This window comes from Arvicanthis niloticus, chromosome 3, assembly GCF_011762505.2.
Source record: "Arvicanthis niloticus isolate mArvNil1 chromosome 3, mArvNil1.pat.X, whole genome shotgun sequence".
In the NCBI taxonomy this organism is placed as follows: domain Eukaryota; kingdom Metazoa; phylum Chordata; class Mammalia; order Rodentia; family Muridae; genus Arvicanthis; species Arvicanthis niloticus.
In genome coordinates, this window is record NC_047660.1 from 114037239 (window position 1) to 114181417 (window position 144179).

The 144179-nt window shown below is 38.5% G+C and overlaps 1 protein-coding gene and 2 long non-coding RNA genes across 3 annotated transcripts; 2 read left to right on the forward strand and 1 right to left on the reverse strand.

Moving 5' to 3' along the window:
- The first annotated feature begins 205 nt into the window (after positions 1-205).
- Positions 206-4236, forward strand: LOC143441621 (uncharacterized). Its single transcript, XR_013109188.1, has 3 exons — positions 206-459; positions 2370-2464; positions 4064-4236. It is a non-coding gene; the product is annotated as an uncharacterized LOC143441621 (long non-coding RNA).
- Positions 4237-14076: 9840 nt separating this feature from the next.
- On the forward strand, positions 14077-68672 carry LOC143441802 (uncharacterized). The gene is made up of 3 exons (XR_013109491.1): positions 14077-14189; positions 52869-52964; positions 63631-68672. It is a non-coding gene; the product is annotated as an uncharacterized LOC143441802 (long non-coding RNA).
- Positions 51161-52550, reverse strand: LOC117705698 (PC-esterase domain-containing protein 1B-like). Its single transcript, XM_034498370.2, has one exon. It carries the CDS (start codon positions 52373-52375, stop codon positions 51161-51163), a length of 1215 nt encoding a protein of 404 aa, XP_034354261.1. The 5' UTR covers positions 52376-52550.
- Positions 68673-144179: the final 75507 nt, after the last annotated feature.

Here is a 144179-nt window from a genome sequence, read left to right on the forward strand (position 1 = left end):
GTACATGTGTACTAGTATATGTTAACTGAGGTGGTAGAGATAATAGTTGAATCATAAGCTGCAGACTATATTGCTAAGTCCTTTGGTATTTAGTAAGTTGCTTTTCTACGAATTCTTCCTCTGACTTGAAATGAATCTTCATAGTTCATATGGAATTAAAATAACCTACATAGGCTTCAGGTGATATATTAACCACTTGGCTACTCAAGGATGTGGTGTCCCTGTCCTAAACAGAGTGACATATAGGCTACATGGATTTTTATGTCACTACTGTTGTTCACAGTACTTTTGGGTTCCCTATTTCACGGGGTGGGGGGCATATTTCCAGTACCGAGTTTCAGCAGTCATGTGCTTGGGTTAATCTGTAATTACAGCGCTGACAACCTGCAGCAAAAGTTAAAAAACTCCATTCTCCTGGCTCTGGGACAACCTTAGGATAAGGAAAGGAAGACAAGTAAGGTGAGCTCCCTGGGTAATATATTTCAGAGAAAAGACAGAGGTTTATCAGATAAACACAAATCATAGAAAGTTGAAGTTATTTTGAGAGAAATACATTTTGGGAAGTTTTTGTAAGAACAACACAGAGGTCTGTCATCAGCAAGGTGTAAGCCATTCATAATTACGATTTTCTGAGGGGTGACTCATGCCTCTTGGATAGATGAACACAAAGGCAATTAGTAGGGTGTGAATTATTTGGTTTCTAAGTGGCCTGACAGTTACGACAACTAAATTTAGATTTTTATCTACTCAGTGCTGATTCAATTAACATTTTTTCTTAGAATCAGTGAGAAACTTAAAAAAAAAAAAAAACAAAAAACAATCATTGAAAATACTTGTTATACATCCTATTCTCAGACACAGGAATGTAACAGAAAGATGTGTTTCCAGGGCAGAGAAAGGGCTCAGTCCGGTGCCCAGAACCAGTGGAAAAAGCTGGGTTTGGTAGTCTAGAGAGTGGGGACCAAATAAAAGGTCTTTGAAATAGACTGGCCAGCCACTCTAGCCAAACAGGTAAGCTCCAAGTTCAGTGAGAGAAAACCAAGGCAGATGGGAACGGAGGAAGATACCTGATGTTGACCTCTAGTCTCTACTTGTTTGTATATGCACAAAGGTCTTCACATCTGCACACACATGAATGCATACAATACATACATACATACATATATACATACACACATACTTATGCACTTGCACGCACACACATACACACACACACACACACACACACACACACACACACACACGCACAGATGTGGTTTCGATAAGAAGCCACCAGACAGGCTGTTTGATCTGGGTAAATCTAGTATAATGCTATACTTCCCATCTGATCATCTTCTGACAGAGTAGAGCACCTGCTTCGTTTGTACTGTGTCCGTGAGAAGCACAGTCCTGGTGAGTTAGTTGCTTTGAATTCTGCCACGATCATTCCACATATTCAAGGTTGTCTCATTTTCTCACTCAAGCAAAATTTATAACCTGAGTGTGCATACTGACCTGAGCAGAGACAACTGAGGACCATGAAGAGATTAAGAAATTAATCATATCCCTGTGGTTTGTTCCTGTGATTTATTTGAGAGTTTACCTATGACAGCACAGGTGACAGACAGAGGCTGCTTAAAAGCAATGTCTTGGGGATGAAAATGAGCAGGATCTCAATGCAAACCCCACATATTTGCATCTGGATGACCTTGTGCTATTTAGTTGTCCCTCCATGCCTCGCTTTCTTACTTCACAAGGCTTTTGTGTGGATTAATCAAACACACTGCTTAACAGATCTTAAACTTACTGCATTTCCCCCTGTCTTTCATTTTTTTTTTTTTTTTTGCTACTGAGTCACCTGTACCCAGCAAACTATGTGGCATATTATCAGTGCCTAATATATGTCTGTATTTGCCATATAGTAGGTGAATACTTACATATGATGTTTGTCACAGGTCCTTACTATATAGCAACTATGTCCCTGAGAAACGGCAGGGAGGAGAGTTGACTGGCTTGTTGGTCGATTAACAGAAGCCTAGGCCCAAAGATCATCCATACCAAATCAAGTCAAAATTCCAGACCTTTCTTTTTTAGTTTCAACAGGGCTTATTTTATTTATGTATGTGTTTATCTATAGAGGCCAGAATGGGGGCACCGGATCCCCTGCAGCTTGAGTTATAGACTTTGTGACCCACGTGATGTGGGTGCTGGAGAGCAAATTCTGGCCTTCTGCAAGAGCAGTGAGTGCTCTTAACAGCTGAGCTACCCCTCTAGGTCCTCCAGAATTTTCTTATTGTCCCATGGCTGAGCGTGTCTGAAAGGATAGGGATGTTAGAGTACTGGAGGGATTTGTTATGGAAGATCTTCTCATTCACCTCTTTATCTTGAAGAAGTCCAGAAGTGCAGGCTGCACTTTGCATTGAAGTTGTGCAAAAACTATGTTAATGGACCTTCTCAAGGAGACCTATGGAGGATCCTTTTATGGGTGAGTGCTGTAAGGAAGATGTGATTTGGAGGTGTTTCCAAAGGTTCATGTGTTGGACACATGGTTCACCACATGATGGTGATAACAGGAGTGGATGGGACATTTGAAAAGTTGAGATGTTAAGTAGGAACTCAGTGGGGATAGTGGGACCTGCATGACATTACCTGTTAAACATGGTTATTACATGGTTTGGATACAATGATCATAAGAAAATTTGACCCTGACATTGGGTAGATAATTATGACATCCTTAGGACTGCAGTCCATTGGCAGACTGCTCTAGTCTGATATAGATAAATAAATACATCCAGTATTTTATGAAAACCACCTTGAGTCAGTGCAGTAGAGCATTAAAAATAGATGCATCACCTATTGGTAGTGCAACTATCACTGTTGAGGAACAATAGATTTAGAGAACCTTGAGTCAAAGGGAATTCAGGTCACATTGGGAGAGGGTCCTGCTATGCAGTCATAATTTATAGAACAGCCCCTTGTCTTTAATCTGTCCAATGGGACCTGTAATCATGAGATGACAATTCATTAGGGAAGTATAAATAATTAGGTTTTAAGGGAGTATTAAGCAGTCTTAAAAATAATAGGAATTTCTGAAGATTGTCAGCAGCATGGTCCACATCCAGAATAGTGACTTACTTAGGTCAGGTGATAGAGGCACACTGGCCTTGAGTGTTTGCAAATCTTCCCTAGGAATTTTGAAAAATTATATGCTCAATATTATGTATATTGGCACAGATGCAAAGTGCCATACAATCAAGAAGCTGCTAGAACTGGCTGCAAATAAAAAAGTAGCAACGTAAAGATAATTCTGCATGTTTGGAAGAATTGCTGTGATAACTGACAATATCACATGTCTGTATGATACAGAAGCAACGATTCTCCAACTTCTTTGATTAACTTATTTTGTTCAACTTCCTGATTCTGTTTATGAAGAAAGACAGATGATTTTGGAAGAATGCCCACTTTACTTAACTTCAGTAGTAGCTACTGAACAAAAATGTGTTTTTTTATTGCTGGTGTGAATGAATGCACTCTCTGTCTCCTATATACTCATATATTGATGTGACAAATGCTTTATCTTCATTTCATATGCCATTCTGCTATCCTTAGAGCAATTTGCATTCCATGGGCAGGGCTACTATTACATCATCATTATCCTGTCCCAGGGCTATAGCAACTCTATAAGTCTTGTTTATAATTTTACTGTCAGGGACTTTGATCAGCCTTTTATTTTAGGTGGCATCATGTTATTAGTCCATTACGTTGATTATATCATCTTGCTTGAATTGGGAGAACATGAAATAGTAGCAATTTAAGACTCTTTCAATTACCAGTGACTATTTGGTGTGTACTCCAGAAGACAGAAAAAAAACCTTATAAAAATCTAGAGCTCTATTATGCTGGAGACATTTTCTAGGGATGTACAGAGAAATTCAGCAAGTGTTAGTCATTTGCTTTGTGCAAAGGGAAAATAGAATTTTTTTTCTTGTTATTGCTGCTGATTATACATTTGATTGCTGTAGTGGTTTGAATATGCTTGGTCCAGGGAGTGACACTATTTGGAAGTGTGGCCTTGTTGTCATAGGTGTGGCCTTGTTGGAAGAAGTGTGTCATTGTGGGCCAGGGCTTTAGGACCCTCATCCTAGCTGCCTGGAAGCCAGTGTTCTCCTGTCTGCATTTGGATGAAGATGTAGAACTCTCAGCTCCTCCAGCCCCACATCTGCCTGGATGCTGCCATGATAATGGATTGAACCTCTGAACCTGTAAGCCAGCCCCAATTAAATGTTGTCCTTTTAAGAGTTGCCTTGGTCATGGTGTCTCTTCATAGCAGTAAAATCCTAACTGAGACAGTTTCCTTTGGTCAGTCCATTTAAGCAACTCTCTAGAGACAGAAGTTAGGAAGGTACTTTGTGGAATTCTAATGTTGGTCCTGAGTTTTCATGTCCACAGGGGAACCAATAAATACTAATCAATATTATTCATTGCCAAACAAATGAATTTTGTTCAGTCGATAATCTAAATAATATGATGCAATATAAATACAAATGTTAATGTCAGTTCTAATCAGTTGGATAGAAGTTAGCTAACAATGAAGATACTATTTGGCTGGCAGGTTACAAACACTGAAAATGGTGGCAGTCACAAGCTTAGGCTCATCTCAGGGTCAGGAAATACAGAGTCTTAGAGGGAACTTTTAGAACAGAGATTTGTACAGATAGTGTGACATGCAGATTCTACTGGATAAATATTGTATAGTAGTGATGTTCATATGTGTGCACAAAAATGTGAACAAGTATATATGTCATGACACTTAGTGTTATGAAATGGTAGCCAGGTATGAGGGTAGATCCGTGTAAACCCACATACTAGGAGATAAGGCAGGATGATTCCAAGTTCAAGACTTATTTGGGTTACAGATTGGGGTCTTGGCCACCTTGGGCCATTTAGTGAAATCTTGTTTTTATAGTTTGAAAAAGTAAAAATAAGAAAAGTCTAGGTAACAGAACTTAAAGATTCAGTGATTGCCTGAAATATGTGAGGCCCTAGGTCCAATCTCTATTATTTCAAAATAATTTTAAATAAATAGTATATGAATAGACATAGTTAACTAATTTATGGACTATAAATACCATGAATGATTACATGGTATCAGATAGAATGTAGACAATGTTTATTTACCATATATATGTTTAAACACACTGATGTCTGAGACTAGAAATGTTACTAACATAACTACAGTTATCCATATTGTATGCAAAGTATAATGTGCAAAACAAATTTCTGAAGGAATTTGTATGGTATTTAACAGTATTAAGCATCTGCTTCTGGCAAAGTGTCCTGGGTAAATGTGACAGTAATGTTTCCATGTTTTTCCCCATTATTTGAAGCTGTTACCAAAAAAAAATCATGTATATATTTATTCATTTCATAAGGATTTACATCTAAGAAAAAAGAACTTCCAGTTGCATGCACATTTGAGATATTGAAAAATTCTTTCTCTTTCACCTCTCTATAGCCTCTCTCCTCTCTCATTCTCTCTCCCTCCCCTCATCTTATCCCTCCCTGTCTCCTCTTTCTCCCCCTCTCCTTTTTCTCCTTCTCCCTCCTATTTCTCTCCCCTTTCTTTTCCTTCTCCCTTCTTTCTTCTCTCCAGTTCTCACTCCCTCACTTTTACACCCCTCTCCTATCTCTCTCTCCAAGGTCTCACTCTGTAGCCCAGGCTGGTAAAGACTCTGAGGTTACTCTCCTGCTTCAGTCTACTTGAGTAGGATTGCAGACATACACCACCGTATTCCATGACCATTCTAGTTCACTATTGATACTTCATTGGTGTGATTATTTTAATTTCTTTCAATTGGGGGAAAGAAAACAGTAGAAAAGCCAAAGAGGAGCTCTTTCTTACTAAAGTGGTAGTTCATGAATTCTTTTATTGCTTTAGCTTTATGTTAAAAAGTGGCTAGATAACTCTGGTGTGATGGTTTGAATGATGAATGTTCCCAGTAGTTTTGGGCATTTTAATGCTTGATCTCCAGTTAATGGCACAGTTTGGGGAGCTTTAGGAGGTATGGCATCACTGGAAGAATTATGTCAGTGGGGGTGGAATTTGAGAACACAAGGCCTCACTCTATTCCCAGTTCCTTCTCTTTTGCTTCTTGCTCTGGTTCAAGATGCAATCTCTTAGTGTGCTGTTCCAGCTCCTGTGCCTGCTGTTCCAGGCCCCAGTGCCTGCTGCCCACTGACATGCTTTCCCTGATATCATAGATCTTTAACCCTTACAACAGTAATCCCAAATAAATCCTTTCTTTCCCAAGTTACTTGGTAATGGTGTTTATCATGGCAACTTAGAGAAGTACCTACTACACCTGAGAAAGTGACTTTAAGTACAGAGTCCTATGCTAATAGAGCACCACTTACTGGCTCTTGTTCAGGAGAACTAATAAAGCAGACAAGATAGACAATTTCCTCAATGCTGCAGTTTTAAAAAGAGAGCTACATTAAAATGACAGGCAAGACGGGTGAGAGAAAAGGAACATGGAAAGATAACCAGGAAGTTTATTCAGGATTCATGCTCTATTTTTACCAAACCCTGTAAGACACACTGAGTATCCTGGCCTCTGGTTCTTCACTTGAAAGTGATGCTAACACACACATACACACCACACACACACACACACACACACACACACACACACACATGCACACATGCACACACATGTACACATGAACACACACAGAAACACATACACACATATACACACATGCACACACAGAGAGACACAGAGACACACATACACGCATACATGCACATGCATGTACACATGAACATACAGAGACAGACACACACATATACACATACACAAAACACACACACACGCAGAGACACACATGCACACACATAGACACACACAGACACACAAATACACACATGCACACACAGAGAGACAGACACACACAGACACACAGATACACACACACACACACACACACACACACACACAGAGACATATAGATACCCTGCACTTCCTCGCAAGATTGTCTTTTCAGCTTTGTAAACTTCCACATGAGAAGGCACTTCATAAACTCTATCAAAAGAAAAGAAAACAAGGAAATAAAAGAAAAGTCCAGTTTTATATGTTTTTTTCTCACTCCATATTTTTCTTTTTAGGTCTTGAAGCCATGCAGAAATAATAATTAATTTTGAAAAATATTGGATTAATATTTCATGTTTTCCTTCATCACTTGATTATAGATTCCATGGAAGTAAAGACCATGTCTACCTTTTATTCTTATTACCCAGCACAGTAGGTATTAAGATGTGTTTAATAGGCTGAGTGTGGTGCTGTGAACCTTTAATCTCAGCAGATCTCTAGGAGTTCGAGGCCAGCTGAGGCTACACAATGAGACCCCATCTCAAAGAAACAAAACAAACAACAACCTATTCAGTAGACACCTGTGCGAGTGAGAAAGCATGATAATCAGTTGTTGTCCATTGCAGGTTCCCTGTGCTTTCAGGTCATGTGCATGTTATGTAAACAGATGCTCTGGTGCGAGTCACCAATGTCCCAGTTTTGGAGGCAGGTCATCCTTGGATAGTTGACAATCCTCCTCCTGCTCATGGCACTTCCTTCAGGTCAGAAATTCAGAAAGGTCAGAATCCAGTTGCCACACCTCTGCTGGCTAGTAAAACACTCCCAAGATTAGTAAGCAGGTCCCGGAGCCTGATGGCTGTCTGGAGTCAGAATCCTGTCTTCCTGAATTTATTTCGACTCACCCAGAGCATTTCAAAGGTTGTTGACTTTAAGTAACACACCAGGCAAAAGCCTCTTTTGAAGTCTGGACTTGTTTTGCTAAAACAACAAGCATTTAAATAGCAATAGGACAAAGGGATAGTTTGTATTAGCTGATCAAACCCAGGCATATCCAAAGGGCTTCTTCAGCTGTCTATTGATGGAAGGATTTGTGATCTACTCTCGAGACTGCATTTGGCATCTGTGATGTAGTTTGATCCTCAGTTAACTTGTAGGAAGTTTCTTTAGTGTAAGGGAATCTCTCCAATACACTGCCATTAGATTCCCTTAACTTCCTAAGCTACTTTCTCTGAACTTCCTGTTAAGGGTAAACAGGCAATTCTAAAATTAAATGATAAGAATCCTCTAAACCAGATTTCCAGCTCCAGGTGGTAAAAAAATCTCGAAAATATTGGCTTTTCTTCCTTTTCTTTTTAACAAAGGGGGAAGTAATGACTTTTTGAATCTTAAGAGGCAGTGAAAATACCTTGGAAAATGTCATAAGCTTCAAGAGTCACTTAAAATGCACCTAGGTCTTTCGAAAAAGATACGCAGATCTGAATTTTTTCAACGATATTCTAACAAATCTGTTGAAAGGAAAAAAAAACCATTTTGGAAAAGGGCAATCAGAATTAAGTGTGAATGGGAAGGAGGACTGAGATAGACATGATAGATAGGTGACAATAGGTTTGACAGACACATAGATACATTGATGGATGATAGATACATTGATAGATCCTAGATAAATTGATGATAGATAGATGGTAGATACCTTGATAAATAATAGATAGCAGATACACATTGATAAAAGATAGGTAGATATATGGTAGATACATTGATAGATGATACATAGATGATACATAGAGAGATGATAGATGATAGATACATTGATAGATGATAAATATCAGAGATTGCACACAATAGGTACATTGGTAGATGATAGATGGATGATAGATGATAAATCGATGCTATATGATAGAGATGATACATGATAACATCGATAGATGATAGATAGGTGACAGATAGATCATCTATAGATAGATGACAGATACGCAACCCCATTTCCCTCCTCCTCCTCCATCCTTACATGAAGTCCATGAAGATGGAATCAGGTCTGTTTGTGGTTTGTGTCCATCCTGTCACCAGATGGTGCTGCTCTGTACAATGGTGCTGTGCACAGCCCTCTTCTCCTGGCAACCAAAGACTTGTGGGCTCTTTAGAACTTGCAGTTAAGAGCCTGACAGCTACTAATAGAAGGTGGTTTTTTATTTCCCATCATCCTGTCTATATTTATACCCCTCTCTCTAGTGCACTGCACTGTTTTTTTCTTCAATCTTCTAACCTAGTTTCCTTTATTGTCTCCCAATGTATTATTTAACATTACTCCATGGTAACAACACACACACACACACACACACACACACACACACACACACACTGCTTAACTAGTTTGAAACTTATTTTATTTTCAAAAAGTAAAAGGTTTTAGATTTAGTAATCTGTTAATATATGGCTTATCGGGCCACACCAAACTGAAATATTTACTTTCTTGGATACATCATGACAATTGTGAGAGTTTTTGTAGTTATTAAGGCCAAATTTGCAAAATAAATATCTTACTGGAGTTTAAATGATCACCAAAGCTTGTTTTAAAAGAATTTGTTGTTTGGGTAAATTTTGCTGTCTTCATAAAATACAGTGTATACTTATGAGAATAAATGGATTATAAATGGACAGAAAGCCAAATTTCTTTTATTTATAATTTATGAATAAAGTTTTTATTTATGTGGGTATGCATTGTATCTGTGTACGTCTCTGTGTGGATGTGTATCTCTGTGTGTGTTTCTATGTGTCTCTCTTTGTGTGCATGTATCTGTATCTCTATATGTGTGTATCTGTATCTCTATGTGTGTCTTTATGTGTGTCTGTGTCTGCATGTCTTTCTGTGTATATGTATGTGTGTGTGTTTCTGTATGTGTCTATGTCTATGTGTCTTTCTATGTGTGAATGTATGTGTATCTGTGTGTTTGTGTGTGTGTATGTGTGTGTGTGTATGCATCTCAGTGTGTTTGTGTACACCTGTGTATGTCTGTGTAGGTGCTTACAGAAACCAGAAGGCATTGGATCCCCTAAAACTAGAGTTATAGATAGTTGTGAGTTGTCCAGTGTGGATGCTGGGAACAAAATGCTGGTCCTCTGAAAGAGCAGCAATGCCCTTAACTGCTGAGCCATTTCTCTAGCCCCTATGTAGTCCTTTCTTAAGGCATATTTAAAATATATTATACACAGTAAGTTTTACCTTTAAAATATTGTGAAAACTGATTTCCCTCTCTCCAAACTTACAAGCCATGTGTACAGCTCCTGGAAGTTTTAGTCAAGTATACTGATAACCATCAAGCCACGTTCTCCTGTATTGTTTTCCAGACAGCTCATGAGCAAGGAATAGTTCCTGTGACTATATTCACCATAGCTGATATTTGACTCTGTGTTTTTCGTTCTCCTTTGTTGTTCATGGTTATAAGTAGTTCTTTTTGTGCTGGTATACATGCACGTGTGAGGGGTCATATGTCGTAGACAATAGGCGACCTTAGGTGTTACTCTTTATGTGCCTTCCATCCACCTCTATTTCCTGAAACAGGATTGGCCACCAGCCTGGAACTTAACAATCAAGGTTGAGTGATTAGCAAGTCCAAGGGATCTACCTGTTTCCACTTCTGCAGTACCGGGAATGCATGTGTGTACCACACCACCCCTGATTGTTTTTGTGTATGGATCAAACTCAGGCCTCCTGTTTGCAAGTCAAGCACTTTGCCAATGGAGCCATTTTCTCTGCCCTGGTCAAAAAGAGTTTTAAAGATAGAGGGGAGCGAGGCTCATAAAAATACATGTGATGTTCTATTCTTGGTGTAAATGAATATCAGAAACATCGAGTACAGCAATCATCTGAACTTCAGTGTAGTCCATGACCGACAATCATTTCTTGTTACTCCTCAGTGTTTCATTGTCTGGATCCTCCTCAGTCTTCAGTCTAAGTCCCCACTGACACCCTGTTCGAGTGGTTGCACTTAGATGTGATTTTTTTGTTTGTAATAATCCAATTTCTAGTAAACCCTGAATTTTCAATAGAGAGAATCGGTTTAGCAATTTCTTTGTAAAAGTTAAACTGTGTGGATATTAGCATAGCAGTTGCACATAGAAAGAGGACCCCCTGGCACCACCATCCATCTATAGGAGATGCAGTGCTCTCATCCAACCATCGTTTGTCCACTTGTGATAGAAGCCCTTTTAACCCCTTCTAATTTCGTTTTCTCCTACTCTCACCCTCACTTATATCTAGTGACTGTCATTCCATTCCCTACTGCTGGGTTGGTGCATTGGTATCCGTAAATGAGTGAGAACATATGGTATTTGTCTTCTGTGTCTGGCTTGTTCCTCCCATCATAATAGTCCCCAACATTTTCTTTTATTAAAAACTTTTATTGCAATATGTTCAAATAAATATTGAAAATATTATAATGACACAAAGTCTAATTTTCCTATTTGGGAGAGAGGGTTATTTACTTTGAGTATTATTTTTGAAAATTACAACATTTTCTATGATGGTATGTATAGCAATGGCTTACATGGTATATAAAATTACCTCTTTTAGGGTAAACTTATTTTTTATCATTTTTAATAGAATATAGGGGTGATGGAAAGCTTCTTGATGTTGCCCATGGATCGACTGAATATAACAGTGAATATGTGTCTGTAATAAAATGTACATAATTCACTTATGAGAGACATAATTAAAACAAATAATTAGGCTTAAAGATAAGAGTTTTATAGGCACTAATGATATAGATAAGGTTATGTAGGTGAAGAAAAACATCTATAGCATGCTTAACTTTATTCTGAATTGTTATCAATCTGATACATTACTCCAAGGGTGGTGCTTTGGAAAGTGGGTGTGGCTTGTGGTATAGCCTTTCAGTAGGAAAAAAAAGACTCCAATGAAGACATTGTAAGATCCACAGTTCATGAGCAGGGGATCCTCTGACGTCATACTGTGGGGAGAAGTACAAGATTCACTAGATCTAAACAACCCACCGATCCCCACACCAACACCCTTAAATAAGCTGTAAATTTGGCCATGGTTCTATGATAAGCATAAATTACTCTAGAGGCTTGAACTTCATGTAGAGTTCATGACATTCTCCTAGTAGAGAAGTGGGAGGAAGGAGTCCTGGGGGCTACTGCCGGTTTAGTACAGCATCCAATTTTAAGGTTTCCTACCTGGTTTGGAGAGACAGCCTCAGCAGACAAAGGGATTCAGCTCTTTTACAGGACTGACTCCAGCTTCTAACACACAGGACAAGTGGCTTATTACTATTGTAACGTCAACTCCAGCAGAATCTGACATCCTATTCTCAACTCAGTAAGCATATGTGAGTATACACACACACACACACACACACACACACACACACACGAACACCTTCCTTGCAAACACTGAAACAAGACAAGACAAAAGTGTGTGAGGAAAACCTAGCAACACTTGTCGATCAAACCTTTACAAGATAGTTTATTTCCCAAAGCATTTTGGTTTTGGTCTGACTTGATACAGCACAAAAGCATTGTTTTGTGTTCATAAAGACAAGAATCAAGTTTTCCTGGTACAGCATAGACACCTTAATCATCTCAATCTATTTTAAATATCATACAATACTATGGGGAACAGAATAAGAATTACTTGAACCTTGCAGCATCTGCATGAATTTTAGCTCCATCTATTCGACTTTTAAATTCTAGGTTTTAAGGTAACACAGTGGCTATTTTTGTTAGTTGTCAACATTATCTGTGGACTTCTAGTTATTAAAGGAGATGGTTAGCTCTATACCCTTCCTCTGTTATCCTGTTATATCTTAGACACTTTCTCATTTTTCTTATTTCTTAAACATCCTAAGAGGTGCTTACCATGTGGATTAGATGAATCACATTTATATTATCATTATAATTTCTAAAGCATTGTTTAAATATCATCAGTAGAGTGATATCTGTATCTTGTTTGGTTTTGTGATTTTAGTTTTACCTGTACTTTACACTTCCTGCCATCTTAGTTTTCTTATAACAATTATTAACTTACCTCCTAACTCTAGGAAAGGCCAAATTCTCCCCCTAATGCAGTTGTAAAATAAATGCCCCAGTGTACTTTGAGAAATATCTCTTGGAGCCTTGCGTACTTCAGCTACAGAGAGACTTTTCGTTTCTAGGACTTCATTTCTCCTGTGTCCCCTCTGCTCCTTCTCAAGTTCATGGCCTTCTTTTCTTTAATAGTTATTATTACACACACACACACACACACACACACACACACACACACACACACACACGCGCGCGTGCGCGCGCGCGCATGCGCACGTGCATAAATATACAAATACAATCTATTGAGTCCATTTAGTGTTGCTTACGCACATAATTTCAGTACTAACCACTCATTATATAACCGATTGGGGGGGCCATCCCTGGGGAAGACTGATTAATTACCTCTCTCTCAGCACTCATTAGTTTCCTGTAGGTCTTTGTTTAGGAATGGAGCTATGTTCCTTCTACATTAGCACGTCATTTGTTGTTATCTTTTATATATTGTTTAGATGGCCATATTATTTAGGGATGAAGGGTGCAGCTTCCCTGTCATTTCCAGGAGACTTGAGCTCACAGCAGATTTCCTAGTCCTCTAGCTCTCATGATCTTTCTGTTCTAGCTCTGGCAATGTTACCTGTTCCCCAGGTACAGGAGCTGTGTTGTTGTCATGTTGTTGTATCTTTTGAGGCTGGGAACCCTATGATCGGTTGTTCTGTGCATTTTGACCACTCGTGGTTTTCTGTAAGGGTCTCTGCTGCAAGGAGAAGCGTGGTTGATGAAGGGTGAGAGAGTAATACTTATCTGTAGGTATAGGATACCTTTAGAACGCAGTTGGATACTAAGTTGATCTAGTTAAACGTTGGTAGTAGTTCCCTAAGATCCATGACCTCACTAGGTTTCTAGTAGGAGGCATGATTTTCCTCCTGTTGAACGGGCCTTAGGTGCAATTAGACAGCTGTTGGTTATGATCAATATATTGCAACTTTAGAGACCTTTAGCAAAGCTGCCTGTTGCTGTGACTCATGATGCATATGTGTCACACTGGGGAGGTCTATTGATTGCCTCCCTTCCTTGGCAGATTGCATAGAACCTTCTGGTACTATAAAAGGAGGAGGCTTTTGGGTCAGATCCAGCTTGAATCTGCTGAGTCCTATGTCCAAAGTACAGAGCGTGTTCAGCAACAGAGGCTTATCTTCATCCTCTGGAAAGAAACCAAGGGCAAAAGCCATGGCCTCTACCAGTTTGGGAGATTCTTGAACTACTCTGACGAACATCTGGGAAGGAGGTTTCTCATACCTGGTACTGGGGTTTTTGTTAGATGGTCTTCTTAATTAACACCTGCAGTTTCCTTCACCTTTCTTCTAAATTTCCATTCTTCAGTTTTGTTTTTTTTAAACAGGCCCTTGCTATAGAACGTTGGCTAAAATGGAATGTACTAGTACTATGTAGATATGATTTCTGTCTGTTTCTTAGCGTCTGCGATGATAGATATTTGCTACCCTAGCCAGCTTTTCCTCATTTTCATGGGAAATATGCAGTAAGTTCTGGAAGGAAAATAATAGGATTCCCAAGATAAATATATTAAGCCTAAGTCTAAAATATGTTTATACTTTCCTGTTTATTAATGAGATCCGTAACTCATATGCGGGCTGGGTACAGCCTTGCACATTGAGGTTATTTTTTCCTTACGGCCTGTAAGCCGCTGCATGACTGAATTTAGCTTTCAGTTGCAGTCAACGATCTTATGTGTTATATTTTCTAAATTTCCTTCCTCATTAAAAATTTTTAAAAATTATCTAAGTCTGTGTTGTTCAATTGTCTCACAGCAATGGCCTTAGTGTAGATTATTTAGAAAAATCAATATATGAACTCTTGGAAGTGCCCACAACTTAATATTTCAAAATTTTCACTTCTGGTAAATTTTTTTGGCCTGCAGTTTTAATTTGTTCTCTCTCTCTCTTCAAAATCTGTATTTAAAAAACCATATTTCTCATCTAATTTTATTGATCTCCTTTGTAGTCTGTCTTTTTTTATGCTATAATATTTGAAACTTCCACATATTGTCTCAAGGGAGAAAAATAAACATTTATTCACTGCTCCCAGATAGGCCACATGTGATAGATTAAGTAATTCCAGCCAATTCTAACCAGCTGAACCAATGAGTTTAACTAGCTTTACTCGCAGTGTTGGACAGTATTAACCATTAACTGCCTAGGTTTCCTTGGGAAGGGGTTCTTCCATGTCAGAATTTCCATGGGCCTAATCTTTTGCAGAGATCATGCAGGTAATACTGGCTGCTCAGAGTTCAAGAGGCTACTAAGGATTTCATGTTCAGGGCACACTGTTGTGTAATGCTATAACTTTATATTAATAAACTTTTAATTTATGCTATTATAATTCTCATTTTCAATGTTCATTACCATGATCTTGGGTTGTTTCTTTAGATATGTTGCGATTTTGCTCTCATTTGATGAGTGCAGTACATGGGGATTTCTTTGTCAACTTCCTTCTTCTATTTCATGTTTTCATCTATTTCACCCTTCTCCACTTCTTCCTCTCCATTAACACTCTGTATTTTATCTTTGAGGGCTTGTCCATTGTTTAATGATCTTTGCATGGTTGAGCTATGATGATTCATAGGAAATTGCTAGAATGGTTGAGTAATTGACACTGTATTTTTAAAATGTCCCCAAATGCCGAAACACTTGATATAGAAGATGGAAACTAAAAATTGAACCATTTACTACCTAGACTCCTAATTAATCACTTGGTACCAAATTTTGCTATCAGTTGTCCTCTTACTTAAGTTTTTAAAGATATATTTTATTTATTTTACTTGTGGGGTGTTTTGTCTACATCTGTGTCTGTGTATCACATTGGTGCCTTGTGCTCTTGGAACCTCTGGGACTGGAGTTACAGTTGTTAACTGACTTGTGGATGCTGGGAATCAAACTTAGGGCCTCTAAAAGAATAGCCAGTGTTCTTAATCGCTGAGAAATTTCTCCAGCTCCAAATCAATTGCTCCAGATTAGTTGATCACAGGCCTTTCCTATTTAACTTCTCCAGAAAGCAAAACTCCAGTCTTGTCCTGGAGTAAATAATGATTAAGGCCTAAGATGGATAAGGGGAGAGCATTGAGGGACATAGCTTATAATTCATAAGGAACTCCAATTTTCATCTCTCCCACAGATTAGAATGAGCAGGGCACACAGCTCCCAAGCTCTCGCCAATGTTCTGCAAATAGCATTAGCTGCTGCTTTTTCTTTTTGTCTGAACTCCCTTTATATTTGGTTAAATTATTCATTCTATTTCCCCAAATACTGACTTTTGCTATTTTCTGTTATTTATTGTACTCTCCTCTTGTAGCTTTATTCTCTTTTAACTTTTTATTTCTGAAATCATTTTTGGAGTATATGTGCGCGCGCACACGTGTGTGTGTGTGTGTGTGTGTGTGTGTGTGTGTGTTTGAATCACTGTACTGATGTGAACTGGTTAGTTTTGTTGGAACACAGAACCCCAGGAGAGTGGTTTAGCTGTGCTATCCAGAAAGTTACAGATTTAGAATTAGGCTCCATTTTTCTCCAGCCTCAGCATAATTTCTGCTGTAACTTTAGTTCCCAGATTAAGCCATTAACTCATAAATGACTATATTTTATTCAAATTTTACCTCTGTCTCCTTATCTAATTCAATATCCAAAAGACTACAGCAAGTTATTTCCATGTAAAATGTTTATGTAAAGTGTTTTCTCTATTACGTAGAGAATGGATTATTTTGCTACATCAGAGACAAGTGTTCTTCCCTTTAGAGACTGAGAACTCAAAGGATGAGCCTTGTCATTCGTATGATCTTTTTTCCATCTCTTCTTCATAATATTTCCTTTTATTATAATAATAATTTGAGACTGTTCACTATAATAAATTCTATAAATAAAATCAATAAATACAGAAAGTATTAAAAGAATGACTCTTGATACTGAAACACAGATGTGACTGTGTTTACCATAGTTTCATGTATGCATAATGCTTGTACAGAGAAAAATAGAAGGGGAGAAGGAATAAGAATTTGCCAGAATAATTTTATAACAACAGAATAGTTAAAGAAAATATGTTTTATGTAATTATGCTTGAAAGAAATATGATAGAAAATAGGAGAAGTCAAACTAGTTCTTGAACTTCAAACAAACCATGGCTTCACCCCACTACATAGAGGAAGCATTAAGGAAACTATTTATTATTATTATTATTATTATTATTATTATTATTATTATTATTGAAAGTATCTTTTATTTACCTGATGTAATTGTTGTCTCACAGGCTTACTGTCTTCATCTGCTAACCTAGGTCTAGTCCTGGAAGCTTCTAGCTTCTGTACAATTTTAGCTAGGCTTGAAATGTTTTCAGCCTCTGAGACTTACTGCTGAATAGGCTCACTCTTTCTAGCTCTTTCTAAACTCTGGCTGGCTGGTTCAACTCAGCTGTTCTGGCTCAAAAATTCCTCTCCATATCGACTGATTCACATTGGCTCCTTTCAGCTTCAGACTGAACTGCTCTGCTTGGCCTCATACTAACTTTGGCAATATGTTCTAATCTTCCGGCTCCTTCTCATTCCCTGCCTCATTCTGTCTTCACCTGTGTCTAGCTTGTTCTCTGTCTGCAATATGTCTATGTACAACTGTCCTGGTAAAACTGCCCCCTCTCGTTCTTCTCCTTTCTGTCTCTGTCTCTCTATTTGCTATTCTCTCTTAGGTATGCCCCCTTTTCTCTCTGTTCATGAGAGTTAGGCATATTCTATTCTGTCAAATCTTTCTCTGATTTGTCACTTTATCTACCTTTCAATTAGACATCAATTTGAACATGGGTGCTTCCTTCTACAAACTACCTTTACCTTCATTGTTTGAGATTAAGGGTGTGTGCTAAAATGTGTCTGTATTCCAGCCAAAGTAACCATGTTGCTAGATTAAAATCTCATTATTATTATTGTTATTATTAATTATTATTATTAACCTTGAGACAGGTTTTCTCTGTGTAGTTCTTGCTGTCCTGGAACTCACTCTGTAGACAAAGCTAGTGTCAAATTCAGAGATCTGACTGCCTCTGGATCTCAAGTGCCTGGACTAAAGGCATGTGCCATTACTGCCTGGCTGAAGGACAGTTTTAAATTCATGCTTCAATTTCATTCAGGAAAAACTAAACCATTTCTCACCCCATTTAAAAACCTACTTGAGAATAATGACCAAAAGTTGTGAATGCTAAGACCGAACTGCTATATTCAAGTCCAATCTCCACAACCCTTGTGAAATCTGGCACAAGGTCTAAATATACCATCTTCCAGTTTTGCCATCTGCATACGGGACTAAATGCTTAGTGATTCAAAAGTATGTTGTGGGAATCCAATGAGTTCTTAGAACTCTTAAGACAAGAATGCTTGCAAGTTTTCTCTTAGCGATACATGTTCTTATTCATTTTCCTTTAAGCTCATTGTATTTTATTCTTGTCAGCTGTATTATTTTTTGGTCTAGCATGCTGTATAATGTTCATAAACTCTTTTGAAACCTTCCCTTAATTTTTCAAGTTGTTTGGCTTTTAAGTCTATGTGTAAATTCAATATATATGGCCAATTCTTCAGTTACTGCCTTTTCATTTCTTAATTCTTTAATTTATTTTATAAAGGCCTGGATTAGTCAATCATTTCATGTCTCAGCATCTCTCTTCAACCTAAGTCATCAAGACAAATCTCGATAACCTAACTCCTGATAAGATCTCCTGCTCTGTCAATCAATCTGCCCTTACCCTTGCTTATTATCCTGTACATCCTCTGTTTCAAAGCTGTTCTTCTTCATGGTCATGCCAGGCTCTTTAAAATCTTCACATGTTGGCTTCTTATGTTGTTTCTGTTTGTAATAACATTTTCTCTAACCAACTTGGCAAAAGTCTACTTGACTTGCATCATAAGCTTTCTCATTTAAATATATGTTAGCCTAGTCCATAAAAGAACTTAGCCCAAGAGAACATTTCTGCTTCTTTTCCTACAATATAGTCCACAGCCAGCTCACCAGAGAATAGTATCAACTCACACACAAACTGGTTCCTAAATAGAACCACATTTAATTTGCTTCCAGATACCTTCTTGGTATGACCCTTGGTGTCTTCTTGGAGGGTCCCTTCTTATCATTTTCAAAGTGTCCTCCTTTGCTATCAGTCCTTGCCTGCCCTTTATACAACAGAAATATGTTTATCCTCTGACATAAATTTATTTTACTTCATGAAAATCCTAAATTTTACCCCCAGAATTATATTGTTAGTTGATGCTGTGAAATGTTTTTAAAGTTATAATGTTTTGTAAGTATACAATAAAACATAGAGACAATCATTAGACTGACTCCTTCAACCAAATACTGTTTGCTATCCAGGAAATATTATGTCCTTTCTACACCAGGGAACAACTTTTCTGCTTGTATTTTCAAAATATAAAATGTATTTAAAAACACTTTCTTACTTGCAGGAAGGTTTGAAGATAGATCTAGTACTATATAAATAAATGACTTTGGGCTGGAAATATAATTTGGATTCTTAGATATGTGAGTTTTGAAAAATATCACTATTATTTCTGGACTAATTTTTAAAGAAATTTCTACCATATCAACAGTTTCTCCTGGAATGCTGTTATTCTTGGCGTTTTCAACTGTTAAAAAAAAAGGGAGAAAGGAAGGTGGGTAAGGGGATGGGGGTTAAAACATGCAAAACACCCTCAGCAGTAAGAGAATAGTGAGAATTCTATTAGCCATAATGGCTTCTCTCACAGTATTACTAATAAAGTAACATTAGTAACTTATTGAAGTCTTTCTGATTCGAGTCACAGAACAAAACATCCCATCAGCATTATCTCATTTAATATCCACATCAGAGTAAAACACTTAACAAGATAGCATGTGACTTGCCCCAGTTACCCAGGTAGTAGCTATCACGACCAAATCTTGAACCCAAATATTATATCCAATTCTTTCAGCTTCTCCAGGACTCCTGTACAAGCTCTCCCACGTCTTGTCTTTAAATAATGAACTAAAATGTACCAATATCCTTCAAAGATGAGTTAAGAAACTGTAAATATCTGCGGTTACAGCTCTTACTTCCTCCATTGAAAAAAAAATAGATTGTGCTTCACAGTTTTAAATCACGACGATTCCATTAGTATTCAGGTTTTGCTATGAGAGGGCTTGGATTTTTGCCACAAAATGCCCTTTAAAGTGAAAGTTATAGCCTAGGAGAAACAGTGGGGCACAACTGATCTATTAGCATGAAGCTGCCAGTCTTGAGTGGTGTAGGAAGCACAATACATACTGCTGACTACACAAATTCTGAATTATTTTTGACACTAACAAAGCACCGATTTTTCAAATTTAGAAGTGTTCACAAATAGTCTCTCCAGTTTCGTTCACTTATTTTGCAAGCAGGCAACAACAGTATCCTACAAACCACAACCAGAAGATGCTTCCTCTACATCTTCCTCATTTTCTACACAATTAAAATTTAATGGAACTTGGGATATACAGTATTTACGTCCCTTGGACTGAAGTTGATAGATCCCTGATTCCTGGGCATTTGGGGCCCCTGGTTCTAAATGTCAGAAACTGTGACGCTTAAGCACAGAATGAGTTCACCAATTCATGTATATATAAATATTTAGGGCACTGGCACCCAGGTGTGTCTAGATCTAGGTGATCCAGGGATGTGATCAGAAAAGCCACCTCAGGTAACCTATCAACTTGGTTTTTCTGTGTTCTTTAAGTCACTGGCAGACAATGTTTAAGGAAGCAAAGGTAATTTATAGTCCATATTTAGCTTAGCAACATCTTAATATCAAATGTGCTTCCATCTTTGTCTGTGCAGCTCATGTCCCTGGATACCTACCAATGGTACCTTTTGTATCAGGTATTTACTCCAGAGTCAATGTAACTGAATGCCCTAAAAGGCCACTCAGGGATGCCATGTCAACTAAATAGGTTATGTTGTAGTTTGGTATTGTTTTGACCCTATGACATAAACAAGTTTCACCTCCAAAGTCTAATTGGAGCTAAGAATATTCAATCAGTAATATCTATATCCCATGCTAGGTATCATAGCTTGTTTGTATGTTAACTTAGGATAGCCTGGAATGAGGAATTGTGTACCTCAGGTTGGTCTGGGGACATGCCCATGTGTGGGGAGATTATGTTGAGTTCCTTAACTGATGTAGGAAGACTTACCCTAAATGTGGGCAGTCCCTCTAATGCAGCCCTGATGAAAGAACATGGAAGAAGGAAAGCTTCTCTCCTTTGATGGATGGGTTTTGCCTCTTGCCAATGAGCTCCTGCTTTCTCTTGTTGCCTTCTAGACTGTGTAATTACTGGGTTCCTGGCCTCACCAGTGTGACACAGCTATTGCTGGGGTACATCAACCTTACCGTGTAAACAGATCTAATAAATCCTCTTGTAATATGTATGCATTTTGTCAGTTCTGTTTTTAGAAGACTTGAACCAATTGTTCAAATAAAACAAGTCTAATACAACAGGACTTTGGTGTAAACCAAGTGATAGAGACATATGCTAATGTCCCCAACCTCTTATTTTGTTCACATAATGCTAGATTATCTTTTCATCGATATTATTTCCAGTTTACTTTTCAAAGGCTGATCATTTTCAGGTGCTAGCATAGCTTGTATCAATCATTTATACTGGCTTTAATTAATGACAGAATTTAAATCACCATAGAAAATGGAGACTAAGTGGACAGGGACTTAGCTGTCTAAGGAATACTTAGGAAACATAAGAAATATTAAGGGCAAGTTTATATATCTTGTATTACACTCACCACTTAATGGTGAGTGATGTGTCAAAGGGCCTGATTTCTCTTTGAGTTGACTTCATGTTTGATTGCTTGGGGTTGTTTTGTTTTTGTTTTTTGTTTTTTGTTTTGTTTTTTTTTGTTTTGTTTTGTTTTGTTTTTTTGGTTTTTCGAGACAGGGTTTCTCTGTGTAGCCCTGGTTGTCCTGGCACTCACTCTGTAAACCAGGCTGGCCTCGAACTCAGAAATCCACCTGCCTCTGCCTCCCAAGTGCTGGGATTAAAGGCATGAGCCCCCACTGCCCGGTGACTTCATGTTTGATAGAGCCAACCTTTTGTGGCTTCTTACATATCAACAGGGAATTCACACAATAAGCAACTGAGCTAAGAGCTCTCTATGGCAGCTACTGTTTCTGGTACAATAGAGAAAAGTAGGAGGTGGGAATTAATGAATATAAATCATAAAATCAGAAGGATAGCAGACATTTGTTAAAGTAATAAGACATAAAGACTAATTTTAGCACCCATAGTGTATACATCCAAGAAGCATTTATCAATGAAAATAAAATAGAAATTATAGAGAAGAAAACTCTATAAGGTTTAAAACAAAGGGAGAAGCGAAAAGGGAAACAAATTCTAACATGCTTCTCTTCCTCAGTCAGGAATAATAGTATCTAACTTATATGGCTGTTGGGAGGATTAAATGAGATGATGCTTTCTTATGCCAGAATCATATCAAGTCCTCAGTACTTGTTAATGTATTGCATTCAAATGTCCACTTCTGCTGATTTATTTATGTGAAAGTAAATGAAAATGAGAAAAACTGTGATGACTTTACCTAGGATATGGTCGCCTACACTTTAATTATCCCTGAAGGTCTTGCAGTTCAATCACACACTTTCTGGTGCAAATGCTTCACAAATCAGGTTGGTGAGGCTAATGTGGACAGAGCAGCCAGGGCATTCTATATCTGAGGGGAAACTGTAGATACATTTTCTCTGTGTTAACCATAGAGCCCTGAGAGGTCAGGGGAGCAAGGGGTGGGGGTGCGTAGGCTCTGGTCTGTGATGCTACGCTATGGCAATGCTGCCCAGATTCCTGTCAGATGCCAGAAGTTAGCCTGCCAACCCCTGCAGTGCTTGAACACTAAACTGCAGTGGGTGACTAGAGAAATATCTACGTTTATGGAAAACACCCTCTCAGCAGCCTCCTTTCCTCCCAGCCCCCTTTGTCCTCAATCTAAACCATTAGTAGTCCTGTAGTTGGAGTCATCTGTTTAAAAGCTGTTTTCCAATAGTCCTGATTGATGCTCTAATGACATCCAAAGAAGCTTAGCTTTTTCCTTCCTTCTTCCTCCTCACCTTTCCCTTTGCATTCCACCAGAGCTGTTGATTCTTCCTCACAGATATATATGCAGGGTCTGCTCTGTGTGCCTTGTTCCTATGAGCCAGGTGCAGATCCTTTAAGCAGCAACAAGTAGGACCAGTAGTACTTCTCTTTGCCTCTTCACTCCTGGCCATGCTCTCCTCTACAGCACAATGAGAGAACTTCAGCAAAGGTAAACCTGGTGTTTCACTTCCTTAGCCACGATTTTTAGGGGCTACTCCCAAGCTACAAATTAAAACCTACAATCCTTTTAGTGGCCTTCAATGACCCCCTCGTGATGTCTCACACTGATCCTTCTGCAGTTCTAAGCCCTACTCTCACACTGCTTGGACCTTGAAATGGCAGCCATTTAATTTTGTACAGTTCTCTGAAGCTGTTGTTCTATTTTCTGAATTTACACCTTCCATCCTCTTGTGAGGACCATGTCTGCTTGCATTCCTATGAAACACATGCTTTTTAAATGGTCACCTAAAATGCTCCTGTGTGTACACATGCACTGTGTGTGTGTGTGTGTGTGTGTGTGTGCGCGTGCGCGTGCGCGTGTGTGAAAGCTTTCTAGAATTTTCAGGCTTTTAAATTCATTTACTCATTTATTTATGCTTTGGTTCAATATTTTTGAGTCTCTAATAGGTACTGGGCCCTCTGTTTTGTTCCCAAAGAACTTTCTTACTCAGTTATAGCACAGTCCCTATTATGCTGTAGCCTGTCTTTTTCTAAAAGCACTTGAATTCTCTAAATGGCAAGAACTATCCTGTCTTTTAATCTAATTCCCATGGCCTGGATGCACATGGCCTGGTTCAAACTCAATAGATAGCTGCTGAGTCACAGGGAAGAAATGGGAGGCAACTGTGCTAGGCTGTGGAAGTCTGGATCCTAATGGCCGTCAGCTGCATGCTACCACCAAGAACCAACTTCTGCTCTCCATTCCTGCCCTCTTTAGAGGTCACCCTGTTCCACCCCTTTTCTTATTTTCCCTCCTACTTCTACATCAAAAAACCTCTTCCCTTCATTTGACTGACACTGCTCATATAACACTCAGGAGAATGGCTGTGCTAACTGTGTAAAACACTTATTACTGAGGGGAAATAAAATCATAAAATACCAGGTAGCTGTTCACAGGTCTAAAAAGAACTTTGGCGAACCATGTTTTCTTTCTCCTAAGGGGAAATAAGACTCTAGCCACTTTCAACACTATTCCTGTCCTTCCCCCAGGAAGAGCAGGAAGTGGGTAACTGCATTCCAGGCTGACTGATGACTAATGGTCTCTCTTGATTGTAGAGACGTGTGAGAAGGTGGCTGGGTTGACTGTGTATTCTGAAGAAAGTGAGTCAAGCACCAGCGTTTCTTGCTTTCTGCTGGCTCACCGTAGAGACAATGTGACCAGCTGTGCCATGGGCCTTCTGTCATCCCCTCCCTTATCATGATGGAATAGCCTCTTAAACTTGGAGCCCAAATCAGCCTTTTCTCCGTTAAGTCATGTTTGTTAGGTCTTTTGTCTCAATAATTGAGAAAAGTAACCACTAAAGACTTTACCATAAGTGCCTACTTGTATCACATTTAAAAACACTTTATAAGAAACTGTTATACAGTTGCTTTAGTACGATAAATTTTTCCTGGTTGATTGGGCTACTTGCAAGTGTTTAAAATATGTATTAGAGGGGGCTTGAGCAGTGGCCTAGACATGACAGCAGTTTGCTGTTCTTCCAGAGGCCCTGGATTCCTTTCTTATGTTGGGTGGCTCACAACTGTTGGGTGCCTGCATCTCTAGTGCCAGGGGTTCTGAAACACTCTTCTGGCTTCCATGACACATACACATAGCACACTCACATAGAAATAAAAAGAAATCTTTTAAAACTTATTAGGTAATAAATGTTAAAAGTCAAGTGATAATTCTCTCTCTCTCTCTCTCTCTCTCTCTCTCTCTCTTTTTGGAAAATTGAGCCATAATGTAATTTTTTCTTAAAATTAGGAATGAAATTGGGATTGGGATTTAGCTCACTGGTTGGGCACTTGCCTAGCATGTGCAAGGACCTGGGTTCAATCTTCAGGGCCATTAAAAATATTTGTAAACATAACAATGGGTGGTTTGGGCTGGGCAATGGTGGCACATGCCTTTGATCCCAGCATTCTGGAGACAGAGGAAGGCAGATCTCTGAGTATAAGATCAGCGTGGTCTGCAAAGTGAGCTCCAAGACTGCCAGATCTATACAGAGAAACCCTGCCTCAAAGCAAATCAAATCAAAACAAAACAACTAAGCAACCAAACAACCAACAAACAAAAAATTTGTTTTGAAGTTCCCAAGAAAATTACAATTAAAATGCAATTTTATATACAGCACATCAGAAAGTTTAAAGTGAATTAGCTGTCATACATAAGTATTTATATAAACTGGTACCTTTATGTATTTACAATGTATGTTTTATGTAATAGCATAAACATTTTTGTTACATTTTTGAAAATAATATGACAACATATTAAAAGTGTATTCTTTTTCACGTAGTAATCCCAATTTTAGGAAAATCATTATTGTGTGGATATTTTGCTGTTGGTGGTGTTTTGCTTTGTTCCTCATTTTAACAGGATCTCTTTAGACCAGGCTGACCTAGAACTCACTATGTAGACCAGGTTGGCCTAGAAGTAATGGGTGAATCACGAGCTTCTGCTTCCTAAATGCTGGGATTACAAGGAACAGAAAGATAAATCTTTGGAAAATCTTTGGAACAGTAATCTTAGAAGTCATGAAGTCGCCGGGCGGTGGTGGTGCACGCCTTTAATCCCAGCACTTGGGAGGCAGAGGCAGGTGGATTTCTGAGTTTGAGGCCAGCCTGGTCTACAGAGTGAGTTCCAGGACAGCCAGGGCTACACAGAGAAACCCTGTCTCGAAAAACAAAACAAAACAAAACAAAACAAACAAACAAACAAACAAAAAAAGAAGTCATGAAGTCTTCACAGAGAAACAAACAACACTAACAACCAAACCCCACACCCTGGAATATCATGCAACCTCCAAAATGAGTGAATTATAACTTCAGTTATTTATGGAATTTTTCTATGATCAGAGACAAAAGCAACATACAAAGGCACATTGTAATAGTATTGTTTTTATTAAACATAGATTCCCTACATTTTAAATTCAACATTTAATGTGTTTCTGAAACTTGGTTGGTAACCTTTAATCATCTTCCATAGGTGACTATGTTATTACTATGTCACACAGAGAGGACTGTATTTCTAAATTATATCTAGATATCGTGGTGTTACCATGGGAGATATAGGCTGGAAGATAAATGGCAACACACAGTGGAAGAAGCAGAGACCAAGCAGACAATGGAGGGAAAGCATCCAGCTCAAGATGAAAACTATACCACCTTATTCTAGGGAAAACTGAAAATGAGTCCAGGTGAAGGACATTAGTTTTTCATTTAGTTTTTTATGAATACAATATAATTAATTTCTACAGATTTTTGGGTAGCCATAATACACTATTAATTGAGAAAAATAACAGTCAAGTAATGTATATGATGCTGTTTGGTTGTGTGTCCATGTATGCACATGTATGTAAGCATGTGAATGTGTTTTTATATAGAAGGTAGTGAGAGAACTAAGTAAAAAATGTAATTACACTTATTTTGTATGTGCACAAATATGTTCCAGTGTGTGTGTGTGTGTGTATCCACACATATTCGAGTACACACATGCATGTGTCTGATAAGGCTGGAAGAGAAAGAGGTCACAAGTTCTTCTGCAGTTGGGGTTCTATGTGAGTGAATGGAACTGAACTCAGGTCCTGTGAAAGAGCAGGGCATGCTATGAAAATCCCCGATTCATTTCTCCCATCCAAGAGGAATTTTTAAAAAAGTATCCTCATTTGGTTTAATTTATAGTCAGGTAATAATTTTGTAATGGGAAACTACCAAATTAACAATTTAAAGTAAAAATGTTTAGGATGCTAAAAACTGGGTAATTCAAATGCAATGAAACTTAGTTTTGGGGAGATGCTAAATTAATGTATTATAATCCTCTGAAATCACTAACAATAGTGGTCAAAGGAGGCTCAGCCTACTAGCCCAATAGCTGTGCCTTTCTCATCTGTAATGAGAGCCATGGGGAGTCCTGTTCCTTGACTGAAGAGGGAAGAAAGAATATAGGAACTAATTTCTCCAGGTGAAAGAGCATCCAATCAGGGGTCACTTTATGTTGCTGGTCCACAATGCTTGCTGGCCATTCTTCATTTAATGTGTAGAAACGAGGATTCTAGGCAGTTTAAATAAGTTAGCTAATTTTCTGAAAGCTCCAGACAGATATTCCTGGAAGGATGGGTAAGATGGAGGAATACAAAGTCACCTAGCCTGAAACCTAGCCTTGTTTGACACAAAACCCAAAAAGCATTGTTTGCCCAATTTAATATGTGCTATGCTTCCTGGTCCTCTGATAGTAGAGAAACAGAACACAACATCTGCTTCTGTGATCTGATCCAGTCTGTAGGCTGGAAGAGAACTCAAAATAAATCCACTGTGGGGTTGGCCCACCTTCGCTTCTGCTTCTGCCACATCAAGGTGGGGGAGAGAATGGATGGGGCCACAGGACCAACTGAAAGCCTTACTTGAGTCTTGCAGGCTCTCTTCTAGGAGGGGCTCCTGGTTTAGGTTACCTCTCTTTGATTTGTCCTTAGTTTTCACCTAATTTGCATAAGTATATCAGCCAATGAAAGCCCATCTAAGCCTATTAAAGGCCTTAAACTCACCATCATTATTGGTAGACCATCAGTCTCTTTTTGGATTCTCCTTCTTGGTGGCAAGAGAGTTTTCAGTTTCATTCAGTAAATCCTCTTTATGCTAGGATAGGTGTCTCTCCTTTTCTCCTATCATAAAGTCACACAGAATTGATCATATAGCTATTTTCTTTCTTAGACGAAGGTGTCTGTAGGACTAAGGAAGAACAAAATGCTACAAGACTCAAGAAGCCAGCTCCCTGGCATTACATAAGTTGTATACAACTGCTAGGGAGAGGAGAGTCTCTTCCATGTTCTATGAATTGAGAATGTTGTTTGCCTGAGTTTCCTGGGTTAGACTGTCTACTCTTTTTCACTGCTACACAACACAACCGACCAACTGGCTGAAAATTTAAAAGCCTGCATCATTTAATTATTAAATGAAGTAAGAGCAAAATTATAGCCTGGATATAAGTGTAAGTATTATTGAAACATTGTTTTTGGGTTTTTAATAAAGGAAAGATTTAAGAGGTTGCTAAATGAAGGTGTGGGAATGTAGTCTCTAAACAGGGAAACAGGCAAAAGGGAATTTCCAGACATAAGCCAAGTTTTTTCCACTTGACAGTTTTGCCTAGGGCCTATCCTGTTTGTCCCTATCTGGGCTCAGATAACTGGAAGTTGAAGCTAAACGGCTTGTCCTTTGTTCTGCATGATGGAGCACAGGCAGCCCTAAAAAAGACTTATCCGAGTCTACTGAGAAGAAAAGGCAGGTAGAGGTTGCTCTACTAACAGGACTCCTTATAAAATCTTTCTTCTTCCTAATTTTGTTTCTCCAATACAGTTCCTTTGTGTTTATGGGTTCCTTTAAAGTGTTTTCTCTTCACTATCTCTCTTTCTTCTTTCCTGCTCTAAGCATTCTTATTTTTATTGATTTTGTACTTTAACCACCCTGCATTTTGTGGGAAATGGAGAGAGTTATAAGAATTAGTCGATAAATTCTGTGCTAGGACAAAGGAAAGGCATTCAGTAGAAGGTTATGGCCCACACATTTGCCTACATTCTCAATTCACTGTGCTAGGGTTTGGTTTAAGTAGTGGATAGTGATTTTTAATGATTTTTTTTTAAAGGAATGCATATATAGATGCTTATCAGAAGAATGTTGACAAGCTAATGAAGGACTTTAGTTATTCATTCAGCTAATATTTATCAAGCAATGAGTACTGCTAGCTGCTAAGGAAACTGTAGTGATGCCCTAACCAATCCCATGAAACATTAATTTTATGTGGGAAAGAGGAAAGACAAATGAATACACAAATCATCTATTGAACTCTACTAGGGAGAAAAGAAGTTTAAATGAACTGGGATAGTGACTGTCATGTAGGAGAAAGGATGTATACATTTACATCTGAAAGACAGTCTGGACACAATAGGAAGCCAACCATTCTAATATTTGGAGGAGTTCCTTTGTAAGTAGAGAGGTCAGCAAGGCCAAGGTACTGGAGGTATGAGTGTGTCTGAAATAAATCCATGGAGAGATCGTAGCTGGGTGGATGGGATGGGATAGTGTCATCAGAGGGGTTGGTGACAGCTATGAGAAAGTCAAATTAAGACATCCAAAATCCCTGGAGGAACTTCCGTTCTTTCTGAATGACAGTGGGATGCCATAGATTTGTGTTGCACATGGCTGTGAAATAATCTTCTTTGACCAAGTTAGTTTGGTTGCCTTAAGAAGAGATTAACAGAGAAAACCCAAGAAGTAAAAGGAAATTGAAATAAGGACAGGATGGAAACATTCATTTTAGAAGCTGGGAATAGAAATGTTCCTAACAGTGGTCAACTATGTTAATGTTGTCACAAGGGTGAATGAGTTTGTCTTCTGTTTTTGGTAGAGAGGAGAAGGTGATTGTCTTAATTGTGAAGAGACACCATGATCACAGCAACTTTTATAAAGGAAAACATTTAACTGGGGATGGCTTACAGTTCAGAAATTTAAGTTCATTATCATCATGGTGGATAGCATGGTAGCATGCAGGCAGACATGGTGCTGGACACGGACCTGAGAGTTCTGTATTGGGATTAGCAGGCAGCAGGAAGTAAACTGTGAGTCTCTAGGCCTGGTTTAAACTTCTGAGCCCAACCCCTAGTGCCACTCCTTATGGACCTATGGGATACATTTTTATTCAAATCGCTACAGTGATGCTGATAGAGATAGTTTTCAAGAAGTTGGGACTTGACAGATGGAATGAAGTCCTTTCAGGAAATACCAAACTGAAAAAAATAGAGTAATGTGGTATAATTTTAATTTATCAGTTTGATATAAAGGAGAAAGAAAGAAGATTTAAAGAGGGAAGTAGACCAGTGGGGACTTAGGGATATGAAATCAAGCAAGGTGTTTTGACTTTCTTGTTTCTTGGTAGGAATGTATGATAAGTTCCTTCTGAATAAGAGATAAGTGCTGATACAAAAAAATTGGGGCAAAACTGTTGAATAAGATAGAGGAGTGACTTCTAGTACATATATTAGGGGAAGGAAATATAGTCAGAATTAGGTAAAAACAATCTATCACAAAAAAGAATGCAAAGTACTTCCTAGAGAAACCTTAATAAAGAAATGTTTTATTGGAAATATATTAGCAATGAAATCTGAGGTAAGGAGGTTGGCCAGAAAGTACAGAGAAGTGTATGATAGATCTTGTTGTTAGGAGGAGAAAGGTTAAATATTCAGACAGTGTTTATTTTGAGTAAGTAAGGGGGAGATAAACTGATTGGAAATGTGTGTTAATTTTTGATGAGTACATCATGGGCCAACTCTACCAGTGTGATAGTCATGCACTTCAAGTAAAATGGATCAAGTCAGTTACTCAGTTACGTGTCTTGTCAAGTCATGCCAAGCTTCTCTGAGTCAGGCACAGAATAGAAAGAAGCTGTTGTCAGGCTAAGAAACGGATAAGACAATGAAAAATGGGCAGTGATGCTGTCAGGGGAATCTGGGAGATCATGAAAAGGATGATAGTGGTATCTGTTATATTGGGTAAGGAGGGACATGAAGCTGTGATAAGACAAGACAAGTGAATGTTGACAGGATTGATCTCCCAGTGCAAATGAAGAATTTCCTTCTTTTTGTTATGTTTTTGCAAGCACTATTAAAGAGAGGTGCTCACAACCACGGCATTTAGAAAAGAGATTATTGATATCTATCATCAAGGCAACAAGAAGATGGATCTTCCATATGACTTTGGAGCAGGTGGGAGATGGAGGTGAGAATGATATAATATCATTGTCAAGGGACTAAGAACAAAGATAGTGAGAGGGTATTCCATCGCAGGAGTCCGTATGAACACTGAATTACCAGTCTTGGAACAATTGCAGAATAGTGGTGGTTTCAGGGAGCAACTTCTCAATTTTCACTTAATGAGGTTCTGCAACTAGAATGTGGGTAGTAGGAATTCTGACCAAAGAGCTGGGATTCTTTTTTGAGAAAAGGGGGTCCAGTTGCATACTTTTAGATTTATAAGATATAAGAGAGAGAAAGAGAGAGAGAGAGAGAGAGAGAGAGAGAGAGAGAGAGAGAGAGAGAAATGCCACCCTTCTGAAGTCTAAAGGGGGAAGCAGTGTTTACAAGAATAAACAGGCTTTAGTCTGGGCCAGAAAGTAAACACTTATAAGGAAGAAGAAACATCAAGTCAATGAGTTATCAGGAATTCCAGAGGGTGTGTTGGCAGGATTTGGGAGGAGTGGAAGATTGTTCCAGATGAGAGACAGTTCAAAGCATTCTGGAGATCTGAGAATTCAAGTGGTGAGAGATGACTTGTGGTTTCCAGGATTGACTGAAGTAAAAAGGAATGTAAGGCCTGATGGGATTAGCCCAGAAAGATTTTCATGTCTTTGTAAGTGATTACTCAGCCATCATATCATGATGGGAAACAAGGAAAGCTTGGAAGGGTGAGAAGCAGGATGTAAGCATTTTTGATAAACATGCCTAACTATTTAGAAGGAAACTATCTTCAGCACTACAGTTTACTCATAGAGCATTGATGTGATGTTCTAAAACCATCTAGTAGAATTATGATGACCACTGCTTCATTACTGATTGTTGAATATGTACTTTGGATATTTACTCTGATAAGTGACTTATGTCTATTATTTCATTTTAAGTTAGTATGAAAATAAGTAACTTCCATTTCATAGTTATAAAGTCACCTACATTTTAGACTGAGGGTTTTTTTGGCTCCAGAGTTAATGATAAACAATGGCAAAGATACAGAAGTTTGAAATATTGAGGGGGATGTTCAAGTGTTGGGGGATGGTCCCAGCAGTAATTTGATGCCAGATGTCTTTTAGCATTGCACTAGGCTCAAAAGCCTTAATAAAAATTAACTCATTACCCTAGAGAAGCTCAACTAGATATGATGTGTTCACCAAATAACAGTCAACTATAAGAAATATAAATATTAATATGCCCCTGTCTAGACACAGTAGCAAAGAGAATTGATGATCCTTGTATCTATGAGAAAGGTAAGAAAGGACCAATTACAGTTTGCCAGGCAAACAAAAGGAAGTAAAGACACAGATGTATCAGGCTTCAGTAGGAAGGCAATAATTTTCTGATGTCATAAAAAAAGATGAGGACAGTAGATCCATGGATACATGGCTGTATGGCAAGGTCAATGATAAAGTAAGTTAAGGAAGTATCATCCCTTTAAGTTGTATATTTGTTCTCACCAAGTTGGAAAGTTTGACAAGAAAAAGATTAGAATTTTGCCAGAATGTTTCATTAGTATTCACAAACATGTCTTATTCCTATTATACAAGTGAGAAAAAAATAAAGATCTAAATATATTTGACTCAAGAATCGATAGGCCACATACAAAGATGGTAATAAACATGTATAAACCATTTGGTCATCTTACAATTGTTCTAAGAGATGAAGCTGGAAGGTAAAATAGGAACCAAAACAAAGACTAGCATAACAGTACAGAAGAATTTTACCAATAAAAATATAGATTTGTTAAAAGATTTCTTATTCATATAAGACTATTCATGAATAGTCTGTTATACAAAATATAAGAATATAAGACTCTGAACATCTGCTTTTAGAAATAGCTCATATATTTTTAGCATACATATGTCATTTTGTTAATGAATTGATTCCTTTTTTTGGTGTAACATACATATATTTACGGGTTAATATATGCTGGCTATTTTTCTAGTCATGGTTAGATATGTTTTTAAAAATCCCTGCCTTGTATGAAGTCAGAGTCAAGTAAAAGACACATAAATCATCAATCAATGTATAGGAATTGTTAGAAGAAATCTTTCAACTTGTAGAAAACAAGTGCAAGTTTTCTGCCACATAGTAGATGCTTAAAAATGATAGAATACAGTGTTCAGAAAAGGCAGACTTGAAGGACAATTTCTTAATTAGTGATTGATGGAGGAGGACCTAGTTCATTGTGGATGGGGACATCCCTGGGCTTGTGTTCCTGGGTTCTGTAAGAAAGCAAGCTGAGCAAGCCTCATGGGGAAAACTAGTAAACCACACCCTCCATGTCCTCTGCATCAGCTTCTCAATCCAGGATCCTGCCCTGTTCCTTTCTTGACTTCTTTCAATGATGAACAGTGATTTGGAACCCTTTCCTCCCCAACTGGTTTTCTGGCTATGGTGTTTCATCACAGTAATAAAACCCCTAATAACACACACACACACACACACACACACACACACACACACACACACACACACACACACAGTGTTAAAAAATTAAAAAGCAGTACAGAAAGAATAACAAATTTGAGAAAATTTGATACCTGGACCACAGTAAAATTATCAGGGAAAAGTAAGTTTTCCTAGGAAAAGTTTTAATGAAGGGTGTGGGTATGGACAAGTTACACCTTTGATAGCAGGAGGAAAGACTCTACTGGCTGCTTCTTTTGAAAAAAGTTGTAGACAAGGAAACTTGATAGAGAAACTGGGGAAGAATGGAGCTGAGAAGTAGACTAGATGCAATTCATGAAATTTCCTTCAAACAGAATCTATCTTGTTTTGGCTTTTACTTACTGGGGACACAAAAGTTTGAGAGTCTGAATGCAGGAGCAAAACAATGGATGAACATGTATGTTTAACACTGGTTAGTTACAGAAAAGGTGGAGCAGAGCTTAGATCTACCAGCATCCTTCTCTTGTAATGCTAAGTAGCATGTAAATGATACCAGAAATGGTCCTCAAGGGTTGAACTGTAAGATAAAAAAAGGATCCTGTGGAAAATGGTACAATTAAGGGAGTAGTTTTTAATTGCTAGCCAAAAGAAAAAGAATAAAGACGGCAACATAAGTCAAATGGCAATGGCACAGAGATTGCAAGTGCAACACCTAGGATAGCCACCATGACCAGATGGACTGAAGAGTGGGTTTAGTAGCATGGAAGATGATGCTACTAAACCTTTGAAAATCCCTACACTGGCAGGATAGTCCTGCAATCCTTGTCTCATATTTAATAATTAGCTGGAGTGTCTCACACAACCTTAGAAAAGAGCTTACTATTGCTGACTTACTACAAAGGTTATGTTAAAGAATACAATTAAATGTCTAAAGAACTGGAGAGATAGAGTAGTCTAGAAATGTGTATACAATCCTTAGCTCCGTGTAGGCCAGGATAGCTATGAATGTGGCCTAATAGTAAAATTTACTTAAAAAAATTATGAGGGCTTTTTTTCCTGATCATTTTTTTTTTTGTGACTTAATTTTATGGTTCTCGATAATTTGACATTCTGCCAAAGAATTCAGATATGTCTCTAGACTCTTTGATGCCTAAATTCAGTTTTGACTACCATAGAATTAAATGTGTATCCTTCACAACAGGTTGGTATGTTTCCCAGCCTGGGACCTTTCTGAAATCCACAGTTGAATTTTCCCTGAGACTTCACCACGTAGATATGATTAATGCCTAACTCCATCCCCACCCACATTTCCCTTCCCTAAAAACAGGAAGAGTGGTGTTAAAAATTTCAAGCTTGAAATTATGTTTTGTTCTTTCACATGATCAGATCCTATGTAGGAGCACACAAAATATCAAGTCATTAGCTCAAAAGATGTTCCTATCACCCAAAATTAACAGGATCAGATTGTTATGTCAGAAAGTGGGACAAAGACCAAAGCTTATAATAATACATGTCACTAGCCCTCCTGTCACTTAGGAAACAACTAAAGTTTGAGGAAACCTAAGGGAACAGAACAGACATATGTATATACTTATAATGTCATAGCCTTGTTCCTAAATCCAGGAGTTTTGACTACCATAGAATAAGAGTGTGCCTTTCACAACAGGTTGATATGTTAAAGCTTTCTAAATTAGAGTTTCACTTACACTGTAGAGTTGAGCATATCCTTGCCTTTCTGGCCCCTCGAACTTCAGTTGATCCTTTATTGTTTATGGACTAAAATAGGTAAGCAATCATCTTCCCTCTATATAAATTCCTGGTCTCCAATTTGCTTGCATGTTAGCAATAGTTTAGACTGCATCTTTCTTAAGTCATCTATTATACCTCCCATCTTTAATTTTTTAAGTGTGCTTTTCAACATCTATTATATTCTAATGGGATGCCCAATACTTCACATTTGATAACTTATGGACCCATGGTGTTTTCTCTGTGGACTGAAAATAAAAGATGCTCTGTTGCCACATTCAACTTTAAACATAATTGCTGCTGAAGCTAAATTTGAACTCAGTTTTAAAAGCAAACATTCTTTTATTTACACTAAAGATATTAGAGGGAAGTACAATCCAGTAGCACTTTACAGAAGGCATTTCCCCACCCTTTTATAGCCTTTGGTGATGAGCACCATGAGGTAGGCACCTACATCACTGCTGTCTAATGTGACTCATTGTACTGCTGGACCTCTCCTAATCCATTACTCCTTTTAGTGATCCATAAAAATATTAAGGAAACGATATACGTAAAAGTGAAGTATAGCTGAGCACTGATGGCACGAGCCTTTAATCACAGCACTCAGGAGGCAGAAGCAGGCAGACTTCTGAGTTGGATGCCAGTCTGGTCTACAGAAGGAGTTCCAAGATAGTCAGAGCTACACAAAGAAACACAGTCTCAAAACCAAATACATACCCCAAACAAAACAAAAAGGAAAGTATAGCTTTTAGAAGATAACTATGGGATACTTTCAGAGCAACCTTTTGGTGCTGTGTAGGCTTAGTCTGAGAAGAACTTGAGTGTACTATCACTCTTAGCATCAGTTGGATACATGTGGGAATGCTAAAGGTAGACTATTGGGTTTCCATTTTCTGATGTTAATTTCAAGAATTATTTCTACCTGTCTCACTTCTTTTGGACCATTTGATTCTAAGTTCCTTGAAAGGAATCTGGGCATGTAGCTTCCCCCTAATTTAGTAGAAAGATTACTGGGTTTACTCATTAATGGAATCATGACATCCCAGACAGACAGCAAGGATTAAATTTTACTCTCCCTAAGGCAGTCTTAATGCCTTCATCACATCTAGGTTTTTAGACCACATGGATAGGAAAATGGGCATTCACTCTCAGTCCTAGAGCATGGTCATTCTTATGATTGTAATTCCTGGACCTTTTAAGGCAAGTGGAATTATGTATCCTTAGCCATCAGATCTTGCACTAAAATAATGAAGGCTTACTGCAACATTGTGTTCCTCCTTCAATTTGGAAACACAGAGATCAGTGAGAAGCTATTGGAAAAGGTGAATGAGCTTAGAGCGGGGAACTTCCAATGCTTAGGGTGTTAGTGAGGATTGCTGAGAGCTGAACCTTGTCCTTGTTTATTACTTTTGAAATCATCAAGTGTCAGGACCATAGCTTAAAGGAACTGACTCTTGTATATTTCTTTAACCAGGGAGACAGAACACATGCTGACTCCTTTTGCCTACCTGCGGTCTCGGGAATCACACAGGGCATGGAGGAGTCTCAGCAGCAAAAACAGGTGTTTGAAGAAAATGTTCAAATTCACAGGCATCAAGTAAGGCAGACATGGGGCCATTAGAGCTTAGTTACAGAGTAATTGGCTAGCATACATGAGACTGTGGATTTAATCCCCGGTGCTGTGGATTGAGACCTTAGGGAATAAAGGAAAGAACATTTTACCCAGGATGCAGTTTTAGCATCTTCATTGAGATTGACAGCCACATGGGCTGCCCCAAGACAAAGAAATAGGTAACTAAGTATTCTTTATGGAGTCAAATTGGATGAATGACATTTCAGGTCAGCTCTGTAGTGGTGCATGTGACATACCTTTGGACAGGTTCCAACATCTGTTAACAAGCTGCCCTGATGACAACATTGTGGAAGGGGGCAGACACAGCTATTACAACCAGGTGGAGTTTCTGGGGAAGCATGTTCCTGGAAGTTATGAAACTTAAAAACTACTTCAGCTAGAAACAATACCAATGAATATACCCCAGGTTCCAAGGTTTCCCAAGTATTTGGTTGGTTCTATCAATTCATATTTTTTAATTCTGTTTATTTTTTTAAACTCCTGTTTATAATTCTTACTGTTTGGCTTTATTTAGGTTTTAAGAGAAAATGCTTTCAATGTCTCTTAGAGAGAGAGAAGAGATAAATAAAAAGGAATGCTCATAAAAATGTAAAGAAAAATGAGTTTACCCACATGGAATTCTACTTCGTATACAATTACACGGAAACATATTTATGAGGTTTTTTGTTTGTTTGTTTGTTTGTTTGTGGTGTATGTACATCCACCTGTATTTGCTTCTGCTGTCCATGCGCATATGGACGCCTCAGGTTGATTCCCTGTCTTCCTTTGTTGCTTCTATCTGCCTGATTTTTGAGACAGGGTCATTAACAATTCACGTTATTTTTCACATGTGCCAAACAGTTGTCTGGGACCATAGTATTCTGAAAAGCAAAACTGATTGCTTGTGGCAGCAAAACTAAAACTGTAATACAATAATCATTCATAAAGCTCTAGTTATTCAGGAGAAACACTAAATAAACCTCGCTTCCCCTTCCTTTTCTTCCCACCCCACATGCAGTCCATCAGCAAAGCTTGAGGCTTTAACCTCAACTTCTTCCACATCAAACTTCCATCAATATTATCTTTTCCCAAGTCTTGGAAGGAAGTTGGTATTTGCAATGGTCTCTTAATTTGTCTTCCTAATTCTAACCTTCCTTCTCCACATTTTAAATCCATGGCCAGAACAGACCATGGTAAGATGGTACCATACCATTTGCCGGGTACTTGTTACCTGGCTTAAGATAAAAACCCAAAGTGGTCATTATGGCCTACAGGGCTGAGCTAAACCTCAGGCCCTTCTGAGGCAAACAGCCGCCACACCCCAACTTTATCCTTCACCTCATTACTGCTCACTGAATATGACAGCACGAATCTCTGGAACCTCCCCTCAGCTATCTTCAGGGCTTGGTCCTGATCTTTATTGAGGGATAATTTCTACAATAACTTTCACATTCAACTTATCTAACTAAATTCCTTTCTTCCCAAAGGCACCCACCATCCATCTCATTATAGTGCTTGCCATCCTTATTGTTTAGTTTTTTGGGCCTAGTTATATGTAATTCTTTCACTGACTTGTCCATGGAGTCTAGCCTAGTGCCTGCCATAGTATTTTGGCAAATACTTGTTGACTAAATCCCGAGTTAGGTAAAAAAATCAGGGTCAGTCTCTTATATAGTTGAAGTAGATAAAAAGCAATGGGTATGTGTGGGGGCTACTCTTCTGTGTTTCTTTGCTTCTTAAAAAAAGCTCATTTTATCTACCTCTCATTGGTATTTTTTGTTAGATTCTTTTATTTTTATGTCACATATATGGGTGCTTTGCTTGCACGTATATTTATGCATCACATGTGTGCAGTCCCATAGAGGCTAAAAGAGGGTGTCAGATCACCCTCAGAACAGGTGTTAACATGTAGTTGTGAGCCAACACCTGGGCACAGGAAATTACACCTGGGTCTTGTGGACAAGCAGTCAGTGCTCCGAATTGTGAGCTATCTCTTCAGTCTCTAACATTATTAGCAAAAATTTGCCAACTACACTTTAAAGAAGAGTTGATGCTCCCCAGGAATCATATGGCCTTCAGGGATGCCACGGGATTGGGTGTTAATAGAATCATAGTTCCTAAAGATCTGATATATAAGCTTTGAATCACCAACTTTGCCAATGATTAAGCATGGAGAAAAATATCCTGTTGTATATACAATTGTTGGCCATTTCCTTCTCTAAAGCATTAAGAAGAGAGAAATGCATACATACCTTAATCCCTAGGATTATATTTACTGAGCTCATACCAGAGGGCAAGTAAAGTCTTTCTCCAGCTGTGGTTATAGCAATTGTTTCTTTCTGAGTCACATCTTTTTTTTTTTTTTTTTTTTTTTTTTTTTAACTTCTGATTTGCTGACTCCTCTGTGTTTCATATTGTTCTTTATCTATAATGGCTTCTCATATCATGGACTTTAAACTAATTGGAGAGAATATTCTTATGGGCATCATAGTAGAGCATAGTATTTCAGATTTTAATTACAGTGATTACTGCTATAGCTTCATCTGCATTCTCAACTATTCTATCCTGGAGGTTTTTCTAAAACAGTGGTGATTCTTTTACTTCTGAGTACCTAATAATGCATGCCTGAGGACTAAAGATTAAGATTAGATTATTTAGATTAGACAGTACACATGAGTCTCTTAAACAGTAGCTGGCACCTAGTTAGTTATGTATTAATGTTAACCACTATCATTTACTTCAGTAGTAAACTGATATTGTCCAAATAATGGCAATGTATTCTGACATCTGTGTTCTCTCTCTCCTCTATATTTTGAGATATATGTATATGTGAAGAAGTGTGAGACCTCATTCTGATTTCTTGCTAGAGAAGTAGTATTTTGATCAAATCCAACTCCACCCCCACCAAAATACAACAACAGCAACAACACCCAAAATAATTTGGACACATAATTTTCATGACCATTTTTCTTTTAACATTCAAAGAGAGGGCTCACATTGAGTGTTGTCTAAAGGCCCCTGGGACTTTCTATTTTAGACATTTTCTGTCTACTGTGGTGAATTTGCTTAAATTGTAGTTTAGCTCCACATAGCATTCACTGAACAACAATTATTGACTAGTTTCCATGAGTACAGTGGTCAGTCAGACAGTATTCCCATCCAGGGAGGACAGCATTTCTGGGATGTTTTCCTTTTGGTCACATCTTCCAAAAGCATTCTGGGATTATCAGTCCATCATGGATGAATAAGTGCCAGCACATTTCTGGATTTGGCCCTTAGTCAATAACCCGTCCTCATTTGATCCCATGTGGATTCTCACTGATATAAGTGGGGGGTTGAAGGGTGTATCTGAGAAGAGTTTTGAACCTGGCTTATATGACTTCTAAATATAAGCACATGTACCCAAGAAGTGTGATGTTTTATGTGTCCTTTAGTCTGGCACATGCTGGCCATTTACTGCTGTGGATCTAGGAGGAATGGCACACATCAGTGTGTCACATTGATCCTCAGAGTGAGAGGAGAGGCTAGAAGGAATTTAAGTATTATCAGATCTCAAAGGAATCTTGGCAATTGTCCAGCCACCAGATCTATCTAAAACCATAAATGTTACAATGGTGTCCCATTGACAAAAATGTGTGCATATATAATTATATATATATAATATTTAATGAATCTAAATATTATTTAGAGAAGTCTTTTGACTTGTCTGTACCAAGGGTCACTCAGCTTGTTTGTAATTTACACAGAAGTAAGAGCTGAGCCTTCTTTTACTGCTGTTCTATGTAATTGTGATGTGTTTGGTTTAATTTTCAACTTCTGTAATATGGTGAGCTATCTGTAAGGGAAGACTCAGCATTGCAATATGATTTTTAAATATTAATTAACTAATTAATATAGTGTGTAGAGGTGGGCATATACTATAGTGTATATTTGGAAGTCAGAGAACAACTTTTACGTTGTCTACCATGTAGGTCCAGGGGATTGAATTCAGTTTGTCAAGCTTGGTGACAAGTGTCTTTCCACTGAACCACCTTTCTGGCCCAGCAATATATTTTTCTCTAAGGCCAGACAGAGCTGATAAAGAGCCAGGAAGATGATTTAATTTTACATGAAAAAAAAAATGTAATTCTTGTCACCTTGGGGAATTCCTTTCTCCTAGCAGGTTTTCACAAGTACAAATCGCATCTCTTGTTCACAGATGCTGTTTAAAGGTCTTGAGAATTAACAACTCTTCTATTTGGTCACTGCTTTAGGTCACTCTATGCTGTCCTCCTCTTAAGAGCAGAAGGCAATAGGCAAGAGCTAAGAACAGCCAATGGGTAAGCTACTTGTTTGCAATTAGGCTAATAGAAACAGAACATGCAATTACCTTATTGCATATTTTGCCCAGTTAATTATTATATGTCCAAGTAAAATTATACTCCAACAGAGCCTACAGAAATTTTCAGCAAGGAGGGAACCTTACAGTCCATTAAGTCAAAAGCTGACAGAAAGGACACTAGCTAAAAAGCATCCCCTCTAGGAAGATAAGATGCTAATTTTTAGAGGCACTCAGCAGTTGGAAAATCAATTTTTCTTAACGTTGAGAATTATTGAGTGGCTAGAAAAGCATCTTACTCTATGAAATATAGTCACTATTTAGTGCCTTTCCATTTTATTTACTATTTAAAGCTTACAACAGCTAGTTAACCAACTACTTATAAAATATATTTAATGTTTAGAGGCACTCAGTGTGGTTATAAAATGATTTTAAGGCTATACAAAAATGGTACGTTAACCACATTTCATGAACTATGGTTCCCTCTGGAAAAACAAAAACATTTTCCCTGGCATCCTGCGGCATCTCATCCTGAAGTTTGTAAATGGCCCATACTGCTCAACCCGGCTGCCTCGCTGGTTTTCGATGCCAGGCACTTTAGAGTACACACCAGAAAGATCAATACAAGCCTTACATAAGTGATAGAGCACCATGCACTCAAAGGCTGTTAGACTCTCCAGTAAAGAATGTCTTGACAGAAGCAGTGAAATTAAGCAACATGCACAAAACGCCAGCAAAGAGGTGGTAGCACTGTACTCTTTGTACATTCGAGATGGATGGGTGCTTTGTCACATAAGATGCATTGAGATGAGACTTGGCTCTGGCCGTGTGTTTGCATTAACAGGCTTATAGCCTATGAAAATATGGGAAGAGTCTGACAAAGCTTTTATAGGAAAGAAGCCCTTTTCCAAAAGAGCCTGCTATGGACAGTTGTAACAAGTCACACACAAGGAGACTCAATGTCAACTTGAGCTTAGAAGGAAATTCAAAATAAAATAAAAACAGCACATACTTCTTTCCAGAGAGTACCCCAGTCCCCGAACATGCTCCCTGTAATTAATACTTATTTTCATCATGAAAGTTCCATGTTCCTGATTATTGAGGGAAAGGTGATAGAAATCTTGCCTTCCATGTCCAGCTCGCAATGCAATACTGCAGTGGGATGTGACTACGTTTGCTTTCCTCTCTTAGTCTGTTTCACATGGCTTGGCAGAGGGCACCTAGCTCAAGACTTTGTTATGCCTATTCCAGGGAAAGGATGCAAAGAAGGGCTGAGAAAAAAACTGCTGCAAACCCATTCTCTGATTTATTATTTACTTAGTTGAAGGCAAATCTTTGCAGGAACCAGAGCAAGAGAAGAAACACTAAATTCTAATTGACTAATTGCTAGAGGCTCACTACATACAAATTCAAATGCTAAAACCTCCAGGGAACTCAGTGGTAGAGAGACCCTGTGAGTTTAAGCTTTACTTCCAGGAGACTTATCAGGTTGTCAAAATAAAGATGAGAGAATATCCCCTTAGGCCTCTGTCAGGAAGAGCAAAGTGTGGCCATTTTGAAACTTACCAAGCTCTTCAAACACCTGCCCTAAAAAACAATCTCTTTTACCAGTGCCTAATTTATTACTGTGTATCCATAAAAGACCAAGTTATCTTGCAAACAGGAAATGTTGACTCCAGGCCCCTGTAGCTATCAAATCTCTCTTAAGTTGGAAACACAATTGAAGCCCATATGAAGATCATAGCGTAGTACAGAAGTTCTCATCTTTTCCATTTTTGTGACCCTTTAATACAATTCCGCATGTTGTGGCAACCTCTAACCATAAAATTATTTTCATTTCTACTTCATAACCGGAATTTTGCTACTGTTACGAATTACAAGGTAAATATCTAATATGCAGGATATCTAATATGCAACCCCTATGAAAGGCTTGCTGATTCAATCTATAAAGGGGGTCTTGATGCACAGTTTGAGAACAGCTGGCCTAGCAGCACAGCCAGCTACTTATAGACAGGACCAGAAGACTCTATACATCTCCTCCCACCATACTTTGGGAACTTATTAGTAGCAGCCTATTCACCGTAGTTTCTTTAACTAGTATGCCATGTTCCACTTTCACCACAACATTTGAAAGTATTCTAAAAGCCAGCAAGCAAAACTACAGTTTGGAAAGACACAGCAAGCACCAGTCAAACACAGATATGGTAAGAATATTGGAAATACCATGCTAAATATGCTAAAGGTTCTCATTAAAAAAACAAATAAATATAGACAACAGGCCTGGAGGGGGTGTGGCTCAGTAGGTAAAATGTCTGCCTATGACAGTGAGGGCCCAACCTCATATCCCTGCAACACATAAAATCCAGGTGGGAACGGCAGCCCACATGTATCCCCGCAGTCAGGATGGAGAGATAGAGAATACCATGAGCAAGCAGGCCTAGCTGAGAAGAGGAATTCCAGACCCACCGAGACACTCAGCCTAATACTGAAGGTGAAGAGCTATTGAGGCAGGCACCCACTGTCTACTGGCCTTCCCACATATATGTACACTCACCCACACATTTGGTTACATATGTGAACACCTGAACACACACACACACACACACACACACACACACACACATAGAGTTGTGCGCATGTGCATGCATGAAAAAAACAATATAGACCATGCAGGAAGAGAATAATTTAAGTAGAAAGAAGGAATTCTAAGAAAGAATCTTTAAAAACAAGACAAAACAAAACCACCAAGTCCTGTACAATTTAAAACATGGTGATAAAAATCCACCAAGAGTCAGGATAACTGTGGTAGACTGGACAAATTAAGAAATCAGTGGACAAACTTATCAAATTAAGGTCCTTGACTTTGTAAAGGTGGAAAGAAAGAACAGACACTATAACCCATCATTGGCCCCATGTGTGTGCTACAGACATACACCACCACACATAATGTCCCCTGTGATAATTCTTTAAAGTAGACAAAAGAATGGAGAAATTATATATGTATGTATACACATATATGGGCATATGTCTATGTATATACATATACATGTATGTATGTATGTATGTATGTATGTATGTATGTATGTATGTATATGGCCCCTGTAGCCATCAAGTTCCTCCTAAGTTAGAAACACAATTTGAAGCCTTTATGAAGATCATAGCCTAGTACAGCAGTTCTCAACCTTCCCAATGCTGTGACCCTTTAATACAGTTCCTCATGTTGTGGTGACTCCCAACCATAAAATTATTTTCATTGCTATTTCATAACTCTAATTTTGCTACTTTATGAATTATAATGTAAAGAGGAACAACAACAAAATGAGTATAGTAAGAAGCTTAATAAGAACACTTTGGAAGGAGAAAGAGGGAAGAGAGCAGAAATTAGAAGTAAACAGAGAATTTACCTCATCAATATCAGATACTGTACTAAAGATCTATGAATCTCAGAAAACAATAAGTGATAATGTAAGCAATTCTCTACATAGCCATATTACATTTAACTTGCAATAAATGAGAGATGAAGAGAGAAATATCAAGTTAGAAGAAGGAAAATATGCTAACTTACCAAGATGAAAAGGGATAAATACACCAACTTCTCCTCAGAAATCATGTAAGCAAGAGAATGAAATAATTAATTATTGATCAAACAGGAAAAATATGCTAGATTTTTTTTTTTTTATCAATTTAACACACCTTTCAGTGGGTAAGAGAAATAATTCTTCTGGTAAAAACTTAGAAGTTTTGTTGCTAGTAAGACCTTCCTACTAAAAAATGTTTAAAGAGGTTCTCCATCTGTAAAAAAAAAAAAAGAAAAATAAAAGAACGCATAGAGAAGAGATATATGAAGGTAAAAGTTTTATTTTTAATTCCTACCTGAATACCTAACAGTTTCTTCAAAACAGTAATAGCAACCATGTTTTATTTGATGACTACCTTATGGATACCTTTGAACCAATTGGGAATCAATATCATTGGATAATAGACCTGTATTAGTCATAAACATATGCTGAAACTTCAGGGGAACAATGAAAAAAAATAAGTAAGAATGATTGATGTGCTGACAGAAAAAAACATCAAAGTCACAAAATGTTCAATTAGAAACCACAGGACAGACTGGGAAAAAGGCTCAGAGGAGAAAGGCACTTGCAGCCAAGCCTAACAACCCAGGGCCTATCCACGAGCCTCACACAGGGGAGGAAAAGAGCAGACTTGCAGTGTGATTCCTGACCTCTGACTGCATGCTGTTGTGACCCTCTCTCTGTCTCAATGACTCTATCGCTCTCTCTTGCTGTCTGTCTTTTTTCCTCTCCCTCCTTCCATCTCTCTCTCTCTCTCTTTCTCTCTCTCTCTCTCACAAACACACCAACATAATAAAAATAACTAAAACTGCAAGAGGCAGAAAAGAGTGGAAGAAAAAAGAAAGAAAACAAACCACAAAGGCCAAAAATAAAGACTGGCAGCAATTATGCTAGACAATAATCTAACAGTGTCAATAATCACTTTAAATATCATTGGTATAAATATACCAACTAACGCACATTGTCAAATGAATCACAAGATGAACTCTATTGGACAAGAAACATATTGTAAGTTTAAAGACATATAGATTAACTATAAAGGCAGAAAGATAGATCAAAAGAAAGATGAATAGGCTGCATTAATTTCAACCAGAGCAAACTTCAAAGCAATGTATATTATCAGCCCAGAGAGGAGCATTACATTATGACAGAGGCATCAATTGTTTAAGGACATATTCAATCCCTAGTGTGTTCTCTACCTAAAGCCAGAGCATTGAAATACCAGAGGCAAAGAGAAACATCTGAATCCACCATTTGTGCCTCAATACCCATTATAGGTGACAGAGATACCCAGAAAAATTGGGAAGGAGATAGTTAATTCAAAAGCACTATAAATCAGCTGTATATCAGTGGCTCTGCTGAAACACATCATCTAATTAAAAGCAGAATACACATTTCACCAGTTCATGTGAAATACTTGCCAAGAGAGTTCACATTCTACTTTCATAAAATGGACCTAAATATACTTAAAAAACAGAAACCATGAAGTGTTTGCTGTTGATACATAGTGAAATTAAAACAGAAATCAATCCCCCAAAGACTTAGAGAGTAAACACTGCATTTGTAAGCCATGCATCTGTACTACTGACACATGCAAATAAAAAAAAAAAAAAAAGGTCAAACTGAAAGTGCAACTCACCAAACTTTGTGGGATGCAACAAAAGCCATCTCTTGAGAGAAACATCCAGCACTTGTGCATGTATTGGGAAAGAATAGAGAGGTGATCTTAATACTCTAAACTTTTACCTATGAAGTCAGTGAAAGGAAATAAATCTAATGGATGAAAGAAATAATAGAATGTAGTATGAAAGGACTTGGTAACAAGAACTCAGCAAGAAAAACAATCAAACACACCAATAGTAGTATGAATCCTTGACTCAGTATCTAGCCAGGGTGCCAGGATGCCTTAGGAAAAATGAGAGGATTATCAATAAAAGGATGTTGCTGTGATCTTGTATCACAAGGATCATCACATGGATATTTTCAAAACACATATTAGCAACTCTACCCCCATATTTGATAACTAAGATGGAACCTAACAATTCTTTTTTTTTTAATTAGATATTTTATTTACACTTCAGATGACATTCCCTATCCCCATTCCCTCCCACCCCCCTTAGGAAACCCCTATCCCATGCCCCCTTTTCCTTTTTGCATTTATACATTTTTTTTAAAAAAATGTTAATCATAGGCTTTATAAGTTTGGAATTGTTCAATCAGAGGTGTAACCCACTACCCAACCTAGATATAACAACTATCTTTGACTGGTGGAGATACATGAATATCTGCCTCCCTGTCTCCCTCCTCTTTCTCTCTTTCATCACCTAGCTTCTCCTCTCCTTCTTCTTCTCCTCTTCTTACTCCTTTTCTTCCTCTCAGTACTCCTCCTACCTTAGCTCCTCCTACACATCACCCTTCCTGTTAAAATGAAACTTTTCTCTCAAAAAAACAATTAGAGCATAATTATGCCAATTTGTACCAGTGAGGTACAGGATAGTCCTAATACCCAGTCCATCCTTTTGTTGACTAACCAGCTCCTCTGTCATCTATTCTAACTAGAACATTTAGTTCTGAACCTGGCTTTAGGATGAATGTCAGCTGACGAGGAACCTAACAATTCTTTGAAAGGCAAAAATCTGTAGAACTCTCAAAGCTTATTGGTAATTTAAAGCAGTCTCAAACACTGGATATGTAGCTCGGTGATGGAACATATGCTTAATATCTGAGAAGCCTCATATTCTATTCTCAGCAACAAGATAAAAACAAACAAAAAGAAAAGAAAGAAAAGAAAAACAAAAAGAACCAATCAACCCAAAACTTTTCAAGTAGAAGCTATCAAGGCCAGATGGGTATCTGATGAATTCTGTTAAAACATTGAAGCAGGAACGTGTTATTCTTTCTCCATGATCCCCTGCAGAAGACAGAAGCAGAGGAATATTTCCTAACTCATCCTATGAGGCTAATGTCACTCTAACACAAAAATACACAAGGAGGTACATGAAAAGAACTACACAGACCAAGATCTCTTACAATGATAGAGGTAAAAAGCCAAATCCAAAATTGTCTAAAAATAATTTTATACTAAGATAATTTGGGACTTATTGCTTATTTGATTCAACATTCAAAAATCAATTAGTGGAGCCTATCATGCCAGCAAGCTAAAAACACATCAAATGATCATAGTTTCAGAATCAGAAAATATTTTACAAAATTCAACACCCACACACAATAAAGACTCAGGGAGCATCAGAAACAGAGAACTACCTCAACCTAAAAGAAAAATAAAAGAAAAATGTTTCTAAACCCATCTTTTTAAGATGAGGAAGGTATTCGTATTCTCTCACTATGCCCCTTCAAGGACATATTGGATGTGTTGGCCACTTCCTTAAAAAAAAAAATAAACCAAAATAAAGCAAAACAAAACACAAAACAACAACCCCCTATATGTACAGATATGAAATGTTTAAATTCTCAATTCAGAGACAACAGAACAGCAAGTACAAAATCCAAATGAATCAACAGAGAATATTCTGGGACTGGTAAATAACTGAAGCAAAACTGGAGGATACAAATGCCCTTTGCTCCCCTGCCATCCACATTTATTTGTATGTGGAGCTAGGAAGAGATGGAAGGAAGGAAGGGAGGTATCTCAGCAGGTATGCATGTGTCCCTGCTTGGGTGCCAAAGACAGAGACAACTTTCTGAAATTGGTTATGTCCTTCCACCTTGTGGCTTCTACGGATAAGATACAAGGACCCAGGCTTTGCCTAAGGAGCACCTTTTCCTTTCTGAGCCAGTTCACTGTCTCCCTTGCTTTATTTTGTATCAGCACTCAACAATTAGAGTTCTGCTAGATTTCTAAATATGCCACCATTTATAGTAGCATTCCCCTAAATGAAGTGCTGAGACACAAATTTAACAAAATATCATTAAAACATATATGAAGACTTCCCCCACAAAGAACTAAATTGATAAAGTCTATATCCAGGAGAAAAGACATTCACTATTATCAATATATTCTACGTTGATCTATAATCCCACTGCATTAGGAGCATGATCTAAGGCAAATTCTTTCCCCTCCTTCCCCTCCCACCTCTCTTTTCCTCTCTGTAAACAAGAGAACAGCATTCAAAGCATTCAATTTACTCAGGCATTTTCCACTTGTTTTTTTTTGTTTGTTTGTTTTGTTGTTTTTTGTTTTTAGACAGTTGTCACTAGCTTGGAAATTAAACTCAGAAAGTAGGAGATATTGGCCAGCTAGCAAGTTCCAGGATTCTGCTCATTTCTGCCTCCCCAATGTCAGGGTTACAAGTGTGTTCCATTACTTCTGTCATTTCATTTCTTTTCTTTTTATAAAACATGGGTCTTGGGATCAAACCTAGGCCCTCAAGCATTTTTTTACACTTAGCTATCACTATAATCCTCAAGACTCAGTCTTAACTTTTATACAGAGCAGTTAAAGACCCAGGGTAGCCAGCACAATATCGAAAAACTATGTAATATAGAGCTTGATAGCTCGTGTCTTCTGGAACTAGAATAAAATCATAGCCATCAGGGCAGTTAGATCCATATGAAAGGACAAAGAGGTCAATGGAGAGAATGGAGAGTCCAGACATAGTAGCTTCAAATACAGTCAAATTATCTTTGGAAAAAGGAGCAGGTAATACAATGGAGCAAATAACGTTTTCTAAAAATGGTGATAAAGCAGACACACATGTGTACAAATATTTTCCAACCCCTGGAAAAACTCTCCCATACTGATAATAACAAATGCTTAAATGGACACTGAACAAGAAGAGTTCTGATTCACTGTTAAGTGGAATGAGAAACTGTGTGTTAAGGTTAGCAGAGAGTTTTGCAAGGTTTCTGTTGTGGTTAGTTTTGCAGTGTTGGGGACTGACACTCCGGTCTCACACATCCCAGGCATGTGTCCTACGGCTAAGCTATGCACTCAGCCAGCCAGGCAGTCTCTTACAACAACTAACACAGTCATCATGACACAATTCAACACTGACACGGATGAACTGAAACTTCACGGTCGCACAAAACCCCACACTCTTGCACATAGACATTTATAACGATTTTATTAATAATTTCACCAACTGGGAAGCAACCAGGACTTTCTCCAGTAAGAGAAAAGGGGAAAACAAAACAATGGAACATTATGATGATGTAATGTTATCCAGCGCTAGAAAGAAATGAGTTATCAAGCTATGAAAAGACATAAAGGAAATATATACATGTACATTGCTATGTGAAATAAGCCAATCAGAGAGGTTACATATTATAAAAGGTATAAATCTATGTCACATTCTATGTACATCATTATGGGAACAGTTACAGACCCTTGGTTTCCAGAGATTTGGAGGAGGTAGTAGTGAATAGATGGAATGAAGTGATGTTTTGTTTTTGAGATAGTGGTTATCATGAAATGGTTGCCAAAACCTAGAGGATGCACATGCTAAAAGACCGAGAGCACAAGTGAAGTGATAATGATCTACCAACAGAAGGCCATCAACTGTAACAAATGGCCACATGGTAATATATGACGATGATAATGGGGGCGCTGGGGCTCTGCCTATGTGGATTCAGAGGGACTACAGACACCTCTCAGCGTTTTCCATAAAATTTTACTAAGACTCCAAAACTGTTCAAAAACACCTCCTCCAAGCTCATGCAAGCAACTTGAATTCAACTTAGTGGATTAAAAAAAAAAAAAAAAAAGAAAAAAGGAAAAAAAAAGAAAAAAAAAAGAAAAAGAAAAAGAAGAAAGAAAAGAAAAGAAAAGAAAAAAAGAAAAGACATCAATGTGGGTGTAAGAGTATGTGAGAAAAATTAGTTCAGTGGGAGCAGAGTGTGTAGTGGGGAATGAAGGGAACCAAAATACATGCATATTAATGTATGAAATTCCTGAAAAATAAAATTACAAAGGCAGAGATAGTAGGCACTTGATGAACTGTAAAATGGGGGACTGTACTATTCTAGCAAACAGATCTCTGGCGGTTATACTTTTTAAAGGACAGTACTATTTTCAAATGGACAAATACAGATACAGGATCTCCAATTCAACTTACCGTAAATACTTAAGAGATTAAGTTCTATTAACATACGCAGAAACCAGTAGTCAAGATGAAGTCAATAAAGTTCTGAATCGACATTTTTACTTTTGCTTGAGGAAAAAATGTCACCAGAGATTAGTGTTTTAAGATTTAACTCATTTCTAGCCCGCCCTCTCTCTTTCTCTCTCTAACGACAGGAGTGCTTTTTCATGAGGATTATTTGCAAACAAATGCCAACAGATATAAGTGCATGGAGTGAGGTATTCCAGACTTGGGATTTCTCCCCAAGAAATGGCCAAGAAAACTAAATTGCTTTCAAATAGGGTTACTGAAGGCCATGCTACAGAGTCAGGCGGGCTTTAAGGCCCCTTGCCTCTTCCTGTGCTTAGGTGTGCCGATGGTGGCTATGCCTTCTATGAGATCTGTGTGGCTCACTGTGGTGCCGGGGAGGGTAAGGGGAAGACTCCCTGGTTTCATGGTGGGAATAGATTCTGCGGATGGGACCGGGTCTATGCTCACGATCAGTTGAGTTGGTTTCCCTGAAGTATCCATGCCTGCGCCTCGGGGAATCTCTGTGGAAGGGTTGCTGTTGAGAAGATGGAGAGGAGGCAATCCGATCCTCTCTGTGGCTGGGCAGGTTTCGAGGGTGTGAGGAAGATCTCTGAGGGTTGTGGTGGTGGTACCTGAGAGAGGGAGAATGCCTGGCCCCGGGGGTTTCATGTTGCCCATAGTGGTGGTGGTCTCGATGAGGATGAGGATGCCTTCGGTCGGCCCGGTTGGGATGTCTATCTGCAGGAACATCCCTGATCCACCTTCCCACGGGGTTGTGAGCTGGGAGGATGACGCCCCAGGCGTCTGCCACGTGTGCCAGCAGCAGCTGCGAGAGGTAGCGGTGCGCCCGCTCATCCCAGTGCACGCCGTCGCTCAGCCGATGCTGCCCAGCATGGCGGAAGTGGAAGTGGAGATCCAGCACGTCGAAGCCACGCCTCGACGCCTCAGCTGAGCTGTAAAAGTTGGCCTCCATCACGTCTTCGCGCAGGCGTGAGGGGCAGCCTGGAGCATCCGGCGGGATGAAGCCCCCAGACACGACCTCGGCCACAGGCATGGTGGTGTTCCATACCACCAGGCAGCTGGCAGGCAGCACCTGATCCAGGCGTTGGAAGAGCCTCTCCACGTCCTCTCGGTAGTTTCTCAGGAAATTGCTTCTGTACCTGGACAGGTCCCAGAGGCACGAGTTCACGACCACCAAGTCGGGGGCATACTCGCCCCATCGCAGCTGCTGCAGGATGTCCTCCACATAGGACGAGTAGGCCCGCGTGAGGAAATAGAAGCGCACCAAGTGGCGCCCGGAGCAGAACTGGCGCACCTCGCGGTAGTGGGCGCCATTGTGCATGCGTCCCCAGCGGCCGCCCTCCAGCAGCACGTCGCGTTCGAAGCTCAGCTCGCCCTTGCTCTTCAGCTGACTGGAAGACAGCAGGCAGTCCTTCTGGAGCAGGAGCACCAAGTCCTTGTAGACGGCTCTCTGGATCGAGTCCCCCAGGACGACGACGAACTTGTTGTGCAACAGCTGCTGGACTTCGTGAGCTCGGAGGTGAGGCATGATGGCTTCCTCCTCGGGGCCCCGTCTTGGAGGGAAGCCCGAGACCCTCACGGAGAGGAGGAGCTGGCTGCAGCGTTTGGGCTGGGAGACGACGGACAGCAAGCTTCTGTGGTCAAAAGCCGCCTCATCCGGTTTGCCTCAGCCCCCACGGCGTGACCTCTGAACCTTGAAGAGGATTGCGTGAGTTTAGGCTCCACCTGGCGGAGGAAAGGTGGAGCAACCCAGCAGGAAGGCAGCCGTGGCCCCCAGCCTGAGGTGAAGTAAATGATGTCCTCGGTGAGGTGGGTGAGGTGGTGGGTGGCCAGTCAGCCTCCCTCCGGGGTCCCTGCCAGGCCAAGTTCTTCGTTGCCACCAATATTATTTCACTAATGTCCCCAGATCCATTTGGATTGCCTTCGGGCTTCCTCTCCTTCTGTTTTCTTTACCGCCATCCTCATTCTAGCTGAGGTTTTCTTTCTTTCTTTTTTTTCTTCATGATTCCATCGGCGGGAAGGAAGGCGGATCATGCCTTTCTGGTGGGTAGAACCCAACCTGGCTCTACTGTCAAGATGGCATTCCAAGTCATGATTGGCAGAACATACGGTGCATGGTAAGAAATGCTGTAGGGAATCCCCATGAACCTTTTACCAGCTTTCCCGTAATCACGGTATCTTTAGTTTTGTATCTTTAGTTTTGTACCAAAGCGTACTGGAAATTTCCTCACCGCACTGTCACGGGTAATGATTGTATTTCCATCTGCTTCTAGTCTCCTTTACTGTCCTGTTCCCTAACTCCCAGGAATGACTTAAGCTAATCTCCATTTACACAATTCGCCATGTCAGAAATTCTGTGTGAGTGGAATTGTACAGTATGTGACCTTGGGAAATTCCTCTCTACCCACATCTCCCGCATTGTCCTCTGGATTTGTCAACTTCATAAAGTGTGACTGCCTGTTTTCTGAAGTAGGATTTTAGTTCCCTGGTGAGGGAAATGCCAGTGCTTTGTTCTGGTTGTTTTTTTCTTTTTTCTTTTTCTTTTTCTTTTCTTTTCTTTCTTTCTTTCTTTTTTTTTTTTATTGTTCCCTGAAGTCATCCATTAAAAGGATAATTAGGTTATTTGCTGTTTTGGGTTGTTGCAAATGTCACTGTTGAATACTTCTGTACAGGTTTTCTGTAGACCTAAATATTTAAAAAAAAAAAATTGAAAGAAGCCTAATATTGCCATTGTTAGGTTGTAGGTTAGTTTACAGCTAATGCTTTAAGAGATTCCTCGCTTATCTGGTGTGGCACATACATGTAGATCCAACATTCAGGAGGAAGAGACAAAGGGATAGTGAGTTTGGGGGCAGCCTGGGCTATTTAGCCTACAGTGAAACTTAGCATCAAAAGAGAAGGGAAACAAAAATCTCAAATTGTTTTCTGGAGTGACTGAACTCATTCTCACTAATGTGAATAACGGTTTTAATTTCTTCCTGGGTTGTCATTTGCATAACCTGATTATGTGAAACCCCAAACATTTTGTATATTTACTGAAGCAGTTCTGACCCCCCCCCCAGGGGTGGGAGAGAGACAGAGACAGAGAGAGAGAGAGAGAGAGAGAGAGAGAGAGAGAGAGAGAGAGAGAGAGAGAGAGAGAGAGAGAGATTTCTTTATTCTATGTGGTGCCCTTATGGATGCTGTTAAGCCCCATGGAATTTGCTTTAAAATTCCTCTGTCTCTGGGTTATCTTAGGCTTTTTAACTGGTGCTTGGGAAACCAGCAGGCAGTCTTTTATTTGGGAGCCAGGAGAAACCAGAGATTTAAGGTACATACCTGGTATGTGGAGAACCATTAGGTTTGATTTTGAAGTCAAAAGTCAAAGCTCTGAAATCTCCATTTTTTTTCCCCTGTTCATAAAGGGTGGAAGGGAAAATGTGGTTCTATCAGGAAAAAAAATGTCCTCTACTGGTTTTGCATAGTGCACATGTTGCTTTTGGCAGATGTCACCTCTGAGGCGCTCCTGGATTTCCTCACACATTCTGAGAATATTTTGAGTTATAATTATCATACGGTTTCCTCCAGTGATCCAGTTGCCCATTCTCTTTTGGGATTTTCTTGAAACTCTCACCTAAATATCCTTAGTTTTCAACACTACAGTTTTTCCTTTATAAAATCCGTCTGTGATATCAGTGTGATCAGGAACAATACTTTATGTTAATGTATAACTTTATGAGTAGAAAGTTAAAACAATAACCTTTTGACATTTTTGTATAATATGGAAACTGTTTCTTATTCTAATAATCTTGTTAAATGATCCTCCAGATAACTCTTTGTGTACTTTGGCTAAACACACACATTTATGAATAAAAATTGAGTCCATAAGCTATTGTGTTTGTGTATAATTTGGATCTATACTCCAGTTGTTTTTTTTTTCTTTCTTTCTCTTAGCTTTGAAGAGACTATTATAACAATACTTACGTTCTTTTTTTCTCAAGAGCAGACTTGCTCACATGTTAGTATCAGTGTATTTTGGCTCCCATGCCATAAAATGTGAATTTCAAATTAAATACAAGCATTCAATTTTTTTTTCCTCACTAAATGAACCGGATGGCTTATCTAGTTGGTGACATAAAGCTTTCATGAGAGGACCAGGAGATGGAGATGAATAACTGTGCCCCCTCTACTGAAATAAGTAACCTACGGCCATTAAAAACAGAACCAAAACAAAGTATTAAAAAGTTTAGGCTTGGAAGAAAGAATTGAACAGTTACAAGGTATAAAGCTATACCCATGGATATTTCTAAGCCAAGACTGTTAGATTTTAGCAAAGTCAGATTTTAAATTTTACTGTAATAGTTTCATTGTGGACCTCTTCTGAGTTTAGAAAACCATTCTGGTTGTAGAAGTTAAGAGTTAACCATGTAGACGGTAAGAAATACGTGAAAGAGGGATAAAGACCCTAAGAAGGCACACAGGCCGAAAATAGAGCCATGGTTAATGAGGGTGTGTGCTCATTAGCTAGAGAGGCTTTTGCTGACCTTCCTGTCCCTGTTCTTCTTCCCTCTTGCCAACAGCTTTTATAAGCTGCTTTATTTTTCTTTGCCACCCTCACTGGCACAACACATTTTGTTATTTTACTATTATATTATCATTTTCTTATTCTATCAGATTTAGACCCTATGAGAAAAAGACTTGTTTCCATTTACTTGTTTCCTCAGCTTTTAAAATGATATTGACTATGTAGCCGATAAGTCAATAAATGCTGCGGTGATGAAGCGGTAACCCGTAGAAATTCATTATTGGGAGAGATCATTAAATGCTCAAACACCCATCTACTGCTTTTATTGCCTGAGTAATCCTTCTGCTATATCAACATCCAATCAGTGTTCTTATACTCATCCATGTGTTAGTACTGGGAAATGCTTCCCTGAGTCTGTTCTTTCCTCAGGAAACAGGAGCATCAGCTGAGCCTGACTGTACCCCTAGAATGTATATTTGCGATACTGTCTAAAAGAAGAAGGGGAAGAAGGAAGGGAAGAAAGAAAGAGAGAAAAGAGAAAGAAAATTGGACTGTTAAAGTCTCTAATTTTTTAATACCCTGTTTTATATCTTAAGATATTAGAGGACCATCATCATTTTTCTCTGATATGGCTGTTATTAATGTTATTTGAGATTATTAGTCTCTTTGCATCCTTTTAAAAAATATTAGCCTTAAAGTCCCTTCAATTATTTACAATACCAAGGCATGATTCTCATTGTGTGTTAGCATATGGCCATTCCATGTACACAATGCTAGATAATTCAGAAGTATGGCAGAGCAAGAACAGTTCTGTGTTGTAATTATGTGAATGAATGTGAGATAATGCCCCTTTTCTCTCCCAAAAGGACTGAGCTTTTTAAAAATATTTGTATTGATTATTTGGGAATTTCACATCATGAACCCTGAACATGCTTGCTTTCCAGTCCTCCCAGGCCCAGCCTCCAACCCTTGGGACCTCCCCATCCAAAAGAAGATGAATAAATACATTTTTTAAAAGTCTAATTAATGTTGCACATATACTCACTGGAGCATGGTCAAACTACCAGTGACCTGCCCCTTAAGGAAAACTGAGTCATCCCTACCCACAGTCCTGTCAGAAGCCACCACTTGGGGAGAGCTACACCTCAGCATTACAATTTTTAAGAGTTCTCTTCAATGGCTTTCTGTTTAGGTTGTTATGGTTTTGAGGGGTTAGGTAGAGGAGGGCATTGTCACAGAAGCCTTCTATGTCCCTTTTTCTCAACTGTGAGCCTGCAATCACCAATACCCTTTTACTGTCAGAGGGAGCATAGATCATGGACTTACATATGGTTTCTGGTGTGGACCATAGACATCTACATAGTCTCTCATGTCAGTACATGCTACAGACCTCAGAATGATCTCCAGTGGCACTACAGACTATGGACATGAACACATTCCTCTCCTGCTGCATGGGGTATGTACACCATCACAGCCCTTGGCAGCAGCACAGGCAAAGGACATCAACACGGTCTCAGGTGGCAGTGCAGGCCACAAACATCGACATGGGTTCAGGCTGACTCACAGACTATGGATATCCACGTGGTCTGAGTGGTAACTAAGGCCAGTGACATTAACAAGGCTCCCGGAGGAGGCTATAGGGCCATGGAAATCCACATGAACCTTGGGCTTCAACATGGTCTGGTTCAGTGGACTGCAGATACCAAAGTGGCCTCTAGGGGTAGTATAGAGGTCTTTAGAGGAAGTCCAATCCAGAAATGAACGGGGTTCTTCATCTTAGACATCCTGTTATTGCTCAGAACCAGGACAATGGTGCAGTTGGGCAGTGTATTCTGGGGCTGAGTCAGGGCTCAAGCTCCAGAATGTTGCACGCTGTTCAGTTAACCCTGCTCTGCAAGGACATGTTCCCTTAGCACCCCAGGCTTCCCTCCCACCTATCCGTGCCCATCATGCCTCTGGTTCTGCCTCTCTCGCTGCTCTATTCCTCTACTTTTCTCACCTCTCCACTGAATATTCATTTGTTGTAGTGGCATTCAAAACTGCAATATGAGTTATTGGTCTGGTTCAATGTTTCTGATTTCTGAAGCACTATCAGTACTGGACCACTGCCAAGACTTGTCTCGGAAATCCTGCTGTTGCCCAGAGTCAGCATGATGTGGGAGCTAGACAGGTCATCCAGGGACAGGTTGGGTGCGAACTCCTGGCTGCTACATACCTCCTTGCTCTCGATGTCTGCCACCCCGAGGCCTAGTAGGCTTGACCATTGTGCTTATAGTCTGCGGGCAACACTGCTACCATAAGCTTTCCAACTCCCAGCAGGGCATGCATCATGGGCGAAGCTATAGTGCATCCATGCTAGGTAGTGGCTTGTGGGCCTTGAATCAGTCCTATTCAGTTATGATGTATTCCTCGGGGGCTCCAGGCCACGGCACACCATCCCATCCTCAATGCTGGCCACTGTATGGCTTGGCTCAGTAAGCAGAACTGGGCAGTAAGCAGAACTGGGCTGAACCGAAGCCTTGCAACCCCTGCTCCACAGCAGGTCAAGCAGCATGGGCTGCAGCTGCTATGGCTCTGTAGGTACAGGCTAGCCCTATTGAGCAATGGCATGTTATTATAGGAGCTCCAGGGCTATCTCCCTGTCCTCTTGCTGGCTGTCAGGCATGACTGCTGTGCCTGTAGGCTGTGGGTAGCACTGCAGCCAGGGTCTTCTGTCTCCAGTAGGGCAAGCAGCACAGGCCCAGGACTGAGATTTTGACTCAGGTTCTCTGCCCTCCACATCTGGGAGTGAGGATGCGTAGAGAAGCAAGCTTCATCCTGTTAACTTATTTTTCACCGCATGTATGTCTCTTATCCTTAGTTTGCTTATTGATGGAGCAGTTAGAGCAAAGCCTTCATTTTCAAGTTGTCATCTTTTTACTTACTAAAGCCAGGCCAGCGTTTCGGGGTTGGTTCTACTTAGAAATTTCTTCACTATATCTAATTATTCTTCTCAGAATGTGTCACAGGACACCCGTGGCATTCAAAAGCAAACCAGTGGTGTGAGCAACACAATTTGGGATTTAGATTATCACCTCTTTTATTAAATTAATGCTGCCGAAAATCTAATCTGCTTTTTTTGGGTAATCCATTGCTCTCATGACTCATCCCAAGGCTTTCCCTTCTACTATACTTGTCTGAGTCATCCTAATACATGATAAATATTAACTTTTTCATCCTGCATCTATGCCCCTGGCTGTTTAGTTTTGAGAAGAAATATAAAGCCTTTATTTTTTTCTTCTGTTAAGCTTATTCTATTGTTCCTGTTTGCCAAGATCTTTTATTTTAGTGCCATAACCTGTCGTCATAGTTTTGGGTCCTAACTTTGCCATCCTCGTTCCTCAATGACCTTCCCAGGCATCTGCAAGCCATGCCTGAGAAACAAGCTTTCTGTGAGTCCATAGTAATGGATTGAACAAGATAGAAGAAATTGTGGTGCTCGATTACCTGCCTTCCAGCTTGCATTCAATCCCGCGCCCAGTACCTTTGGATATACCATTAAACTTTGGTTTAAACTATTCTTGACTTTTGCCTGTAGGACACACTTTTCCACCTTTTCCAAGACAAACTATCCCATGCCTCTGTAAAATCTTTACAGGCTAGACTTACTGGTTTCATAGATTTGACAGCATGACGTCACAAAGATATGCAGGACATCTTCCCTGTCCACCCCACCCCACCCCCACCCCTCACCCCCATCTACTCTGCCCTGTGTTCTGCTCATGGGAACTGTGTTCTTTGTACTGGATTAGCTGGGTTTATTTGTCCTGGATGAACAGGAGATTGCAGGAGAGTAGGTGAATGAGATTTCGCCAGATTCCTTTCACACAGCCACACAGAATATAGCGTGTATAGCATCGGATAAGTGCCTTAGTTCTTCTGAAGGCTTGAGAGTCCCTCTGATGAGCTCTCTTCCTTGGCTAAAGAGATAAAACTATGATGTAAATTCTCAGATGGTCCTGCCTCCCTGCTGTTTGACATCTAAGGGGCAGGAACTTTCTGTTTGTATGACAAGAAGGGCTCCACGTTTAACTTAATGCTCTGTGATTCCTGTTTTTGAAATCCAATCACCTGTTTTGAAAGGAGCTCTACAAATTTTGTCCTGCTGGGGATGGGACTTGTTCCCACCAGCCACCTCGGCATTCATGTAAGTTTTCCTTAACACTGCCCCATGCTTATATGGTGAGTTCTCTGTCTCTGTCTCTCTGTCTCTCTGTCTCTCTGTCTCTCTGTCTCTCTCTCTCTCTCTGTCTCTCTGTCTCTCTCTGTGTGTGTGTGTGTGTGTGTGTGTGTGTGTGTTCCCGTTCCCTGCCAGGGCACTGACTCATGCTGAATGAACTGTGATGAGTCAGATTTGTTCTTGTGAGGCTCTGTTGACTCCCCCTGATCATGGTTCTTTATGTTCTCCACACCTATTCCTCTGTGTAAAAAATTCTAAAACCTTAACTGAAATCAATGTAACACTTCACACTAATTTGCTACGGCTCCATTTGTCCCATTTTTCAAGATTGGCTACTATTTTCCAGCGTATGATTTTCTTTCCCACTGCTGCTTGGAGCTCTTCAAAGGCCACTGGCAATGTTTAATGATCTAATTTACAGGCTCTTTAGAAACCTCTAGAGAAAATTTAGACTCAGCTAACATGCCAGGTTCCCCTTATCAATACACTTTGCCTTTTTCATCCAGGAAGAAGAAGGGCTTGTTTTCTTTGTTATCATTGAAGGTATTAATATCAAACAAAGACTTTTTCCTTAGCTTCTTGAAAGAATAAAACATTTTAGGGAAAGATAACCCACCAAAGCCAAACCCTTCTACTGATTTACTAGCACAAACTTTGCAAGTCCTCCAATTCTAAGCCACATTCTTATATGAATTTCTCTCTGACAGTGCCGTTTTTTGTTTTGCCGGCTGATGTTTTGAATTCACGGAGAAGGCTAAGGTATTGGAAAAGCTTAGGTTTCAGTCCCTTCTAGCTCTAAGGGAAAATGTTGTTCCTAGTTTTTTGAAGCTGTTTTATGCCACGCTCATTTGGGTCCTCAATACAGAGAAAGACATTAGTTTTTAGTAGGAAAAAACCCTAGAGCAATATGTGGTTTTGGGGACCAAATTGACAGAAGACTTAAACAATGAATAGAGAAAAGCTGGACCTTGTCTTAATACATGTGACTGATGGTTCTGGAGACATCTGCCTGAGTTTCTTTGCACAGCTTTCTTGGTGGTTACTATGATGCCTGCATTTGCATGCTCAGACTAGCCAGGAGGAGGGCCAGTGATACTTAGATTTTATGTGTGTCCCTTCGGAGTCTGAGCTCAGCAACCACATTTGGTTTCTTTGAGCTGTCTGACCCTTTTCTTCCTCTGTGGCTTCATTATTTGCAGTTGTACTATTAGAATTGCATTTATGTGAACTTCTGAAATCATCTTCCATCTCTCTATTTCCTGGCATGAAACCCAAATTTATCTTTTACTTTTTAAATAAAAATAAATCTTGTTCACTCTTCTTCAGTCTTGTCCGCGGAATATATTTCTAGTGAATCTTTATTCAGAAGAATAAATGTTTTGTGGTAAATATTTTAGTAAAGGTTGTTTCTATTGTCTTAGTCCATTTAGGATTAGATATTATTCCTGCTCGACTTTATTAATATGTTTTTTGTTGTTGTTAGTTCTATATGAGGCTTTTCTTTGAAATTGTGTTGGTATAAAAATTACTTGAGAAGAAATTTATAAAGCATGGAGGTTCAAGGTTGAGGGGCTAAGACTCATTGGGTTTTTTTTTTTTATTTCCTTTTATTGAAAATAGATTTTCCCCCTCATACTATATATCCTGATTACTTATGGTTTTCCCTTTTCCTATTCCTCCTAGTTCCCACCTGCCCCCCTGTCTTGGTCCACTCCCTAACAAACAAGCTTATAAAATAAAATAAAAAATAAAATAAAATAAAATATACCAAAATAAAATATATAAAACAAAAACTATCACATTAAAGTTGGCCAAGACATACAGAAGAAGAAAAGTCCCAAAAGAAGGCCTGGGAATCAGAGACCCAATCATTTGCACACTCAGGAATCCCATAAAGACACTAAACTGGAAGCTATAATATATACACAGAGGACCTGGTAGACACCTGTGGAGTCCATGTAATTGAGTCTCTATGAGTTCATATGAGCTTTGTTCACATTGATTTAGAGGACTTTGGTTTCTTTGTGTCCCCCATCCCCTCTGGCTCAACTCTTTTTGCCTTCTCTTCCTTGAGGATCCCTGAGGAATTTGATAGAGACATCCCACTTAGGGCCGAATGTTCCAAGGTTTCTTACTCTCTGCATAATGTCTAACTGTGGGTCTCCATGTTTGTTCCTGTCTGCTGCAGGAAGAAACTTCTCATTGAGTATTTTATTTATTTATTTATTTATTTATTTATTTATTTATTTATTCATTTAATTTTATTTTTGCTGTGTCATCCTACAGTAGAGAGTGAGAGTTTCTGAGGGGGGCAAGCTGTACAGCAGTAGCCGCCAGCTGTTAGATAACTAACATTAATCCTCATGACTGAACTGTGATCCCAAGAGGCCATTCTTCTGTACACTGAAGTTGTGAAGATTAGGTTTCTAGTTTTTGACACATACCATTGGGATGGCATATTCAAATCTTCCTCTCTAGCTCCCCAAATATATAATCTTCTAACATATGAAATATACTCACTATGCCCAAATTGCTTCAAAATATTAACATATCCCCAAAACAGGTAAAAATATAAAGTCCTAAGTCGTACGTGAGTAAGATATAAATATGAGATTCAAGGCATAATTTGACATAAGTGTATGTCCCCCACCCCCATGTGTATAAAACTAAAATCTACATGTTTCTAAAATACAACAATAAGATAGGCATAGGCCACACAAGTAGGGGTAACTGGTCTCAAGTGAAACTAGACTCTAGCTGGGTAAATAACATTAAAGCTTCAGAGTAATCTCTTTTGACTTCATATCTTCACTTTGGACACTCAATCTTTAACTGTGACTACTGGGCTCAGTTTACTTAGCAACTCTTTTATCATTTTGTTCCTTCGAAGCTAGAGTTGCATCCTGTGGTCCTTCTAAAAGTTTGTGTGTGGTCTTGGAGGCGCTTGCATGGCTTCACTTGCAACTCACTTGGGAGGGCTCTGTGGGAATTATGTCCCTATGGTAACATTCTGTTCCCCAGCATTCTGTGACAACCATTGAAATCTATTTGTGTGTGTGTGTGTTAATATCTCTATCACAAGCTACAATTATTTAAGAAGGGAGTTTCAATTTAAGAGTTTTTCAGATCAGATTGGCCTGTGAATATGTCTGTGGGAGATTGTCTTGATGGTTTTAAAATAATGTAGAATGGCCCAGCTCAGTATGGGCAAACTCATCCCTACACAGGTGATCCAGTACTATATAAGGAAGCTAGCTGAGTTTGTAAGTGGGCCAAAAAGAAGCTTTCCTTCATGGTTTCTGCTCTACTTTTTTGGCTGTGATTTAAGTTTCTTGGTTGGAGATAATGCCATTGAGAATAGCAAGTACACCTGGCTTGAGTTCCTGCTTTGATTTCCCTCAGTGTTGGACTGGGATATGGAATTATAAACAGAACATAGCCTTTTATCCTCTAAATTTTATCAGATGTTTAAATCAAATGTTTTAACCAAAACAATGGAAACTGAAGTGAAAATATAGCCCCTTAGTTCCTGAATTTGTGTGCCCATGGTATTAGCGTGTCGGGTTGTTGCCGAAGTTTATTGCTAGAACTTCCAGGAACTGTGCATTGAAGCACATTTGTCTTACCTGAACTATATCTGAGTGGTGAGACACTGCTGGAATTTAGTGCTGAGATCCTATGTATCTAAAAACTTTGGACTCAGGCTCTTAGCTTTCCCAGGAGATCTCTGATAATTCTTGGAGGCTGTTCTTCTATTTCCCTGGTGAACAAGAGATGATTTCTCTGCAAATGGTAACTTGGCCATTCTCTTTTTAATATACGTATTTTATTTTATTTCCCATGGCAAGACTCAGGAGATCTCAATGTCTTTCCATTTCTTTTCCCTTTTCATCACACATAGAAATTTAAAAATATTTCTCCCCCCTGTCTCTCTGTCTCTGTTTACTGCGAGCAGCTAAAGTAAACCACAGATCACCCTGAACAACTTGCTGCTTAAAGGTTCCTTCTACAAATACCAGAATTTATAACTATCTTCTGTACCTTTTATGATTTTTTTTAGCAACAATGTTTGAAGATGGAAGAGATGGCTCAGCAACATGTCTGCTGATGGAGCATGTGGACCTGAATTTTGATCTCCAGTGTGCATATCCAAAAGATGACCACCTGTCATCCCAGCGATGAAGACGGAAGGACAGAAAAATCCCTGGAACCTTCTGGCTAGCCAAATCAGGGAGATCCAGGATCCATGAGAGACTTAATCTTAAAAAATAGGGTGGAGATCAAATAAGGAAGACACCTGACATAGACTTCTGGCCTCCATACATGAATATACATTGGTGGACATACCTTTAACACACATATACACAGACATGAACAGGAACACATGTACACAGTACACATACATACACACATGTACACACAAAGACATGCAACTGAGATGAGGTACATCAAAAGGAAAAAAGCTTTATCTCAAGGTGGATGGCATCATATAGCAGATATAGTATGAGGGCAGAGGGAGGGGGGAGACAGTAGGAAGAAGAGGTTAGATGGATATGTGGAAAGGAGAGATGGGGAAACAGGAAGAGAGAAGGAAGGGTTGGAGAGGGAAGAGTGTGTTTAGTTTTTCATAGCAATTGTTCATGTAGAAACTCACTCACTAGTGTAAGATTTGCATTAAACCCTTACCAGAGTACTCACGACCCTGTCTTCTAATAACTTCCTATTTTACTCTTTCTCAAAGGTTCCATGACCCCTTCTAAGTGCTACACTGAAAATGAAGCTTGCAAACGCCAGGCTTTAGGAGACAAATCATATTCAAACTATAGCAAACGCCTTGTCAGTGTTCCATGTTAACATGCCTTTACCGCTTTTCTTTACATCATTGGTTCAGCAAACTTATTTGGGATGAAATCTGCAAATGGCACAGCAGCTCTGAGGAAAACCATTTAAATGGTGCCCTTCCCTTCAGTTTTACTCTTTTTTACAACAGTCTGGCACCAACAAATGTTTATTCTTGTAAAGATTTTTTTTAAAAAAAATTTTATATGAGTAAGTGTTTTGCCTGTGTGTATGTGTGTAGCATGTGCATGCCTGTCACAGTAGGAGGCCAGAAGAGAGCTTTAGATCTCCCGCAACTGGAGTTCCAGATGTTATAAGCGATCATGTGGGTTCTGGGAACTGAACCCATTTCCTCTACCAGAAGAGCAAGTGTTCTTAACCACCAAGCCCTGAAATAGGTTTCTTAAGTCATAATAAAAATCTCAAGCTCATATATCACTAAATTTCTGCAATCTTCACCAAGATTACACCTTCAAAGACTAACCTTACATCAGATCCCTCAAATCTCATAAACATTTTTGACACTAAAACAACAAAAACAGACCTGTCTACAAATATTATCGATGTATTTCATTTACTATTGATGACCAAAATCAGTGTTGTACCAGCAACAGATTAGAGGAGCCAATATTTGAAAATATAACCAAAGAGGGGTCTTAGAAACTTTTTCAAACCTAATATTTCTTTTAAACAAATCCTTTTTGGCAATGCATTTATATATACTAAAAGGGACCAATGCTTCTCTTTTCTGTGTATTTCTTCTATTAATAATGTGGTACCAGAATCTGTGGTTTGAGTGTCTGTAAAATTATTGTTTTGAAATGTAATTGTCAGTGTGTATCAGTGCTCTAATTTGTTCTTCTGTTGCCATGACAACAGCAATTTATGGAAAGAAAGGGTTAATTTCAGTTTGCACTTCCAGGTCACAGGCCATTATACGGGCAGAAACTCAAGCATAAATGGAAGCAGAAAATATGGAGGGAGGCTGCTTACTGGTTAACTCCCTCTGGCTCATGTTCAGCCAACTTTCTTTACAGCCCAGGCCCTCATGTCTAAGGATTGTCCTGCTCATAATGAGCCGAGCCCTTGCACATCCATCAATTGAGACAGTTCTCACAGCTATAGTCTATTTGATTTATCCTATACCTCAATTAAGACTCTCCCCAGGTATCCTGTGATCAAACTTATAATAAAAACTAACCAGGACAGTTAGTATTTGAACAGGAGACTTTTAGATGAGCAAGCCATGAAGGTAGAACCACTGGGGTAGGATCTGGGTTCTTATGGATTTCATCTGTTTCACTCTCTGTGCTGTGAGCTAACTGGTCATCCTCCTTTGTCCTTTCTGTGGCATCTGTGACCAAAAGGCTATTTTCAGACAATAAGCCTTCCAGTGTCTTTAACATTGTAGGCTCAAGAACTCTAAGAACTAAATTTTTATACTTTACAAATTATGTAGTCTCATGTATTTCATTACAGGAAGAAAACAAAGACACCAAAATGCAACTGGTTACAGAGTTTTATTTTCAGATTTCATTAAACTGAAATTCAAGGGTGATTTTGTCTTTATGTTCACATGTGAAGAATGAAAAGTAATTGTCTTAATTACTTTTTTTGTGATAAAATATGCTGACAAAAGGAGAAGAACAGGGGGAAGAGTTTATTTTGGCTCACAGTTTGAGAGTACAGTCCAACCAGTGAACAATGAATGCCGGTACTCAGCTAGCTTCCTATATTTTTCACATTCTAGGATAAAAGCCTAGGGAATGCTGCCACCCAGTTTGAGAGTAGGCCTTCCCACCTAATCAATATACTCTCTAACAGACGTGCCAAAAGGTTAACTTAATCTAGGTAATTCCTCAAATTGTACCTGGAGGCTTGTCTCCTATGTGATTCCTGATCCAGCAAGTTGACAATCAACAGTGACCATGACAGTAAGTCTCAAAAGTTTATGTTCACAATTGATTTGGATTTAAATGGCATATGAGAGAAATCTCAGAAAAGGCCTATTAGTTAGAACTCTAAAATGTCCATCTTAAAAAAAAAATCTACTATAAGCCTAAGATGAGTGATAACAACTTGTAGTATCATAGGTGACTTGAAGGTCTAGGAAAGTTACATATTCTTGGACTCTGAAGTAATCTGTGTTTAGGGCTAATATAAGAAAATGAAATATGGAGGGAGCTAGGTAAAATCAGAAATGTTCTCTGTGCCAGAGCATTTCTTAGATGGGGTCACCCGCTATTCACTCTTCTGTCCCTCGCTCTCTTCTTGCTGTGCCTTCTCTAATGTAACTCCTCACCCACAGCCCATGACAAGCAGTAAGAAGGTAGATTCACTGTGTTTGTACAATTTTACAGCATCTTGAAATTAAAAATCTTAACCAATTTATACATAAGGATAATTGGCTGAGCCTCACTTTTACTTAAAAAACAAAACAATAGATTTAGGTGGCTGCCATCAGAACCCCAAGGGTATGATGTTTAAGATGCTGAGGAACAAAAGAGATAAAAAACATGAACATCAATCACCATTGAGATATACACTTGATGGTAGGTATAAGTACTCTTTGACATTAAGGAAGGAGAAACAGAAAAAAATGGCATATCTTCGCAGCTACTCCAAATATTTTTATTTCACTAATATGATTTTCAGCTGACTCTTAAAGACAGTTATTGCCATTTTTTTTTGTGGAGCATCTCAGCTTTATTTTTCAATTGTATTCATTAAGACTAGAAAACTACAGCAGTGATCAAAGGCATAATTATAACATATTTATAGCCTATTATTATTGTAACATTCTGAAGTAAAGGGTAAAAATTCCACCCAGTGAACTTGTTCTTCCTGTTAACGACACAGGATTGAGACATTTAAATGCTAAGACATGGATCCCTCGGGCAGAACATAAAGTATTTATAACAAAGGGAGTATGGACCAATAAATTTCAGTTACGAATGTTTTTAGCTAGAAGATGTAATAAATAAGCTTCCATGGGCAGTATTTCAGTTTGCATTTATTGTACCTCATCATTTCGCATTTTCAGGAAACAATGATTGTCTGTCAGGACACTAAATTACTCTCGTGTTTAATGAACAATTAAGCTGTTTAGCTTTGATTAAGATATAAGAGCCCCCCTAATTGGACTGTAAGATGTGGTTTCCTTGGGAAGGTATAGTTTGTGATAATAATGCCGATGTTGTGTTTTATTGTAATTTGTATAAAATGTAATACTGACATTGTATATTTTGTAATTGAAAACAAGTAATTTCAAAACCAGGGAAGGCTTGGAAAAAGGATGATCAAATCGAAGGTTTGGGAAAGAAATGAAAGAAAGGCTAGTTATCTGGGGATAGGGAGATGTACCATTTTCTTGGGATGTCTGCTTTAGCTTTAGTTTATTTAAGCAATTTTTTTTAATTGCTAGGGAAAATGGATTGGATTTTATATTGCTAATATATAGAAATTGCTAAGAGATTATAGTACCTGGAGACAGTGCATGCTGGGAGACAAAAGAGTTGTGTTTTTACACCACTCTCCCTATGCGACCTTGACCAAATCATTTATCTTCTATGCTCACTTCTTTGTTTATAAAGAAGCAGTAAGACCTATATTGCATGAGTGTTAGGAAGTGAGGTAATGTGTCTCAGCCTAGACTGTTAAGTGAACAGAGCAGGGATGTAAGCTTTCTATAGATACTTGTGCTCCTGGGAAGAGCAAGTACTGAAGCATTAGGAGCCAGGCAAGGAAGGAAGGCGAGCCAACAGCAAGTTGACATGTCAGTAGACCATTGTACTCAGTGTCCACTTGCTTCCCTGACTCTCAGAGAAGCATTGGGTAAAATATGAATTAAGACCACCTATTGAAGAGAAGAATGGAAAAAGAATTTACTCATCAATTTTGTTTTCTACTTCTGTTACCATAAGGGGTATGTTAGGAGTTGAGCCACAATCCCCACTTAATTCATATGTGGAAGTTTGAATGCTTGATACTTCTGAAGGTGACTTTATTTAGATATAAAGTCTTTTAAAAGAGGGTTGACTTACATTTTACTAAACAGGGTGGGCCCCACCATAATCTTGAGCATTGTTCCACGAGAAGAGAGAAATCTGGAGATACAGAGAGAAGTGCATCTGAGAACGTGATAGAAAGATTTGCCAAGTCATAGAGAGAGGAATCAGATGAAACCAAAACCACTGATACTATCACACACACACACACACACACACACACACACACACACGCACACATTCTCTCAAAGTTTTGGAGGTAAGAAGAATATAATGTGTGTGTGTGTGTGTGTGTGTGTGTGTGTGTGTGTGTGTGTGTGTATAAACATGCGTACACACACACTGGCACAAGGTGTTACCTTCCCACACCCTGGGTACTGCAGGTGTAAAAGGAAAACAGGTTCCATTCCTGTCCCCATATTGAAATGTCACACACTGGGAACTGAGAAGAGGGCACTGGAGGGAAAAACATTAGGCTCTACCCACAGCTTAGGTGTTTACTCAGTGCCTGAAATGAACTGGTGGGACCAAAAGAACCAAGAGAATGTGGCTACAGAGCAATAAAATATAAAGTGACATTTAAAAACTGTAGTTTTTATTAATAAAAGCCAAAGATAAAACTACCCATCACTACCTGGTAGATAGTTTATGTAGGATCCATTAGAAAATATATATGAGCTCATAATTATGTTACTAAAGTTGGTTATAACTCACATTCATGCATATCCCTTCTGAGACTAGAGAGAAATAGCTACACATTTTTTTTCCAGAAAGCTGATCAAAACAAAATGTAAAAAGTAACTTTATATTTGAAAGTATAAAGCATTGGATAAAATATGGCTCTGATTTTCTTGATTTGTGTGATTGATTCCTTTGAATCTGTAGCAACAGGATTTGGCCTGCAACCTCCCATGTACTCTATTGCAAAGAATCTTGAATTGGACACACTGGAGAAATGAGTGATTTTCTTGGTCACAGGAGGCGTGCACATGGTTATAAGCTTGGTTACATGAGACCACGAAAGCTTTCTGTTATATTTGTGGAGATGTCGGGAAATGTCTCCATATTTCAGGGGTTGTTAAAGGTTTGTGGATTGGTGAAGTGAGAGGGAGAGAGAGGAAATGTGGTTTCTGTGGGTGGAGAAATGGAGTCAGGAGTCCTGAGTGCTATGGCATGCACTTGTGTGAAGGAACACTCAAGCAAAATCCAGCAACTGAAAAACTTAGCAGATTTGAATTTTCCATTTCATTAAATCCAACACTAGCCTTGCTCCCTGTATTCTCAAAAAAAAAAAAAAAAAAAAAAATCGCAGATTCATAGCCATTCTTAGAGTCAGTATCAAGAAGTCATGCTGGTTTTCATACAAATATTATCAAAACATTATGTACTGAGCAGCCTGGTAAATGTTGGTAGGATGAAATGTGAACACTAAAATTGCAGGCTTTGCATAAGTCATCATTTAATAACTACCTTATTTACCTAATAACTACCTTATTTACCTAATAGCTGAGAAGGGAAAAACAAGAGGAGACAGATGTACTCGCTTTCCTACTGTTTAGCTTTGTGCTCCTCTCTGGCTGCATGCCATTTCCAGGTGTTTGGTGTTGAGCCAAAAACTAAAATTAGACCTTTGCTACAGCCCTGGTTGAGACACAGGGGTAATAGAGAAAAGCTTGTTCAATTCTTGTCCCTGACACTGCTATTAGTGCCTCTGCTTCTAGAGCTGTCAAATTTACCCACCAATTAAGGAGATGACATAAGATAGAAATACAGTCATGGAAAACTATATATCACATCAAAGCCCCTCTTGAATTTCAGTATTTATGCCAATATTTCATTTTCATTTCTTTGGAATTGTATGGAGTGAGAGTGATCCTCCTTGGGGAATTGATCCAAATCATTTTCTAAATGTGAGCAGAGACATGTATGACACTGCAAAAATAAATTTGTAAAGGTAAAATCAGAACTATAGATATCAAAGGGAAACGAAAACATAGCCTATTGCCTAAGGGTAAATGGATCAGCTTGTAGAATCTAACAGTCAAATCTGTAGATATAGGTTCTAACTCATTTCTCTGCTGCTGTGATAAAACACTGACCGAAAGCAACTTCTGGGAGGAATGGGTTTATTTTATCTTACAGGTTATACATCATCATCAAGGGAAGCCAAAGCAGGAGCTCATGGCAGGAAACTGGAGGCAGGGACTGGGACAGAGAACATAGAGAAATGCTGCTTAGTATATTACACCCAGGCCCATATTCAGCTACCTTTCTTATACAGTCCACGCCAAGGGAAAGCACTGTCCAAAATGTGCTTGGCTACCTGTGTCCATTAGCAATCACAGATATGCACACAGGCCAGTGTTGAGGCAGTTTTTTAGTTAAATGTTTCCTCTTACAAGTTATTTCAAGTTCACCAGAGAACTAACTAAGATGCTTCATCCTTTGTCAACTGTCATCTTGATACACAAACATTATCGACTTAACCTATAACCTTTCCTTTTTTGTTTGTCCCCTAAATCTCATGTTAATATGAATATAAAATACAATCCAAATTTAAAAGCCCAACACAAAATTAAAAAAAGAAAACTCCAAATCCTCCTTAAAAGTCCAAAATTCTCTGATTTGTTAGCGTCTGTAAAATCCAAAATGAATTTATTTTCGTATTATAAGAAGAAGAAATAAGACATGGTTATAATCAAGTAAAAGCAACCCTCAAATATCATAACAGAAAAGACTTAAGGGCCCAACATCTGGAAATTACCTATGATCTTCTGTACTCCAAGGGCTTACCACATCCCAGTTTTGCTCTTAGTAGAGCACACAACTTGACTCATTGGCTCATGTCAGGTTCACCCCACACTCGTATTCTTGATGATCATCCCTCTTTCCTGAACCTGTCGCATAATGTCAAGCATCAGTTGCTTGCTCTCTATGACCCCTTTGTGATTTTAAAACTGGAACTATTACTGTGTGGGAAACTCTTACACATTGCCAAGTTCAAGTGACATCTTGAAATGCAGTCCTTGGTCCTCTCTGGTCCACAACTTATGTGCTGATCTTGAGGAAATACCCCCTTAGATTTCATCTCAATGTTACTGGTATGTTTTCAGCTCCAGCCAGCCAGCATCCACTGGCTTTCCTAGAACAGTCCAAAAGGTTTTGCTTCCATAGATTTTTCTTTTAATTCAAATGAACCACAGGAATAGCCCAGATAGTCTTTGTGGGTATCCTCAACCTTTCCTTTGAAACTTCACAAGTCAAGCCACCATCCTTGCATTTCTCAAGGCACTCTGTCAAAATCCTTAATAGTAGCAGATTAAGCTTAGAGCACTCAATCACTTTGTTTCACCAGACCAAAGTTCCAAGAGTTTTCACTATCCCTCCTAAAACAACACCTGCATATTGGCACTGCAGTGCTCCTCCCCCAGTCTTGGTACTCATTTGTGTTCTAGTTTGCTTCTCTGTTGCTATGATAAAACATTGACCTAAAGAAGCCCGGGTGAGGAAGCCTTTACTGTCCTGGAACTCACTTTGTAGACTAGGCTAGCCTCAAATGCACAGAGAACTGCTTGTCTCTGCCTGACAAATGCTGGGATTAAAGATGTGTACCAGCAACCCTAGCTAATTGATTTCTCTTAGTTAAACCTTTTTGTTTTTTGTCATGGCCAACACTATATGACTTATTATACTACAAAAGGCCCAAAACATTCAGAAAGTCACTTAAAGCCATGTGCTGGTTATATTTTTAAGTTACTCTGTCCAATGTACATTTTTAACTGTGTGTGTGTGTGTGTGTGTGTGTGTGTGTGTGTGTGTATAAACGTGTAAAACAGTATGTGCATATGGATGTGGTGGGCAGAAGTCAACCTCAGGCATTGTTTCTCAGGTCAAGTATTTAATTGGTTCTTTGAGACCAGGGAGCTTTGTTGGGACCTGGGCTCATTGTCCGGGAGCCACAGGCTCTGCATGTGTCTGCTTCCCCATCTCTGGGCTACTAAGCGTGGTACACCACTTTTCACTGTGTTGCAAGCCTTTACTGGGCTGAGCCAGCTTTATAGTGCTCAACATATATTTTTTTAAATCTTTAAATAAACTTTTTTGGGTGTACTGTTTTGAAACTTAAAGCAGTGGGTCCAAATATTAGTTGAAAAAATATAGTTTATATATTCCTTTTTTGTGTGTTCAGATTTTTGGTTACTTATTTGTATATTTATCCACATTAAAAATTAAACCCAAGAGTTGTAATTTAATGATATCACACCTCAAAGTGTTTTTGGCATAATATTTTGACAAAGTAATTTAACATAAAAGTTAAATATGTTTACTCCTGTTTCAAGGTATTATTTAAATACCTTATGATTCTTTTAGACATTCAAGGCCACGTAGCCTGAAGCTTTAAACAGAAGGGACCCTAATGGAATTTACTGTCACTTAATCTCTGCTACTGACTGATTTATCACCAAGATTTCGTCTTTGCAGTTTTCCATGTCACTTGTCTGATTTTTTTAAAAAAATGAATTTGGAGTTCTATTAATTTATAAATAACACATGCTCAAAAATCATTGCATTTTTTTTGCCCTTGTCTTTGTAAAGATTGTTCCAGAACATTTTTCTCAACAGGTACAGCAGCAGGAAATGTTCATTAGAGATTGGCACTCCAAACAACCAAGTTCACTGTGGGGTAACTTGGCAGAACTATTACCAGACTTGCTTGTAGTTCCTGTTCATGATAAATGAAGAAGTCATAACACCACAAATTATTGACAGGTGAAATAATCAGAGGAATCGAGTGCACGTAGGTTGGAAGAAGCATTTGGGGAGTCTTCTAGCACCTCAACTAAATTCATGCAGGCAGCTTCTCTGGAGTATGATATAAATTCCAACAGTGCCTGGCTAGCTTTGGGACACTTGCTGTTTCTGTGACTTATGGAAAGGACAACATTTGGCTAAAAGTAATGTCAGTCTACCTCTGGGTTCCTGGTTAGACTGCCAGAGCTGGTGACCTGCTTCTGGTCAAACTCTCCTTTGTGAACATTCGCGAACCAGCGATGTTCACGTTTTTTAGAATCTGAATCCAAGGTGTGACAAGTCCCAATACATTTGCGGCCCCTGATACCACACAGTCTGCACTCGTTCTAGCCTCTTGATTCCCTGAAGTTGCCGCCCGAGGCAGAGACAGAGCTAATCAAAAGGAAATGGAGCTTTGAAAAATCTTCACGAATTTCTCTGAGATGTTGCTACTAACCTTGGGATTTTGAACCACTGCTTAGAACAGGTGCTCGGAACACATCTTTCCCCATCATGCTGAACTAGGAATAAGACACCTTTAAAACAGAGAGAGTGAGAAAAGAATCTCAAAAGTGTCCTTGTTCTCGTCTTTTTCCTAAGATTTTGAAGTGCACAAAAATTGAGAGCCTCGTGTCTATGCATCTGTGTGCATATTTATGATGGTTACTCTGTTCGTTTCCAGAGTTATTAGAAACATCCGTTACCAAGAATTAAAATTCCTTTTGTGCAATAAGAGCACTTTCTTCGATTTATAGATAGGGGACAACAAGAGAGAAGTTGGGTGACTTTTTGTAAATAATCTGCATCAGCTAGAAAGACAGTTGGATGAGATTACGGCTCAGAACTGCTAACTCTGAAATATATGTACCAGTCACTGGACCACATCACTTCTCCCTTTCATCATTGAATCAACTAACAAAGTGGCACTTCTGCGCTTACAAAATCCTTGAATTTCGTTCTAAAGCAGTTTCTAGGTAAATAAATGACAGTCGTCACAAAATTATCACTTATTCCCCTCTTCTCCTCCTTTTTGAACACAGTATGCTCACTCAGGATAAGGGAACATTTAAAATGATCGCAAGACCCTACTGTTTTCATTCCTTGTGCTTATGGCTGCTTTAACATTGTATCACTTCCAAAAAAAAACTACAAAGGCGTTCTGCCAGAACTGCTCCTTCCTCCTTAGCAAGGGCAAGAAAGATGAGAGCAGACCCCAAGGCTATCATTATGTGAAAACAATAGGCAGAGACTCAACATCCAGAAGTCCCGAACTTCCTTCCCACATCAGAGAGTTTGCTAGCTAGTAAACCATGAACATCCATCCTTCTACATCCCGAATGAAATTAGAAGTTAAAAACTTGGGAGGCCAGAAGGGGAAATAGGAGTTCATTTCCAAATAACCAAGTTAAATATTATCTAATAACCAAGACTCACACATGCGATTGAAAACACTATACGTGCCCATTTTAGCAGCATTACATGGTGATTAGTAAAAGTTGAGAAGTCTGAATCAATTCAGGTTCTGATTTCACTATATACACTTTTCCCAGAGCTAGAGAGATGAGAAGGTCAAATGATTCTGAGTACACCAGTCTAGCAGAGTAATCTAGCATCCTACTCCAGGGGCAGCTGGACCTTCCCAGTTGGCCCCCTTAGTCCACCTCACAGGTGGTACTGGGCTTCAGCCTGGCCACTTCCTGTCTTCATATAAACTCTGCTGCTTCCGTTAAATTTCTTTCCTTATCTGGACATTTCTGAGGAGTCTTCCATTTGTCAAGGCAGTAATAATTCAAAACTTCTCAACAGACTGTCTACTGTGTGTTCTAAAGAGAAGATTTTAAGTGGCATATGAGAAAAGAAAACAAAGAATGTTAATAAACTTTTTAAAATGCATAATAAAATGAATACTTTTTTTTTTAAGACTACAACTTCTTTCAATTTGAGGAGAGATTACTTTCATAGAAAATGAGGATCTTACCTTTCCCTAGACTTCATTTTTCAAGAGCACTAAGAAAGACCTACATTTTGGAAATCTCATTGTTGAATTTCCACTTCTTGCATTAATGTTAGAAATGTTTCAAATGATACTTCCTCTCAAACAATTCATTTCATTTCTATCTCAGTTTGTCTTTTTAAGTCTGAGAGTTTTGAAACCATACATTCCAGTGGAAGGAATAAAAACTGTCAGATAAGAATAGACTCATGTAATGATTTTGTTAAGAAAAAGAAGAACTCTTTGAGGAGTCCCCGAATGAATCTCCTTTATTAGAAAAATGGCTGGTGGAAGAGAGTGATAGAGCTGAGGGGTGCTGGATGCCATGAGGAACTAGAAAATGGAGTCCCTGTTTTCCACATGGTCTTCAGAGCTGAGCTTCAATAAATTATTTTTAGCTTTTCCTTATAGGGTGGCCCAACTTTCATAAGATAAATAAGAATTTAGAACTTTCTTATGCTTTCTCCTGCTTTTGTAATTTTCTTCAGAGTTCTTCCACATATGCTTACAGCAGTCTAAGTCACAAACAGATGCCACTTGGACAGGAGGGGTCTCAGCCAAGGCATTAGATCAGAAGACAGGGCGTTGGTGCCAATGTTTTAACTCCGATTTCCTTGAGTAGTATCTTCTTCATTGGAATGGTTATCGTTGTTACCTAGTTTGAAGAGATACAGAAAGTTAAAGATAAATGTTAGGTTTTTTTTTATTCTCAGTGGTTCAGTAGTTTGATGCCTTTGAAAGAGAAGAAAGCTTAAATAGCAAGGCATTTGAGGTTCCTAAATGCAGATGTTATGTCCAATGGTAGTGCTAATCATAGCATACTGGTAAAGTTTCAAGAAACGTGAGTGCCTTTGTAGTAAAAGAAATCTGTGTTACTTTCCAGAATACACAGAAAGCAACTGCTAGGTTGGATGGTTTAACTTCTTAAATAATGTTTACTATTGTAATGTTAACTACTGCTAATTCGATAAGATGAATTGCATAAAATGAGCCATTATTGTACAGTCACTTTTGGTTTGAATCAAAATATATTTTTTTGAAACTTAGATTTATACCTGAGTTTTGTCTGGTGGATTAATAAAAATAATGACTTATAGTGATAAACACCTCTGTAGCATACCTTGGTTTAAATGTTTCATGAATTTCAACTTGCTTAATTCTCACAACTCTCAAGAAGAAGGGTTAGTGTTTGAATACTTTCAAAGACCCATTAAACTGTTAACTGCCAAGAGCATTATTTAATAGTTCATATGAGGAAGTACATCTTTCAGTTGTTACAAACATCAAATACTCATTCTGTCTGTCTGTCTGTCTGTCTGTCTTTCTGTCTGTCTGTCTTTCTGTCTGTCTGTCTGTCTGTCTGTCTGTCTTTCTGTCTGTCTGCCTCATCATCTAATTAAGAAAATCCTGGACACAGATGTGTTACAATGAGGGAATCACCTCAGTTATCGCATGTGTATACCAAAGAAAGATGCCCCATTTTCCTGACTACATATCTGTAGTACCTTCATATTTTATAGTCATCTTCAGTCAAAATTTTTATTTATATATACATTTTAAAATAAGTTGCATATTGTAATTATATTGATACTAGTTTTAAACTGTATAAAATATAAAGTGTGTGTGTATGTGTGTGTAAAATGTTTATGTGAGTGTGTGTGGCAGAGATCCTATCTGTTGCAGTCCACATGTGGAGGGCAGAAGAGAACCTCAGGGCTGGTCTTCATCTTGTATTTTGTTTGGGGTAGTACCCCAAGGAAACAGCTGTTTTTCTGCTATACAATCTAGACTTGGCCAGTGAGCTTCTTGGGATACTTCTGCTTTGTTTTTTGTTTTTGTTTTTCTCCTATATCAAAGTAGGAGCTATGAAATCATATCTATGATACAATATTTATGCCTAGATATACGTGGGTTGGGGGATTTGAACCCAGGTCCTCATGCTTCCACGCTGTACATCATACTTACTGAGAAATCTCTGTAGTTCCCACCCCGATATTTGTTGGGACTGTAGTTTCTTTAGGCACTGTGCTAGGCATTGGATTAGCCCAAAAGTTATTTCTTAGGCAGCCTGTATGATTATGAGAACACAAATAGACTTAGAATAGTGGTCATGTGTTAACATGTTATGCTAGAAATGTTTCAATGTTCTCTGTGAATGAGGGAAGATATTTAAGTAGTTTGAGGGCATTAGAAAAGGATTTACACCAATGACTATTCTTTATATAAGACTTAGAGCATAAGTAGAAATAAAGTAGGTGGAGAGAAAGGAACTTTTATAAGAGCAGAAGAAACAGGAGACATAGTTTTAGCAGCATGACTGTGTATAAGGTGTACAGGCACAGCAGTTTTGAGAAGAGGCAGACCTATCTGGAAGATAGCTTGGAAAAAACCACACAATAGAATTTTTGGTGTTAAACTAAGATTGAGAGGTGTCATTGTAGTGTTTATTTTTGATTTGTTAAACAAATGTTATTAGGTCCCTACTGTATACCAGTTCTTGTACTCAGCATTTGCTTTCTGTTATTAACAATACAGATATCATTGCTGTCATCTTAATGCTTAGAGTCAGTTGGAAAATAAACAAGCAACAACAATAAATGTGGTACTGTAATACAGGAAGTATTGGAAATTGTGAGAATGTATTTTTCTAGCACTATTTTGTCCTGGGATTATGGTCACCTAACAGAATAAATAATCTTTATGCTTAGGTTAAAGATATATGTAGCCAATAAATTTGGTTTTGACTTAAAAATATTTAGGACTATTGAGACCAGGCTGGTTCCTGATATATCTTACTGTATATCATACATAGCAGTGTTATTTCAGGCTGTACCTTGCTTTTAGAAACTCCATTTTGTATGCACCTTTTGACTCAGTTTTCAGGATGAAGGATCACTGTGTGCCAGGGTGAACCCACAAATACCATCTTTCTACCATCATCAATTCAGCGGAGACTGATACATGGCTTATTCTTGGTAGTAGAAAGAGTGCCACCCTATACATTTGTCAGTGTGAATTGAGACCGAAATGGCACATGATCATATTATAGTTATAACAGAGAAACCAGGCCAAAGAACATACGGGATACACTAGACTGAGAAAAGGGTGCGATTCCCTTACCTGGACCCCATCCATGGTGAATACCTTAGCACACAATGCCAATAACCCCGATGCTGAGAAATTCATAGTCAAGATATATGTAGGTTCAGTGTTTGGTATGAGATCACCTTCTTTTACATAGATATCATCTTCTAGCTGTGTTTGTGAATAGAGAAAGAAATAAGAAGTCTCTCTTAGCCATTTTTGACAACAGCATAAATCTCAGGTATAAAGTTTTCTTCCCCATGATCTAAGAACCTGCATTTATTCTTTCTCTTAATGCCCTCATTTTAGTATAAGGGCTTCCAACATATGAGTTGGAAGTGAGGGTACAAACATTCAATGCATGGCCAGTAGAAAGATGACACCCTTAAAGATGAAAGAACTGTGACAGGGAGGTCGAAGTGCCAGATACTAAAGTTGCCAATATATGGCATAGTGATTAATGTTGGTTTCAACTTGAATGGATGTGGAATCAGCTAAGAGGTAAACTAATGACTACAGCTCTAAAGGATTTCATTGTTCAAATTATGTGAAGTGCGGAGACCCACTTCAGTTGTGAGCAATACCTTCTAGTAGCATCCCAAAGAAAAGCATGTCTTAGGGAAAAGGTTTGCTTTTTCCCTCACTGTCTTTACGTCATGCTGAGAAATTCACCTACCTTCTTGCTGCCTTTCCTCAGCACCGCAGTTGTTGCTACATTCTTTCACTAATAGCAATACCCAACTTCTTCAGAATTTCAATGTATACTGGAGATTTCTGATTCTCACAGAATTCTTCATGCTCTCATACCAGATTGGGGTTGCTGACACAACTAGCCTTGAGGACTCAGTGGCTACTGTGCTCTCAGCCTCCTCAGCATGAAAGACAAAAATCATTGAACTATGCAGATTGTACTCATGTAAGTCAATCTAATAAATACCATTCTGCTATACATTGATTCTATAAATTTCTCTTCTCTAGAGAAGCCTACCCAATGTAAAAGGAGAAAGGATCAGAAAATCGACAAATAAGGCTACAATAAGTATATGGGTTCCTACAGAAGAGTAATAGACACTCTCAAAGGATCATGGTATTTTATGTAATTGTGTGATAGCATGGAAGTGGTAGTGAAAAATAAGGATGATACCAACCTCCCTATAGTAGGTGTTAAGTAAAAAGGAATCAACATGGCCTCAGATGGCTGATGAGGACATTTTGCAGACACTACTCATATTTAGACTAGACCAGGAGCTTCAGAAACCAGCCAATAAATAAACAAATAAATAAATAAATAAATAAATAAATAAGAATATTCAGAAATATATTATTGTGGAAAGAACGATTTAGCTAGCTGAGTTAGTTGTAGATGTTTGTGTATTAAGAACATTGGTGTCTAAGAACAGGTGAAGGAATACGCAAAGGACAAAGAGAATGACTAAATAAGGAGAAGAGGAATAGCTGAGGATGGACCATGTAGGAGACCAGTAGTGGATGCAATGAAGGCTGTAAAACTGCAGCCAGAAAGGAGGAGGGGAGTTAAAAGAGCAATAGCTCAAGGAAATAGAACACACTTTCAAGAAGAAAGTTGCAGAGTTGCTCAAATGCTGTAGCATATTGTTAGGAAACAGGAAATTGTTCAAGTTAGGTATGACTTGACACAAGTACTGTCTTGGGAACTCTATCATAATTTAAAATACACGGTTGGGGCTAGAGAGTTGCTCAGTGCTCTTGCAGAGGACCCGAATTTAACTCCCAGCATTCACAGGCAACACACAACCACCTAAAACTCTAGCTCAGTGGGATCCAATGCCTTCTTCTGGCCTCTGCATCCACCTGCGTTCATGTGGCTTTCACTCTTGTAGACACAGGCAAATACACATTTAATAACAGCAAAGCATGGCTTATAAAAAAGTGAAGGGGTTCACATCATGTTCAGAAATCAATTCTAGATGTACTAAGCTCTTGAATGCTTATTATTTAAAACATTAATGGGAAAATTATATAGAGTGTCTCTTGTCTTCCGATGAAGAGTCTTTAAACCAGAGACAAAAGGTACTAACATTGGAGAAAAGCTGTTAACTCATCTAAGTCACTTAAATGAAGGAAAAAAGTCTTTGAGTAAATCGGTGATGAATTCTAACATATTAAATCAATAGAACATTAGTTTTATGCAAATGAGTTGGAGAAAGGCAACAACATAAAGATAAGTGACATACACAGACATGAGAAGAATGAGAAATGCATTGGAGAGAAGGTGCTTGTCTCAATGTCAAGGAAAACTCAGGTTAAGAACATAATCATATATGATTCTGTAACTGTTAGCTTGATAAACAAGCTATGCCTCTCTGCATGAAACTACACAAAAACCTGTTCACTGTAGGTGGGATAATACAGTATGCATTAACTTAGTAAAACAGCCTGTCCCTACATGAAAAGCAGGCATTTACATTTTCTACAATCTAGTTGTATACTACGGTAATATTCCCAGACTGGGGAAGTCCTTTTGTAAGTATTAACCATGCTAAAGTTTTTAATCAACAGAAAGATAGCTAATCAATGCAACATATCTATCTTAGTAATATCAGAGGTGTGACTACAAAGGGAAGAGAGAGGAAGAGGGAATTCTTTCTGATCTTTTCTCTGGTATTTTCTGGGCATCATGCTTCTCATATTTGCCCCTGTGATTGGTACATAGTCCTTTTGCTCCTGGTTGGGTTTTACTCTTGTATAGAGTCTATATTTATGCAAATAAGTGCCCACCTTAGCTTTCTGCACAGCCCCTTCCCATTTTTCCTCATACTGAATTTGTAGTCATTTATTACCAGCCTAAGGCTGTGACCAGTATTTAAAGCATGCTTTCTATGAGCAATAGGGATTCTGGACTTGAACAGAAACTGATGATTATAATTATAAAACAGAGTAATGGTGCCTGATTTGCTGACTTGCAGTGTGTTCTGACTTCCTGGAAAACGACTCATTTTACCTAATGCCTTTGTGGAACAACAGAAACAAGTGTAGGCAAGAATGATGCTGTTACTTATGGGTTTTGTATGCACAGTTCCCAGTGTTTCTCAGACGTCACAGCCGTATGGAAGAAAGTCCACAAAAAAGAGTATTGGTAATATTATTTTTCATTTTTAGTAAATATTCAGCAGAGGCTGAACCAATTAAGGAGACTTTCAGAATTGAATCTGAGTCATCTTGGCATTTCTTTTCTAACCCATTTGTCTTTTCAGACTGACTGACTGATTTCTTGACTGAACAGTTTTCAACCATGACTCAAACTGAGGAGAGTGTGCAAAGCCTGTAGCTGTATTTCATCATCTGCAGCATAGTGAACATCTAGAGATAGAAAACCTTCAAAGATCAACATCATCAAAAGACTGGTTGAATCTATAGCTATGTATGGCCTGCACTGTGCTATACAGCAAGATTTCAGAAAGGCTGCTGACACCTCAGAATCCAAAATGAGTAAATATTTTAAGGAAACATCCATAAGAAACATGTCACAGAATGCAGAATCTGAGGTTTCTGCCATTCATGATGTCTTTAATGTTTTGGGGTATCCTTTCTTAGACTCAATCTGTAAGAAAAGCAAGAGACCACCATCACCCTCTTTTAAAGATTAAGTTGAGATTTAAAGATATCAATTCACTTACACCTATTTAAAGCACCAATAGTGGAGAAAGGATTGGATTCTAGTTGCATTTTTCTAAAATTCCAATTCTTTAACCTACATAAAAGTATAGACTTACCATTCAGACAGAGGAAAATGTAAGGATAATTTTCCCATTCATATATTTTAACTAATCTTGTTTGCCCTCCTTCCCCCAAGCAGTTCTGTAGCAGTGTTTACTTAACTAGTCATTAATGATAAGTAATTTTCATCATAAGTTTCATGGGGGACATAAATTCATTCCATTTAGCTGTCTAACATAACTCAAAAGAAAGCCGTTTATATGTTTTTATATATTGCTCTGAGCTATTTTTCAGAATTATAGGCTTTCCCCTCTCAATGCAGTGGTAGCATAGAATTGTATCTCTGCTCTCTCTCTCTTCTACTGCTAAAGTCCTATGATGTGATTTTTAAAGAAATTGACTGTTTATTTTGCAGTAGCAACATTTTATGAACAGAGACCATTTGTGATGACTAAATAGGTACTGGTATTTGCTAGGTGTTTTACAGGCATAATCTACTGTACTAGTTGAAATACCCATTTGCAGGTAGATACTATTATTGTCTCTTATTGATGGTAACTAGTATCTATGTAATTATTTGTACTTCATCTGGTCAATAAATGTGCTAAAGTTTGAAGTTTGCCTTATTTCATGGCTCATCCACACACTTCTATATTGCCCTGTAGAATGTGACATTCATAAGAGAATAATTTAAGTGTAGGAAGTAATATCAGTGAAGGCTAAAGCAATACTTAGTGACTCATTATAATCTAGGTAAAGATTCCTAATTACATGTAAAGGGGCAGAAAAGTCAGAGATTTTGAGTAAAACCTGGCTTAAATATTGGACATAGTAATCTCAAAGCATTCTTATACAATAACAATTAAATAAGGGCTACAGAATATCCAACATGGGGTTTGACCTGAATAAAGTCTGCCTTTCTCAGCCTTTACCTTTTGATAATGTAATATACCGCTCAGAACACTCTTTGCTTTAAGAAATAGAAACTCTGGAAATTATATCTGATAATCGTATAGCAAAAAGCACAAAGGTAGGTGCACTCACTGGTTTATATATAGTTGGGATACAATACCCAACACCAGCAACATAATGAAGGATGTGTTTATTTTGCCTCACAATTCAATGATACAGTCTATCCTGGAAGAGGAAGCCTCAGATAGCCTAACACATGACATGAGCAGAGCAATCAGGAAGCAGGGAGAGATGAATGCCTGTACAAAGCTCACTTTCTCCTTTTATGCACTTCAGGACCTCAGCCCAGAAGATGATTGCTGCCCTCTGTTAGGGTGGGTCTTCCCACTTCAGTTAATCAAATCTGAAAGCTCCCTCAGAGACACACTTAAGAGATTTGCTTTGATGGTAATCCTATCAAATCTGCAGTTGATATGAATGATCCCAATGGGCAGGTCAGTTATGTCTGACTCAAGAGTCTATGATGTTTGATGATGTCTCCATTATAAGACTTCTTTTTTTATAAACCACCAGTCCAACAATTTAACATGTCTCCTCCAAAAACATATCACAGCCAAGGAGAATAAACATTATATGTTTAGTAAACTAAAGTTTTCAAGGATAAGACAAGATTTACCATTCTTTAAAGCATGTGACCACTTAAAATCTGGAAAAGTGTGTGTGTATGTGTGTGTGTTAAAATGTGCGGGTATGGGCACACAAATACCAAATACCAAAGCACACATATTGAAGTCAGACAACCATGGGGTGTTGGTTCTTGCCTTTCTACCTTGTTGAGACAGGGTTTCTGTCACGGCAAGGGTGGTTCACTGGCCTGCCAGCTTCAGAAAGCTCTCCTTATCTTGCCTCCTCAATTCCTGTAGGGACATATTAGGGGTTACAGAGACTGGTGCTACTGCATCTGGCTGTTATGTGGGTCCCATAGCTCTGTGGTAGGGTCTTGGGTGGCCAATCCTTTCATGATTTGTGTTTTCAACCCTCTAGGAGTAGGTGGTAGGTACAGATGTGAGGTGGGGAACTGTTAGTGTGCATGCTACCCCTGAAAGGAGAAGTGTAGCCTGAAGTACAAAGCTCATTTCCTGAGATAAGAGTAATGATTCTAGAAAGTGAATCACAACATGACTAATAGATTGTAAAAAAAAATACCAATTTAATCAGTTGACTATTCTGCAAAGTCTATCTGCCTAGACAGAGTAATCAGCCCTTAATAATTCTGCAGCACTAAGGTCTGTCAGATGATCCTGGGCCAGAAGGCAGAAGAACAGATGCTCCAACGTTTTGAAGTAGAGCGAGTGTCCAGGTGTTCAGAGGTCTCTATAAATTGGCTAAGTTTTAGAAACTATGATTTGTGCTTCCCACAATTATAGTTAACTCAGTCATTCTGGATTTCTGATGGGGTTGAAAACATATAGCTATTGACCTTAAGAGAAAAGATTTGAGTGGATGGTCATCAGCTGACATTCATCCTAAAGCCAGGTTCAGAACTAAATGTTTTAGTTAGAATAGATGACAGAGGAGCTGGTTAGTCAACAAAAGGATGGACTGGGTATTAGGACTATCCTGTACCTCACTGGTACAAATTGGCATAATTATGCTCTAATTGTTTTTTGAGAGAAAAGTTTCATTTTAACAGGAAGGGTGATGTGTAGGAGGAGCTAAGGTAGGAGGAGTACTGAGAGGAAGAAAAGGAGTAAGAAGAGGAGAAGAAGAAGGAGAGGAGAAGCTAGGTGATGAAAGAGAGAAAGAGGGGGGAGACAGGGAGGCAGATATTCATGTATCTCCACCAGTCAAAGATAGTTGTTATATCTAGGTTGGTCAGTGGGTTACACCTCTGATTGAACAATTCCAAACTTATAAAGCCTATGATTAACATTATTTTTAAAAAAATGTATAAATGCAAAAAGGAAAAGGGGGCATGGGATTGGGGTTTCCTAGGGGGGGGGGTTGGTATTGGGGATAGGGGATGCCATCTGAAGTGTAAATAAAATATCTAATAAAAAAAAGAAAGCAAAAAATAAAACAATTGATAAATAATAATATGAAAAAATTTAAAGTTTATTTATTTATTATTTTTAAAAATAATAAAAGTATTTCAGATTATGGGAGACATTTGTCTTTTAATTTTAATAACCACATTTTAATACATTGTAAAGATGCTAATTTACCACTTCTTGTTTAATAAATAAATTAATCTAAAAAAATACCGATTATAAAGCCTATTTTATTATTTTTTATTAAAATAAATACTTTGAGTGAAGTTGGATTAATCCCAGTTGCATTCTGCTGATGAGCCTTAACTAGACTCAAAGCAGATCTACTCTTCCCTCTATTCTTTCATTTCCCTTCTTTAAGCTCCTAACATTTAGGTAATGGCTATACTCCCTCAACCTTGCATAGGGATAGTGCCACCCTCAGTGGACTGGTCCCTCCCACATCAATCATCTCAGTCAGTCTCTCACAGAGAAGGCTACAGGCCATAATGACCTGTGCGATCCCTCAATGGAGACTCCCTCATCCTGATGAGGAGTCACCTCATCAGGTGACTCTTGACTATGTCAAGTTGACAATATAAACTAACCAAGAAGAGAGCTTACCCACATCAATCACCAGACACTCTCTTACAGATGGGGCCACAGGCCAATCTGATGTATGCAACACCTCAAACGAGATGCCCTCTTCTCAGATGACTCTTGGTTGTTTCAAGTTGACAATAAAAAACCAACCAGGAAAATCTGTTCGTCATTTTTAGATCTTCACTTATTTTCCTTAATTGATTCCTAATATCTTTTAGAACAAAATGGACAGAGGGTTAATAAGATCAAGCTAAGAATATCACTCAGTTGGTTAAGCGAGAGAAATAAATTCATCTTCCCCTGTATTGTTTTCGTCTGCCAAGGCAAAGATGACTGTCTTATCCTATTATGTCAGTCCAGCGGCTGTCATTTTATATCGAGTACTGGCTTGCATCAAGTGAAGTTCGTCAAACCCCTGTGGTAGGGTGGTGATGTAACCTGCAGGTGTACTATGCCAGGAGGCTTACTTCTATTTAAAAAAAAAAAGTGAAATAAGCCATGATTGTTGGCTGTCAACATGACATATTCTGGCATCAAACCAAACCAAGCCTGGGGGCCTTTGGAGGCTGTGGAAATTTCTTAATCATATATAATATCTTATGCTTCCATAGGTATTTTTCTCAGGTCTCACATAGTGTTACCTCTAACCTCATGCCACTGTGTGGTTATCTTATATAGAAATTAACATCAACATTAAGGTAGAATGGAGAAATGAGGCACTTAACATACAGTAAGCAGCAGTAATCTTGGCAAAGACTGCATCAACCATATCTTCATTCTTTTCTCTAACTGGTGCAAGAGTCAGTGGAACTGTTTCTCTATTCTTCTAGGACCCCACCAGTAAGCTATAAAAGATGCAATCTTGGTGCCAGATGAGAGTTTTTAATGTCAGTTGTGTACACAATTACTCCAAACATTTTAGCCTGAGGCTCTGGTGCTAGCTCCATGTCAGAGTGCCTGTGTAGCAGGCATAAAATCCTGGATTCAGTCCCCAGTGACAAAGAAGATAAATAAGAAAAGAAGGAGGGAAGGAGGGGTAAGGAAAAGGGGAGGGAGGGAAGAAAAAAATAACATGCAAAAGAAAAAATTAGATGTTCTAGTTAAGGTTATCATGGCCGTGATAAAATACCATGACAAAATAGCAAGCTGAAGAGGGAAGGGTATTTTTGGCTTATGCTTCCAGTTCATCATCAAAGGAAGACAGGACAGAAACTCAGACAGGTCAGCATCCTGGAGGCAGGAGCTGATGCAGGAGTCCATGGAGGAGTACTGCTTACTGGCTTGCTCCTAGTGGCTTGCTCAGCCTGCTTTCTTATAGAACTCAGACCACCAGCCAAGAGATGGTCTCACCCACAGTGGGCTGGACCTTCCCCGTTGATCACCAATTAAGAAAATGACTCAGAGTTGGATATTATGAAGACTTTTTTTTTTTTTTTTTTAATTGAGGTTCACCTCTCTTAGGTGCCTCTAGCTTTTACATAAAGTTGACATAAACCTAGGCAGGACAAGTTATAATTACAACTGTTACAATTACAATTCACATGAGCTGCACATTATTTCTATGTAAACAGACATTATATAACAAATGTTCATATGGGTTGGCGGACAGTAATAATACTTGGGAAAATAAGCCCAATATATTATATATTGAGTTGCACAGTTATTATGCAAGCTGACATTGAGGATTAAATGGAAGTATGTATCTGTTTAACTGCTATAATTCTTCTGTAGAATAATCACAGATGACTATTCCAAGTAGGAGCATGGGCTGACAGTTCCCAAAGCCCTCGCTCAATCTCCAGTACTAGAACAACAACAACAAAAAATTGTTCAGGGAAGTAGCGCTTAGCATATATAGGCAGGGCCTTGCAATTGATTGTCAGATTCTCCTGTCTGTCGTCTCTCTCATACACATCCATTCATACAAACACACAAGCAAAACACCATACCTAAAATAGAATAATAGTTGTCTTGTTTATTCCTACGATTAGTTACGTCTTCAGTTTGTGCATATTTGGACTGCATAATCATACCACACAAGATATTTTGTTGTTCTTTGATCCCAACAATCCAGCAATCCCTTGTTGTTCTCTGACCATCTTTAGCCCATTTCCCTCTGGCTGACTTAAATACTGACTTCAGTCTGCTGATTTCAATTCTGTGTCGTATGGATCTTTTCTGGTTGGATCTGAGATGGACTGGTCACTAATTTAGACCCTTCAAGGCATGAAATGTCTGGCCTCCTTGTCTTGAGACATGGCATTATTCTTCACATCAAGGCTGCCCTCACTTCCTGGTCTGACCTCACTTCCCTGATGACTCCTTGGTGATGTGATAATGAAACATTGATTATGGAGACATGGCATTATTCTTCACATCAAGGCTGCCCTCACTTCCTGGTCTGACCTCACTTCCCTGATGACTCCTTGGTGATGTGATAATGAAACATTGATTATGGAGTTGATTAAGGCAATGGAATTTCAGAGAAAGTAAGGTGATATTGGGTCTGCAATCTAAAAGCAGGATGCCATAACTACCCAAGAAATTGATAAATAAGATTGGGTAGATATTTTAGGTCAATAATCAAGGCAATGTATGTATTTTTTTTTTTTTTTGTATTGTGATGGAATACCTAACAAAAGCAATGTAAGAATGGAAGTGTTAGACTAAGCCCAAGGTTTAAGAGGGGATACAATCTATCATGACCAAAAAGGGATGGCAGCAGAAGTGTGAGCTGGCCTGTCACTTGCATCACATTTGAAATCAGGAAACAGAGAGATGTCACTGCTGATGGTCAGCTGGCAATCTTCCACTCTTGAGATTAAGTCAGGACACCCCTAAACTGTTGTCCTTCACATTCAGGGAAGGTTTTACCTCCTCAGTTAAACGTCTCAGGAAACACCGTCACAGACATACCCAGAAGATTAATTTTCTCAGCGTCCGGTGTGGCTATATATGAAAGTACTTAAGAACCTCAAATGTTTTTTAAATGATTTTCTTTTAATTTAATTTAATTTAATTTAATTTTAATTTAATTTAATTTAATTTTATACTTATTAACTATGCCCTCCTCTTGGCCACTCCCTCCCACAATCCTTCCTCCATTCTCCCTCTCCTTCTCTGAATAGGTGCAACCCTCTCCCCAGATATCCTTCCACCAAGGCACTTGGAGTCTAGATGCTTCTTCTCCCACTGAAGCCAGACAAGGCAGCCCAGCTAAAAGAACATATCCCACATACAGGCAACAGCTTTTGGAATAGCCCCTACTCCAGTTGTTCAAGACCCATATGAAGACCAAACTGCACATCTGCTATGTGTGTGCAGGGAGTCCTAGGTCCAGCCAGTGTATGAAGAAACCAATGTCTTAAAATAAATTGTATGCTTGGAGATGAACCTATACAAAAGAGACAAAGAATACAAATGGGTTCAGTAGCTGCCTTCTTTTACATTGTTGTCAGAGTGTAAATTCTAGTTAAGTATTTGCCTTCATATATAATGATAAGTATGGGGGACCTTAAGCTTAGATAACAGTGTCGATGACAGAGAAATGAACCATGAAGAACAACAACAGCCACAACAACAACATCTGGTTCCTAAAATACAATGGCCAAGGAGGACCAGGAGCAGTTTTGGTTTTTGGCACGGTAAGCTGTCAAGCTAATGTTATGCTTTTGAAATACAGACAGGGTGTACTAGAGTCTAGGTGGGCTTGGGGGAGAGGAGTCACTGTAGCACTCTGAGCCTTGGAGGTGGGAGCTGGCTGTCGAGGATTCTGTGGGTATTTGTTCTAGGGCACCTATTCTTAGCCATTTATTTTTTGTTGCTATCTCTTTCACTTTGGTACACTGTTCGAAGTTTTTAGCTCATAGATAGTTCTAAATGTGATGTACTCTCTGCAGGCCAAGTTCAACGACGTCTCTGGTAGTTATATATCTCCAGTGTGATATTTTCTTCTTGGAAGGGAAAAACAAAAGCTTTGAGGCTTGAGTGTCTGAGAATATAATTATAGGGGTAATTTGGAACTTGATCTTGTTAGAAACTAAAAATGGAATCTCTGCTTACATTTTGATATTTTAATAACTAATAGAAACAGATGATGTTGACAATATTAAGGCAGGATAAGAAAGACAGGGGAAGTTAAGAGGTTGTAGAAAGAGGGAAAAAAATCATCCACCCTAGAACTGAAGCCTCCCAAGATGAAGAATTCCAATACAATTAACATTTGTTGAAGGTTACCTACACAGTGATATTCCAAATAAGAATGTTAAAAATAGCAATAAGATGTGTTTCATGTCTAAGCATGGTCTAATTCCTTTCCCATATGTAAGTCTATAATTTTTCAGGAATCTCAAAGACTGTAACCTTTTGCTTATAGTAAAAACAACTTAACATCCTATGTGACCCTTGTGACTACGAGCTTTATGTTATCAGTTTAATTCTGCCCAATGTACCCCAAGGAACCACCCTATGGTCTCATTTAATTTCCTCAGCAACACTCTGAGATGTAACTGCAGAAGGTCAAGTCACATATATGGCTACTGTAAAGACATTTGAGCTATTGTAAAGACACATAAGCACCACTCTTCCTTGGGAAATCCACACTCACCCCTGGGTGTGTCTTATCCTTTCTTTAAATTTCTCTGCATTAACCCTTGTGGTTAACTCTATTAAAAATATCTTCTCTGTACACTCCATCTCTGCTATGTAATGACTCACCTTGGAACTATTTTCTGCCAAAAAGTCAAGAATCCTGTTGTCACCTGAGGAGAGGTCTCTGAAAAGAACTGCTTAGCCCAGTGTATGTTCTCTTGTCTCTGACAACCCCACAATAGAAAGATCAGCCTTATACACTCAAGCTATGAGTCTCTCCCACCTCTTTCCTTCCCTCCCATTATGGAGTCTAACTTCAAACCATGAGCCAAACACATCCTCCTCCCTTAAGTCCCTTCTTGCCATGTATTTAATCACAGCGGTAAAATAAGATAACTGATAGAGAACATGGTATCAGTGGTAGGGTCATTGTAAACCACAAGCATGTGGTTTAAAGGCCTTTGACATTGGTTTGTGGGGCTATATACTCAATAGGTGAAGTACTTGTACAACCATGAGAACCTGAGTTCAAGCCACCGAATCCTCATGATGTGCTGAGCATGGTGGCCCATGCTTGTGGCCCCAGCACTCATGAGACAGACCCCCTAGGGCTGGCTGGCCTGCTAGCCAAGCTTACTCAGTGAGATCTAGAATAGCGAGGACACTCTCTACAATAGGGGCTAGGGAGATAACTCAGTTTGTAAAATGCCTGCCCTTAAAAGCATGATCATTTGAGTTCATATCTTCTATATCTAAGGAAAAACTGGGCATGGTGGCTTATATTTCTAACCCTAGTCTTGAGACTTCAGAGGGCAGTTACAAGTGGAAGTTCATGAACCAGCCACCTTAGCCAAATTGATAAATTTCATGTTTAGTGGGAGACCCTGTATCAAAAAGTAAAAATAGAGAAATGCTGAGAAAAATAACTGCTGTCAACCTTGAGCTTCCACAAACACATGGACATATGTTTTCACACTGTACATATAAATGATATCATACACAAACACGTTTAAAGGTAAATGATAGGGGTTGACTCACAGACTCTATACACAGATATGTACTTCCGCATGCACATGTGCATATATCCCTCCCACCCCAACCCCAACCAACAAGGAAATTGAATTGGATATGTAATATGGAAAGAGTTGGAATCATGGGCTAGAAAGAAACCTTAGAACTTTTAAGCAGAGCTCAATGGGCCATTTTGGTAGAGGTTTGAAAGACCTGAATCCAGAAGGAAGGCAGACAGCAGAGGCCTGGCTCAGGGAGCTTCAGAGGAGAACAAGGACTCTATTGTAGATTGAACTAGAAGCTGTTCTTGGTATTTCCTGCTCTTGTCCTGAAAGATTGAGGGAGGCCAAATCCAGAAATATTGGATTGATCAACAGGTGGAGGAAATGTCAATACAAGTTAACTTTTAGGCTACTGGATGGTTATTACTCACTCCTGTTACTGAGATCTATAGGATAAATTCAGAGAAGCCACCAAAAATGAGCAAACCAGAGTGGGAAAGAGGTAGTTTACAGTTGTAGCAGGTTGTGTGAGCAAAGCATCCATAATTGTTAACGAGATTAGTGGAGTTAAAGAGAAACCACATACTTTGCACTATAAGAATGAGGAAGGTGAAGGCAAGATCATAGGAAGCTTCCAGAAGATCCAGGGTATATTAACTTCATACTCTTTTTAGTTTCTGTTTTTTTAGATTTGTGTATTTTTATTTCATGGTAAACATACTTTGTGCATGCTGTGTCTTTGGATGCCAGAACAGGGTATAGGGTCACCAGTTACTGAAGTCTCAGGCAGTTGTGAACTGCCATGTAGACACTAGGTATTCAACCTAGATCTTCAGCAAGAGTAGTAAGTGCTCTTTACCACTGAGCCAACTCTCCAGTTCCTGCTTGGGTTTTGTTTTTATTTTGGCTTTCTGGTCCTGCCCATCACCAGCTGCAGCACTTGGGAGAGTAGGCTCTGTACCTTTCATGGTCAGCATGGTAGAGCTGGCATTGGTGACCTGGGATTGGGTAATCTGGTCCTAGGACATGGGAGAAGGCTGACCCTTTGCTGGATGAGGCATTGGGTCAGTTAGCTAAGGCAGTGTTGGAGAATATGCCCTGGAGTGTGGGTCTAGGGAGAGCTGTCTGGCTGAGCAGCTCAGCTATCATCCAGGCCCAGATCCAGGTTTTTCAGTTGACCCATTCCAACATCTACCCCATCTATAAACAGCTGCAGTACATGAAGGCGGTCCCACAGATGTGAAGCTGCAGGATCTCCAGGACACAGGAAAACAACAAGATTATCTAGAGGAGTTCCTGTGACAATCCAGTATTGATGGTGTAGTGGAAGCCAGAGGCCTTGAACCAGACCAATGACTCACTGAAATGAGCTTTTGCATGTAAAGGTATGTGGAAGAAAGGGTATGTTGCGATACACAGTGTGTTGCATTAGAGAGTTCCACAAGGAGATTGTTTTGTTTTGTTTTACTTTGTTTTGTTTTTCTATGTTTTATTCTCTTTTGTTTGGGAGGTTGCAAGGGTGAAAGAAAATGAATGGGATTGGGGTGTATGGTGGGAAATTAACAAAGAACTTTTTTTTTTAAAGGACTGGCTTTTATTTATTTATTTATTTATTTATTTATTTATTTATTTATTTATTTTTGGCTCAAGCTAGCATAGTACTTATCATGGAATTCCTTCTGCCTCAGCTTCCCAGATCCTAGAATTACAGGTATAGGTAAGGAATCACACCTTGGGTTGTGAACTTTTATTTAAAGAGTCCTCAAAAGGAGAACCTAGGGCACCCCCAAATCCTGATGGCTTGCATGTGGTGCTCGATTTGTAGGTGTGTAGATTCTGGAATGAGAGAATGGCGGGGCCTTGCAGGTAGGTTCCAGAAAGGAGCCGAGGCTAGGTAATGTGTATCAAGGTCAGATACTCTTCATGAAACTCCCACATGGCTTGTGCAGGAAGCTGTGAAGGTGAATTCCAAGCATCATTAGAGAACTCAGGATATAGGAGATGTCAGAAACATGGCACTTGTACTGAAGTGTAGGTTCTAAGTGGAGCTTCTGCACTCCCTCAAACTGTGAACTGGAATAAATACTTCCCTTCTTAAATTGCTTTTGTCAAGTGTTTGGTCACAATAACAGGGAAGGCTGTCTAATGCAGAGCCCCTCACCTTGCTTTTCATTGCAACGCACCCAAATGATGACTAATCATTAAACTTTCATTTTCAAAGACTCCATAGGGATATGTTCCCAGTGTTTTTCTTAATGATTTAGCGATGTGTTGAGTAACGCATATTTACATTTTATGAGCTCAGATGTTAGATTAGTTAATGCATCTGCATTACTTGAAAACAGCACTGGGGTTAGTTTGAGTTGATGCAACCTTTAAAGTACCATAACATTTCTTACTACCTTGGTACTTGGCCTACATATTAACTATGCAAAGTAATTGTGACTATTTACATAGTTTTATGACTATGGCACTCAAGTATATCTGTGCTCATTGTTTTTCTTCTTTGTCTATGCTTTCTCCAGCATGATGTATACTCACTGCATATATGAAACTTGAATATAAAAAATGTTTAACATATTGTTGAATAAACATGTGCATTACAGACAGGAACCTTAAACTAATGAGCACTATAAATATAGATACATAACGTATTTGACAGTAAAAGAAGAATCGAGAAAAATCGTAATTATCCAGGTTCTGGGGCACCGTCATTTGGCACTTGCATAATACTCTCACTTTGCTAAAGGCCACACAGATACTAAGTAATAAACTAATGACCCTTTTAAACCCATGTAAATTAATATTGCCTGCAAGCGTAATGTAGGGAAAATTATACAGGAGCTGAAGAATATTAGGTAGTAACTCTATAAAACAAGTTAAGGTGTTTGACCTGCCACTACATGGAATATGTTAACAGGAGCCTGTACAAAGGAGAGTTCACACTCTAATTTTTTTGTCTCCTTTAAAGCCCAAATATTCCCACGCAGAGTTAACTGCTTATTGATTTAGAAAAGTGATATGGAATTACAAACTACATGTGCTGAGTTAGACTTCAGTTATAGATCACCTGCTCCAGATAGGAAAGAAATCCATCCATCAAAGAAGTCTTTGAAATGTGGGCTTTAGTAAGGGATTGCATCACTTTGGCTTTCTGGGTTAAATAGGCTCATTTATAAAATATAAAACTTGTGAATACAAAGACAATGCTAGTTGGTCTTTTGGGTGGAGGGGAATGATGTACTTGTTAAATATGCTAAAAGTGTCCTGAATCTTTCCAATATTTAAGTCATTAATTTCATGATATGAACTTGATTGTTGGAAGAGAGCAGCAAGTGTGGTATTCATGATAAAACACATGTACACACACTCACACACTTACCCACTCACACACACATACATGCACCCACACCCACAGACATGCACGCACACACATACACGCACACACACACGAAATCCAAAAACCAAACCACACCCCCCCCCCAAAAAAAATCACCCAACCTTAGAATTTCCAGAAGGTCAGCATGAAAGATGGGCCCTGAAGACTTCCAAGAGAAAGGTGTTTCTACGAATGACCAAGATCTCAGCAATGATTTGCAGTGTAGTTCTGGGCAAGATGCCTCGCAGTTACTTTCTTACTTTCCCTAGGTTTACGACAGACATAAAAAGGACCATGCCAGGGATCGATCAAAAACTACACCAACTACACAAGATAAAGGTAGCACATGGCACTTTTCACAAAGAACTGAGACTCAGCAATGTGATTCTCAACCATTTATTTATTTATTTATTTATTTATTTATTTATTTATACACCACAGGGTTATCTTGATGTGCTTAACCACCTTTAAAAAACATAATTTAAAAATGATTCTTCATTTAAAAACATACCTCATTTTCTACTTATCTGTTTCCTTTTTCATTCATTTTAAGAGTTTTTACTTGTTAGGCAACTTTTTTTTCCCCTGGTGTCAGGCAGTGTAGTCAATGATGATTGAGATCCAGGTCCTACCTCACTTAGAGAGCTGACAGATTAATGGTAGCAATAGACTGTGGAGATGTAAAACATTCAACAATTGTGTACCAAGTGACTGCTTTGAGTGCCACGTACTTTGGGGGACCTTTCTTCCTTCTTCCTTCCTTCCTTCCTTCCTTCCTTCCTTCCTTCCTTCCTCCCTCCCTCCCTCCCTCTCTTTCTTCTTTCTTTCTTTCTTTCTTTCTTTCCTTCTTTCTTTCTTTCTTCTTTTCTTTCTTCCTTCCTTCCTTCCTTCCTTCCTTCCTTCCTTCCTCCCTTTCTTCTTTCTTTCTTTCTTTCTTTCTTTCTTTCTTTCTTTCTTTCTTTCTTTCTTCCTTCCTCCCTCCCTCCCTCCCTCTCTCTCTCTGTCTCTCTCTCTCTTTCTTTCTTTCTTTCTTTCTTTCTTTCTTTCTTTCTTTCTTTCTCTTTCCCCAATGAATAAAACTGAATTTCTGATTTCACTGAGCTAATCCTTTAGTGGTTTGAGAGATAGCAAATGCAAAAGCAAAGAAATACTGTAACTGAGGTCTGGATAAGCATTATGGAGAAAAGAAAAGAGAGAGTGTGTCTAAGTTAATGGTGAAGCTTTTGCTGGAAGATAATGTTTAAGCAAGAACTTGAGGAAAGTGGGGCGTGGTGACAAGACTAAAAAAGTCACAGGGGAAGGGCAGAAGATACAGCCACTGCTACAGTACTTGCTCAGCAGTGACATGACCCCAGTGCAACCTTGAGGCTGTGGAGTCTTAGTGGAGCTTTGAAAGGAGGAGAAGTTTGTAGGAAACTAGAAGAGAGGGTAGCTTAGTTACATATAACAGGACCGCAGAGGCATGAGGAAGAGAGATATGATCGTATTGGAGTCTAAGACAGCAGAATAAAAGCAGATGTCAGACTTTCAAACTTGCTACAGAAGACCTGAGATTCCATGTACTGAGTCCAGAGCATGCTACTCTGCTTCCTCATTACTGCTTCCTAGACACCTTGCTGGTGATGGAGTTGTGCCATTCCGTCAACCTGAGATGTAATCCCAATCTAATGGGATTAAAATTTGCGCCTGAGATGTAACTCCATCTTGCTTTTCTCACTAGCTCATGAAAATAATAGGTTTTACTATAAATTACAGTCTTCCTTCCTCTCTGCTTTAATTTCAAGATGGCCAGTAGCATTGTTTAAGGCTTTTGACTCTCCTGGATCTACTGAACTTCGTGTGAAATAATAAGATACAGTATTGCAGATATTGGCTCCATCAGAGTCATCAGACAGTAGAACTTTCTGTTATTTGGTTTATCTATTTTATTATTGTTTCTTGTGTTTGGCTTAGTTGATACTTGCATTTATAGATATGTATTTATTTGTAACAGATCTATATGCAATATATAGAGATATTTATTTGTAACAGATCTATATATAATCTATAATCTATAATCTATTATATATAGATTATATATTATATATAGATCATATATATAATCTATATACAATATATTATAGATTATATATTATATATAGATCATATATAGATCTGTATATATATAATCTATATATATATATATTATATATAGATCTGATACAAATAAATACACAAATATATATGTGTGTCTTTGTGCAGATATTTATGCCTATATTTATACTTATGCTTATGATTTCATATGATACCATGTAATAACAGAGCCAGTATTTTTTAATCTCTTTGTACGACATTTTCCTGATTTATAATTTAAACCCCGCAGTCAACATCTGGTAGGGTACTACTCACATTATAAAGATACAGGAACAATAGGTTCAATTTACTAAAGACCTAGGAGGAGCCAAAATTCAACTCCAGGTCAGCAAGATACAGCAGTATCAAACACATGCAGAATGTATGCAGAATGTGTTTGATAGCAAGAGAATTTATTGCTAAGAAAATGACACCAGGTTCAGAAATCTTCATTCCCCAAATCACATTTCTGTTAACTTGTTAAGCGTTTCTCCAGAGATTCCCTGTAAAGAGAGTTATTTTATTTCAGTGAACACATGGATATTTACATCAGTGTGACTTCATTCTTTTTGAAGGAACTATACAATGCCGATCTGCAGTTTATTCTCTTTGTTAGTCTGTTGCTTCCTGATAAATAAAAGATTGCGAAAAGCTGTAAAAAAAAAAAAAAAAAAAAAAACAAAAAAAAAAAAAAAAAAAAAAACAAAAAAAAAAAACCTCAATCCTCAAGCTTTTACAAGCTTTTGTAAAACTAGCGATCTGGGTGAAAAAGTCCTGGCTGGGAGTATTAGTATCGTGAACAGATGAGCTCACCCCTGGTATGCAAAGCTGCCGAATTAGCTGGTTAAACAGGCTGCTGAGATAATTACATTGTCTGTTTTGTGACACATTACACCGGTGCACTTGGGATTAACCTGTTCTCTTGTGTCTATTCTGATCAGTTTTTTAGACAGCCTTTTATCTGATGAAGGCTCAGAGACATCAAAAGAGAAAGGGGCGTGGGTGAAAAGAAAGCCCACATTAAGCTGAAGAGTTAAAATTTCTATTTAAATTTCTGCACCTATATTCCCGATTTCCATAACTTTGCTTGCTCTCTGGAGACCTCTGCTGGAAATTATGGATAGATATAAAAATAATCACATTTAAGAACTCATTGTTTGTGTTTACCGTAGCTATTATATCATAAGCCCCAGAACTAATTTTAAGAATGAAATTTCAATGTCACGTCATAAACATAACACATTAACTACTGAGCTATATTCAGACCGGGGTTCTGAAAGTTTCTGAAGGCATTCAAAGGCTAAAATTGAGTCAATCAGTATACACCCATACGGTAAGCGCCTACTCTATGCTTAGTAATGATAAATTTTGGCTTGTTATTTTTATATCTTTGTTACTATTGTCAAAGTTTAAGTAGAAGCATTTATTTTGAATTTAAATGTGGTAGATATAAACACCAATGAAAATAATAATAACCACACACAAACAACTTTAAAACCTGTTCTTAAAGATTTTTATGGGCCATTTTAATGGACATCATTATACTTATGTGGAAAATTATTTAGACCTTCCGATTGTGTGGGAATGTAGTTAACATAAGATTTCATCACAGTGATAATTTAGCTAAAGAACAATTAAGAGGATAAATAGAAATCCTTCCCATTAACAACCCCTGGCAACTCAAATTGAATTTTACCAACTATTGAGCTTCTGGCTATATGGAGATGCAATTTATAGCAGGTACAATAGATTTTAACAACTAAACAGTGTTTGTTACACTGTACCAACTAAGATATTAGTTAAATGGGGCAAGAAATGTCCCTTCGTGTTAATGAACATCAAATTTAAACCCTTCTGTTCTTCCTCCCCGACCTTCCCCAGCGCCAGCCCCTAATGAACATCAAATTTAAACCCTTCTGTTCTTCCTCCCCGACCTTCCCCAGCGCCAGCCCCTAGGAACAACTGTCCTTGACTTGATAGATCAGTGTTCAGATGAGTTTCCTGAAAAAAAAATTTTTGGAATAAAGCTTCACTTGGCCAGATCTGTCTCCTTTCCCATGCTTTCAGTTTGTTTTGAAGGATTTGAAAATATTGGCATCTTTCTTCCCTTGGAGAGTCCATATTGCACTGTCAGATATGAGAGGTTCTGCCAACCTCAGTTGGAGATGTCTGCGTCAGTGTTTCAGAACATGCTAACATGGGATAACTTTTAGACGTCATCTGTCTCCTGAATAATTATTTTAAATATTTTCAGCAAGAGAAATAAAATCCTTCCCCACTGTTTTTATGTGAGACACTTCTGTTGGCTCTAGATATATTTCTAAAGTTGGTTCATTATTTAAATGCAGGAAGTAAGGAAAGAAATAAGAATTATGTCTTTCTTCATCATTTCAGCTAATGTAAAGGAAATTTAATAGATATCTTTCTTCATGAGTTGAGTCCAAAGTTTTTTTATTTACTACAGTGATCATAATTTTATCACATTTTGTGATAAAATAGAAATGACTGGTTCTGTCAAGTTTATATGATGAAGTTATTTTCTAATCAATGCTGGAGAAGACAGTTGTCCTTTGATAATTTACAAATTATTTCTGTGTTGTATAGCTATGAATTATACTGTGAAGAATTCTCAAATTGGATCTAGTATATAGTAGACATTGAGTCTAAAGGTGATTAAAATTGTATTTTTATATCTTGCAATCTGTTTTTAATGATTGTGTTTATGCAGAATCTTTGGCCTACTTAGTGCACAAATGCCCACTTTCTGTTAATCCAGAAACAGTGTACAAAGAAAAAAGTAACGGTTATGTGAAGCAATTACCATCAGAAGGTTCTAAACTCTACTACATCTACAACTTCGTTGGCTTCTCCTAATGGTCCAGAGAGTTGATGATCATCAATACATTTTACAGATGAGGTTGTAGGCCTGAGAGAAATTAATACCTTGGTGGTCACAGGGCTCAGAATTGGCAGATTCCAGCTTCAAAACCAGGTTATCATTTCTTTCTTAACGCTCATGTGTTAGAGTTCAGAGAAAGGTAGTACATTAAGTTTCACTCGCCCTTGGGATCACCAGGCGTTTGGTTCCAGGACTCTCCTTCATGCCCGAGTCCACAGATGCCCAAGCCATGTACATTGAATGATGGATTTTCCTATAATTTAGGTATGCCTGTCGTTTGCCTTCAGTTATCTCTTGATATCATGTAGGTTATATGTAAATCACTATTATACCATGTAGTTTACACACTAATGACAAGGAAAACTGTGCACATTTAGTCTGGAGATAATTTTCTTTTTCTTGAAAACTCTCAGTCCAAAATCGATCGACTCTGTAGATGTGGAACATGATTTTTGTATAGGTTTCATATAGAAGCCTCTTTTGGTGCTTGGGTAGACTATGTATGTACTCCACAGAAAAGCAAATAGTAGAGCCATCACTGGACCACTTAAATCCAGTTCTTAAATCGCATGAACTTTTCTTTTGCGTACGCGCTGCTGCAGGCTTTGCACATTCAAATGAGCTAGACCAAACTTCTGCACCATGTGATGCACACAGGGACGTCTGAGAAGACACAGTGCTGCATCATTTTGAAATAAAGTTAAATTTGAATTCCAGTGCACGTGTGAGCAGCTGTGTGATGAGGTAAGACCTATGATATGCTAACCCTGAAATCCCACTTACCTGTCTGATAAACGGAGATGTTAATATTCACCTGGGTCAGTAGCTGAGATTAAATACGACACTGAAGCACTTGGCACAGGAGAAAAGAAAGTAAAGAAAATAAAGACAGGTAGAGCTGAGGAGATGCCTCAGTGGGTAAAGGTGATTGCTGCCAAGTCTGACGACCTGGGTTGTATGGATTCTTGGGATCCAGATGGCAGAAGGAGAGAGTAGAAGTCCACAACATTTTCTCTGACGTCCACAGGATGTATGTACAAGCCACTGGTTTTAATATATGAGTAAACTGTGATGGAAAAAAAAAAGGCACAAGGCATATTCTCATTGAATCTCCCTATCGTAGGAAATTTCTGGAAACTTGATGTGTGCACAGGACACAAGCAGACCTGGAACAATGAAAGAAAGAATCCTGAAAAACCACATACGACAAAACGCAAACCTGAATTTTGAGAACAGTTTTTGTCAGCATGGACTGGGGTTTTACAGGGAGTATTCAGGAAGAAAATACAACTTGAGATGGTCCTCGGAAGAGAAGAAAAAGGATTTGTACTATTTGAGAAAAGAAGTCACTTTATTCAAGAAAGACAGCACTAGCTGAATTTTCTGGGCATAATAAAAGTCCAATCCTGTTACAAAATTACCATTCCAGTGAAATGCTTTAATGAGGTTTCTGCACCCCAGCAGATGACCCATTTATTTAAATACCACACAGCATTCAATACTACAGAATTCCTTGATGACACAATTTAGGCAATCTCTGGCAGTTGGCTGTAATTTAATCAGTGTAGAAGTTGAGAACACTTCCCCTGTAGTCAGCATATTGCTTCTCGGTCTAGCATTCTGTGATACTAGTCTGAGTTTGGTTTCTAGCTGCTTGGCCTTCTCCCCGTTTCTCTAGAAGGCTATTTCAGTGACTTCCCTGCCTGTGTTCTCAGACCTCTTCTGCACCAGATCATAAAGTGGCTCACCCTGTTTACTCTGTCAGCCTTTACCTGAATCTCAGAGGCAGCCTTATGTTGGTGCTTACTGTGATTACATTTGTTCCCAGAGTCCTCTGGGAACCATGAACAGTAAAACTGGAGTAAATCCCGAACATACGTTATTTGTGCTACAGCCTGGGAGCCTCCATAGTCTTGCTAAAAGCATAGTTAGCTGTGGCCTTTGTGGATGTTACACAGAAAAACAGGGGTCAGGGAGGTGGGACTCAGAATAAAAGGGATTCATTTAGATTCCAGCCGGTTGGTCTAACACAACTTACTGAGAGGATACTTTCCCCCGCCGGTTGTTGCGTCGTGATTAATTGAGTTTGTATATGTATGTGGCTCTTCTTCTGGATTCATTATTCTGTTCCATTGGTCAGCTTTCCTGTCCTTGTGTGGATATTACATTGCCCTACATATATTAGCTTTATAATTAAGATGGCTATTCTCTACAGTCTTAGTTTTTGTATTTCTTCAAGATTACCCTGTACATTCTTGATTCTTTGTATTGCCAAATCAGTTTTTAAACTCATCAATTACAACCCAGCATACAAATCTTACTAATTTAAAGCTTTATGATACATTGAATATGATATGGGTCTATTGGGATGTGCTGACACCTTAATAATATTGAATCATCTGTGATATAACAATGACAAGGCCTTGCATTTATAAATTTTAAAGTGAAAATTCTTTAAAAATTTCTTTTGATGTTCTATTCAGACTTCTAGAGAGGTTAAATTGAATGTCTAATGTTGAATTCAATTACTTCTAGGTAAATGATACTTTTATGTATTTTTGTTAATGATGCTGTTTTACTGTGGTCCAGCTGGATGGAAAAACTTCTGATCATCCAAAGGTACTATTTGGAAAATCATAAAAGATGCATCATGTTTACATGCATCCATAAAAATCTGTATATGATCCTGTACACTTGTAACAAGATAACAATAGACAACTTAGTTTTTAAATAGACCCTATAGAACAGAAATTCCCAACAGTATAATTCAAAGAACCACTGATAACCATAAAAATCTCTTTGGGAAGGAAACATTGAAATTACAATGAGATGCATAACACTATCAAAGTATCAAAGTGCACTTAAACCAAAAAAAAAAAAAATCAGATAATGCTGTAAAGAACTGTAAAGAACTCATGGAATTCCCATATTCATGACTTGTTTGTAATACCATTTGTAGAACTTATAAAACTTAGCACAGTCTTCTAAAATTAAATGTAAAAAACATAGTCTAGCAATTATACCGGTGCATAAATATCAGTCATTTATACTCCTAGATAAGGACCCAATGTAAGTTGGTAACACAATGCTTCAGCCACGTATTTATAACAGTATTATACATGATAGTGCCACACTGAAAACCTCCCAGCATTTGCCATCAGTAAAGTGAATGGGAACCTGTTATAATTTAGGATAGAGTCTACTCTGTACACATACTACTTCCTTGTTTCAATATGTTAGAAACTTCCTGGCAACAAAATTACCTGTTTACAGGTAGTTATCCATAACAGATATATTTTGAAGATACATTTTGAAATGTAAATTGTAAGTTGTCCTATAGAAGGCATTTTTGTGATCCCATTTATCCAGGTGGACTGGCCAATGACTTTAAGATTCAGGGCAGTACTTTTCTCTGTTAAGCTAAGAGAGGCTAACAGTTGGTGAAGGCATGAAAAGTCCTACCAGGATGCCTTCATTACTCCATATCTTAACTTGGGTAAGGAATATATGGGTGTGTTCACTTTACAATAATTTTTCAGCTGTCTACTTTGGAATTGTGTGCTTTTCTCTGTGTGTTATGGTTCAATAAAACCTCTCAAAACTACCATAGAAAATGGAACATCTCTGGATGAATTTGCATTTCTTGATGAGTGAGACTGTACATTTGAAGAAAAATAATTTGAGTTCCTATTTTGAAAGGTGTTATTTTTAATCCTTTAGTGCTTATTGCCTCTTTAATGTTTAAGCATTAAAAAAGTTAAAATCTGAGCAAAACATTTAGGAAGTCATTTTTGTGTAATAGAATTGCTTTACCTCTGAACTCATTCCCATCTTGTAGGCTTATTGCACAAACAAATACTAAAGTACATTTTAAACACCTTTCATACAGTAAATAGGAGGCCAGAAGGATAAATGATGCAACTTTAGGACTACAGTTTATTTCATAAATACACAATATATTACTGTATAGTTTATTTGTATCTAAATTTATCTCCTTACAATTGTAATATCATAAAGTTTATGAACATTAGGGATCTTGATTTTAAAAAAGAAACCACAAAATTGCACTGCGAGATCAAAGTCAGATCTAACTTTCTATATTAAGTTGTATGAACAATACAACAAATACCTGAAGACTTTAACAAAATCAAAATCCTTACCGAATCATTTGAGTAGATCATCTTCAAACACTTTATGGAATGTATTTTGCGGCCACATTTCAAAGTGGTTAGAAGTTAAGAGCGCTAGCTACTCTTTCAGAGGATGTGAGTTCAGTTCCTAACATGCATATTGGGTGGCTCACAATGCCTGTAACTCTAGCTCTGGGGTATCCAAGTTCCTCTTCTGGACTCTGTGGGATGAACACACACACACACACACACACACACACACACACACACACACACACACTGCACCTGAGTACAAAAAAACAAAAAAAAAATCATTAAGGAATTCAACTCCTATTGGACACTAGTAATGCTGTAAACACAAATGTCTCAGACACCAGCAATACCAACTCAAAAATCCAATCGTAGGTGCCTACAAAGTTTCACTGTGAAGTCACACAACCCAGCCAAGCCTATGTGTATGTAAGCATTATGTTTCCTTTAGAATTATGGCTGTAACACTATGGAAGGAAAATAAAATGGCTCTGCTGCTGTTATACTGAAATTGGGCCTCGGAAATCATTCTTTTTCATATGTAGAATTAAATAAGTAAAAGAAAATACGTGTTCACAAAAAGCCTCAGGTACTTTTCCAATTTATGAACTATTTCTTGATGAGTTAAATACTACCTTGGACCTCATCAATATGCAGTAACGTTTTAGGAAAGAATGGAATATTTGAAAATGAAAAATGAAAGTTAACTCAAGGTCTTATTTTGATGCTATGATTATAATATGATATTTCCATTTATGAAATTTAACTTAAATCTTAGAGAAAGGGTAGATAAAAGGAAAGAATACATGCCACCTCAAATCATAAAAAAGTAAGTAGCTTATGTTATGTAATGTCTAATGATAAGGAAAACCTTATAGATTAAAGCTTGTTTCTTTTATGCTACAGGTAATTCAGTGAGATTCTGTATACTCATACAATGTCATTTGGGTTTGTGGAGGTGGGGTTTCAAAGTTGTTACCTGCCTCTCAACCCACACCCAGTGTTTTGTTAAAAATATTTGGTTTTATTTTGAATTTGTTTACTATCAAATGGCATTCTTATTAATATTTATACTTACTGTTTGCTCATTTATACTAATAAGAACTGTTTAATATCTTTCTGTTATATATCGTTTCATTTGGTTTTGTGTTGATGTAGTTATGATGATTTTAAGTGCTATACTGATGTGTTAAACTTTTACAATTTTTTTTAATGATAGTATATTTCTTTGTACAAAGTAATCAAATTTACATGTTCTAACTGGGGCAACACCTTAAAACTGTTCATGTTAGAGATAGATAACAGTCATTGAAAAAAGACTACAGTTTAACACTACTTTTTGAATCACTTTGATGGTCTAAAATCAGCAAGAAGATTTCAGGGGTATAATCAGTAGTCTGACCCATACGAGAGCCACTGGAATCACACCAAATTTCTAGAATTTCTACATGTATGGTTTTGCTGCTATGTGAATTAAAATCTCTCAGTTTTCTCCAGAAACTGTTTTGCTCATCAGTATTGGGGACCAGCATGCTAATTCCTGCCTCCTTTTTAGTTTTGAAATAGAATATAATTAATTTGCATAGATTTACCTTGAATGAACTCCATAGGCACTGGAGGCCTTTGAACTCAGACTTCTGAAGATCCGGGAAGACCTGTACCACCAACTTCTCAGAGGTTTAGAATGGTGTTCTTTGAACCAGGAGTTATATCAGTCGTCCTTTGAAAGTGTTCCCTTGGGGAAAAGGAGTAGTTTTATTATATTCTCTTGTCACTTGCTTGCTGTCTAGTGTGACACACTCCCTGTTGGGTTATGTATTAGTTACATTCCTGTTGCTGTGATAAAACACCATGACCAAGGCAACCTATAGAAAGAAGACTTTTTTTTTTTTTTTTTTTTTTTTTTTTTTTTTTTTTTGCCAGTCCAGAGAAGTAAGAGTTTATCATGGCAGGAAAGTGTCGCAGCAAGCAGAAAGGACGGCAGCTGAAGCAGGAAGCTGAGAGCTCACATTTTCCAATACAAACACAAGCAGAAAGAATGAACTACAAGTGAGGTGTGGATTTTAATCTTAAATCCCATTCTCGGTGATGTACTTCCTGCGGCAAAATTGCACCATGTGAGCTTCCCAAAATAGAATAACGAACTGAGGACCAAATGATAAATGCCAGAGACTATGGGAGACATTTATCATTTATACTACCAGTGGCTCTGATGGTCAAAAAGGTCTTTACCAGATGCAAGTGCTTCCAGTGTTCAGAATCATGAGCTAAGTAAACTTCTACTCTGTATAAAGTCCACAGCCTGTGACATTCCATTGATGACAGCAAAGTTTTTTAAAAGGGAGAAGTTTATGCTTCAAGTATTGGTAATTGTGAACAATTAGGAAACCGAATGCTCTGTTTGATTATGAGATGTCTAAAGGGTCATGGGAAGGTTTTTCTCTGTATGTGTGGAAGTGTGGGTGATTTGGAGATACATCCGCTTGCTGTGCGTGCAGAAGCCAGAGTGGCACAATCGATTTCCTGTAATATGATGCTCCATCTCACTCCTTACAGATCAGATCTCTTACTGAATCCGAAACTAAACCATAATTAGTCTGTCTCAACATCCTCCTGTTTCCATCCTATTCACTTACCCTAACACCTTGTGCTGGGGTTGCAAACACACAGGTGATCAGGCCCAACTTTTCATATGGACTCTAGTGAGGATTTAAACTCAGCAAGAACTCCCACCCGCCAAAGGCACCTCCCCAGCCAAATTGTTTCAATTTAAATTAATTTCCTCAAATTTGGGGAAGATGATAGTTTTTCTTAATATATTTTACATATTTAAAAATCAGTTGAAGGTTTTAATTATACCACACATTCTGTACTTGTCACTGTTGGGTTTTGGTTAATTAGTTTTTTAAACATTCTTTTTATAAACAAGAAAAAAGATTATGGTAGTATTATCAGTTGTCTGCACCTATGGTTTGCAGCTTTTACTTCTAGGGATTCTTGCCTCACCTTTCAGAGTTCTGCTGAACAGAACTTTCTAGAGAGCTTTCCCTGATTTCAGGGCTAAGCTTTCCTATTGAGAAGCCCCTGATCATTCTATTCTGATTACAGAAATGATTTGTTTTTCTTATAATTAAATCATGCTTACAAGGCTTTCCCACACGGCTTCTAAGCGTTCAGAGGTTTGTTGGGACATTGTTTTGCTTTCCTTGAAAAGCAACCATGCCACCCAAATCCATGTTGAGTTGGGTCTTTAATCAAAGTGATGCTATTCCTATGTAAATGTACATACAGACAGACATGCCTACATACATGCACACAAACACACAAAGATTAACAAGATGTGATAAGTAAAGCTGGGTCACAGCTGGGTAGGCATATGCAGCTATCATCTGCCTTTGGGGAAGAAAGAGAGGCCTTTACCTTTCTTATCTATCTCTTAAAATGCTGCGCTTTTCAGGCTCAACATCAAAAGCAGCCGTCCCTCTACAGTTTATACTGGAAAGTTTCAGTTGCCTTTGCAGTACTCGTTAAACCTGAAAGATAGACTTAATTGCCTGAATTGCATGTAAACAGCCATACATTAACGGGTTAGGTTACTATAGTTTGACTGGGCTCAGGTCCAACATACACAAACATAGCATGTATGTTTCCACAGTATGAAACTACTTTTCTGTTCGAGAGAGTAATTAGGAGATTGGACAAGGATGCAGACAAATTATGAGAATTCAATAGAGTCTAATCTCATAACCTTATGAATATAAAGTCTGATTTATGATGGAGGCTTGGAAAAGAAACACAGTGAAAACTGGCACACCGCCAGCTGGGAGTAGTGCGCCTGTGAGTTGGACAGAATTATAGAGTGAAATATTAGAAGGTGCAAATGTCCCAAATGGGAAAACCCTAAAGTTTTATCATTTTTCTTCAAGACTCTAGCATTTTTCTTTCATCCCCACACATTTGAGATGTGATTTGCAAACCTTAGACCCTCTAATCCAAATGGTATGTGTCAAAGTCAATGCTATCAAATCTCCAAAAAAAACAAAACAAAACAAAACAAAACAAAAAAAACAACTTTTCCTCTTCATCCCACTAATCTTTTTGACCAAGATCACTTTAATTTCCTGAGTTTTAGTTGCTTCTAATGCCCGCATGGTGCACATAGTAGGCACTCATGTAACTTGAAAGTTACAGCTGAAAACATCCTTCCATGTTAACTGTGAACAATCAGTCCTTGAATTGTGTTGCTACTTCCTTTGGAATGTCTTCAATTCTCCCAATATTCTGCAGCTCCTGACTAAGCTCTCTTCTTAGCTTGGATCACTTTTGCATGGTAGGGTGTAGCAGTCTTTAATTCATTTCAGTATCCTCATTCATACCCTTCTCCAAATCGTGTGGCAAGTGGATTTGCTGTTTATATGTTCTTTTCTCTCTTACAAGATGAACGTGGACTTCTTAATACAGAGGAAGTCAGTGAGTATTTGTAGGCTCCCAGGCAAGAAACTGTTAAACCCCACAGAATACACAGTGGCAATAAACTAAGGTAGGCAAAGGTAATCTTCAGGATGAAAAGTACATGCTTCTGTGTGCACCCATGTATACATTGACAGAGGTGCAGATGCCCCAAAAAGTAATGAAATCTTCAGAAATAAAGGCACTGAAAAATCCTAACAGTTTTTCTTTGGACACTTTTCAAATTTGGAGAGGGAGAAGGAGCTAATTGTGCACTTTGGATGTGGTGAAATCATGTGCTAACAGTCTACGGTAATGCTAACCCGGGGAACTTTCTTCAGTGTTGACACTGGCCATATGGTAGGCTTTAGTTACCTGCGGCTAGGGAGCACTTCGAATGTAGTTAGTGTAATTAGGAAGCTAAATCTTAACTTTAATTAATTGAACGATGAAAGATGATACTATATTAGACATCACAGACCTACAATGTGAAGTTTTCTAAAGCCCACTGGTTCTTTAAGCTTTTCTTAGGTCTTTGCTTTCAAGTATCAACATATTGCAATTGTTTTTTGGGTATAGAAACCATCAGGGGCAATCTTGATTTCACTATTAAATTTACCCAAACTCTCATATATTCACACATCAATATTATATTGTCATGTTTCTCTTGTTCCTTAATCCTAAAGGACTTTATTGAATATCTACTAGACAGCTACTCTTCTTGATGATAGAAAAATGTAAAACTTAGTACCCCTGCTCTAACAGGGTTTATTCTCTAAAAAAGAAACAAATGAATGATAAACCTGTAATGAGAAATAGTAAAAATTAGGTGAAAGGAAGATGCCAAGGGGACAGCTTTGTGGGTTCCTATTTCTGGAGGGTGTCCCACGACTACGATGATCTCCCGACTGGGGACAGGGTGAGAGCAGGGAGGGCTCGCAACTGTCTCCGTGCTGTCTCCGGCCTGGCCTGCGTCTTTGCTGTCTGTAGGTCTCCGTCCTGGCCTGATGTGGGAGGTTGAGGCCAAAGGACACAGAGTGCAAGCAGGAGGGGAGATTGCTTGCCCCTGCCGCTGCCTCTGGCGCCCTGTCACTGACCGGTCTCTCCCAGGTGTTGCCCCTCTCTCTTCGCTCTGAGCCTGCCCTGGCTGGGCCGATAAGGAGTCGGCTAGCTGGCAAGGAGGCAGCTCGGTGTCCCAGGCGGGATCCAGGAGAGCAGAGCTCTTCCCAAGTGTTACAGCTCTTGTGACAAAAACTCTCGGACACCAGGATGATTCTTGAGCACATGCCTTTACTTCCCCTAAATAGAGCCCTTATATACAGTTTGGGGGTGGGTTAGGGTCTGACAGCAGATAATGTCTATTGGCTTGACCTGGGAGCTTGGAGATACCTCATCTGCATGTGGGAGAGCCGACTGATGGTCATAAACCTCTCTGTGGGAGGGGTTGTTGGAGGACTGACTCTAAGTGAAAAGAACCAGGGCCTGGGAGCAGAGCTGAACTCCTGCGGTCTGATAAAGGTTCCGGGGTTCGAAACTCACGCTCAACCAAACACCCAGCTGCTTCTCACAGCCCACTGCCCTACACAGCTTATGACAAGAAATACCATTTCCACAAAGAACTCAGAAGATGTAACATGTTAAGAAAGACCTGAATGGAAAGACAGAGTGAGCATAGTCAGAGAGAGGAAGGGATTTATAAGTGAAAGGATCATGTACTAAGTGCCCAAGAAATGGATGAAACTAATAAACAACCTTAGTAAACACCAAGGAACAAACGATGACATTAATGTTTCCACATTGAGCCACTAGCAAATAAAGGAGCCATTAATAGAATTGTAAAAAAAGGTGTGTGTGTGTGTGTGCATGCACGTGCATTGAAGGTAAAGAATCAAAATCTGAATTTTCAATAGTTACATTTCAGATGAGTACATTGGGCATTCTAGTAGAAACACTGAGTAGAGATGCAAGTTGGAGGCTGGAGACAAGAATTGGGCAGTACCATTGTGAGGACTAATTTTCACTGTCAGCTTGACTGATTTGGAATTATCACAGAAATACACCTTTGGTGTGTCTGTGATGGTTGTTTTCACAAAGATTTAACCAAAGGGGAAGAGCCATCCTGGATTTTGGTGGTACCGTCCTGTGACAAGACTTTTTTGAGTAGAAACTACTAAAGTATGGCTGCCATCAAAGTCCAACTTGGTGAAATTTAATTGGGGTTACTTGCAGAATTGTGGGTGAGGAGTAAATTAGGAGTAGAAGTGACTTGAAGACAGTTGCATCACCAAAGCCCAGCTAGCGTGAATGACAGCTCACAAAATTTGGGAAGCCTGGAGCACACTGGACAGCCTGCATGCTGCTCATCAGGTTAGAGAATGCTCTTTCTAGGTGCCTTAGTTGGTCTAAATCTCTTCTAGGTAGTTGATCTGATCTCACAGTCTTTCTTGCAACTTTGCTTCTCTGAGTCAGATTCTTAGCAGTCTTTATTGTTTTCTCTAGGGAGAGAGGAACCTAGTGAATCTGGTCAGTTTCAGGGACTTCCTGAATCTATCTTGCTGAAGCTATTTCCAGTTGTTCACCTTCTGCCCTCAAGTCATGAGCTAAAATGAACCTTTCTTCCCTTAAGCTGTTTCTTGCCAGCTCAGCAACTTAATTAGTACAGCAATGAAAAAAACTTCTCAGAGGGTAGGTGCAGATACAGAAGAAGACAGGGCTATTGTCACATGCAGAGGCTGAAAGACTGTTGAGGAGTCAGTGAAGTCTGGTCATTGGAGCCAGAGAAGGTATAGGTAATAGAGAGATGGTTAGTGGAACATTCAGTGTTTAAGACCAGGGCTGATCATCCATCCAGACAGTACTGAGAAATTAATTTATGTGATAACTGAGAATTGATAATTGCATATTGTGACCTAAAAATCTTTGTTGCCATCACAAGTAACATGGAAAAAGCAGCACCCTCCACCCTGGAAAAAGTCTTAGTTTTAGGTAATTGAGCAGCTTGCTGAATCGAAGGGATTGCAGAACATATATCTACTTTCTCCCTGGGGTTACCATGCAGACTGGTTTCTAAGTTTACCTTGGACACCATCAGGGAATCCTTTTCCCCAGGATTCTATCATTTGTCAATTTCTTCTCTAAAATACCTGGAACTTCCTAAATCTCTGCTGTCTTTGCTGATTTATGGCTCCTCTGCCTTCCTCAGTTTCTTCTGTTTTCACATCCTGGGAACTTTGGGTGGCCTTTGGGAGGTACAAAAAAAAAATAATTGCAATAGAAAAGTGTTCTCTAATTATTAAAATTGACACTTCACATCATGAGCTTGTATAATTTAAAACATCTCTTCAGTTTTGTTTTTCAACAAAGTGAATTTATTTTCGTGTTTAGGTTAGTTTTAAGATTTTTTAAAAATGGCAAAAACCAAAGCCACGAGACAGGAACTTACGTAGGAGGTGGAGTTGTTCGTATTTTTTGGGACAGAACTAGGGAGGAAAAAAAGTTCTTAATTTTTCTTGGCTTTTCTGGTAGGTACCGTGATCAACATTTATAAAAAACGGTGAAACAAAAGCCAGGAAGTATGTCATTTAACTGTAAGATAAGTGACCAGAGCTGCGACGTGAAGTTTTCTTAGATGACAATTCCCCCTCTGTGTACCTCAGCTCATCCTCAGCATTTCCTGCAAAAATGTCTGTTTCTTAAGATCCATGTTTAAGGGTCTCTGTAGTTTTGTTCTGTTTCATAATTATTTCGTTTTGTCCCACAATTCCACTCTTGCTACAACGTCAGTGTTCAGTCCTCAATCCCAGTAGTTCCAACCACCTTTACTCCCCCATCGACACTTTTGCCCACCGTAGCATTTATCAGCTTTGACCACAATTGCCTATTGATTTTGTTTGCTATTTATTCATTATCTCTTCTACTAAACATAAACCCCAGATGAACAGCGGTTTATCCCGGTTTCACTTACTGATGTGTCCTGAGCATTCTGCCTGGATTGTAATGAGTGATTGGGAAACTATTGATAACTAGATGAATATCGTAGTCCTCACGAATATGGATTGTGTTACAGGAAGTAGGTGTGTATGAGAGTTGATGCACACTTGACTTTGTTTCAGGTCGTATATGGCATTAACTGGAACATAGAAAATTGTTCTTCCGTTAATCAATTCTAAGTCTCCAAGTCTCCATCATTGAGGTAGAAGGCATGACATGACCCTTTTTTATAACATCTTTGGAAAGAGTTTTCAAAGATTCCCAGAACACAAAGTATGCGCAAGGCCAGTGCCATGAAAAGCCACATTCTACAACACTAATGTGGGTAAAACCAAGGGTTAAATAAGCCAGAGATAGATTCACCACACAAACCTAAGTCTACAAAGAAAGGCAGCTTCCTCTCCTTCAGATATATGCCCAGATCAGCTTACTGGTAATTCTTTTCTACTGAGAAAGAACAGTGAGGATACTAGGAAGAAAATCATAGTGACCAGAGTATAGTTCATAGATTGTTGATCACTCTAAAAAACACAGAGATACATGGAGAGTTTGGTTCTGTCTGCACAGGAGGAGAAGGATTTCCTATTGGTGCAGAAAGAATGATGTGTTTATTTGCAAAAAAAAAAAAAAAAGAAAGAAAGAAAGAAAGAAAGAAAAAGAAAGAAGATTGTATAAACCTATTAGGTATGAAATTGTTGCTTCTCCTTTGTCTCTTTTGCCCCTGAACCAAAGTCCTAGCTCAGGCTGCTAGCATCTCAGGTGTAGCCTTGATCTTTCTACTTGGCTGCACTCTCCCCTCTGCATGCTCTCTTAACTTGTTTTCCTGACACTGTTTCCTGGAAATCAAGGCATGCAGACATGCTGCGAAACAAAAGTGCTAACTGTATGTGAGGCAGTTACAGTTGCTAAGAAAAATCCAAGATTCAGGACAAGAGTTCGTGACTGCTTTCTGAATGCAAAATATGCCAGCTAACTATTTCTTTATTCTTTCATGTTTTTTAAAAATACATTTTCATGTATTTTAAAACCTGCAGATTTGCAAATACAATAAAAATGAAGCAAATACTGAGAACACTTCCCGCTGAAGGATGAGATCTCTAAAAACCAGTTTATTCTCCTACATAAACACATTATAAACATTAACATTGTGTTACAGGGAGGCCACCAGAAATGGCCAGGAAGACACAATATATAGCCAATTAAGGACTATGACTACTCTACCCCTCCCATTAACTAACTTCTCCCCTGGGCGGAATGGGACCTCATGATCCAGTTCCCAATCTGGGACACTTATCTTGGACACGTAATTACCATTTTGGTGGGTACAATAGCCATTCAGTGTCTAGAAGACAATGTTTCACAGTGTGTCTCCACATCTTCTAGTTCTTAATTCTTTTTTCACCTCTTCTTCCACAATGGCCCTCATCCCTTGGAAAAGATGACAGAGATGCTTGGCTTATGATTGCAGACTTGTCCCACTTTTATTTTCATTCCCTTGAAGCCTTATGAGCCCCTGCATTTCTTACTGCTCATTGAAATAAAAGCTCCTATGACAAAGGCTGAGAGCAGTTCTAATCTATGGGCACAAGTGTTTAGAAAGCAGTTGATAACGTGTTCATTTATCAAATCATCAGGCTCCTCCCAAAGACTATGGCATCATAAACCCAATGCTTTTGACAACGTTTGTAGTGCCAGCCATAGCTTCTCTCCAGTGGAATGGGCCTCAAATCCAACCAGAGAGCAGTTGGTTCCTCCTGGAATCATCATGACACTTTTTTGGAGGTGGCTACAATTTCACAAATTGCATTATTTAATGACAAGTGTCTTTTGATCTGTTGGCCTTGCTATACCTGAATAAATAATAAAAAGGTGCATTTAGAAACCATTTCTCATACTTTGATTCCACACACATTATCCTCAATATATTTAATAAGTTGATCAATGTTTTGGATGTAATCAACCCTGTCCCTCCCAGGCCTTTGGCTCCTGACCTGCATAAACTTTCACTATAGTTTAGCTATGTTTCCTGTAATGCACAATACATTCATTCTTAACCTATTTATTAAGCCTACACAGAGGTAGGTGGATCTCTGAATTTGAGGCCAGCTCGCTTCACATAGTGAGTTCCATGACAGCCAGAGCTACACAGGGAAACCTAGTCTTGAAAAGCAAATAAAAATAAAACCAACCAAACAGACAACTTTACCCTGTACAATACGTATACATATAACACATAGTTCCTTCCATATAATACACTTTGCTTTTGGAATTATACCTACTAGAAAATTTTATTTTATTAAAAATGCCATCAAATATTGATGACATTCTCTATACATCAGTTCATGTGCAACACACCATACAAGAAATGAAAGTTAATCATCTTAGACTCTAATAATAAATTAAGAGATTAAAAATAAACCTTAAGAGTTTTGGGGAATTAATAACACTTAGTTTTTTACATGTTAAAGTCATTATACCATTACCTGTGTGACAATAACTATTACATGACCAAAGCCAATTACATGTAATATGTTCAGAAATTATTATATGACAGCTTATGTCATTTTTGTTTTTATGTGTGATAATTATGTTCATCTCATATAAATCTATAAATCCTGTAAGACTATAATGAGAGGGGTAAATCTAAGGCAATGCATCAGGAACAGAGGACACATTTTTAATTAAGCAAAGCCAAGTTAACATTAGTACACAGTACTCACCTTAAAACTGGTGCCTATGGTTCTAAGAATGGGCTGCTAAGGTTACTAGATATATGTTTCTTAACCTTCTGAAATATTCTTTTAGCTGTTCGGGTCCCTAGGGTCACTATTAGCTCATCTGTTAATTAAAAGACGTTTATATTACTTAGAATACATGTAGGGTAATAGCAGAAAATTCTAACCAATACAGGTTAAATATAAGATATTTAACAATAAGTTAATATAAAGACTTCATCAGGAACCACTCCCCTCAGTTTGTTCTCTCTCTCTCTCTCTCTCTCTCTCTCTCTCTCTCTCTCTCTCTCTCTCTCTCTGTGTGTGTGTGTGTGTGTGTGTGTGTGAGTGAGTGTCTGTGTGTGTGTTCCTTCCCTAGCATGCTTGCTGTGTTTACTACATTGCCAAAAATTGTGACAGAGGAGCGGATGTGTTAGCATCTTTTATCAAGATCCTCTGAAGGAAGAGAAGATTTCTTTTACTGTACAATTCCTATTAATTATTAGGAAGCATCTTTTTGAAAGCTCCTGCAGTGTTCTAGTTAATAAACAATATTGTTTTCATGTGGCCATGTAGACCCGTCCCTGGACAGAAGAATCAATCAGTGATGATTGCCTTCATCAAACGTTATTCACTTTGTGGTGAGGGCTGAGTCTCAGCCGCTCCCTTGAAGTTCAGCCTGGTGGAGGGAGAACAGTCCTCTGGAGGGAGAAGTGGACAGTTTAAAAGTTTGTGACTATTAGTGATGAAACTCGCTGACTGCCTAGGTGTTATATGATGCTAAGGTTCCTTTTTGGATGCATTCAGAATTCTTACAAATTGCTTTAAGTTGTGATTTTTAAAAAACATACTCAATTCTTGTTATTATCCAGCTTTCAGCAAAATTCCATGAAGATTAAGAAGTCTTGAAAGTACCATTCCATCCAGGGAAGCAGGTAGGTTGACTGACAATCTTGACCTCTCTCTTTACCTCCAAATCCAAATCCCTATTAGATTATATTTATAGAAGTTAGGGGAACTTGGCTTTATAGGACTTATTTTTATTCGGGTAAGAAGAATTTATAAGAAATATCAACTTTCACACATAACAAGAATACATGAGATTTTTGGTTGATTTGTTAATTGACAAACAAATGAAGGCTTTAAAGACTTATATATAAAGTGAAAATTTAATTGTAGGAAATGCTGCAGTTGATTATTTTGTCTATTTAAAGCTCCAAATCCTGAATAATGTGGGATTATAAAGTTTTCTTTTATAGTATATTTAAAAGATATTGTTTTGTCTATATGTTGTGTGTGTGTTACAAAAGAGGAGTTAATATACTGGTTTATACAATTGGAACTGGGTAGGTCAATACTGTCTATACACAGAGAGGCTGAGAATCCAGTGACAATCAGTCCACGAAGTTAGATATCTACCAGTCCAAATTAGGTACTGAAAGTCTGCAAATTCCTTCGAGATTTTTTAGTATTGGGTCCACTTTGGGAAAACCAAGTTCAGTAGAGGGTGACAGCTGAAGGCATAGGCACATTCAACCAAAAAGACACCAAGAAGATGGATACATGTTGTTTCCTTGAACCTCTTTCTGCCAGAGTCACTTGTTGGAAGTTATTTCCCAATTTGAGGATTGGTCTTCCCTGTTGAGTCAATCCTATCTGTGAACATTCCCAGAGACACACTCAGAGCTGATTTCCATGTAATGTTTAATCTTTCCAAGGTGACAATCAAGACTGTAACAGGTACCATCTCTAAACTACTCTCCAACTACTAACGCTAGAATGAATAGTTACATGCCAAGGTGAGGAAGCAAGAGTTGTTACAGCCACAAGACCCAAGAGCCTTCTTGAGTCACCTCCTGATAATTCTTCAGGCAATTCAAAATTAAAGTGTGACAGTTTGTGTATCTTCATCCATGTCAACCAACTCTCATCTCCTGTTCCAGAACTCAGCACCATTATGCTTGCAGTTGTTCAAGCTGGGTAGCTGGCATGTTTTCCATTCTGTGTTTCTCCTTCAACCTCATAAACAGCAAACGTCACTGATGATGGTTTCTCAATAGAAGTATCATTATTTCCCTGCATTCCCTTTGCCATAATTTTATTTGACAACACCATATTATTTGCTCTGAGTCTATGCAAACTACATTCAAACTACATTGATTTTATTTTGTTCTCATCCAGAAGGATCTCTGTGGAAATTAATTTGAGTGCAATACTCCCTTATTTCAAATACGTTAAAAGTCATAGGATAATGCTCGTGGAGATATCATATTCTTGCCCCGCTGCCCCATTTCATCCTTTCTACTGCCACATTCTACTTCAGAGTCTCGATGTCTGTCAAACCAGCACTTCATCATGTCTCATTCTTTGCTGGGTATCTGTATCAGTGTGACTATGCTGGAGCTGCAGCCTCTTTTGGCTTGTTTTTGCCTGATGAACTTTTATGGGCTGTTCAGCTTCTACTTTCTCTCTTTTGGGAGAGCAAGCCACATCTTCCCCTTTCTCCCACACAGTACTCTACTGTATGCATCATATCATCTGTATTTACTCTTTACCAAGTTCTCCACTTTGTGAATGAATGATCTGATGGCCCATCTAGCTTACTGTTGTGTCTTCATTTTTGCAATATGTATCTCCATATGCATAGTTACCAAAGCAGTGGGGTTTATAATCACTGTGCAAAATACCATCCCTCAAACATAGCCAGAGTATGTTTCCTGTCATAAATTGGCCAATAATTTGCCAGTAGTATAGGCATCTTACCTAAAAGAAAAAAAAACATTTTAACATTTGTAATTTTTCTTTGTAAAATACCAGCTACTGCTAAGGGATAGTGTCTGGGTGGGAATAGAATTGGTTTACTCAATTACCCATCTGATTCATTATTGCTATAGAAAATGATAACTACTTGGTTGGAAAATATCATCAATCCAATGGGTCCTTGAACCCCACCACTGAGCATGCTGCCCCACTTTCCTTTCTAAACTAACTGCAGGTGAAAGGTGATTTTTGTTAGTAGTATTGAGTTCGCCACAGTGGTGCACTGGGGAGTCAGAGGCAGGAAGATTGTAGGGAGTTAGGAAATAGCCAGTGCTACAAGATAAGACATTGTCTCAAAATACAAAATATGCACAAAATATTAAGTTTCATTTCTTGGCTATGTTTTAAAATGAATTAATGCACCAGCCAAAGTGCCATCACTGTATAAATTATAAAAGCTTTTATAAAAAGTTTTTCTTAGTGTGTTATTTTTATGCATTTGCTGTCATTTTGCCCTTAGACCCAAATGCATTTGGTATTCATGCCACGTGGAAGACTTAATAATTCAAGATGAAAGAAACAATGTCCACATTGCCTTTTACATCAACTCCAGTTCATGTTAAGTCATACTAAAACATGGGAGAAAATCTTTAGGAAATTTTATCTAAAACTTCAAATTGTAAAAACAATTTTCATCCAGCAAAAACTTCATGAAAACTCTACTGACTTAGTCCCAACATAACTAAAACAATGAAGAGAATATTCTGAAACCTAATAGAATAAAAATTGCCACAATGCAGGAGAGGCGGTTTTCTGCTTTGTGGCTACTCTTAATAAAGAAATTTAAATTGGCATGAAACCTAGGACACAACGCTCGTCTATAAATATGTTCTAATCCATCAAGTACCTCTCCTATAAACAAGTAATAAAATAGTGTCTGCAGGTTCTCTGAGAGGTCACACACTGTCCTCTTCCTGCAATCTACCCAGAATTTCCCTAGTTGAAATATCATATTATCTAGACTCTCACTGCAGAGAACATTTAGCAAGACTTTTGCTTCCCTCCCCACCCCCCCCTGCATTGTCTATTTTTTTTTAACTGTAAGATGAGGAAGTGGATGAGAGTAGCCTCAACCTTCTAATAGATTTTGTGATCAAAGCTTGATTTGTAGCTCAATGTGAGAGCTGAAAGCTGCCCATCTGGAATTCATTAAGAAGTATTAATTTTATATGCACTGTGGAGGGCAATTAAACATTTGGCCCACATTCCTTTGTAGCTTGTCTCTGAGGCCCCTACCTGAGAAATGGTTTATGTAATCTTCTGATCAATCCATCCAATTAGCTATTTATGCAGCACTTAACACTGGTGCCTACTTTCCTGACAAGGAAAGAATAAAACAAACAAAGAGACAAAAAGAAAAAAACCCAAAACAAACAAACAAACAAAAAAAACCTAAACCATATCACTTATATTAAAAAAACAAATTTCTCAGGGAAATTTGAAAGAGTTGCAAGTAACTTTTGAATTATTTACTCTTGTGCACACTGTACTGAAAACCTTTCCCCCATCTTGAACTCCAGCTGACATTTAGTAGAGATGTCAAGTAGACTGTGATTTCTAGCATCTGAACCTCAGAAGTCTTCCAGGGCCTTTGGAAGAACTGATGGGAGAAATTACAAATTTTGTGCTGGTTTTCTGTCATGTATGCATCTATAGGAGAAGGAAAAGGACACAGGCAGAAATTTGTTAGAAAATAGAAATTTTGTTAAGGCGGGGTGTGGGCCATAAAATGTATTTATTGGTATTTTTCTTTTTCTTCTTTATTAAAGGTATTTTAACTGTTCATTCCAACTGATAGATAAATTGTTAGTGTTTTGATTATAGGGCAAAGAATGTGGGCCAGGTATTTTCAAACAGGTAAAATTTTACATACATAGATTGGCTGTTGAATTTTAAATGCACTTAGTGTTTGTTTTGTTGTTTAATTGTTAAATTAAAATGATTATGGTTGATTGTTTTGATACTGAAAAAAGTTTCTGGGTAAGAATGAAAGTGGGAAGAAAAACAATAAAGGGGTGACTTAGTGACTTAGTGACTGTGGGAACAAATTGTGTGGCCATAATATGGAACATTTTTAATGTATTACCCTCCTCCCTATGAGGGCTTGTGTAATCAGCATTACAAAGACAAATATAAAATTATCTCTGTTATTGTATTGCTCCATAGAATTTGTCTGAATTTACCATTTTCTGCAACCTGCAGTGAACATATAAATTCTTAACTGAAGACTGTTGTGAGGTACTAAGCCGTGACTAATTTATTACCTGTAGAAATGCCTTAATGCTTATGAGGTGTTAATTGCATTGGATGACACAGTTGTAGTTGGGAAGATAATTTGGTGGCCGCTTATCAGAGCCTGGAATTGTGGAAAGCTTTGCAGTCGCTCTGCAGTAGAAGGGCACTTTCTTGCAACCCGTCAGCACTTGGTAATAGACACTTAGCATTCTAGCTGGTAAATGATGATTGTTCTTTCACCATTAAGGAGAGGCACTTCAAGTTAATAATAAGAGAAAATTAAAGTTTTGTTTCATAATGTTTTGACTTGCCATCTTTCAGGAAGATATTAGCGTGACTAACAGGAATATAAATTGTTGATTTCAATGTTGATTATCTGGTGTCAGCACACCAGGTAGGAGTTTTGTGGTGTCTACCCTAAATGAGACCAATGGGTTTAGGTAGAAGGTGAGAAATGCGGTCAGTCATCTTTAGGTCTGTACATTTTCTCAGACGAGGATATGAACTAGGATTAATATTTGTAGCTGAGAGGACGGAGTGCAGAATCAGAGGATGCTGAGTTGCTGTTACAATCGGCCGCAGTGCGGTAGCTTGGCCTGCCACAGGTGTTCAGCAGAGATAGTGAGCTAAGGCTTGACTTGCATGCAAAAGGCAAGTGTGTTTTCTCATGTAAATCAAGATCGCTCACATGTTTCCCAGACTGATTTCATTCAAGATAACAGATTATTAGCATTTAACATAGACTCATATGTTCTCAATCAAAATAAGAAAATATGAAATCTTTTCCAGACGATGGATTTATGATCATTTAGCCTTTCTGTTCAGTCTCTGGAATAATGGATAGTTTGTGTTTATGTTTAGGGTGTGGTTTTTTTTTTTTTTTTTTTTTTTTTTGAAAGAGCACTTTCACGACTGTAACAGCTACTGCTTAAGAACAGGAGCTGAGATCTATTAAGCACACATTCTAGCCTAAATGTCACTTCAGCTTCATCTGAGTTGTTTTATTCAATTTTCATGGTAACACTATGAAAAGAGTTTTAGTTTTAATCTTACTTTTCCATATAGGAGAACTAGAGTTGAACCCAGGAAGGCCAAGGTCACATTCCGAGCAGAAATAACTCCCTGCTAGGAGAGGCGGGCTCAGACTATGCATGATTTTATGGCTGAGATCACAGTAAAAAGAATGCATGTTATTTTATTCCAGGGCTGCTTATGGTTATGAAATATATTTTCATTTTGTGGAGTTGAATTTCCCTTATATATATATATGTGTGTGTGTGTGTGTGTGTGTGTGTGTGTGTGTGTGTGTGTGTGTGTATAATCATGGAGCCAGGATTTATTTAAATCAGAATGAATTTTGACAAGAATGTAGAGGACTTAGAGAATCTCCATATGCACAAATTCTGACTACTGAATTTGGGACACACAGTGGTTCCTGGCTATTGAAGGACTATGGAGATCCACCTGTCTTTCAGGGTGGCATGGTTGATCACCTTCCCTGAAAGAAACAAAGGAAAGTATACTTTGTGACATTAAAATTGACACATAACTCATTCAGCTTTGACTTTATTCATTGGTTGATGATGAATTATGTGTTTGTGAGTCAATGTCAGGTTGCTCATAAAATATTCAGATAATGGAACTCTCTAGATATACACTACTAGAAAGAGAAGGAAAAACTCACCTCTCTTCACTCTTTGCTCTTTTCCAGGTACTTCTACTACAAATAATATAGAGTCGCGAAAATGACTAAAAATTATTCAAATTTAAAGAGATGGGCATTGCGCATGCATTCTTGAGGGGCTGTATAAGTTAGTACACATCAAATCTTTTCCTTTTTTGTTTTCTAATTTCCATATGTTTATGCATTTGATATCCAGCTTGTCTAGGTGTTATAAATTACCTTAGTGTTGTAAAAAAAAAAAGGTATAGGGAGATGTTAGCAAGAACACTAACTGTGGAGGAATGCTGTGAAGGTCAGAGAAATTTCTAAATAGTATGAGAGAGAGAGAGAGAGAGAGAGAGAGAGAGAGAGAGAGAGAGAGAGAGAGAGAAAAGAAAGACCGAATTTTTAATTTGTAAGAAAAATAAATGAATCTTTGCATAACTTCTGTATTAGAGACACACAACTATGTAAAAAACTGTTTCAACAGCCCTTGTCTATCTATGAGTTAAAAAAAATCACTTCACTGTTGACATAGAAAACAGCTACTTCCTTAGCTTTTTGTATAACTTAACAGCACCAAGTTTGACTATTTTTATGTCTCCTCTTTTCTAGACATTCTCTAGAATTTTTACAACTTAGTTTCCTCCTCACTCAGTAGGTATCTCTGTCTTGGGTTTCAATCGAATCTCTAATTCTCTTGCATTTTTTTTCCAAGCAGTTCTTACTGTGCCGGGCCACTGAGTATTCCCTTTGACACCCACCCACTGATTACCAGAATATATATATATATATATATATATATACATATATATATATATATATATATCCTTGCTCTGCTCTTCCAGCCCCACCTGTGATCAATAGGCTCCTGTGATCAATGTGTCTCCTGAGCCTTCATAGACACATTGGGCCTCTGTCTTTGTTGTCATTCCTGCTTCAGGGAAACATTCATGTCACTATTACTACTTCTGAGACCTAATGAGTAAAAGATTTAAAAGTTTGTTTGCTTTGTTCAATACACACACACACAAATGCACACACACACAAATGCACACACACATAGACTTACAGATGCACACACACACACATAAAATACAGATGCACACATACACATATATACACAAATGCACATACACACATACATACACAGAAATGCATACACATTCCCCCCCCCACACAAATACACTCACACGGACACACACACATACACACAGATACTCCCCCAGCACACAGATACATACCCACACAATTAGCACACAGATGTATGCATACACATGTGTACACACAAATGGACACACTCAGACACACAGATGCACACACATAAATACACATACATGCACACCCACACACATAACATACAGCTGCACTCATACACATATATACACACAAATGAACATACATATACATACACTCACAGATGCACACAAACACACGTGCACATCCACACAGACAACACACATATATACACACAAATATATGTACACAAATATGCATGTGTGCACATACGCACACGCATGCACACACCTTTATCTTCTCTAGGGGTTCAGCCATCAAGTTAGCCAGAATCCCATCTCCAATGACATTTCAGTCCTCAGTCTTTTTGGTGAGTGCAGTTCTTCCTCTGGTGAACTATCTCCAAATGTCTAACATGTGTCCTTGCAGCTTGGCTTCAAAATTTGTCACAGGCCTTTTATCTCAGGAGCAGTTTGACCTGTCTCAAGAAACTGACATTAGACACTTCCAGCTCGGTCATAATGCTCACAATTTAGCAAACAACTTACCTTGAAATTAAGTTGTTTGATATTTTTTGTTATGGAAATGTTTTTTTCCTTCCTGATATAAGAATTCTTCCTTGTACATTTGGAACGCATAAAAGCTTTCCAGTTTGGGAAGCCAAAGATAATTCCATGTGTCTAGGATCTGCATACATTTTATCCATAAGGAAAACACATGGGCTTTTTTGAGTTTCTGTGATCTTGAGACTCTGATAGATAATTAAGAACTTACTTCAAATAAAAGGGAAGGAGGAGACAGAAAAAAAGGCTAACTGACGATAACAACACAGATGTGAGAAAGCAACTCATAGTTTCAGCTTCATGCCCATCAAGGGTGTCCATAGCAAGGCCGTAGCTTCATATTCCTGTCGTCTGGCTGAGTGGTAGGACTGAACGGAGAGAGGGTGTATACAGAAATGAGCACAGGGCAACAGCAACTTCATCATTTAGGAGCTCAGGCAGGTCAGATCAGTCTGAGCCTTGCTTTAAGCTATAACGTGTTGTATAAAACTGGGTTTTCAGGCCGTGTCTTTCCCTGACAAACTCATTATTACAGGCAGCATTTGATGCTATTCAGAGTGAAAGCTCAGAGACAGGATGACGATGCCTTGGGATGGACACCTAAGCAGCACCGGGTGTCAGGCACCACCCACAAGGCACAAACTGATAAATAGTTTTCCTATGATTAAAATGGGTCCTATCCTTTATCATAGTAAGCGGGAATTATGAGAACGTATTAAAGACACAGAAAAGAGTTCTGAGGTTTGCTGGCTCCTATTGCAATGCCTGTGTGTGTCCCAACAGCTAAGAGGAATACAGAAGGCAGGAAAGGAACTTGTTTTCCAGGGACTGTATGTAAAGACTGAGATAATGATGGGACACCTCGTAGAACTAGCTAGTGGGATTCAGAAAACATCGAGTTAAGGATCTCTGTGTTTGGAGCCAGGTATGATGGTTCACGGTCATAGTCCTCGTACATAGACAACTGTGGTATGTGATAGCCACAAGTTTATTGCCAGTCTGAGTTCTGAGTTGTGTGTGACTTTCAGGCTACCCTGGGCTAGAGAATAAGGTCACACCTTAACAATAATACAGAGACAGAGAGGGAGGGAGGGAGAAAGGGAGGGAGAGGGGGAGGGGGGGGAGGGAAAGGGGGGGAGGGGGAGGGGAAGGGGGGAGGGGGAGGGGGAGGGGAAGAGGGAGGGGGAGGGGGAGGGGGGAGGGGGAGAGGGAGAGGGAGAGAGAGAGAGAGAGAGAGAGAGAGAGAGAGAGAGAGAGAGAGAAGAGAGGACACACAAATAATCATATTTTCACATTTAGGAAACACTCAGGTAGGAATTTGAAGCCTGCCCGATAAGGGACTGGACAGCATAAGAATTACAAGCGATATAAAGAACAGCAAAAGGCCAGGAAGAGAAAATTTCACAGGTTGTCCTGCAGCATGCAAAGGTGGTACTCGGGCAACATTGATTTCTTTTCCCAGTAGACTCAGGTTCTACCTCACTAACCAACTTCTTGTGGGCACAGCATCACGGGAAAATGAAACCCAGCAACCTTCTTATTAAACGCTTAACTGCTTCTCTAAATCAGGTGAGCCACATGGCATGTCCTTCCCCAGCAGGACCCATAATCCTGGTTAGGAGACAATTCAGGATCCTGTTAGAAGTACACTGATAGCTATTTTCGGAACAACTCTGCCTCCATATGGCAAAATCCATGATCCTAAAGTCATAAAATCAGCCATCTCATCCAAACAGTTAGAGCTGGCTTTTCTGAAGACTGAGAAAAAGGAAGACCTTCACCCACACAGAGTTACTGTTTGAAAGCATTGATGTATTTTTTCCAAAGCACTGTTAAAATTCATAGTAAAGTTATTTAAATACATTTACGCTCACCCATCTTATTAACCAACCCAGGAAACACATCTTACCAAAGGGACCTGTTCATAAACAGGGCCATCCATCAGAGGACTTCTGTGTGGGATCAGCTTCCCTTCTAGATCATGAGAGCGGAGGAGAAGCTGAAAGTCTTACTGTTTTCTTAGACAGGGCTTTAAAATCCTCTTTCGTTGCCACCCTTTAGGGTTGATACCGTCTATGTCAACCTAACTAAACCTTGGCATCCACATTGCTAAGCTGACAAGGACATCTCATTTAGGTTTTGTTTAATTTTCTAAACTGCATCTTGAGTCCTAGGAGTGAGCTATTTAAATACTCCTGACCTTCCTGTGTAGCTCCCTAGGCTGTAAGCAAAGGTTTTGTTCTCTAGGCCTTTCTGGACACATTATGTCTTTGTTGGCATTCACTCAGATCCATCACTAGTTTTCCATAATATTCATCATGCTTATGCCTGTCACATGCCATGCATGTTACTGTGGCTTCCTCAATCATACAAGAAAATATAAAGAAATAACATGGTGAATTTTTTTTATAGTTTCTGTGCATTCTCATAAAGTGTTGTCTTAGTACTTTAGTTACAATTTAAAAGTGATCAAAATAAGTTCATAGAGCATAAATTAAATTTATTTGGATTTCAATGGATGGTTGTTGTATTCCTGTATCTGGTCTGTGAAATCATTACTCTCTTATTGGTAATTACCAAAAGACAATTATTCCCTAGCACATTAGGTCTTGCCTCTGTGAATGTGCATGCATATGTGCATGTGTGTGCATGTGTGTTTCCATGTGCATGTGTGACTGTATGTGTGTGTGACAACTATAATAAAAATGTTTCATCATGACAATCTCTACAAATTATGACATTCATTTTTTTTCTTGTAGAGATGAAAAATGAATAGAGAAATAATAATAATCACCAAGGGAACAGAGCAAATGTTAAAAACGTAAAGTGATAGGTGAATTACTTACTACAAACATGGCACTTTATCTCCATATATGCCAAGTAGGAAATTTTAAATTAAAGACCTTTCTACATTTTTCTATCACTTTTAAACTCAGGATTTTCTGACATGTGCCAAACAGCTGGTAGATTCTAACTTAGAAACACACATACAAACAGGTTGGACCGAATACAAGTCCAAAAACTGTTATCTGTTATAAAGAGCAAAATATTAGCTAATGTTTTCAAACATATTAGAGTGAGGTCTAAAATTCATCTTAAGATGTCTCTTTATATGCAAATCCTCACAGACATTTTAACATTTGAAGGTATTTTCACTTCTTCAAATTCATATAACTATAGTATGTCAGTACATGAGTAGAAAGGGTTATTAAGCCAATACTATAGAGAAACATCGCTATTAAATTTGTATTACATAGAATAGGCTTTTGCAAAAACCATAATGAAAGAGAACATGTACATTGCTATCTAAAATATGAATTTGCAGCAGTGATTTCAGCAGAATATTTTTTTTTTTGGAAAACTTTCTATTCTGTGAAAAATAATACCTTTGAGTTTCTTTAATCACTTCTGATGAAGCCAGAAGCATATCAAGTCAGATCGAAGGGCCCTTTGTTTTCTATTCACAGGTTACTCAAGTAAGGAGTGGAGTCCTGGAATGACTCAAGGTAGCCTTTATTGCAACTCTTTTACACAACTATGAGCTTTCACGCAAATATGATCTTTCACATGCCTCAAAAAATTGATAATCTATATTCCGCCTTCCATTTCCAGATTTCTGAGTAAGCGTGAGATAGTTACACTGAATAGATGAGCCGGGTCATTCAGTTTATGCATAATATTGTTATAGAGACATGCAAATTAGGATAAGCTGTTTTCTATGTGTGTGTGCATGCATGCATGAGTGTGTGTGCGCGCGCGCGTGCGTGCGCATGTGGCACGTGCATATTCCATACCATTGTATGTTAGAAGTATGTAACTTGTTTTTTGACTTTACAGGGGGTCATAGGTAAGAGATTAACTTGAGTTTCAGAGGAGACCTGATACTTTTGTACAGTGTTGAGACTGTTAAACACTATAGGGACTTCTGAAGTTGGGATAAATACATTTTGTATGATGAGATGGTCAGAAACTTATGAGGGCCAGAGGACAACTGTGTTAGTTTAGATGAGAACTTTCCCCCTAGGTGCATACATCTGAACATATAATATATGGAATCCTTAAAAGATCTCCTTGCTGGAGGATGCATATCACTAAGGGTGTGGTGGAGCTTCTGCTGTTGGGATGAAGTGTGGTTTCCTTTCTTGCTCCTCCTCCCATGCTTTCCTCACCATTGTGGATTCTAGCTCTCTGGGATCCAAAACCGTAATAAACCTCTTTCTTCCTTAACTTGCTTACAGTCATTGTATTTTATCACAGTATCAGAGAAATAACAAAGACAGGGCCCATACTTGTGACAGTGGCACTTGGAAAGATAAACCGGAATTCTGAGTTTAAGGGCAGCCTAGACTACATAGACCCTATGTAAAATAGTAAACCTAACCAAAACTATTGCCTTACCTAAAATATCTTATGTAGTCAACCCTCTGTCTCAGTGTTTCTGGAGCCATAAATTCAGCAACCTAAGAGACTGTGTATGTATACATTTATTATTATTATTATTATTATTATTATTATTAATTACTGACAGAGTTTCTCTGTGTAGCCTTGGCCATTCTGGAACTCATTCTGTAGACCAAGCTGGCTTCTAATTCAGAGATTCATCTGCCTCTGTTTCTTAAATCCTGGGCGTTAAAGGCATACATCACCATCACTAAGCTGAGAAAATATAGTTTTTAAATTCACACGAGGTAGACACAATTTCTCTGTCTCATAATCTCAACCTCTTGGAACTCTGAAACAGGAAAGTTGCAAAATCCTGCCTTGGGACTTAGTGTCATTTTGCATTAGACAGAAGTTAATTCCTGGAAGATAGAGCTGAGAGGTGGAATGCTTGCCTAGCATGTGTGACCCCCCCTGATAACCATAAGTCCTGTAAGTAAACACAACCAACAACGTCAAAATGCACTATATCCCTGGAGGCTGGAGCAGAATGGCTAATTCAAGGCCAGAATGAAGTAAAGTTAAACATCGTCTCAAATTTTCCCACATAAAAGAAAATGAATTTTTGTCAAACATGTACAAATGTTTTTCCTAGTCATCATACCCTAAGCTACATAGTATTTTTATATACTTTCATTTATTTGAGTAACCATTTACATTGTTGTTAGTTATTATAAATGATTTTAGGGATGATTTGAGATTTGGGGTGAATATCTGTAGGTCATATGCAAACATAAAATCTTACTTAAATGATTTAACTGATCTATGATTTATGTGCAATTGCCATGTACATTTTAATTGAACAATTTTAGAAATATTGAATGGTATAAAATCACCACAAGGAAAACACAGACTGCTTCCATCGTCTCCTTACCACTTCTGTAGCTCTTCTTCCCCTCCAGTTCACAGTGTGACTAATTCCCTCCAGTTCAGAGTGTGACTAATAATCTGCCCCCTAGCCTGACAGATTGGTTTGTGGGTTGTTTTTTTTTTTTTTTTTTTAAACAGTTTACTTAAATGACTTTACGTGATAAGAAGCTTACTTTTAAAAATTAGACTTTATCTTATTTTTAAAATTGTGTGTAACTGTGTGTGTGTACAAGTGTGCATGACACGTGAATGTGCAAGGCCCACAGAGACCAGAAGAGCACTACATCCTTGGAGCTGAAGCCACAGATGGTTGTGAGCTAGGTGCTTTTGAGAACCAGTGTTCTGAATTGCTGACTCGTCCCTCCAGTCCCATGTACTCCCTTTCATTTTATGTAGAGTATAATAATTTTGAGATTCAAATCTGCTGTTGCCTGTATCTACAATTCACTCCTTTATTATCACCGAGTAGGAATCCGTTATGTAAATATACTCTGTTTTCTTTATTCACACTTTTGTTGAAAGATTCCATATTGATCACACTGTTAGATAATTATAACATGATCTGAAGTGAGCATTGCATATGTCTTTGTGCAACACTCGCTTTTATATCTCTAGGTTAGAAAATTAGGAACCAAATAGCTGGGTCACATAAGAGGTTAAACTTTTTAAAAGGTTTTTTTTTTTTTTTTTTTTTTTTTTTTTTTTTTTTTTTTTTGAAGCAGGGCAACATTATATATTGTCAGCTATAAATATAGCATGTGGTATATGGGAATTCAGTTGTTTCTCATCCTTAGTAACAGTTGATATCAGTTTCTTCTGATTTTTAAACTTAATATTCTAGTGGCTTTGCTGTTGTATCTTATTGTAAGTACTTTTTACAAAAGATTTTTTTAAAAATTGTTTGATGTGTATGTATGTATACCTGCATATATTTGTCCAGTTCCCTAAATCTGAAATTCTAGACAGTGGTGAGACACTGTGTAGACGCTGGGAACTGAACCTCTGGACCAATAGTGTCTAACTGTTAGTCACTGAACCATCCTCCTTAGCTCGGCAACCCTCAAACTTCCTACTACTAAGATCCTTAAATACTGTTCCTCATGTTGTGGTGACCTGCAACCATAAAATTATTTTTGTTACTATTTTTAGCTGCAATCATGCTATTATTATGAGACATAATGTAAATATCTGCTATGCAGGATATCTGATTTGTGACCACCTTGAAAAGGCACTTCCACCCCAAAGGGGTCATGACCCATATCTTGAGAAGGATTGCTCTTGATCATGGGTTTAATTACCATTTCTTTGAGTGTTAGATAATATTGGATGTCTTTTCAGGTGCTGATTGACTAAGACAATCGCCAGTCGTATTGACCATGTTTTAGGAAGCTTTTGAGTTCTTTTGTGGAGAGCGTACATGTGTGTGCATGCATGTGTGTGTGTGTGTGTGTGTGTGTGTGTGTGTGTGTGTGTTCCTTTTAAAGACAAAAATATTTTCGTCAACCCAGGGTTGTAAAGACTTTCTAGTCCATTTTATTCTATGTTTTCAAGTGTGGTTTTGTACTTCCACCTAGGATCTATTATATTTTGTTTAAGAGTGTGAGATCAATGTCCAGAGTTTTGTTTTGTTTGTTCCAAATAAATACCCAACTCTTGTAGTTTATTTGGAACACTTGGGTCTTCTCATTGAATTGCATTAATGCCTTTGTTTAAAATCAAATAGCTAACCATGACCCATGACCACTGTAGCATTGTTTATAACAGTTCAGATAAAGAGCCATTGTAAATGTCTATCAGGGGTGATTCATGCTTTACTTCATTCTGTCCTGTGGCAGAATATACTCCATGCTGGATGGTCTGTAATGAAAAGAAATTTATTGGTTTACAGTTCTGGAAGCTGAGATGTCCAAAATTGAAGGCTCTAGCATCTAACAAAGGCCTTATTTCTACAGCGTCTCATGATGTAAAGGTAAAGAAAAAGATTAAGAGATACAATTCTATCTTGAGGCTTTTGATATGAGCCCTTCTCAGATGTACACATGCATAGGTATACATAAATACATAGCATTAATCCTCTCACAAGAATGTCACTCTCATGACCTAAACACCTCCCTTCTTACTTCTCAATATTGTTTCATTGGAGGAAACTACACAACACATGTCTTCTAGGGAGCCAATTAAAACTTTAGCAAACCGATGAAGATAATATGATGTATATGTATACACATATATGGATTGTGAATAATTTTAGGTAAATATAAATAATATGATTCATTGAGGATTTATCAAACCTTTGTCCCACATCCCACCTTCTTCTTCTGTATTGACTTCCCTCCCTGCTCCCCAGTTGGAGATATCCCAGTTTCTTCTGTCACATCACCTGTATTGTGCTATCTTCTCCTAAGCCCTCCCCACACCACCAGGCCTTTCCTGGTTACTATACTTACTCCATGTTTGATAATCACATCTGAAGATTTGGAGCTAGGAATTGTAGATGAGAGAGAACATGCAGCCTTTGTATTTCTGGGTTTGGCCATGCTCCCCATAAAAGCCATAGACTAACAAACCCCAAATACTAGGCAGAAGAAACTTCATTTCAAATGGTTGGTCAGCGTAGTATAAATGACTTCAAAGTCATTATGACTTTGAAGATAGTCAACATAGAGATCAACAATGTAGTTTTCAGTGACTTCTCAAGGTTGAGTATGGGTCCCTATTACTGAAGGAAGACATTGCACACCTAGGACAAAGGACTCAGATGACATTAGCTGGATCTGAGAAGAATTCCCTTCCACCTAATTTTTCACAGTCCCAGAATATATACATGGGACCCAGGAAAGGAAGCATTAAAACAGTCCTTTAGAGCTGTACCTGTGAATGTGGTTATAAGCATATCAAGGTATGTATAGTGAAGGAAGAAATGGCACCCAAAATTGGTGATAACCAGTAGCTGTCTAGTTGGAATTAAGGCCTACTAAATAGGGAGAAAATCCTGCCTGCTACTAGAAACACAACCAGCTTTCCAGACCTTGTAAGCTCCCAGATAGTAGAAAAGAATGTACGAGTGTCATTTTGTTAGGACAACAGTCTTCCTTACTACATTCTAAATCTTATCCTTAATTAAGTATAGCTATCACCCCTCCTCAAAGAAGCCTCTATTTACAGTGAATGGAGACCATCACAGAAAAACATAAGCAGACACAAAGCAAAGATCAGCAGATAGTGAGGAGCCCAGACACAGCAGATACATTGATATTACAGCTCCTGCATCTAGGCTATGGGAACATTGTAGAAGACAGGTAGAAAGACTGTAAGAATTAGAATACCAGGAAGTCTGCTGTAAAACAGTGTCTCTTAGAAATAGCCGCATAAAGAAGACTACAACAATGGCAGTATAGATAGACATGTTAGCATGAAACTGGAAAGCATCATGAGATCTCACTCTAGAGGAAGAACTGTAGGTAGTTACCTAATGACTGCTAGGAGAAGAGGAGTAGTGTCTCCTGGGGATGAGCTCTCTTACTGGTTGTCCAATGAAGAATGTTCAGCCTTGAAACCATATACACACCATCAACAAAAATGTAATCAGCAGGCACATTAACTTTCCACATCTATCCATTTATGCATGCATACATACATATGCATATATCTTATATGTATACATATACATGTGTATACACACACATACATGTAACAATCATAAAGAAAAACAGGCTATGAACTTGAGAGTTGGAAAGTTAAAGAAAGAGTACCTTCATAGGTCTGAAGAGAGGAAAGTGGGGGAAGTCATATTATTTTATGTCAAATAAAAAAGAAAATGTGATATATATGCACAGTGGAAGATTATTTGTTGGGCCTGACATGAGGTCTGATCTCCATTCAACCTGCACCCTGCAGTCACTACAGAGGTGGGTGTAATAAACAGGCCCCAGGCCCTAGAGAGATTTACATACTAATAAGGTACCTGAAGGCCAGAGGATGGAGCCAATTAAACATTCCTCCCTAGCCCCTCTCCCCTCTTCGCCTCCCTATTTAACTCAGGTCCACCCTGGGTTTTATGGGGGTGCATCCAGATCCATCCACCATCTGCCATGTCAATAAACCAGTTTGGAAACTCAAGGACTTTTTCATGTGTTGGGGCCGCACCTTGAGGAACCATGGAACTGTGGAGAGGCCTTTAGTTTATGAGCCTCTGAGCCTAACTTCCAGCTGGAGGAACCCAGGGCGTTCCCAGCCAACTGCCCACAGCATGGCATGAGGAACCCTAGGTTCTCCAGCCATTTTTTACCTACAATTATTCAGAATTTTCATAAAAGGAAGTCCTGCCATTTCAAAAATTCAGAAAAGCTTCAGTGATATTTTTGTTAAAATAAACTGTGAATAGATAGATAGATAGATAGATAGATAGATAGATAGATAGATACCACATGAGCTCATGTGTATGAGTTATAAAAATATTGTTTAAAAAGCAGTGTAGTGCTGGGCAGTGTAGTGCACCTTTAATGTCAGCACTCCAGAGGCAGATACATGGGGAAATCCCTGAATTTAGAGCCGGCCTGGTCTGCAGAGTGAGTTCTAGGACAATTAGGACTACACAGAGAAACCTTGTCTTATGAAAAGAACAGTATTCTAGGCAGTTATCCAAATTTCCAAACTGAGAACTCCATAGTAGAGAGATGCTGGCTTATATAAAATTAAAGGGTGGTGAGTTCAAGAGATCTCTGTGTGTTCTACCAAATAAAATTAAATATATTGCACATTTGAAAATTACTAAAAATTACATGATATATTCTGAATATTAGCACCTTCTTGAATAAATAATTCACAAAGATCTTTTCAAATCCTTAGGTTGCCTGTTTATTCTCACTGTTGATTACAGCTATCCCTAAAATTCTTACCACCATAAAATGCTAAGTATTGAGGTTATATATGTTAATTAACTTGGTTTAGCTTTTACATTAAATAATATATACATATGTAAAATATGTTGTAATATAAATCTATGCATAATTTTCACTATTAAATTTTAAGTAAATATATTTTAAGTATATATTTGATTATGTAAATTTGCTTTTTATGAATATGTTTATTTACACACATACACACATATGTGTATAATTTCTGGATTTTTCTCTACCTTTTTCTAAATGTTGGATTGTCAACTGTTTGATTCTGTAGTTTTATGTTAGGGACTGTAATCAAGTAATTTGAAAATTGTTTTTAATAAATCAAGTAATTCCTTACTTCAAATTTATTTGTTTTAAAGAATTACTATGGTAATCCTAGATCATTCTCATTTTGGTATCAGTTTTAAAATCAGTGCTTGAATTAGACAGAAAAAGTGTTTTGAAATTCTCAGGCGGATTGCATTGACTCTCTAGATCAATTTGGAAGTGTGATATTTCTTTAAGGTTGAAATGCTCCTAAAAGGAGTAGCTATAGATTGCTGTTATTTTTGTGACAGAGACTTAGCCACAAAAGCTGGAAGGCCAAGCATGGATTTTACCTCCATCAGTGTCTCTAGAATTTTGTCTAAGAGTAATTTCAACTAACGCTTGTTCCAAACTTCCCTTCAAACCGCAACAAACCATATCGCCAATATATCAATGTGCAATAATCTGCATTTTGCAAACTGTCCTGCCACTGTGAAGGAAAGCCACACCTAATGCCTATGCTTGCTCTAAAAACGTGCTTCAAAGTGTACTCAGGAATGAGAACTATAGTAGTAGGTTCTGGGGAAGTACCTTGTATGGGAACCTCAGTCTTTCTGCCTGCCTCAGCACCTGCTGATCGGCAGACAAAGGAAGTGCTGAATTGATTTAGATAATAACGCACCAGAAGAATTGAAACCACTTTCAAAACTACTTCACTTAGAAAAGTATTTTGCCCCTAAAGGGGTTTCAGAAGCCTCAGAGGGCAAAAGGAGTTACCGTACTTACTCAAAAATATTTTTTTTGACCTTTTAAAGGGCTCCCCTTTTGCTGCATCTGCTTTTGTAAATCTCTGAGTTGTTTTTGTCATTTTTAAAATTTTTTTTTTGGTATTCAGTGTGTTCTCATCAACACCCCTCATGAGGAACAAAAGCTGTCACTCTCTGCACAGATTGAAAGTAAAAACATTGCTAAACAATACTGTTATGCTATGACAATCCAGAATGCACTTCGTCCTGAAACCAAAATGTTTGCTAAATGACAAAAGCCTTTCCCCTACTTTAAAAATATGTAAGATATTAAATTATGTCTAAAGCACAGGTTTTTAGTATTTTGTGTTTTTTTTTTTTAAACTTTATATTCTTGGAGACATTCTTTTTGTTTTGAAAGGAATCTTAGTCCTCATTCAAGATGATGGGGTGATGAAGGGGGTGATGTTACTGGTCAAGGTTTTATTGCTTTCTGGAAGACAACAGTGGCCCAAAACTCTCTTTTTTTCCTTTGGGATTGGTCTACATCTCTAGTCAAAAATTTTGGAAGTTTTATTAGTATGTCTTCCATTGTAAAAATGCATAATTCACTCAAAGGTAAGTTTTCCAGGTTGTAGAAGATAAGTAGACTTACATGCTTAAAAATGTATTAAAAATTACATGCTTGCACTTGGTATGTGTTCTTACACACAATTATTGCTCATTGTTGTAGGAGGAGCTAAGGTGGGAGGAGTAAGGAGAGGAAGAGGAAGAGGAGGGAGAAGGGGATGAGTAAGGAGAGAAAGAGGAGGAGGAAGAAAGGAGCTAGGAGGGGAGAGGAGAGAGGGGAACATGGAGGTGGATGTTCATGTGTCTCCCGCAGTCAAAAGTAGCTGGTATATCAAGGTTGGGTATTGGGTTACACCTCTGATTGAGTTGGCATCTTGTTATTGATCATTACCAAATATATAAGCCTTTGGATAATCTAAGCATTTAGGGTCTCATTTGTACCAAGCCCACATGCTTGGCGGCATGGTCTGGGCAATGCTTAACCTTGTAGGGACAGCATGGAAGATTGGCAAAGCCATCTCCCGTGCTGGCATCTCATGGGTGGCAGGGCTGGTGTTTCTGGCTGGTCATTTCTAGCTGCAGTGTGCACATGGCCTCCGACTGCAGAACTTGGAGGCTGAGCTAGGCAGAGCCACCGCAACTGTAATAGTCGGCTTGACTGGTGGCAGATTTAAGCAATTACTACAACACATTGTGTTCAAAGTCTAAGAAAATATGAGCTCAACCCCCTCTAAACCAATATTAAATTACTAAATATCAACCCAACTTAAAACAGTTGCATTTTTATTATGTTTTCAAGTCTTTCAAATTTTGTATCTTTTTTTTTCCTGTTCCCAGAATTGGGACAGGTAGAGTGGTCAGTAGAAGAGTTGACTTGCCTTATTAATCTGTTTTGTTGAAGTTCTAGTCAGTTTTTCTTCACTGCTGCTAAATAACATTCAATTGTTAATATACTGCATTAAAGCTATCTGCATGTTGCCTGTGTGTTTCTGGTAATAGAACATGGACACTCCATGGCATGATTGGAACCTCTATTAGAGCTATTTCTCTCTCTGTCCCATTTTTCTAGAGTTTGTCCACGTAGCTCTCAAGTTCTCTAGAGCCTCTAGAACAGTGATTAATCCCCTGTGTTGGAAGAAATATCTTCAGACGCCGAGTTCCTCCCTAAGTCCTGTGCTTTGTTAGGCAGTCTTCCATGTGACTCAATGTCTCCTGATAAAATGATCTTCCTCCAGGGGCTCCGAGAGATGATGTTAGTCAAGATGGTCACAGAATTATTTATCTAGATTGGGACAGTACTGAGAACAAAAGGAATATTTTGATCATTACTCCAAGAGATCAAAAATACACTTTCCTGACATATTAGCCAAGGAATATGCTTTGGTTAGTTGTAGGAGATGCACATTTGTCTGTGTGGTGCTTTTCATTTATGCCATGCTATAATTATGACAAGACACCAGCTTCCTTTTCAAATGTGCCTAAGGATAATAAGAATAGTAAATAATGCTCTGAGTGTTAGTCAGACGAAAAATAAACAAAATAAAAAACGCTAGAAAATCCTGGGCTTGTGGAATACATCATTAATCACTAATGGTCCATGGGACATATTAGTGTTGTGCTAAGTTAATAAGTAGAGTGAAGAAGAGTGAAGAATGTTGAGAAGTCAATAAGTTAGCTTGAGATTCTACAGGGAATACGTAGATGCATTGGTACTTAAGCTCCATACTCTATGACTGAGATATCTATTTTTTTCTACTGAGAAATAAGTGTTTTATTTTACCCATGGTCCAAAACTTTCTGATTTCCTCTTAAATTAGTAAAAGGTAGAAAATTTTCTGGCATGATATGAGGCAGACCCTATGTCATTTGGTACAGTTTAATGTCTTCTTGACTGAGGCTGTTAACCCCGACCCCTGATTTTCTCATTGATCCTTCACAGCATCTGTGTTATGCTATTCCTTTTAGATAGAGCTACTTCTCTTCCCTCCACCACCCATGGCTCTTCTTACTTTCTGGTGTCTGTGTTTATTCTAAAGATTTAAAGCTAAGACCCACAAATAGAAAGCATGCAGCATTTATCTTTCTGGGATTGGGTTATCTCAGTAAGTAAAATATTTTGTAGCCCCAATCATTTACCTTCAAATTTCATGATTTTGTTTCTCTCTTTTTAAAATTAATAAATTAAATTTGTATTGAACATATGTTTTATATAATATATACTGGTTGATCAAGATTTGCCCTCTTCTCCTCCCAGTTCCTCTCCATCATCCAACTCTACATCATCTTTCGAAAATATATACGGACAAATAATAGAAGAACAAAGCCAGAATAGAACAAAACAGTCATAGATAAAAAATGAAAAAGGAGCATGAGAAACATATAAGCCTACAGAGACATACGAACGCAAAGAAAACCCACAGAAATACACAACTGAACATCATAACATATAAGCAAAAAACAAACAAACAAAAACCAAGTCAGTGGGGAAAAAAGCACTATGAGCAACAAATAAGGAAACACCATCTCCAATTACCATTGAGAACATTTTGAGTTGGCCATCTACTAGGCATGGGGCCCTTTAATGTGATTTGTGTGCCTAGTGAGACTCCATTGGAGACATCTGTTTTCCTTTACATGCAGTTGTCTGTTGGAGATAGTTTCTTGGTTAGGGATGAGATCATGCATACTCACTCCTCTGGGTGCTGGGACTCCACGTGGCTTGGATCTCTGCATGCTGCCATAGTCTCTTTGAGCTTCTAGGTACATCAATCCTGTTTTTTTTTTTTTCTGGAAAGCATTGTTTCATTGGTATCATCTGTCCCCTTTCACTCTCACAGCCTATTTTCTCAGATAGTTTCCTGAGTCTTAAGGATACAGGTTTGATGGAGACATCCCATTCAGAACTAGATATTCTAATATCTCTTACTCTCTGAACGTTGCTCATTTGTGATTTTCTGAATTTGTTCCCATGTACAGTAGATGGAAACTTCCTGGATAGTGGCCGTGCAAGATATTGATCTATGAATATAGCAGAATGTCCTTAGGAGTCATTATATTGCCATATTTCTTTAACAGACAATAGAATTGGTTTGTTTTTCCTCTGTCCCTGGCCAATCTAGTCCCAGGTTCTTCACCACCCAAGCAGTGTTAGGTGTGGGCTCCATCTCATGGAGTAGGCCTTAAACCCAGCAAATAATGCTTAGTTACTCTCAAAGTTTTTGTGCCACGATGATACTGGCATATTATATAGTCCAGTCACCATTGTAAGACAGAAGGGTCTGTAGCAGTGTTCGTGTTTACCTTTCTTCTCTTGTTGCATACCGAGGAGAAAGTTCTGTGAAGATATTTTTTTTTATGCTGATCATAACTCTCTTGTCTATATGGTTTTAAATACTTTTAATCCAAGTACTCTTCAAAATCTTGGAAAATACCAATAAACAAAACTATGCAGAAAGACAGAGAAATAAAAACCAACCATGCAATATAACACTTGATCACAAACCCACAAAAATACATTGATTATAAGTATGAAACTTTAAATCATTAAAGTAAAAACAAGAACAACAAAAAGGAAGCATTAGTGAAGTCTCTTGAGCAAAATAGATCCTATGGTTGACTCTCACTTGCTCATTTCAATGGGTGACTTTGCACAAAATTTGGGTCACTACCTCTGACTTCAGAGACCAATTTGAAGCCAAGTGTCTCCAAAAAACCAAATGCCTTTGTGGGTGATAACATCTTGTCTTCAAAATAATCTTATACTGTCTCAATTTTTCCATCCCTACCTCATTTTTTCCCATTTTCAAACTGGAACGCGACCTTTGGATCGCTTGTCTTTGGTCTCTTGCCTTTGGGTCCTGTTTTCTTGACAGAGATCAGGCTTTAGGAAGCAACTGACAACTGAATGAGAAGGCCTGAATTGCTAATGTAAAGAATACATCGCCAACTCTGGTCATCCATTGGTTACAGGACAAAGACAATTTGGCAAGCAAGGGAAGATTTGCCTCTTGATGATCACTTCCAGAGCATCCCTTTCCACATAGCTCCCTGTCTAATACTTATCCCCAGTCATTCTCTATTTGGGAGATTATTTTAACTTACAGAAAAAAATTAAAAAAAAGAATGCATAGTGAAAGGAGCTATATACCCCATACAACAGGCACATTTCCAACTGGAATAAGAAATGAACAGCATGAAAAAATAACCTAATTATTCATTGATAATCTATAGTAGTTACTTCACAACACATCTTATTGGTCACCTTTAAGGGGCATGCCACCATAAGAAGAATTTTATAGACTAGACAGGGACTCAGCCAGACCACTGCCTTTTGAATGAACTTTTTATCTCAGGATGATTTGTTGAAATTAGCCTACTTCCTCATCATAACCACAGAGCTGACTTTCAGATAGATCCCTTTGGTTGTTCTCTCTGATATTTCTGAGACTCTAAAGAGGCAAAGAGGCAGTAACTGTTTGCTTTTTTTTTTGTTCTGTTTCTAAAAATACACCTTGTAATATGATTCACCAACTACTATGCATCCCACACAAAGAGACTGAATTGTTGGGGCCACAAAAATCTGGTTTTGAGGGGGTGCTGTCTGGTTTCACAGCCTCAACTCCCTTTTCTTTTGACTAGAGGTTTGTCATGGGCACCTCTGAGCAGCTTTTCACAAGGCAGCAAGATGTGGTATTGCATAGAACTTAGGGAAAAGTGGAGGGGCAGGGAGAAGAAACTTCCCTCTAGTCAATTGGCAGAACAGCATTTGAAAGGTTACACACCACCCACACATTCCTTTTAGGTGATCAAAGGCTCACAGGAGGTCATGGAAGGAGAGGGAGGGAGAGAGGTAGAGAGGTAGAGAGGGAGAGAGGGAGAGAGGGAGAGAGGGAGAGAGGGAGAGAGGGAGAGAGGGAGAGAGGGAGAGAGGGAGAGAGGGAGAGAGGGAGAGAGGGACAGAGGGACAGAGGGAGAGAGGGACAGAGGAACAGAGGGACAGAGGGACAGAGGGACAGAGGGACAGAGGGAGAGAGGGAGAGAGGGAGAGAAGGAGAGAGGGAGAGAGGGAGAAAGGGAGAAAAGGAGAGAGGGAAAGAGGGAGAGAGGGAAGGGGGGGGAAGAGGGCGTCTGGAAGAATTTTTTCTTTAATTCCTGGAATTGCAATTCTTGCTGAATAAGGCACAAACTGCGACTTTAAAAAAATCCTTTGGGAACTTTCTGGGTTAAAGGAAATAAACATTCAATTGATTCAAATTGAGATTGCTGAGATGTACAAGACAATCTGCTGCATCTCACTCAACATTATTATTTTGTTTATCAAACTCTCTTTGTGTGCAGACTTGTGGAGGCTCAAACCCAGAGCTCTGCACATGCCACGGGAGTGGACTTTATTAAGCTGCTCCTGCAGCCCCACAGAATCTTTTAAGTGTAATTTTCACTATTATTTTTGCTTTACATTCTTTTCTTTGGGTTTAGATTTCATGTGCTTCTTTGTTTCCTCATTTTAATAGAATATAACAAACTTGTTATCTTATATTTATGGCCCATCCCAAATGAGGAAGTATTTGGCATTTATAAGAAATGTGTTTGAACACGATTTCCTTACCCATCGGTGGTTTCTATCTCAAGCCCTGTGTTTTGTGTGGGCCTTAGATTTACATGAATATTGAATCACCCCCCCCCACCCCCAGCTCTCTTTTGGTCCTCAGCTCCTTTTCATCAGATAGACGTGTTCTCTCATCTCTGTTTTCCCAGTAATGTATACCTTGGTTAAAAGTATTCATGCACATTTTACTTGCTGGCCTCACCCTGACATTGAAATCCCCTCAAGGGAAGAGACTCTCTTCCATATCTTTGTATCCCTATCTCCTAGCTAGCTGCCTGACAGGTAATGGATGCTTAATAAATATTTGTTGAAAGAATTAATAGACTATTCTTCATTTGCAAGGCCCTAGGCTTAAATCTGTGGGGTTATGATTATTACTTTCTTTAACACTGTCTACCAGGTGCAGGTGGCTGGAGGCCAGGGTTTTCCCTTGTTGTTTAATCCCTCTCTGCCCTCTGTTTGTTCTGCTCTCCTTCCCTTGTCCCTGTTGCCTGGGTCTACACACAAACACAGGACCCATGTCACAACAGAGGAATGCCATCAGAAACTCCTTAAAAGGTGCTTCAACCTCTCAGAGGGACAGCCACAACAGGTTTTTACTTGACTCTAGTAAATATTCTTTGTCTGTACATTATAGGTGATAATCTAAACAAGTTATTTTTCATCCCTTAGTCTCCAGTTAAAGGGAACAGAGTCTTAGCTAAGCTTCTGGCACTTGGTATATTTTTTTTAATCAGCTACTCCCGATGTCTCTCTCAGTTGTTCCTAATTTTAGGATATTATTTTTCCAATACAACACCAGTTTTAGCAAGATAAAGTGTTTATTTATGTCTGTTTCTGGTCAGAACTTTTAGAATATCATTCCTATTGTGGCAAACACTTCTATTTTCTTTTTTCTTTCTTTTCTTTTTTTTGTTTTTTGTGTTTTTTTGTTTGTTTTTTTGTATTTTTGGTTTTTTTTTTGTTTGTTTGTTTGTTTTGGTTGGGTTTTTCAAGACACGGTTTCTCTGTATAGGCCTGGCTGTCCTGGAACTCACACTGTAGACCAGGCTGGCCTCAAACTCAGAAATCCACCTGCTTCTGCCTCCCAAGTGCTGGGATTAAAGGTGTGCACCACCACCACCTTGCTTCTATTTTCTTTTAAAATAGAGTCATTATATTTTAACTTGTGGCTGTGTGTGGGAGGGGCATATGCATATGACTGCTGGTGTCTGTGGAGGTCAGAAGAAGGCATTGAGTCCTAGTATGACCTGCACTTGGGTCCTCTGAAAGAACAGGATATGTTTGCTCTTAAGTGCTGACCTGTCTCTCCAGATCGCAGTACCTCCTTCTCAGTGTATCATCTGACCAGAGTCCATATTCCTGCTGTTAGTGTGATAGGCATTCAAAGATAATGACAACCTCTGCTCGGCTTGCAACTTGACAACTTCTACTGCATTAGATTTACCAAAACCCGTCTGTTTCCCTCACTTTATTTCCTCAGATACTTTAGAAGATTATTATTCTATCTTTTCAAAAAATAGTTGGTTATATTTTGAAAGAAATTTCATCATATTTGTTAAACTATGTAGTATAATTTAAGGATGTGCCCTTATTTGCCAAAGATACACTTTTTTTGTTTATCTTCAAGGCATATATGTACACCACACACACACACACACACACACACACACACACACACACACACTCATAATTTCCTGCTTGTTTGGAGTATAAGATTAAAAGAACTTATGTACTTCACAGATGCTCATCCCTTGCAGAGGATCTATTGATAGCTGATGGTTACAGGAAGAGGTGAATCCATTTTCTTCAGAAGGGTTGCTTGGTAGATTAGATTATTAATGTTTCATAAATAACCCCAAACCCATGTGCATTCTGGAAGTAATGACTAGAAGCTATGTTTTGAAGAAAAAGTTGTTAGTTGAGCTGGGGAGGATATTGTATACATATAAAATTTTCAAATGTCGTATCATATATGCACGTGTGCCTGAATTAATGTATTGCTTGTGACCCACTATTTTTTATAAAGACTTTGAGTACATAGGTGAGAAATTTTACTAAAATTGTTTAGTTGATAAAATAGTAAGTTATTATACAGCAAACTAAAGTAAAACAAAATATGGAACTTAAACCATTATTCTCTAGAGTACATGGAATTAAAGAAACCAGAACATTCATATTACTTTCATAGAAAGAAAGTGCTTAGCACATTCTGTCAAAACAAAACCACTTGTTTTGCTAGGGAAGCCTCAGAGGCTAATTTCTTAGGGAGTCTAAGAACAAGAGGAGATGAGAAGATGCTGAGGAGATATGAAGAATGAACAACACCAAAACGTTATACTCTAAAGCTAAGGGCCACACTCATGTGATTTTTTTCCCTGGAGACCCTTTCCCCCCTCCTAACCTGGTCCAGAGAACCTCTAATAGAAGCAGTGGGCTGATGGATGGTGAAGCAAAAGGAATCACGAAAGTCATCTGGTGAAGAATGTATGGAAGATTGGGTGCAGCGATATCATATGTTAGTGACTGAAAAGAAGGATGAGAAACATCTCAGTTATCTGTGAGTTCTCTGCTACATATTAACTTGGCATGCTTATGTGCAATGCAGGTAAAGAGTCAATCCCAATGCCCTTCCACAGTATTTAGTAAACTTAGATTCCTGGCATCTATCTTCTAAGCCCCATAGAAGAGGAAATTGTAAACACATAAAAACCAATGTATATCAAAAGTAAACTTAGTAAGTAGAAGGAGGTTTCTTCAAGAAGATGTCAGGTTAAAAAAAATGGTAAAGGGTTAAGTACATTGGCCTGTATAGTGACTAAGAAGTAGAGGAAGGATGAGTTGGGGGCAAATGCCGAAGATTTGAAATTATCCTCAGCATCAAAGCAAAATGTAGGTCTCTTAATCTGATTGCACAAATATAGAGCATAAAGGAGAATTTTGGGTACCCTCATTGTCACACATTAAAAACGTTGTCTTTATTGTCGGCTGTTTTGTTTATTCTAATAAATGTCTTAAGCAATGTATTTGCATTCTAAAATTGGAGAGCCATTGATTGGGGTGTTTCTTTGATGTATGTGAAATGCCTTAGCTTTTGCTGGAAGAGAGCCTCTATTGCCTAATTTCAAGCTTTGATATGATCATCAACAGGTTGCTGATGAAGGCGGTCTGCTCCAAGTAACACTATTCAGACTATGCTAAGCCTCTGTTGCAGAGACAGAAAGGACTTTGAAATGACCCTGCAGAAACATTAATGGTCCCCTCCTTGACTTTTGCTTATAAAATTAAACTTTGTACTTTTATTCTAGCCCAGTTAAATGACTTATTACAGGTATCTGAGCCAACCTTTTATCTGTCTTACAGTGACAAAATCACCAGGGCTTATTTTCAGATTAACTATCTGGAGTAAGCTCTCCTCTCCATTTCATGCTTCCTTCCAACAGTGCT

What these genes read in the sequence shown, in the direction of transcription:
- LOC117705698 (XM_034498370.2), bottom strand. Translation starts at nt 52,375, where the DNA reads ATGCCTCACCTCCGAGCTCACGAAGTCCAGCAGCTGTTGCACAACAAG.